This window comes from Dromaius novaehollandiae, chromosome 1, assembly GCF_036370855.1.
Source record: "Dromaius novaehollandiae isolate bDroNov1 chromosome 1, bDroNov1.hap1, whole genome shotgun sequence".
NCBI classification, from domain to species: domain Eukaryota; kingdom Metazoa; phylum Chordata; class Aves; order Casuariiformes; family Dromaiidae; genus Dromaius; species Dromaius novaehollandiae.
The window spans coordinates 11774979-11919157 of record NC_088098.1 but is presented as its reverse complement, the minus strand read 5'-3'; the positions used below and the strand labels follow the sequence as shown (position 1 = coordinate 11919157).

At 43.5% G+C, this 144179-nt stretch overlaps 1 protein-coding gene and 2 long non-coding RNA genes across 4 annotated transcripts; 1 reads left to right on the top strand and 2 right to left on the bottom strand.

Annotated features, from left to right (window-relative positions):
* Positions 1 to 62258: 62258 nt before the first annotated feature.
* On the bottom strand, positions 62259 to 112657 carry LOC135327411 (uncharacterized). The gene is made up of 2 exons (XR_010387512.1): positions 112524 to 112657; positions 62259 to 63774 (listed from the first exon to the last, which is right to left on the bottom strand). It is a non-coding gene; the product is annotated as an uncharacterized LOC135327411 (long non-coding RNA).
* Positions 108798 to 111984, bottom strand: LOC112981756 (uncharacterized). The gene is made up of 2 exons (XR_003258806.2): positions 111117 to 111984; positions 108798 to 109001 (listed from the first exon to the last, which is right to left on the bottom strand). It is a non-coding gene; the product is annotated as an uncharacterized LOC112981756 (long non-coding RNA).
* NAMPT (nicotinamide phosphoribosyltransferase) lies at positions 112530 to 143506 on the top strand. 2 transcript variants are annotated; one of them, XM_064505620.1, is made up of 12 exons: positions 112530 to 112662; positions 124430 to 124586; positions 125894 to 125997; positions 129007 to 129135; positions 129624 to 129782; positions 130155 to 130291; positions 132148 to 132373; positions 133571 to 133690; positions 136284 to 136301; positions 139192 to 139332; positions 139488 to 139622; positions 141417 to 143506. In XM_064505620.1, the coding sequence occupies exons 1-12, from the start codon at positions 112603 to 112605 to the stop codon at positions 141528 to 141530; spliced, it is 1500 nt and encodes a 499-aa protein (XP_064361690.1). In that variant the 5' UTR covers positions 112530 to 112602; the 3' UTR covers positions 141531 to 143506. The 2 variants fall into 2 exon arrangements, with proteins under 2 accessions (XP_064361690.1, XP_025953422.1); XM_026097637.2 differs by lacking the exon at positions 136284 to 136301.
* The last annotated feature ends 673 nt before the right edge of the window (positions 143507 to 144179 follow it).

Here is a 144179-nt window from a genome sequence, read left to right as displayed (position 1 = left end):
ATAGTTTGGTCATTGCCCATGTGCCCTCACATCCCCTCACACATCTGGATGGAGCTCTTTTTATGATTGAAGCCTTCTTTGATCTACCCTTAGATCTTTGACTTGCATCTTAGCCTGACTTACCCTTTCATTCTTTCTCCCTGCTTTGGCACCCTTCACCTTGAAGAAGGAGAGGTATTTTTATGTAATGTTTGCTATCTGGACACCTAGAGCTGCTGAGCCCCCAGCCTGCGCTGAGCCCTGGCGCATATGGACACAGTCTAGTTTTTGAAGATCCCTTTGAAGTCATGATTCTGTGATCACACCAGAGCAGGAGCCTGGATGGGCATCCCCTGGGATGCACATTTTAGACATACAGCCCATTTGTTGCAGGTGAGCCCACAACACTGCCAAGTGTCTAGCCAAGGGATTCAAAACCTGTACATGGAAAAAAAATTCTGGGAAAGAAAGGTTGCAGAAATTTCTCTTCATTAAAGCTATCAGTGTATTTTCAGAACTGTAGGCTTTGAATTTCCAGTCCAGTCCATATCAGTACCAAAGACTATATCAACACTAGTAAACTAAACAGGGTCAGGGCATTGGCTTGAGTACGTGCCTGCAATCATCCCTACTGTTTAACTGCTGGCATACTGCCTAGCGTGATTTTTGGCCTGTGTCAACTGGCAGTCCCCAGCCAAATCCCAAGCACACTTTGGAAGATAACATAGGCCAGGAAATGTTCCCTACAAGGAGTATGGATGGGAATGAAGGAGTTCAGGCAAATGGATGCAAGCTGTGCCACATCATCTGTCCTTAAGGAAAAAGAACAAGCCTTGGCCCATTTTTATTTACCAGTATAAGCAAACAGACTGCTTTTTGGGATTGTGCAAGGACTTGCCCGTTGTCCAAATGGACAACTGGATAAGGGGTCTTTAGGTTTAATGTTGGCACAGTACTACCCCTTACCAGATTTTTTTGGCGCAAAATGGCCCCTAGTGAAGCTCAGCAGCAGCATTCCAGTCCTCAGCAATACTCACAGAGCCAAAAAAGTTGGCTCAGGTAAACAAGCTAACGCTTAAGAAGTAACCAGCAACGACTATAAAATATGAGGAAGTAGGCAAAATAGATGTGGGTGCGCCCTGTCAACACCAGCTAAAATAATTGCTTGGATTTAATAGGATAGTTGTCCCTCCTGTAAGGTCGCTGTGGAGCTCTCTAACTTCTCAGGTCTCTTGGAGAACAGATAGAAAGCTAAGGAATTGAGTCTCATCCCTGGACTTCACGATGTCAGATCTGGGTTTGATTCTGGTCACCCTGAGGTCACTTTGCTGTCAGGGATGTGCAAACTCTACAGCTCGGCTGGGATCGACTTCAAGTATGGGTCAGCCTGTCTCTTACTGGCAGCTGTGAGGAAGCCTGCACCTTTGCGACCCCTTGAGCCAGCTTTGTTATTAGACTCTGCAAATAATATCACACTCTGCCTATTTCTCAGGAATGCCCTCCCTCAGTACACTGGGGTCTGCTCTTCTCTAGTGGCAAATTTATTGGCCTGCCATGCCGTTCTTCCTCACATCTCTCCCTATCATGACTTATCCTTCCCTGTTGGGGTGAGAGCCCTCACTTGGAAGACCTGAGGGCCCAGAGTCTTTGGCTGCCCTAAGAAAGGGCTAGACTACACATTTCAATGTTTTAGTCCTCAGAGCAGTGAGAAAGGTCTCTTGAAGCTGCTATGATCAGGTGCTGACCAGCCTCATGATATTCTACATTAAGAAAGTAAGGATAATGGGTCTCCTCTAGTATGCAGAGAAGAGGTTCCTTTTGGGGTAGTAAATGTAGCATGAGTCTCCTGCCAGTGCTGTAACAGCCAGAGATGCTGAATATTCTGCAAATTACCTCAGCCTGTTCTGCCCAACGCAGGGTTTCAGTGACAGCTATATTCAGTTTTTTGAGATACTCAAGGCTGATCTATTTCCTTGGACTGTTAGAGAAAATTAACCTGGGCTTTCTAGTGAATGCTTTCTGAATATTGTTTCCAGGAGACTTCTGCATCTCTTCAGTCCCAAATACTCTGAAAGGTAAAGGCAGCTGTTTTTGTGGTCAACACAACCCTGAGGATGCACTTCTGATTCCAGGATGTAAATATGCTGTTGGTGAGGAATCTTCCTCTCTGGGGAGAAGCAAATATTTCATTGCAGGAAGAGGTTTTTTTGATTTAGCTGGACCGGAAGACAAGGTTTTGTCTAGTAGTTTGAATAGGTCTGATTCTCCTTTGTAGGACATAATTCTGATCATCTGAGGTGAACTGCTTGAACTGAAGGACACACAGTTGCTCATGAGTTTGGCTAAAGCCAAGTTTGGCCACTCAGAGCTCTTTTCAGGCCTTCACAGAGCTGTGTGTCCTTTAAAAGCATTGAAAACTGACCCTTCCTTGGACAAGGGTGTGCAGAGATCCTTGTTCACTTGAAGCAACCTGAAACTAACCTCTTCGCAGTTGGGAATGCCTGAGGCACTTTATGATCACCAAGGTGAGAGCTGACAAGTGGATGATCTTGTTCAAGCTATGTTGACCCATGTATAAATTCACTTTGTTTTCCCCTTTTCACAGTAGTCTAGTAAGCCTCTCCACAAATTAACACTGAAACAGCCTTTGGGCTTACGAATGCATGCTGCTCTCTGTAACTTGGCTTGGCTTGGCTTGGCTTGGGCAACCTGAGTGGATAATGATAAAGTCCTCAGTCTTAAATGCTTACAAGGCACATCCATCCAGAGACTGGATACACCTGCGGACAACGTTTTCCTAAGAATGCCGAATGCTCATGACTCAGAGAACTGACCTGCCAGTGACTTCAGCAAGGCTTTGGCGCTGTTCCACACAACAGTCTCATGAGCAAGCTATGAAAATATGGCTAGATAAAACTGCAAGTGTAAGTACAAATCTGTTGGATAACTGTGCTTAAAGGATAGTTATCAGTGGCCCACAGTCAGATTTGAAGGATATCTTGAACAAATTCCCTAGGGACCAGTCCCAGGCCGGGCAGAACCCAGCATATCCATTAATGGTCCTGACACAAGAATAGACAACACTCTCACTGACGTTGCGGAGGATCCAAGCTGGGGGAGGAGAGAACTGCAAGTCCTTTGAAAGGCAGGATTAGAATTGAAAAAGTTCCTGACCAATTACAGCAAGAACCTAAAATAAACAGGAAATAATCCCACAAGGATAAGGGCAAAGTATGATACATGGGTAGTAATAGGCAACTACACAAATACAAATTAGGTAACTGCCTAAGCAGCAGATCTGCAGAGATGGAGCTGGTGATTAAAGATGAACATGAGTCATCCGCATTTCACAGCATCACAGCTGTGAAAGAAGGCAGACATCACACTTGGATATATAGTCATAAATAAGATGCAGTTAGTATTTCTTCCTCCACTCTATTGATCCCTTCAAGGCTTCTGTAACTTTGTCCATTACGGAGCACCACACTTCACCACACCAATTGGACAGTGCCCCACGGAGGGCAGGAAGGATGTCTGGAGGCAAAACACCTGGCCTGGGTGGAAAAGTTGAAAGAATTTGGTTTGCTTTGTCTAGACAAGACGGGACTGAAGGGGAAAAAGTATGATAATGATCTACAAGATATGTTAAAAAGTGCTACAAAGGGAAGGGGACCAAACTGTCTTTATATGTATTAAGTATAGGGCAGCAAGGAATGTAGAAAGACATTAGGAAAAACTTAAGGATGATTAAGCTCTGGAATAAATGGCCTAGAAGACCTGCAGTATTTTAGGAACAGATTGTAAAATATTAGTAAGGACTGATTTAGATATAATCAATCATGTGCTCAGGTTATGAGATGGGGACAAGATGGCTTCTCTGCTCCCTTTCAGTCCTGTCATATATGATTCTATGCTCCTTTGATTATTTCTTTATTTTTATCAATATCATTCCATGCTCTATCTTATTTGTTGTTCTATATACATTTTGTCTGTCATTTCTTCTGCTGGCATTGTCCCCCTCTTGCTTACCCTGCTCACTGTAGGCCTTAGTGTGTTTGGTTTCCTTCTCTTCTCTTTTTCCCAAAAGACAGCTTCTTTCATACCATTAGATTTTTCCATGACAACACCTCATAAACAGCAATTTTCTTCAGTTACACGTTAAGAGTAGGTGTTTTTACCCTCAAATCCTCAAGCACACAAATGTGAATCATTGTATTTTGTTTCTGGTTCTTCTTCTTTACTCTCTGAGAACTGTGATGGGTTGTGCCCTTCTGATGATGTGCAGCTTTCTCACACCCATGGGCCAAAATCTCTCTATTAACTATCTAAACAAAAGTGTGGCTTACAAGCCTAGAAGTAAAAGGAAAAGTAAGAAGAAAATCTGTTAAAGACTGAGATTATTACAGATGCATAGGTCTATTTTCATCCCATGTTAGGCACTTAAGCAAGAGGCTTAAGTGGCAAGCTTATTTGGCTCCATACACAGTCAACAGAGAGAGAGATTTCTGGTGGGTGATTCATCCTGACTAACACCTGAATTGCCTGCTCACGATGCCAAAGGAAGGACTGTAGGGAGCCTTGGCTTCTGGTTGAAGAGCCTCAGTTAGCCTGCAGAAAAGTAGGAGGAATTCAGGCAGTGCAGAGTTGCTGTTGTGAACTGGAACCAGTGAACCTGGCTTCACTAAAGCAAGGGGACAGCAAATAGTTAAAGACAGTGAGGCTTACAATGGGTCATATTGTCCTGGGATGGTGAGAAAAGGCTTGCAGCAACTGAGTTTCTTTACTGCTACACAGGGATGTGACGTGCTCCAGGACACCCATTTTGAGAACTCTATTTTTAGCTATTATTTTTATTTTAGCTAAATTTGGTTGATGTTTAATTTTTGCAGGTTTTTCACTGTTAATAAGTAAATTTTATCTGAGTAAAAGAAAAACTTGGTAAAGCTGTGGGCAAAACCTGCCCATCCACTGGAAGTGATAGAAAATAAAAAAACCCAGCTAAGCCATGCTAGAGAGTGGCACTTTGATTCATCTCTGTCTCCTGTAAATCCATGTCTCCTTTCCCTTGCTTGTCCCTTAGTTGTAACTTCTACCTCCAGGTTAACCAGATTGGTTAGAGTGCTCCTTCCTGCTTGGCTCAGTGGGATGAACAATTTCAGTCTTCTGCTAGATATCTAAGGGATTCAAAGAACAAATCCCATTGAGTTAGTTAGCTTTGTGTCAGGCAGATCTTAGCTTTTTTTTTCCAGGCTTACTGCTTGATCTTTCCCAGGAAGTGGGGTTATATTTATCTGTGGAAAGGGCTGCATGTGCTGTCTGAACTGGCAGAGTCGTCCGTTGACCACCCAGGAGCAAAGAGATCATTTTCCAGCTCTCTGCGCTGTGTTTCTAGCATTTCCCCTTCTCCTCCCTTCCTGTTGAATACCCCTTGCATAAGTCCCTCCCAAGAGCAGCACTTTTTACGATCTCCCGCATGGCCCAGAAGATGCCCACCACCCTTTTGCCACATCTTCCAACAAGAGCTTTTGAGTGTAAGCCTATGGCCGGCACAGCCTGGGAGGAGCTCCTGGGAGCTCCCCCAGAGCTGCCTTGAGTGCTTGGGAAGCTCTTCTGCGGTAACTGCTGGCCACTGTAGGCTGAGACTACTCGCTGCCTCAGGTGTGCACAAATGCCGTGTCCTTGTACTCTTCCATTAGTCAATATTTGCCTCTTGTCTACTGGGTTACATTTAAATGGTGAGCTACTGGGAGCAACACCCTGCCTTTCATTTTGTATTTGCACTGCACCTCATTTAATGGGGTGTTGCTTCATGACTGCTGCTGTTAAACACCGAAGTAATGGGAGTAAATAATATTAATGCCAGTGAGAGCTTTTCCTTATTCCCTGCTTTTGTCTTTGTTTTCTTTGTTTCTTTTATATTTGTGTTTATTTCATTTAAATAAAAGAACCACTCAAATACAATTAGTTTGCTATCTTCCCCCCAAATATTCACTTCTTAGTCCAAAGTACTGAATAACAAATAAACCAACATGGAGGTTGCTTTTAATCAATTTATCTTGGAGGGCACTGCTGTGGTTTGGGAAAATAATACATTCTTTTTCTCAGCAGAAGCCTCTGGGTTCCATTTAAGTCAATCCTCAATTCATTGGATTTTCTGTTTAGTTTGATCAGTACCTCAAAGAACACTTCATTTGTTTGTTTTTTTTAAATAAAGTAGCTTACACCTTTCTTTTTGATCAGTTTAACAACCTGCTACTGAATAATTTACTGCATTGCTAGAAGAAGTCCTCTCTTCCCCACAGGCATGTCACCAAGCACGTTATGCAAAACAGAAGACATTTACACCTGCAGCTGGGTAAATTGCTATTTTTTATTTTTATTGCAAACAGTAAATTTGTCCCCAAATGCTGTTTCAGTTATTCCCAAGCTATCTGTATATCCGAGTAGAATGAGCCCAGCAATTTTGGCTAGAAACTGGATTCCAAAGCCTGTCAGAGAGAAGTTATCCACATTTCACACAACAGTCTACTGGTCTGTGATCACGAGGCAATAGGAGACTTGTACATAATCCCCATCTCTGCATGGGGGGATTGAATCCTGCTTTCCAGAGTGCTGTGAGCGGCAGCCTGACGGATAGTCACAGGAGGGTCAGCGAGATGGCCACAATGTTCTTCTGATGTCTACACAGGAAGGGATATTGCAACATCCTCTGCTAATTTTATTGTTCTTCTACTTAAAGAATAGCAAAAAGAGACCCAAGCACTCTAGTAAGATATACATTACTAATAAAATCCTTTATTTTATTATTTTGTGCTGTCTTACTTCTTAGTGGAGACCGTTACTAAAAGCTTGTAGTTAGGTAAGCAAAAGAGAAGACACAAAGTTCAGGGCAGGAAATACCAGACTGTCATTAAACCATAGGAAATTTCAGCTTCTGGGGTGCTTGTGGCAGCAGCCTGGTGAAAAAGAAGACAAAGGAAGAGAGTGGATTTTTAGTGACTTGGTTCCCATTGGTATGTTCAGTGTGTTCCCAGCGAATTAATGGCTCTGTAAATAAGCTACTGAAATGGTAAGAGTTATCTACATATTCCATTTATTTTATAATAGCTGTTAGTCTTACACAGCCTGATTTGATAAAACAGATCATCAGGTCTTGATTTTTATGTGCTTAATTTAAACTGTAATTAACTGTGCATTATACATGTAAAATGCAATGCAGAAGTCTCTAAAAGTAAATGAGGATGGGATTACAGTCCAACAACAAATGTACAAAGCTACTGCTGAGTTCCTGCCTGAGTGGGAAAAAAAGCATCAGTTTGTGCTGAAGGAACAGAATTGCTACAAAGAAAACAAGCCAACTGCGCCAGTTGGGTGACTTCCTCCCTTCGAGTTCCCAGGTACACCCCGAGGTGGAAAGGGTGGTACTACCCCAAGGATCCACATCCATCAGAGCCGCCTGGCCAGCTGGCCCCTTCTGAGTGAGTCCTGCAATGATAAAGTTTGGCCACTTCCATGGCTCAAAATGGAGAGAAGAAATACGAGAACCTGGAGGAGGTGTATAGAGGTAGATGGTTCCTCTCAGAAAGGCCATGGCTTTCCGCAGACTGGCTACTGAGCTAATAGAAGAAATAGATATGTGAAAGGTGAAGCACAACTATGCACTGAACTCAGACTGACAAAATTTGTCACATTAACCCTCAGTCCAGTCCTGTGATTTAACTCCCAAGCTGAGTGAAACTGGACATCCAAATAATGGCTTCCATGCACTGAAGTCCAGCTACAAATTAGATCTATAATGAAAACAGAAACCTTTAACTGCGATGGCTCCAACAAAGAGCCTTAACAGTGACTTACGCTCCTGTTCCTCAGTCACGCTGAGCCAGCTCAAATACTTGCTGCAAATGAAAGTCCTGCTTCCCCCCTGCCCTGAACACACGTGGCCTCTCCACCTCTGGTCCTTCCCTTCTGTCAGCACACACTGTGGTGTTGCCAGGCAATAAAATGGCTCTGTGAACCCCTCTAATTTGAAATTAGCCGTCTATCCCCCCAGACAGATTGACCTTGTCCCCTCCAGGGCTGCCTTTGGAGTGAGCCACCGACAGAAAGACCTGGAGAGAGCTGGCTTCCGTGTCCTCTCGCTCTGTCACCTTTTACGGACATCATTAACTTTTTAGGGTCAAAAGTGCTCAGAAAGAGAAAAGCAACCAAAAACATTTTAAGCTTATGGAAGGGAGTTCAAAAATTTGTCTAGTCCAAGCCTCTGCACTAAGGCAGTGAAGTGTCCTTTATTCTTCCCCTGACATACGTTTCTCTACTCTGTGAAAAACCTTCAGTGGAAGATGTGTTTTTGGCTTCAAAGCAAAACAAGAGAAAATTCCCCTCTTCCATCTTTCTGCCACCATCTGTTCCTTTTTCCTTCCTTTCTTCCTTTTTATTGTTATGTACAGATCCATTAGAGTACCTTCATTTAGTTCTGAAATTTGAGCGATGTGTTCTTCAATAATTGCCTGTGATCTCCATGTAGCTATAGAAAACCATGCATTACTGTGCCTTAGGAGGCAAAGGGACAAATGGCTCAGCATGGGCACACCTTTAGCAGGTATTTGTTTTTGAAAATAGACAGGTAAACAGTCATGTTGGAACTTGCAAGACTTCTTGATGTATAGTTATTACTGCCCTATGACTGTATATCTATATGATGAACACTCTTTTAATATACTCCAGTGCAAATATTTGCTGAGCTAAGAAGAAACTCTCCTGTTGGTTGGAAACGGGCTCTTTATTGGTTTACAATACTAGGACTTCAGTTCCTTGACATGTTTGGGGAATCTAAAGGGGCCCATCTAAAAGGATTATTTGGCCGAGCTCATTAGGGTAACCGCATACAAGTCTTCCCTTCATTTTAAATGCAGTCCAAATTGGTGAATTTCTTGCAATAAACAGGTATTTTTAATTCTGTTCCCATAAGCGGAGATCACAAAAGGTACTATCACAGTTGCTAATAAAAAGTGAATGTCTTGGACTTTCAGTGGAAAGTAGAAAACGGGTTGGGTGGATTGTACCAGAAAATCTTTTATAGTCAGCACACGGTTATGCTGGAAGTGAGGTAGCCAAAGCAAGCATTGGCAGGTTTACAGGCTTGTAATGTGTAAAGTAGGCAAAACTGGTCTTAAGAGCAAAATCAAGGCTGCCTGTAATAGTTGGAATATAGCTGTTGTCTTGACAGTGTGGGAAGACCCCTGTGTCTGTGCTGTGTCTGGTCTCTCTATGGAGGAAACTTCAGCAGATGAGGGTGCTCTAAGGCAGTCCACCACTCACATTGTGCTGGTCCATAAGGCAGAGGTCAGGTGTCCCTGACTAACCCTGTCGTACTTTTGATGTGATCCACCTGCTAATCTCTGAGGTTACTTCTTCAGTCCTTCATGTCCTGCAAAGTCGTTCCTCAAGTCAATATCTTTTTCTTTTACCCTCAGGTCATGAGGCCTGTTGTCCAGTATTGTCAGGATATGGCCAAGGTATATCTACCTTTTTATTTCTACTTTTGCTTAGTTATTCAATAATTGTATACATGCCAAATTGTCATTGTTCTTTATCTCATCATTTTATACTGATTATCTATCTGGTACAGACCTCCAACTGGAAGCTGTTTAAATTGTGCTTGATAAACCCATTGTTCCTCCCCAATCCACAGTTTAATGCAGACATTATTTGTGTCAGACTTCTGTATTCAGACCAGCAGTGCTTCCCTTACCCATCTGAGCCCTGAACCACCGATAGAGTCACAAGGGCTGTGAGACATGCTGCTTGGGTAAATAAATGTGACAACAATGCTTGCAGTTACTCCTTCTTGAACAGTAGTGCCACGTAAGGTCATATTTATTTTCATAGCCTTTGTTTTTGACCTGTCGATTATAAGACCTTATTGTTTTGCTGTTCTGACTAAGCCATTTGTCTTTTGTTGCATCTCCTCTGTTGATGAATAGATATCACCAGCGCACGGAGACTGCCAAACACCCCTGGAATTCCAGTCTCCGTGCCAGATATTTGTTACACAGCAATCAGAGACAATGCGACGCTGCAGCGAGATGATGTACCTTTGTCTATGCCAGCAGTGACATCAAAGCAGTCATTGCATTTCCGGTGTACTGAGAAACATCTTGGAAAATGTGAGTGATTTTACAGTGAAATCTGTAAATATTCAGTGTCTTGCTACAGCATTTTCACTATCAATGCTTTCCTACAGTCACTGAAACATAAGAGCACTAGTTGCCATTAATTTCTTTGTCCATCAGTATTATGTAGTGTGAAGATATGGTCAATGAACAAAGAAATAGGAAAGAAGCCAACTAGCTGTACTTAGTGGCGCTGCAGTTTCTATTCAGAATAGTTTTACAAAGCCCCTTTTCAGCCAGGGGCGTTACTTAATTCCAGTTGTTTCGATCACTTAGACCTTTCTTAGGCAATTCTATCATGATGCACTTCTTCCTTTCCTTTGAGGTGAATTTAGTCCTTCTTCTCTGCTGGAGTTTCCTTCTTCGTATCACTTGCTTTGAAAAGAACTCACAAATTTACCTGGCCTCCGTTCTTTATAGGTGCGTAGTTTGCTGTTGGAAGCTTTCAGTTCACCTCAGACAATCTGTGCAAATATCGAACTCTTCCCTCTTATTTACATTACCAGGTTCAATCTCGTTTCAGTTGGAGGTCTATGTAGCACACAGCAGAAGTAGTCCATCTGTCTTTTCCTTTGTTTTTTGTGCTTCTAGTGCTTCATTGTCCTTTCCTTCCTTTGGAAAGTCCCAATACATTGTCAACTATATCAGTGAATGCATTTTTGATGGGTCTCTAAATTTGGTCTACGTGAGTAGAAATGGATTCCAAATCCTTCCAGATGGAAAATTCATTCGAGGGGGAAGAAGTTGGCAATCATCCCATGATGTTTCCTATTACATGACTGAGCCTCTCGACTTTTGGTGACCACTTTTAAAGAGCCTTCTGATCAGAAAAGCAAGCATTTTACTAGCCTATTTGACCACATCACTAAATCCTTTGTTGCAACTCTTGCAGTGACTACAAATCCCACAGTTAAGTATGAGGAGATTCATCTTGCTCCAAGTGTAAAACACTTGAAATGTATAAAATATTGCTATGCTTTTGCTTCAAGAAAGCCCCATGGAAGAAAATGTTGATCAGAGATCAACAAATATGTTCTCCCTTCTGCAAAGTTCCACCAGAAGCAGAGATTCATCTTATATGTAACATATGAATCAGGGACTCCACTCAAGCAACATAGTTTATGCAATTATATGTCATTTCAAATAAAATAAGGGATTTTACTGTGAGGAATATTTGTAAGTCACCAAGTGTGGAAGGTCACCTCCAGTTTTATTAATATTAAAACAACATTGCAATCTATCTGAACAGTTTTAATACATATTATACTACATAAAACATGAAAGTATTGATAATGCTGGAGCACAGATTGTTTCTGTAGGCACTTTGGGAAGACTCACACTGCCAAGCAACTAAAAAAGCTTAGATAGGCTAGCAAGTGCTCTACATAAGTGATCTTTGTCTCACGTCACAGGATAAAGACAGCTTGCTCCTTTGTGTGATTAGTTCATGACTCTTACAGCCAGAACCAGTCTGTCATTGTATGTCAGCCTCAGATTCTGGTTCTTAAACTGGTGCCCACCCTTTGCTGAAAACCTCAGTGCGAGGCTTGAGATTCCTGTCAGGGCACTGCCAAGAAAACCATCACGCTGACCCCAGCTGCTGTAAGTCAAAGCTGGCGTGATAGTCTCCTGCAGGACACAGTGGAGCACAGTGCAACCTCCTCCTGGAAAGCAGTCACCCCATCTCACCCAAAATCTAAGTGCTCTACAAGTAGTATGAGCTTACTCCTAAACTCTTGGACCAGGACAGCTAAAAGAGTCGGCAAGACCCAAAATAAGATACAGAATTTGGAATTCTGAGATACAGAATTTGGAAGCTCCTCCATTTATTATTTGCTGGGAACCAACAGGCCTACAAGCTGCTGCTAGCAAATGCTGTCATCTAAACAACTGGTCAGGAGCACAGAGGTATGGGTTAATAAACCTTGTCAGAGTCAAGCATATAAATAACTTCATCAAAATATATCGCTGTCAGATATCCTCTTTGCTTTCAGTACTAAAGATAAACAAAGGGCCTATTGTCACCACACCACGAAGGGTTGCTGGTCTTGATGGTATTTTTTGTTGAGTTCCTTAAGAATTAAAGAATAGCTGGCAATTTTATTTACAAATATTCCTAGTAAGACAGTGGAAGAGTGAAAGGCTGGAAAAGCCACGGCTGCTCTACATCTGGGGAGATGGCAAATGAGCTCTAAAGCTATCAGACAAAATTTTTGCCATCTCCTTGTTAGGAAACCTTCTCTTAGAGTGACTTATAGACTTGACCATATTGCTTAAAATCTGTGTTCTGGATTTGGCCCCAGCTCCTGCGATGAGGTTCTAGCACAGTCCAACTAGAAATGCTCTAGCAAAAGAAACCAAAGGTAGCAGCTGTGCTCACTGACCTCTCATGCACTTAGGACATCCTGGGGGAAGTGTCTGTTATGTCAAGCAGTTGGATACCACAAAGTGCAGTCCCGTTCTTTTTCTCATCATTCAGAAGTTCAGCAAGAGCAGGCAGCATGCCTTGCTTGGCAGCCAGCCCAGTAGCACAAGAGCACTCTGAGATGGACTCTCTGAGTTTCTAGACTTGTGTGACTACTTCTTAGACTTTGCGTCAGCAACATTCACAATATCTTCCATGGTTTATAGATAGAATGACACTGCTGGTGAAAACTAGGCATAGTCTCTTCAGGGGGCTTTGCAAACCCTTAAAGATGATCAGGGATTATGAGCTCTCCTTCTTTAAGATATATGCCCCCCCCCCCCCAAACAAAAATGGATTTTGAACTTCTGCTCTCAAGCAGATCTCGTTCTTGCTTGTGGAATTCCAAAAGCAATGACAGATTGGAAACTCATGCCAAGGTCGCTGAAGCATTTAATAGAGTCTGAGGAAGCCAGTGTCGGTCTTTCCTTTGTCCAGAATTACTTTAACAGAAGTATGCAGGCTCTTCAAGTTCTCTGTCTGGTTCATGTGAAATGAAATCTAATCTAAGTGTGGTAATCTCGGGGCATTAAATTACATTTAACCTAAATCATTAACAGTTGTTGATTCTCCATGTTATAATTATATTGGCTACAAACGGGATCAAGTCAACAGCGTGAAGGAGACGTCAGTGGGGTGACTGTGAAATGACAGGCAGCCGCACCAATCCCCAGCCCCTCTGCGCAGCTCGTGTGCGCCGGCAGCTCCAGGGCTGGGAGGGCTCAGGGAAGGAGGGGGGCTCCGCACATATGTCCAGAAATTGCTGCAGTGGATGGCTTGGCTCGGCTCTCGCTGCTATTTAAAGGCACATGAGCTGCATGTTAAATTGGGCATTAGTACTTGCCTGGCTCACCAACATACAGCTGGTCTGACTGCAGTACACAGCAATCGCGTTGGGGAACTGAGGACGAAATGCAGGCAGAACCTGTCAGCACAGAAATATTGGGACCTTGGGGGCTGACTGCTGCTTCTCCTCTCGACATGTCTTTCTCATTAGGGCAACTCTCTAAAACAAAAAATTATTAGGAAATGAAGATCATAGTTTGTCACTGTGCTTTGCGTTGCCAAGAAATGCTAGGTATCTTCCAGGAAGTGTCTACTAAGGTAAATCTCTGGATTTTTAGTGCAAGATAAGAAGAAGCATTTGCAAACAGAGGCTTCGTCTCTTGCCTAACCTAAACGCCCAGCTCGGGTCCCCATTGTCAGCAGTTATCATAGCTCTGCAGGAGGTGGCTGTAAAGCCTCAGGACACATCAATATTTACAGCAGACGCATTCTAGGAAAATAAAAAAATGGAATCTGTCGAAGTCCATAAATTACTGTTTAAATTACCTGTCAGCTCACAAGCAAACTATTGTCCAAAAGGTTTTAAAATGAAAGTTAGTGCCAGAGGAATGGTAGCACAAAAAAACCAAAGCTGTGTCTATTTTACTAAACTTAATTTGCCTAGAGCCATTCCCTGGTACTGAGGCTGGCTGGCAAGGAACAGCCTGCACCCGCAGCATTAAACTCCCTTCTCTCCGAGACAGGATGGCCCCATGGAAACTGGTAATGGGAGCTTTCCCTGGTCCAAGGCGTCTCCTGAGCTCTGCACAGAAATTGCCCAGAAGATACAGGCACAGGCACAAAATGTGCCATGACCTGTGCTAACAATTTAACAGTGCAAAGGACTGGGTATGTTCAGGGATGTTCCCAGTGCTGTTATATGTAGTGGTATAGATTTAGTTTGAGAATTTCAGCTTCTGCTATGGAGAAGAAGAAAATCGCAGAAAGGACCAGGGCAGCTCCACCCTTTTGCGCTCTTTTTTGGGAGCAGGAGAACACGTCAGACATATTTTGCCCCAAAAGCCTTGGTGGGACCAGGCTCAGCACTCGTGCAGTGGGTGGGCACGCACCTCCTCCGGAGCGCAGAGATGTGTAGCCAAAGAGAAGTTATTACTATTATTTTTTTAAGTAAGCTTTTCCTATGACTTGTGTGGGTTTGTAATGCTTTGTTTTGCTGTAACTGGAACATTCCTTTATGTTTTGCATTCTTAAATTGCCGACATGTACTCTCATCTCTCAGCCATTTCTAACAGAGTTTTGCATCTTTGAATTTCATTTTCATGGTAAAATATGCCAATCACTAAATAAGACAGCTTCAATATTCCCAATGACTGGAAGACATCAGTACTCAGCTATTTAAAACAAAACTAACCAAAAAAATCCCAAGCAAGAGGACTCATAGCTTCTAAGAGCAGATTCATTTGTACATCTGAACAATGCGAAACAGCCCAGCCAGGCTGGCCGTGTAACTGGGGCTGTGGTTTCATAATGCAATGTGTTCAGTGACAATGCTGGTTTCAATTATTCTCACTATCACTCATTCCCATCACAGAACTAACATTTCTTGGCAGGACTTTTTTTAAAATCGGATCAGTTCCCTAGTCCAGTTCAAAATGCAGTCCTGCAAACAGTTGTGCTGTCCCAACTGAACGGGCTGCACACAGGCAGACAGGAGAGAGCAGGAGGCAAGGAAAGCACCAAACACTTTGCACTGAGGTTATAGCTTTTTCTGTTACTAACGCCCGCTGCTCTTGCTTTCTGCACCACCTACGGGTGAAAGTATAAACCAAGGTGACAGTGAGTTCCGGATTTCGCTACACTAGTGCTCTCCAGGCTGTCCACTGCCTGTTTTCTAGGCACCCTCCTTTCTTCTCAGACTTCACTGATGGTTTGTGCAGACAGTCTCATCCTCCTCTACTACTTTGGCAAAATGGTGCATAGGGTTCCCCTTTCCTAAAAGGAATCACTGAGAAGGCAGGATGCATTTGCACAATAAACGTCAGCTGAATGTTGCCTGTATAAGGACTGATGGATCTCGCCAGTACAACTGCCCCTTCAAGAACAAGTGCCCATTCCAGACGGACTTCTGTGATCACTCAAATTTGCATCTGCCTTCACTAAAAAGATTAACTGCTATCAGATGGTTAATGCAATTAATGCTAGTGACAAACGGGTAGTGAACTCAAACTAGAAGAGAAGGAACAGATTAGGAGCTACTTCAATTAAATGTTTTCAGCTTGGATGGGTCTAGTGAAAATCACCCAAGAGTACCTAGGGATCTGGCTGAAGCAATCACAGAAGTGTGGGCAGCTAAAATCGGCTCTCAGGCATCTGTGGTTGAATTATTCAGTTGGGGATTATCCGTGCCACAGATGCAGAGATAGCTAGGATCTGACACAACTTATTAGCAAAAGCACCACATGAGTGAAGCATTACTGATTCCAGGGTCAGGTTGGCTCTGGAAATAGTCCAACAACTTCCATGTGGGGCAAGGCTTCTCTCAGAAAGCCCAAATGGACGTGAGTTGGCTGTGCACACCTGTACCTGTATCATACTCTCTGCCAAGCTCCATGGGGATCATTAGCTTAGGTGCAGTGTGAAGAAAGCGGTGTGGGTCATTTCAGGACTCCTGCGACACCCTCCTAAAAAGCCCTGTTGAGTATAAATCCAAAAGAAGTCCAACTAGATCCAAGACAATTTCTTAAAAAGATCTTGAACCATCTCTGCATTGTATTCCTACAAACCAGCAAGATTCCCTGTTTCCATCATCTAGAGTATCTTAGCCCTCCAGGCACCCCAGCAAGGAGCTGATCGTATCTTGGAGGGTGTGCAAAGCTGCAGAATACTGGAAAAGAGGCAAACTTAAAAAAAAAAAAAGGAAAGAAAGAGCTGGTGTGGGTTGCTTCAAAGTCTGGAAAAGGCTGAATAAAAAAATAAACCAAAATGTTTAAGAACATCAGGCAGGTTGGCCCCCCCTGCAACCCTGCAGTCCTGGCAGCACAGCCCCTGACCAGCAGGCCAGATGTGGCCCAGCTTGCCCAGATATACTGCCTCCGTGGCCATTCCCCACTAGCTTCTTGGGAGCAGGGGCAAGCCCTATGCTGCTGGTTGGGCTGTGCTGGTGAGAAGATACTCAGATATTAAGTTGGCAGGGGCTTGCCAAGAGTTAGTTGTGTTGAACAGACCTAATTTCTTTCTACTGCTTGTTCCAACTCTGTTTGTGTCTGTGGCTTTTCCTGTTCCCACTTTCTGGGGTTTTCCAGCATTTCCCAAGGACACAGGTGACCTCAGCAACCCCAGCGCTGGGGAGCTCCTACACTGCAGCCCTGTTCCTGGGAAGCCCAGCAGCTAAACAGCGCAGCTCCCGCCAGCGCTGACGCCTGGTCAGTGTGCTTCAGTCGTAGCCTCTTCTGCATCAGCCGCTCCCAAACAACGGATCATTCAAATGCTCCTTCCTCTAGACTGAGTAAATGTCAGATGTTATGCCATGTTTGTCAAAAGAGTTTTACCCAAATCACAAGAATGTATCAGGATACAGAAATGTTTAGATAAGCTATCTAAACAACCTTGCGTCTTTCCACTAATTACTCTAGAATAAGAAAAAAAATTAAATACCCTCTTTAAAGTATCTTTAAGCATCAGCTTAATTCTGAACTGGATAGACAGTAGAGTTCCTCCATCACAACTGTACTACACTGTTGCACTAAGTCATTATATGGAATATGGTACCTGCTTGGAAAAGGTTGTGCAGGTGTCTTAAATGTATGCTCCCATACCCTGAGATATTTTGATTTCTTTTTACTGAAAGCTTAACTCTGAACTTCCTTTGAGTCTTTGTTGTTTGAGATAATTGCATTTGTTCCATGGGTTTTGTATTGGCCTCATGGCTTTTCTCAACTGGTTTCATGATAATGACATTAGATCTGTTGGAATAGCAACATAAACCTCACCTTTTATACACACACACAAAGCCAAATTAATTTTTTGATAAATCTATCAGATAAGAAACTTTTAAAATCCTAATGGCACCTATTTAGAAGAAGAAAATCCGCAACTCCAGACACTATCTGGAAGAATCCACTTACAAGTAATTGAGATGTAATAAGAGACATGTTTATCTTTCTGTGAAAACCACTGCAAAAGATCACTAAGTATGCTGCCCCACATGCTTTTCAAGCCACTTCTGTATATGCCACATCCAAGAGACTTCACTGTGTGATTCACCAATACTGAATAGAGATTGTTTCAGTGTTTTCCAGTCCTTAGCTGATGAATACCTCATGTGTCACACACCTGAAGGGAGGCTGAATTACACCCATGACTCAGATTTTTCTCTTACTATAATTATACACCTACGGAAGAAATGAGGGTTTCATGACTTTGTCACTGTGGCTAATGGATGTGTCTGTGCGTTGACACTGATGTGAGTTATCCACCCAACTCCTGGCTATCACAGGGAGATCGGAGTGACTCATCTCTGGGATGCCAAGTCACAGAGTAGCGAAGATACAGTTCCTTCTTTCCTCTTTCCTCTTCGAATTTTGCTCTGTGTAAACAGCAAAATCTGAGACAGTCAATCCCGTTATATTAAGGCAGGTTAAATTACTCCGTTGCAGGAATGGGATTCATCTCACCTCACTGCAGATACCAACAGTGCAGCCAGTGTCAGAGCTAGTTGCCCCAGGCTTCCTTTTAGTCAATGGAGGGAAATAGGCACTTCTGGAGCACAATTAGTCTGGACTAGGTTAAATATCAGCATTAGCATGAGGTGAGTCACGTTCTAAAAGTGCCTCTTCCCCCTGCTGACTATGACGACAGCCTATACAACAAGCTCAGACACAGATGTCTACACTGCAGATAACCTAAAGCGATGTGTGATGAATCCTGCCTGCCCCAGGTGAGTCAGAATTAAGCACAAATGCATTTGAAGATCTGACAAAATAATGTGCTGTATCATCTTGATATAGTCTTCCACCCCTCTCTACCTTACTTCTCTTCCTTCTATTATATTTTTGCAACATAGACAGTATTTGGGGAGAACCACGGGATTAATCAGTAGAAGAAACCAAACACGGGACAAAATGAGGTTCTTTCAAGACCATAATACTTTGTTTTCCTTCTTTTAAACTCCACCATAGAGATAAAATGCCCTAGACAGCCCGTTTTTGTACACAGAAACAGAATCAAACTAGGTTCCTCGGCTAAGTTAATATAAAACCAACATTTGCCGTCATTTGTACTTGAGTCAGAACGAGCTGGATACCCTTCGCTCGCAGGTGACCTTCACGTGGCGGCATGTGCGCGGCAAGTCCCAGGAGTGCCGAGCAGACTCCTGAGAGGGACACGAAGCTCGGGCACCCTCCTGGGAAAGGGGCGCCCGTTCGCCGGAGGGCAGGACCTGCCGTGCTGGAAGGCAGCAGGAGGTGGCACGGCGTGGAGCAGGAGCTCTGAGAACCTCCCTGTGACTCCGCTGGAGACTGGCCTGACTTCCTGCTCCACTGCGTCTCCCCTCGCACGCAGCTGCCCAGCACCGCTGGCAGGGCTCCGGCGGGCTGCCGGGAAGCGCACCTGGAAGCTCACGTGTTGAGCTGGCTGCCCAACAGCACCGATTCAGTCTTTGTTAAAATAATTACTGATTTTCAAACCCACCACTTTGCGGACCTAGTTTCAAAACAGACAGCGTAATTGGTTGGGATTCTTTTCAGAGTTTAAAATGCTCCTCTGGATGGTTTCCAAGGGGACTTTTTGGTTTATTCATTTTGATTTATACAGCCAGTAAAAAGGATCATATCTAATCCCAACTCTAGTGCCATTGGCTGCTTTTTAAGTACAACTGTAGCATGAAACACTTCTGCTAGACCCTCCTTTGAAGAGGGGGAAGAGAGAGAAAAAAGGGCCCCAGCAACAGCAATACAATCCATAACATTTTAACAGCATATCTTTATCTAATCACGTATGAGCCCAGATTATAATGAATTATAATGAAAATAGGTTTAAAGAAAGATTAATGCAATTAAAATACAGTGATAGAAAGTGCAGCCTAGGTGCATAAGAGGGCTACAGAGTTCACAATAACTTGTGATGCTTTGGACCAAACCAAATAATAGGCATGTTTACTGAGGAGCACCCAGAAAACCTCCCTGATAAAATTTTGGAAATGGATGACTCTGACTGTGATAAGCCCCAATGGACACTGGCTACCAGAGCAGAATAGCCAGGCTGGCATTCAGCGCACCTCACTTCTGAACTGCATCAGCCCACACCAAGTAAGGCCGTGCTGGTTCTGAGCAAGAGGGCGTACAGGATGGTTTCATGCATAACTACTCCTACATCCAGAACTTTTGTTAATTATGATCAGTTTTCTTATCATTTTACAAACCTACTTTATGTGGCTTCCTTTCTCCTAAGTCATTAAAAGCCCCATCCAGAACAAGATGCTCCATAACCCAACCTTCTCACCCTCATCTTCATTATCCACCTTCATGCCCTGGAAAACACCTTTTTTCTTGCCTTCCTCATCATCTGACCATCAAAATCAAAACTCTCAGCTCCAGCTGGCACCTCAGGGGCAAGCCATGGTGCGCAGCTCTCTGCTCTCCTCCCCACTCCTTGCTCCGCTGCTGCTTGGCAAGAGCAGCAGCTCTGTCTGCTTAACGACACGGTTTTGAATAGGATCAAAATAATATTGTAAAATGTGGTAAGACTCACCAAATGTTTTGACTGGTTGAGGCTATGCGTGAGAAATACCGAGGTATTTGCACTGGCTCCTCTTTGGCCCCCAGACCTCTCCGGCGGGCTGTGGACAGCCCCCTGAAGGCATGCTGTGCTCATGCTCCTGGCTGCAGGCGCAGGACCCCATCCTGGCAGAAAAGGCAGGAGTTTGTGGACTGGATTTTTCGTGATTTAAAGAGAAAATTATTGTCTCCAGTTATGGTTAATAGCCAGTGATAACTGCATCACTAAATGTCAGAATCCTTCTCCCTCTTGTTTGGGATCACACAGGTTTTGAACCAGGAAGCTGGAAACTTTTGACAAGCTTTATCAAACTTTTGCAGTTCATCTCAAGGACTAGCATTACAATTAATGTCACTCTCTATAGTCATAATCCTGGAACGAGAGCTTGTTGATTGTTAATTTTATTCTTTCTTTCTTTCTGGTTACACATTATGTCAGCACATTTCATTTATGCTGGGCTTTCCTAAATCAATCTTCATTTTAACGTACAGTCCCCTATTGCCCTTCTTTTGGTAAACAGCTGAAGATTTAGTGTTGGCTTCTAACACACTGAATCCATTTATGAGCTTACATAATCAAGTTTTTAGTGCAGTGCAGATCTGTCTTGAAATGCTTGGATTGCTCCAGGACTAAACTGGTTAACTTTCTGAACAGTTTTTCATCGTTTGTGTACATTTCACCATTTTTAAGGTGAACAGTTAAGATGCTGTTTTGGTAGGGCTTTATCACCTTCCATGTGTCATTTTTTTTTTTTTCTGATGGGGAATTTCTACAAATGAACGTTGTATTTCAAAAGAAGAACTGCTTTAGTCATAAATATCTTCTAAGCTACTAAATGTCAAGCTTTCTTGCGGCAATAGGATAATTCATCTCTTGAATCTAGGGGCTGACTTTTGCAATTAAACAAAGGGAGGAAATTTCACAGTGAAGAACAAGCAAAACTAGCTGAAATGTTAACGTATGGATGGGAAGTGAGCATATGCAGTGGCTTTGGTGGGAAGCAGGAGTATGCTCCTGCAGGCTGCCTCTGGCTTTTCTCCCTGTGCATGGTGTCCTGCTTTTGTTTAAGTGCTGACAGGCATCAGGGCTCACAGGAGCAAGATGGACGTATGCCCAGGCGTACGGCATGGCAACGAGGGGGTGGAATTGTTACCTCCCCCAGTGGAGAACTGGTCTTCTTCAAGCGCCACGAGTTGCGCTGGGAAGACAGGCTCTGTCCTTTGGGAGCAGGGTGCCCAAGCAGCTCGTAAGCCAGACTCCACCATCAGCAAGACGAGCAGAAAGCAGGGAGGAGCAGCAGGGCTGGCAGCAGAAGCAGCTCACCTGCCTGCCCCGGGAGGGAGAGGGGACAGCCCAGGGGCTGCTGGCAGAGCAGACAGGCCTGGCAAGCGAGGAAGCCTGCTTAGCCAGGGACACACTGCTTCAGCTTTCAGGATTTTAGGAGGCTTCAGCTGAGTCATTGCTGAATTTACATACCAACCACCTTCCCATAAAGGAACTTGAGGACAAAGCCTCTGAGGCTGGAGCCATGGCGTTACAACTTGGACTTGCATGTATTTGCAGGGGTGAGTTTGACCAGTAGCTGACCGTACCCTGGAGCCTACAGTTTCCTGCTCTCCAGTGTGAGGACAGCTCTACAGAAGTGCAATCCATTTCGCAAGCTCGGTTGCTAAATTGATTGCATTAAATCAGTGCAATTTTCTCAAGAGGAAACACATTGACTTTGGTTCATACCTTCTCATATAAAGTAGATGCAATGCCAAGCACTCTGAACTTGGTTTATTACTGTGCACACTGGGGCTTTATCACATCTTTTTAGAAGCTAGCTGGTGTGAAGAGTGGAGAAAATTGCATTTGGATCTAGCTTCTGAGCGTGGATGGATGTCAGCTACAAAGAATCTGGATTTAAGGCTGGGGAGATCAATAACTTTGCAATGCCACAGCTAGCTTCAGTTGTCCCCTGTGATAATGTTCCCTTGCAAAATTAAAGGTTAATGAACAAATGATGGTATGGGTCTAACTGGAGCAAATCTGGTATAACTCACCTGCAGCTGGATAGCTATCATTTTGTTTACCTCATAGTAATGAACGGGATTTAACCAAAACACTCAAATCCATATCTGTTTTAAAACTTTTGGTCCAGGCAATAACCTAGAGAGACATGGAGTTGTTTATTTTAGATACACGGAGTTGCCTAGATGAGAATAAAGCTGGGAAAAGGAGGTAGTGGTGTGGAAGGCAAAAATGGTGGAAATAGTTAGAAGGGGACAGATCTCAAGTGAAGGCTTGGGGAAAATAAGTCGAATACCAAAAGAGAGAAAATCAGAGCCTGGAGACTCCCTGTTCCCCTGATGCAAGCAGGTACCAGGTAAAGGGTTCAGCATGGCTCTCACGGAGAGCAAGCATGTCCCTTGCACTGCTTTTTTTCTTTTAAAGCTTACAAAAATAAACACAGGTTAGAAACAGTGTTGTAAGTGCGTTATTAAGGTTATGAAGTTAAATACTGTGGAGACAGGAAGTTCTAGAGAGAAGCACATTGGTGCTCTCTGTGCATCTGCTTCACTGGGTGGCCTTTAATCATACACACTTTTTCCACACCACTCACTCAGATAGCCCAGGATCTACTGTCCTTCAGAGTTGCTTTAGTAGATGCCCAATGTTAATGCCTTAAGCACTGGCTGGACGTGGGAACCTCAGTCACCCCGGCCAGGCAGGTTTCCTCATGGTTACCTATCTGCAGCGCATCTCTGGTGGGACCTGGCGGGTGTGCGAGGACAGGCCGTCCCGTCCTCAACAGCTGGGGCACAGTCCAAGGAAGTGATGGAGCTGTGTGAATCCCTTCAGCCAAGATAGTCAGTCAGCCGTCCTTGTCCTGGGCTGGAAAACGCGGTTGTGGCATGCTGTGCTGAGCTCAGTGTTGCCCAGTAGGTACGAAAAGTTTCCAGGAAGAACCTGGTGAATTTATGGTGCCTTCAGGGCTGGGTGGCCTCTGGATTGTTGGTTGCTAGATTGTCTGATAGATATAGACACAAATTCTACCTAAATGCTGCAGTAGTTTCTTGTGCTGCTATCTTGGACTTTGCCCTTAAAATGTAACAAAAAAAAGAGCAAACAGATTGCTTAATTGAGATAATATCATTTGTATCAACCGGGTGGAGCAAAAATGTGAGGAAAACGAGAGGAGCAGCACCCAACAGTGCCTGCTTCATGAGCAGGACGTGCTGCACGGTTTAGTACTCATTTATGTTATGTCATATCTTTGCCCTTATAGGATAACGTTTCCTCTTCATTCTTGCACTGACCGGGTGTGTGCCCCTTCCGGAGACTTTGTCAGCAGAAATTGCTGCTTTTTGGCCGGCCAGTTAAAGCTGTCTGCAGCTTTGTTCCCCATTTCTAGGATTTGAGTTAACCCACAGCGTAAGCTGAGGCATAACCAGTAGGTGCGGTCCAAGCGGAAACGTTCATTTTCCACACTGCCCTGGTTGCTGTCGTTTTTAACTATCTGCTCTCGTAAGGGAATTACATGTAATGTGAGGAAGAATTTACTAGGGTCTCTGGAGGACTATTCAATGTTTGAGGTATAACAGCTGGAAAAGGCCATCTGCTCACAGAATAATTACTTATTCTATAAGGGGGATCAGATGAACTGAGATTTGGTTTTTTTACTATCTGTTCATATTAGGAGCCTTTCTAACTAGGCATGGTTCTGAGCTAGATTCCCCAATTCACATACACCTGAATTTCAGAGTAACTTAAATGAGGCTGCGTGTCAGGGATCAGATATATAGGGCTGAATATTCTCAGGTTTCTGGAATCAATGGAAAAAAGAGGTGGGTTGGGACAGACGTGTGTGTTCGTGTGTGCAAGAAAGAAAGAATCATTGGTGTGGATGGAAACTGAATTGTGCACCTTCGGGTTCATCCCTGTTTCCAGCTCCAGCATATTTAGTAAGGCTGGTCCCAGTTTTCCAAATTAGGCCTAGACAGTTACCGTATTCATGGATCTGAATCAAGGTACTGTGTGCAGAGAGTTGCAGCCAAACATCAGCAGTTAGGGTCCTTCTTTGGAGTACTTGGATACTAAAGGACTAGCTGTCTTAGGGGCTCTCTTATAACCTACGTCTACCGTGAGGCTTCTGGTTGCAATCTGAGGTGCACGGATGGATCTGTAATGGATTTTTTGCATGAGCAACTGTGGGATTTGCATTTCTGCATATACGGAAAAGTGGAGCACACCTTCTTACACAAGACTAACCTGGAAAATGAGAAGCGAAAGAGTACCATTGTGGGAAGGAATTAGTTCTGAAAAGAGAATGGTACATTTTGATAAGGGAAGCATCATCGCCTATTGCTTACTAAGCATCAAGTATATTCCTGATATTGCATAAAAATAAAAGGCTCTCTGGTAGCTAAGATAATCACAGAACAAAGATGCTTAGACCTTTTATCTGAAGCACCTGAAAGGACTAAGGCTGCAGCTGCATGGGATGCTGAGCCACTTGAGCAGCTTGCTGCCTGCGAAAGGGAGCCCTGAAACCCCATGTTGAGCCCCTTCGGTTAAATGATTTGCCTTGAACACATAGAGAGCGAGTCAGTGCTGAACCAAGGACATGCTGCTCACATACTGGGACTGCTTTTTCCACCAAACATCCATTGAGGCACCAAGCATACTATTAAATATAGCCCATTCTACTTAAAAAAGAAAGAAAACCAAAAGATGTAAACTGGATGTCCTCCAATTGCACTCTATCAAATAACATGAAGGTTAGCAGTAACCTTCTTGTTTCTCTATGATGTCCAAGGCTTAAATTAGCTACTGTGCGCTATAAAATTTAAGATAGACCACTGAGCTAGAGTCAGGATTGGCACACCAGCCCTCAAAGCCAATGAGTCAAAAATACATCTAACAACAAACTCATGGCACGGATTGCAAAGGGAAGAGATGTGACAGTGCTTATTCATTTTCTGTTTCCCAAACCTTCAGGTGTCATGTCTTCTCTCTAACCAGGAGATTCTGATAGGAGCTTGGAGGTGCTCATGTAATTTCTTTACACTTTTAAACTCATGTATAAATGTGATTTTCTAATTAACTACAAAGTTGAGGAGTTCGTTGAAGATATATCAGCATACAATTTTATAAGTCATATTTATAGACAATTGCTAATGTCTTCAACTCCATAATTATCTATCACAATTGATCGATTTTACAACTATCTTCTAAGATACTGTTAACCCTTTATAACTGTTTAAACTGTGACTTGTTATATCTTTGTAACATGTACTATGGGGGACTTTAGTATGAAGTTTGAACTAATCATTTGAACTGGGTTTTAAGAGAAAAGACAAATACTGTGAAACTGATAAAATCCAGAAAACCAGCAAAAGTGGACTTGCGCAGGCAGCAGAGTGCCAAAGGTGAGAAACCCAGTATGCTCCTGGAGACATGTACTTAAGCATGAATGTAAAGTCAAAAATGCTGGTTAGCTACCCCAAATACCAGCTGCACCTGTGTTTTTGTCTCTCAACACTTCCCTTCCTACCTCGGAAGTCTTCAGAATACACTGAATCACCTGTGGGCATCACCACTTACACCTCTGGAAGGGAACATGGAAAGCTGGGAAGAAGAGGTGCGTCGTACCTAATTCCTCCATCTAGGTTGCGCTTGGGACAGTCTAATGCAAGGCCTATGCTAAGTCTCCCTCCTCCAGGAGAGCAGGACTCTGAATGAAGGGGCAGGGAGGAGATAACTGTGTACAGTACTCAGGATCCCCAAACAGCAGTGTTACTACAGCTGGGCTATAGCTATCTAGTGGACTACGCTAGTAAACACAGCTGCTAGGAGCCAAGCTGTGGCACCATTTTGTTGTATTTTGTGTATTATTATTATTAGATAAAGGGCAAAAACAGAGTCCTAACTACTCTTGAGTTTTTGACTTACATGAAGACTGTGTTAAGGATGGGTAATGTTGTTCCTAGGTGTCCTGCCTCAGGGCCACTCTGCAGATAACCTGTTTGTCTCCTCTTATGTTCTGGATGGATAGCTTGAGGACAGCCGTCTCTGTTTCATCAGGTCTGGATAACATTGGGTCTCTGACACTATAGCCATCCACAGATAATCTGAGCAGCTGGCTGGGCACATACCCTGTTATGAGGGTCACAGCAACCACCTCTGATGCAGGAGGAGAGAGACTGCCGTTCCTTGGGAACCCCATATCATCCGTGGGGCCAGAGGTTGCGGAAAGGAGAGACTAGTCTCCCATGATTGACTTTTGATCCAAGTTTCACCTGTGAAAAGGAATTCGATTTTAGATCTAGGTGAATGGCTCTCTCCCTCCCCATTACAATCATATCCACAGTCTTTTTCAGTGCCCATCGCATGAGAGTTTGGTTATATCCTTATCTAGAAGTGGGCAAAAATCTGGCTGATGTTCCAGCAGTGACAGCTGGAAATGTGGAGAAGGGGTATGATATGGGCAGACCCCTATCTTGGGACCTCAGAGGGCCCCAGACAGAGCTGGGATCTGAACGTCCTTCCTTTAGGAACACTGTTTCAGGAGCTTTTACATTACTCACACGGTGGTCACCCTTCCTCGTGCAACATGGAAAAAATCCAAACCATCCATTTAGGGATAGTTAAAAATAGAGCCTGGAAATGTATTGCTGTGTATTTAAGAAGCCTGACACCAAATCTTCAAGGACAGGTTGAAAGAAACTAATTGCACCTCATAATAAGAATATTTCCTACAGGTATAGTCCTCTATTGATGCTATTTTGGCACATGGTAATAAAGTGAAAATGTCAACACAGTCTACTTCTACAATCTCATTCTTAAAACTTTAAAAAGTAGAATAATATGGCATTTCAAGAGATTTCTGCTGAATCCCCCAGGTCATCCTTGGCCTTGAGTGTGCTGTGAAGCACATTCGAAGGAGTCTGAATAATGAGAATTACTGTTGGCAATACAAGGAGGAGCACAACATCAAGGACAGCATTCAGTTTCATCACAGTCCCATGAAGCTTTATTGCTGAAGATAACAAAAAGAGACTATTCCAACTACAATTTTTCTGCCTCTCCAGTGTTTAAAGAACTAGTCTCAAAATGATCCTGAAGGCTCTTGGGTGGTAAAGACCTTTGTTTATTGTAAATATTTTAATAGCTTATGTTCCAAATTTGCTCCTGGCAGACAATGTTTGTCATTTTTTTCCTAAATCTATTTTGAACCCTGGATTTATTCATTTTGGGATGAGGAGAATGGCATGATGCTTTTTCTCCGTTACTGAGGCTACAGTCTAATGAAGCTAATGAAACACTTTAACGTTAACAGTAGCAGCACTTTTTGTTCATGTTTTAGTTTGTCTCCTATGTAAGGCTGAGCAGTAGGTTGAGTGTAGACTCAACCAACATGCGGAGTCTCTAATTGCCTCAGGCTCAGCCCACAGCCTTCCCTCCCAAGCTGCCACTGCAGGAGGGACCTGCAGCCTCCCCGGCACTGCAGAGCTCGAAAAGCGCACGATGGCAGGAGGAGGAAAGCATGACCTTTGCGGTGCTGCAGCATAAGGCATTTCTTCCATGAGGCATATGTGGTTTCGTGGTTCAGGAAAATTTTCAGGACCTGGCTTTCTATTCCCTGGAATTTTTACTTGTAAATGAAAAAGTCCTATGCAGAATTGCTTAGAGAAAAGAAACCGAGTCTTAATTTTAGAGTAAAAAATGCATTTCCAGATAGAGTTTGTAGATTCATACTACGGTGTGTATTAATACCCAAAACTGGTAGCACAAGCTTGTTTTGCAGAGACAACAAAGCAAGGTTGAAACGAGCCCTCCCTGAAGTGAACAGCAAAATTCCTGTTGGCCTCCACAGAATCAGGCTTTTACCTAGCAATGGAGGTGGACAAAGCTCTTAGCTGTGTTTCTAGTGCAACTATCTCATTCCCATTTTGATTCTTTCAGAGCTGCTTCTCATAATAAGCTCAGCTTCCTTCTTTTGTTCGCATATCCCCAGCCACTCTGGCTACCGCGGGCCCCCAGGGCGGGCTCTGTTTCACAGCCTCGGAGCTGCCAGCTCTCCCCGTGCACAGTGCGGCTTCGGCAGGGCTGATCCCAGCACAAGCACCACGTCTCTTGTGAATGGCAGCCCTGCCTACGGGCGGACTCCTGCCCCTGCCTGCCTCCATTTCCACCCGCAGGACCAAGCCGCCGTGCGGGAGGCTGCCTGGAGCGGGCAGTGCTCCCCACCGCCCGCGACCCCCCAGGCAGGCGGAGAGCAAGGGGGCAGCTCTCCCTTTCCCCCTGCAAAACTGGGCTCTCTCGGGAAGAAGTCCTGGCAACCTCCCTCCCGTCAACCTGGCCAGCGGGGATGAGACCCTGTCCCCACTGCTGCTGCTGGGGAGGCCGGAGGGAGCAGGTCCCCAGTCAGCACCGCAGGGGCACACTGGTGGGGAGCACTTCTGCAGGGGCATAAGTAGTTGCTGGAAGGCAGGAGAATATATGCGGAGGGGGAAGGGCACAAACAGATTAATTTTAGCAATTGGGCTGGAAGCGCTGTGTTATCAGGCAATTGGCAAGGGCAAGAATGAGGCTGTGCTTTCATGCTCAGCAGCAGCACCATGTAAAGCAGCGCCATGGCCACTGCCTCCACCTCCCCACTGCCTTCTGCAGCTCCTGCATCTTCTCCTCCTGCTAGGACAGCTGCTCTATGTGTGCTGGACCAGGTTGGGAGAACTGACCTCCTGGGAAAATAACTCAGCAGTAATATATAAAAGAAAAAAAAAAGGCAGGAATATTTTTCAGCCAGATCAACTCTCTGAGCAGGTTTGCCATGAGGCTGTGCTAGCACGATGAAGAGGCGGCACGGGGCAGGGTGAAGGCATGGGAGTGAAGGGGAGCAGGCTGCGTAGGCAGTGTGTACATGGGAATAAGCAGGGGATGCCGCCGCCGCCTCAGGGTGAAAGCTGGTTCCTCTAGGAAGCGAATGTCTCTCTCACGTGCACACACGACGGAAGAGGACAGCAGGAGTTCACAGCTCAGCACCAGGCTAAATCTTTACTCTCTCAGGTCCTGAATAATGATTCTTGCACTTTGGAAATTGGGAAAGCTGCCATTTGTATACCTTCTGCACATAGCTTTCTGTAGATTTTGCATAGCCTTTAATAAATGACAGCTCATTTAAGGGGACAGTATCTACAAAGCTGAGTAAGGAATATAGGGAATTTACAGTAAAAAAACCATAAGTGAATGAGATGCACTGGATTCACTGTAAGTGAAAGAAATACAGGGTGGACAGACAAGCAAATAGAAACAGGACAATTTCCCCAGGGCAGATCTTGCCTTGGAGATGGTGGGGTCCATCCTCAGCAGAACTTTATTGCCATTGGTAAAATCTTTCTGAGCCCTGTTTCCTTCCTGTGCAGGTGCCCGAGCCTGGCAAGCCAGCCTGCTGCTGTAGGACGTGCTCCCTGTGCAGTAGCCCTCCATGGGGATTTTCCTGGCAATCCTCATGCTTGCAGAGAGGCATGCAGTAACTTGGGCCAAGGGTGGAAAGCATCACACAGGAGAAAATTACAAGATCCTTTACAAAATAATATCTGTTCTTCCACTTTTCTGACATATTATAAAATAGTCTTGCTTTGTTAGCATCATCTTGAACTTCAGGACTGAGGGTACAGGTCTGTCTCCTCATTTCCTTCAGGGATGCTTCCTGGAATGTCCTGATGTGCTTCTCCTGGAGCAGAAGCGCCTCCTTCCTTGTGTTTCCTCTGCCTATTACACATTCAGATGCCAGTCTATACCCCGAATCCTGCATTCACAATGTGGCAGTTCCATGCAAATTTCCCTAGTCAGCATGTGGTATTGACTTACCCTGCACTTTGATATCTGAGATAAACGTTTCCATTGTCTCCTGTTTTTTCCAGACCTGTAAGATTTTAAATGCTCCTTCTGCCTGCAAGGAGTGCTTGCCCATTGCTCTGAAAGGGGTCTGTGACTGCACCCCAGGCTGGCTGGTCAGCAGCCACCAAAAGGTTTCAGCAAAGCTCCCTGTGTTGAGGGTGGCGGTGGAGCCAGTCTGGTGCTGGTGGCAGAGGTTGCCACCTCCACATACAGGGGCACCTTTTGTGATAGCCTTTCCCAAACCACGTGAAAATGAGTTGGGCTACCAAACACAAGCTGTTAAATCATCATAGCTGAGTGTCAGTGCGGTCTCCACGGAGATCCAATGTTCATCTGGGCTCTGAAATCTGTCCTCTACCTGAACCATCAGTGGTTGCCCACCTACTGAGGCAAATGTGCTAGTTGGTTGGGGATTTTCTCACAGGGACCTTGCCGGGTGTTGTAATGATGGAAAATGGCCGTGAGTGGCAATGGGGAAAAAGGAGCAGCAGTTGGAGCATTGCCCTGCAGATCAAAGTGTGGCCTGGGAAGTGCTTCCAGATGTTAATTTCCTTCACAATAGAGAAACCTGAACTGGGAAAATTAGAGGTGGTTCTGCCCTTGTAAAATTGTTCATGAATCAGTCTCTAAACAGATCCTTCTCTCTGCTTGCCCACTTCCCCTGGCTTTGCCTATGCTCAGCTGGACTGCCAAACTGGAGTGGTCTGCCAGTGAGCCTTGGTCTCGGTCACATTTTTTGCTGTGGAAATTGGTATTTAAGTGGTTGCAAGCCGAACGATTTGGGAGAATTAGAAGATGGAGATCTGTTGGTAAAAAGAGGGTCTCCAGTCAAGCCTTCCACAGGGGGCAAGAAAACAGAATGGCTTAGCTTTAAAGGGAGGGCCATAATCACATAGTTGTGCTCAGCGCAAGTGTGTAGCGGTCCACAGCAGAAGAGACACAGGGAACCGAGTTGGAGAGATGCCCCCTCCCTTCCTGGCTCAAGGCTTCTCTGCCATGCTGGCAAGGCTGAGCTCTGCTGCCCTGTGGAGGTGGGATGTGGCTCCTGGGGAGTGGAGGGGCCAGGGTGGGAGAAGCCCCTGGAACGGGAGCCAGGCTGGAGGCCTGGGGAGAGGAAAGGACTCCAGGCATGGAGTTGGGCTGGGAGAAGGGCCAGGAAGGGAGAGTATGGTTTGGGGGATAATGATGGGAGAAGGTGTTTAGGGGGCCTGTGGAGGGTCATGAGGAAGGGGCAAGAGGCCAAGAGGCCCAGGGGGGCAGACTGAGTGACCACTGTCATTTTGGGGTGCTACGGATGAGCAAATGAGGCTTGGTGAGTCAGTAGATGTTTTGGGGGGTTGAGTGGAGAAAGGGCCTTCATATGATAGCACAAACCATTTGTCTCCTATCTGTTAAATAAGGAAGTCTGCCACTTGGGGAAGAAGACTTCCTGGCCTCAGGTTCAACCACAGAGTGGTTTCAATGCATCATGCTGATTTTTTTTTCACTGGGAGTTGCCACCTTGAATGTTGTAAGGCACCTTGGCATATGGCCAACATAAAATCTTTCAGTCTGTGTGGGGGCCCAGAGCTTGTTATCTGCAGGCAGAGGTGGGGAAGAGAATTTGCCAGGGCGGTGGTGTGCTTATGGCCATCAACCCTTTGCCATGCAGCCTTGGGACACCTGCCCCACATGGGAAGTAGCAGGCTCTATTGGCAGGGAAGGTGCAGTGCGGGGCCAGCCTCACCTTCTGGCACCAATTCCTCTTCCTTTGGCTTATTTCTGGAACAGGTCCACTGATTTGTGTATCTTGCAGGAATTTGCAGGCTCTAGAACTGCAGCTTCCTTGTTTGGATGGATGATGATTGCAGCTGTGCTGGAGGGAGTGATTTAATACACCCTGCCTAGCACCTCCCAGTGCTGTATTAGTCACGAAGGTCAAGGCTATTAACAGATATAGCTGTAATCTGCAGCAAGCAGGTCACATGTTACTGGCTTCTTGTTTCCACCTGTTTATTTGTGCTAAAAGGGAAGTAATTTAGCATTAAACATACTCCTTGGGACCTGAAGATCTAAGGCAAAGCAGAATGCTGCTTCCATCTGTTGGTTAACAGGAATGGGGGTGGGAGGGGAAAAACTACTGAAAGAATTCACCTATATGAACTACCAAAATCCCCCAAGGGCAACAGAACAAGAAGCAAAGCATGAAGCAAGAAATGCTTCTTCTAGTGCCTTTTTACTGACCTGGAGAGGGCACAGACAGACCCTGCCTTGGGTAAGCTTTCCAACGAGATCTCCTCAAATGACACTTGGGGCATCTGCACACAAGCCAGAATTGCCTGAGCAGTGGAAGTGAAATGAGAAAACCTGATTCCAGCAACAGAGCATGTCCATGGGGTGAAGGCTTGGGTCGCTGCTCGAGGAACACTTGGCCTTTGGCAGCACAGCTGTGGGAAGGAGCAACCTTCCTGGTGCCGATACCACTGTTAGTGTTGCCATGTGGCAAAGGAGATCAGAGAACTGAGCTGGATGGAAAATAACCTTTTTGGAGGGTGGAGGGGGGGAGTGGAGGGGGGTTGCTGGGTTAGTTTTCAGCCAGATCAGTTCCCCAGGCCAGTTCATGCTGCAGCTGTACACCTGCTTGCGAGGGCATGTCGTGAAGGCAGCACAAAAACAGACTGAAGGCAGAGCTGGGGGAGACTGCTTCTTCCAAAGGAAAATGCTCATCTGACTACAGCCTGAATGAACACTGAAGCTCCTTGTTCCTAACTGCTATATAAAGCTTTATTAGGCATGTCCGCACACATCATGAGACTCCTGGTCTTTGCCCTGGGGTAGGTCTGCTTTTCCTCCAAGCATCTGTCTTTGCCTGTCTGCTTCCCTCTCATCACTGACCACAGGCAGGGTGAGCAGCTCTGATAAGGAAGACAAACAGGAGGACAGATACTGAAGAGCTGGGTGTGACCCACTGCCCGAATCTCCTGCTGCCAAAACGCACGTGTGAACGGTGGGGATCAAGATGTGGGCTCTGTTGAGATGCCCAGCTTTGCGAAGCGGGTGTCTGAGCGGGATGCAGTGCAGTAAGTGTGATACAAGGGTGCACATGGAGGAGTCAAACTGCAGTGCCAGAGCCCAATCACCGTAATCTGGTTTGGGTTTTATCTTAATAACGAAAAGAAGAAACAACCTGAGTTGCTGAGGGCTTACAGTGTCAGGCTGAATAAGAGGGCCAGGTGGGCTGAATGGGACAGATGTCTGTGAAGCTCTTCGCGAGGATGCTGCAGGTCCATCTGTGTGCTCTCCCAAATACACTGGAGGAAAACTGAGAAAGCTGTATAAATTGTGTAAGAGGTGACATCATTCTTCCTTGGGTTTAAGAGGCTGATTTCATCCCACATAATACGTTTTACAGGAATCTTTTAGAGCCCTAAGCTCAAGGATATTTTTCAGCATGCCGCTTGCTTTGTGTATTTCCCAGCGCACAGCTGACACGAACAGCCATGACACGTCACAGCCTGCAACAATTTCCAGCCTCGGTGTAGGTCAGCGACTATGCCATGTCTCGGAGCAATTTGGCACATTTCTACTTTAACTCAGTAAATCGAATCAGCTTCTTAAAATGATTTTGTTTTCAGTACTCCAAGGAAAACAGTCTAGTTCAGCTGAAAAAAAAAATGCCAAAGATTCTTCTCCCAAAATATTGACCATAATGTGAGCATTAATTGCAAAACTGGATGTGGGATTCATAAAACAAACAAATATCAGTCCTGAAGAAAAACAAAGCCACACAGCAGGAGAGGCTAATTCCGAGGTCATTACCCGAAATGACTGTTGTCTATATGAAAGACAATCATGATATTTAGGAATGTACACTGGAATGTGAAGCATTCTTCAGTTCTGGGAAGAAACATTTATTTTACTGATTGATGTAATAACTAGTACTTTGGGTAACTAATGAATACTGTTTCCTTTCATTTAAAAAGAACACTTTGGGCTTGTATCTCAAACCCACACACAGCTAAGGAAAATTGAAACTATTGGCCTTTTCTGGGGCTTTGCACTCTGCCTTGGGGCCAAGGCTCCGCAGCTTCTCGCTACTGCTTTATATCACATTTGGAGTGAAGTAGAGGCAACACTGCTTATTTCAAAGTGCATATTAAAAAGATTGAAAAAATAACTGTGCTGTGGGCAATACCTACAGAGTAGTCATTATTTAGGAACATGCAGATTCCACAAAGGAATATCTTTAAGCTCCAAATTTACTTGGATCCTATCAGGGCTGAAACTGTTTGGATCTGTTTTGGATAGGTAGGCAACAAACGCAGATAAATTGCAAATTCTGCCTGTGCAGACTCACCTGTGCTGTGTCTTCTGCTATCTTTAAAACGTTCTTTGACCCTGAAACTCCTCTCTTGCCTGCTTGCCTTTACGTCTTTAGGGCTTGATGTGCTGGAGCCAGTGGCAGCTTTGCTAGTGATTACGGTGGGGCATGTCTGGGCTCAGCCTGAGCATCAATGGAGATAAAACTGCAGCTTTTCTTCTTCATCCTTACCTACACTTTGGGACTGCAGTTTAACTGTGCCAGTTTCTCACAAACCACTGACTTTCTTGTTGTGCTTTCTTTCCTACATGCTACCACCTTTGTTCCACTTGGGATCCCCCTCTTTACTTGAGTCCTACCTTATATATTCTTGCCCTGGGTAAGAACTGCCATACTGGTTTAGATCATCTAACCTGCCCATTTGTTCTGTCTCCAACAGTGGCTGTAAACAGACACCTAGGAAAAAATAAGAAAAGGGTAACATACCCATCACTTCTTCCTTAATACTACCCCAGCTTCCCAGTGTTTTCAGCACAGAGGATTTCCTGTATTTGCTGTGGTCTCCCTGGGGAAGAGACCCTTCCAGATCCTTGGGGAAGGAGTAAGCACCTCAAATCCCTGTGCCCCGTGGAAACAACTTCCTCGGCAGGTCTGCCACTGGCTGCACAAAGAGCTTCGTCCTTCGGTTTGTCTTGAACTTGGCCCCTGCTAGTTTCATTAGCTGGTCTCTAGTTCTTGTACTGGAAGACACAATGAACACTCAATCGCCATCCACCCTCACTGCATTATTAATGATTCCAGTGATCTCTATCTACCACATCCCCCTCACTCATCTCCCTTCCAGCTTGAGAAGTCCCAGCCTCCTGCACTGAGCCCTGTTCAGAGGCTGTACCAGACCTCTGCTCATCCTGCTCTTTTCTAGACCTTTCCCAGCTCTTCTCTGTCCTTTAGGAGATGAGGGGTCAGGACTGCGCAGAGTATTCAAGGTGAGTGAAACACAGATCTACACAGTGGCCCAATGACGTTTGCTATTTTGTTTGCTATTCCTTTTCTAACAATCTCTAACATTTTATTTGCTCTTTGACTGTTACTGAGCAGTGATTTGATATGTTCAAGAACCTGCCTACAGCAGATCTGCCAACGCCTTCCTCTTGAGTAGCGATGATGAGCATGGAGCCCATGTTTTGTATGTGAAGCTAGAGCTGTTTCTCCCTAAATGCATTCATTGCTTTACATCTACCTAGACTGAATTTCATTTGCCACTGTGTGGCCAGGTTATTCTATCTCTCGCCTTCAGTTCTTTACTGGTGATCCCATTTTTACTACCAATAACCTTTGTACCATCATTAAAGTTTTGTCACTTCCCCACTCACTGCCTTTCCCAGCTCTCTGCTCCGGCTTTCCTCCGCTGCTAACGCCTCTGCCCTTGCATTGCTTTCTCCACTCCAAGGACTCACAGTATCTTTCAAATTTGTTTCACTTGGACTTATCACATACATAATTTGTCTGCAGCCTACATCATCAAGGAAAGCCATACTCCTTCTTCATGCTTTCTGATATTACCAGCACCACTTTGCCAAATGGTTGTGAACGTAGCCTGACGTCTGCAGAAAAGTTCTGGATGGAGCCACTCACCCTGCCCTCACACATGTTTCAGCTCAACTCTTGGCATCCCGTTTGCATTATGAAAGGAGTTGTACCAAGCCTTCGGTGCCAGAGGGAGGCTGATCATCCTGTAAGGTCTTTTGTGAGAGACATGGAAGAGAAAAGGGACAGAACAGGATGATCCTGCCAGGCCATTGAAGTAACATTTAGGAATTTTTTAAATTACTCATGATGTCATTTTTATTTTTTGGAGGCTTTAATAAATAAAGTTGTGGGTTTTGTTAGTAAGAAAAAAAAAGATTTATTATCCTTTTTTGACCCTAGTGTTTAGCCAAAGTTTAGATGGTTTTAGTTAATTCTTTAGGGTCTGGATTGTTTAAAACATAGCTGTTTATTTACGAAGAGCAGGCACAATTTTCTTTACAACATAAGGAAACACTGCTCACAGTTCCAAGCTCTTCTCCAGGCAATGGTTAATGCAGTTCGTACTACCAGTCAATACCTGGCAATGCATTTGCCTGCATAGCTCAGATCTCTCATCAGACTTGTCTCATGTGCTTGTGTTGTGGCTTCTCTTGTTCCAGATAGTTGATTCCATAAAGGAACTTAATCGTTCCTTATGCGTAACGGGATTTAATAGCAGCTGCAATACCTTCCATGTTCAACAAGCTTGAACACAACCCACAATAGAAAGAACTAAAAAAGAAACCAGTGCTCTTCCAGATGTTTCGATTTTTCACGAGAAAGCATAGTCAGTTTGAAAACTTAGCTTCACTATCTTCTTTCAGATATAAAACACAGCTGAGCCAGGCAGCATCTTCATCCCATAGGCACCCCAACGCTACAGAAGCCCTGCGTCAGTCAAGCCTTTCAGTAGCGATATAGCAATTCAGTGATTGCCAGAGGAAGAAATTTTAACTAGACTGAAGACTTTTAGAGATTAATCTTCAGTTCACTCTTTCAGGTTGAAAAGTACAAAGTGGTACTTATACCTTTTCTTGTTTTCAATGATTTGTAAATGGGCAGTCTCTTTAATGAAAAGGTTAGGGAGAAAAGGAGTTAATTTGGAAACTATAGTTGGCTTCAGCGACATTCAGAAATTGCCACATCCTGTTTGCCCTTCATACAAAACTTTCAATAGGTCTGTGCAGTTCCAAAAATGCATGTGGTAATCACTGAATCCAACTCCTGGCCCTGGAGCTGCAGGACAACTCCTTTGCTTCTCCTCTATGTGATAACATCTCATGGCCTTTTTTGGTGAACTTTCTTATGGGGGGCAGTGTGATTTTTCCTCCATCCCTTCAAGCTCATCCATACCACAGAACTGGACACAGTTTTGAGCACCCGAGCTAGGTGACACAGTGCTCAACAGACCTCGTATAGCCGGGGACGAATCCCATTCTTTATTATGTTGCCCAACTCCATAGCTCATAGTCATGTGCAAACGCAGCCAGGTTTTACAGGCCAGCCAGGCCCTATAGCTGTAATTCTTGTAATTCTCTTAGATATTCACTGTATAACACAGCTCACTCCAGTGAAGCTGGTCTGCATGGCAGGAGGGGACCCAAAGAAGAGGCAACATTGCTCCTGTGATCCAGCGATGGTTTATTCAGTGGTTTGTTGTGTTTTTTTTATCAGTTATGCACTAGCATATACTCTCTGCTGTACTTCAAAGGGAGCAGCACAGAGACCTTACGAACTATTGACTTCTGCTGCCTAGTCTCCTCCTTGCAGACAAGGCCAATGCTTTTTGTCAAGAGAGGTAACTGTTTTTATGGCTGCTTCTTGTCACCCTCCGCTTTATGAGAGGACATATTTCCAGCTGAATGTGTGTGTGAAAAGCAAAACAAAAGCAGCCCTCTAGCGGTGCCGGCACCATTACAATGTGTTACCTCCCACTGCGGTGCGGCTCACTCAGTCTGATGAATGTCAGAGCTGGTGTGAAATGCCCATGGGCAGCACTGTGCACTGTTACAGGCACCCAAGAGCCTTCCGGTAACTGTAACTTTGGTTAATACTTCTCGGCTTTCTTTTTGCTTCCTGCAGCTCAAAGAGAAATGGACCGTCCAGAGAGAGCCTGGCCCTGGTAATGTGGAGCGTCTCTGAAAACATGATGCATTACGACCCTCTCCCCACAGCCCTGCCGGTGAGATCTGGGCCATTTTCTGCATGCGTTGTACGCCAACACTTGCAGTTAACACTGTCCACTTACTCTGTGCAGGTCAGGCAGATGCTCAGCTAAGCCCTGCCTCCTGGCCTGGGGGACTCGACCTCTTCTCCAAGAGATCTGGGGATGACTTCAGATTTGCTCTTAACGGGCACGCTAGGAGCACCTGCAGGGTCAGACCTGATGGGTCAGAGCAGGTCTTCTGGGCAGCCTGAGGTGAGTGAACACAGTCTTGCCAAATCTGAAAATCTCATGTGTTTGTCTCAGTGGCCCTTCAGTACAGCCTCCGTAGCTCTGCCCTGGCTAGCGGAAACAGAACAGAATGGGACCTGTTGCCTATAGAAAATACTCTCGTTTGGCAGAAGTGATTGATGACTGTAGTCCTCACTGTGTCACAGAGCATTCACCTGGTAGATTCTTACTAGATCACTTCTGCCTGAGGAGCTCTGACAAAGTGATCCAAGGTTGTCCATTGAACGACCCTTCCCTAGCAGAGCTCTGATGTTTCTAAGAGCTGAGCACTAAATTCAGGTATTTCTGCACAAGGCCCAAGTGAGTAGGAGCTTAGACCTGGACAGACAAGGCTTCACTAAGAACGCCCCAGCCAGCTCTGCACCCAGGGGCTGCCAGGAGGCTGAGGTATTACCTCCTGCAGCTAAGGTCCTGCTGATGAGGAAAGAAAGATATCAATGTGAATGAGACACCCTGATTTAGGAATAAATGACTGTTTTTATCCAGACCCATGTAAGACTGCTCTGCAACAGGAAAGAAGGTAGGGTCTGGTGTTGCAATGACTTGCACTAGCAATTATCAGCAGTTAATGCTGGACTAGTGTCTCTGTGTTAATCTCAGGTTTTTAGACATTTATTAACCAGGCAAAAATCCTTCCCTTGGCTGAAATTTGGCACATGAGATAGGAATTTATTAGGAATATCATTGCAGTTTTTTTCACCCAAAGCAGTCTGGTGATTTTCTGTTCTTGCTTTGGGGATTTCTTCTGGCTATCGTAAATTTAAAAGTAATTCAAATCACATTGCCATTTTCTTACGTGTTCCCATTTCTTAGAGCACTTTTTAAGGACTCAGAGAGCTTGTCACTTTTTAATCTCCATGTGTCACCCAAAAAAAGAGATCACTCCTTATATGTAGCCTGGTTTTTGTCTGCATTTCTTGCTGACTTAGCGTCTCTTGAGCATGGGCTTGCAACAGCTGCTATTGCAGGCTTATTACCCATAACCTAAATCTGCACTTGCATGACAAACTGAAATGAAAGCAGTGGGTGGAACATGTCTTTATAGATAACAGTGGACTTAATTCTCTCTTGCCTTGTACTTGGGTGGAACAAGCATAATAAACCCATCTCTTTGTATCTTAACGTATCACTGTATATCATGTAGGCAGCTCTACAAGATGCAAAGCAGTGGGAAAGAGGGCCTGCTAGCAACGCACAGCTCCAGAATCCTTGGACTATTTTTTGCAGAGAGATTCATTCACCTCTGTGTCAGACCTGAGTGGTATGATCTTTCCTTTAAAATTTCATAATAATGAAGAGAAACTACACCAAAAGTACAAAACTTGAAGCTGACTTGAAGTGGTGCAACGCAGTGAGTTAAGAAGAAAGCATTCTTTTTATTGGACAGCTTTTCTCAAGATCCTTGCTGCAAGTATGAAAATGCAGCTTGGCTTGTCAAGTATTAAGTTTGTACCTAGTATTTTGTCAGAAGCTAGTGACATCACCTCTCAGATGCTATCACTAGATAGTTCCTATAGCATATGTGGTGTAAGTAATTGCATTTCCCAAAACAACAAAGCAATAATGCTCTATATGTTTATTATTCTTTACCTTGCTGGTTAGTTTTGTTTCCCTTGATCCAATGGAAAAGCTTTAGTTGCTCAGCTCTGAGAAAATCTTTTTGGTATCAAAAGCTGACAAAATTCATAGTGCTTGCGAGTGAGGAAGTAGCTCTGCTTTGATAGATTCAGAGTCTACTAATGATTAGCTTTTGGTACACAATAACTTAGAACTTGTCCAAACAGCAGTTTTTGCAAGGGAACCTGCCTCTGCCTTTGCAATACTCTAAGTCATGTGCACCCCTAATTCTCTATATAGCCACTCTTAGGCCAGAGTTTCATGAGTATTTGATGGCAGTGCAAGCTTAAACTGCCTTTGGCTGTTTCTATGGCTTTGTGATGAACTATTTTGAGCAACAGGTCTGAATTTTTATATATATATATATATTTTTTTTTTTTTCCGTAGGTTTTATTGCAGCCACATCAATTTTCTGATCCAGTCTGCAGCAGCAGTGCAACCTGAAGTGAAGGGTAGGAGCACATAGGGGAGGGTGGGAAGGGGGAAGGACTGCATCAACCACTGCAGTTAAATAAAACGCTTGTTAATCTTTGCCCTTAGTGTGCAGTGAGTGTAAGGGAGTGAGCTCTGATCTGGAAGAGGATTTGGGGAGGAGAACCAGACATGCTATAAATTAACATCCTTCCTCACTTAATGGAAACCTTCCTGCCTTAACAACCTGCTGGACAGGGTGAGATCGATCCTGCTGCACGGCAGCGTTCCCTACTGCGGAGGAAATCTGTGTATGCTCTGACGGATGGGGGGAAAGGAGTGAAGAGAGCAGCTGTCCCAGCCAAGGACCTGGCCACGTCCCCAGCATGTCCCGCGGTACTGGAAGAGCTGGGTGAGACGTCCGTGTGTGTACTGCAGCCATGGGAGAGCTGCAACTGGCTAAGAGCACAGCTGGGATTTATTAAAAGGAGCTATGATTTAGACAAATCCACAAGGCTGTGGAGTCTCCTTCCTTGGAGATACTCAAAAGCCATCTGGACACAACCCTTGGAAACGCGCCCTAGGTGCCCCTGCTTGAGCAGGGGGGTTGGACTAGATGATCTTCAGAGGTGCCTTCCAACCTCAACCCTTCTGTGATTCTGTGATTCCTCTGTGCAATAGTAAACAGCCTGAGCACGCTGTGGTTCAGCTGGATTAAGCTCTTTCTTTGCATCTGTTGCATCTTATTACCAGGAATCTCTCGAGTGACTACAAAGATACGTCTCCTTTTGTGTGATGTCCCACCAGGTTGTGTCAAAAGGGAACTACTGACAGCCTGGGTCTGTTGCTGTGTCGACCACTGGGTCCTCCCGTGCATCTCTGTGGGAAACACCACTGACTTGCTCTTATCCCTATTATTTATTATGAGGAATTCTGCACAGAGAATTGCTAAACCATCCAGGTCTTCGCCCTTTAGGAGAAGATGGTAAAGGCAATTTGCTTTGCAGCTCTCTTTCTGCTACCTCTTTTGTGGATGCATGTGTGTAATTCCTCTGGGCGAGCAGATTGTGTTGTTACAATCAGTGACAAATTTGCTAAAAAACTGAGTGTCTTGCTGTTGTCATTGCATATTTTCTAAGGACTGGTGCCTGGTGCCTGCGAGGCTGGGGTTGGGGAGCCCGAGAGTGCTTGAATGATGAGGCACCAGCAGGCTCCTGACCTCCTTAACTACCTCTCTGAATTTGCCCTGGTTAATCCTGACAAAAAGTTGTTTCCCACAGCTTGGCTTGCATAAAATGAACTAGTAGTATCGGTCCGGTTGTTGCCAGGAAAAGGTATTTTACACTCAAGTCTTCAGCTGGGGAAAATGGTGGAGGAAGGGTACTTCTGTCAGCCTGGGCTAATCAAAACGGGAACTAGCTGGGAGATGCTGGTGCAGACCGTGTTGACGTGCCCAATGGCAGGCAGTGAGTGGGACATTGTCTTCCCATTGGTTTTACACCATAAATAGCTATTGCATGTTCGTTCTTTGGTGGGGAAACGGGACCTTTTAAATCTGCGAGGAGGAGGGCCACGTGCCACCGTGCTGGGGCTCCTCTTGCCTCCTCTGGTAGAGGCTGGGTGCAGACAGGGCTGCAGAGGCACAAATGAACTTGTGGTTAGGTACCCGGCCTTTTGGGGCTGCCTTAAAGCATTTTGGCAATGTGCTTTGCTCCCCCCCTTGCCTCCCTGCTGCCCCTACACAGCAGATGTCAGCAAGAGCAGCTTCTGGGCTCAGACCTCGCATTCAGAAAATTTGCTGCTGAAGTTCTGCATCGCTCCGGGTTGCCGCTGTGCCCCAGCCGTGAGGCGGCGCGTGGGGAGCCGCCTCCATCCGAGCGGCCTGGGTTCCCGCTCGCCGGCACCGTGCCCGAACATTAAATAACCGGACTGACGGGCTGCGTTTGGCGGTGCTCTGGTCCAGAGGTATTTCTAATAGCAAGGAGTCGTGTCGGGATGGAGCGCGTACAGCAGCCGCCTACGCCGTCGCCCCACGTCTCCAGCGGTGCCGGAGTGAGCAGGGGCGCCCGGTGCAGCGTGTGGGCTGCAGACCCACCGCAGGAGACCTGCGGCCGGGGGGTTTCGGTAAACGGGTAGAAAGGAGGAAGCTGCTGCAGCGTTGCCGCTCTTGCGCAAGAGCCGGTTTGGTTCTCCGTGCGGCGTGCGCGCTCTGGGAGCCGGAAAAAGATAAAGCAAAAGAAAAAAAAGGAAAGAAAAGAAAAAAAGAAAAGGAAAAGAAGGCAAAGCAGCCAGCGCAGCGGTGGCAGGCGGCGAGGCGTGCTCACTCCCGTGCGAGCTGCCGTTCCCGCGCGCCCCACGTCCGCCCCCCTGCGCCCCACCGCCCCCAGGGCCTCCCTTCTACCCACCCAGCTCCTTTTCCTTTTTTCCTCCCTTTGAGCAAAATATTGCTTGATAGTTGTTTGATTCATATATGTGAGCAGGGAAAATTTGTTCACTGAGCGCTGGTTTAGTGTAATTTTCCTGCACTTCTGGGCGGGGGCTTGGAGCAGGATTATTTTTAACGACGTTGTTAAATCTAAAGTTAGCCCTTGCTGCTGGCCGTCAGGGCTGGTGGAAGGGTTGCCCTGTAGTCCTGCTTCTGCCTGGGCTTCTCTTTTGTCCGCGCAACTCGGGATGAAACGTTCCTCTTCCGTTTGTGGCTTGTTTTTACGCTTTTTTTGAAGAAAGAAAAATAAATGTGCTATGCAGGGGTGCTTGCTTGTTTTTCATCAGACGTGACCTTACACATGTAGAAAGTACTTTTTCCTAGGAAAAAAAAAAAAAAGAGAGAGAGAGGAAGTTGGAGTCATAGCAACCTAGAGGCCAAAGCTACCAGGAAGATAAATGTCATCCAAACACAACAGCCCCGAGCCACAGGCCAGGTCCAGCAGCCGCACTTCTCCCACGTGGCAGCCTGCCACGAAATCAGGTGCTGCTGCCATCAAGGTTTTGTTTTTTCAACTGTGTCACTTAAAACGGGGCTGTGAGCATAATCCGAAAAGAAAGGCATGGCAGCCGAGGCCAGCATGCGCCCTCCCACCAAGCTGTCTCCTCCACGGCTCCCTCCGTGCGCAGTCTCACCTCTCCCTGCCGCCCGCTTTTAGACATATCTGTATTTAGATGCGTCCATCTCTTCATATCTCCTGCTGGTGCATTTTCGCAGAGGCCTCTCCCTTTTGCCCGGTGGCAGGGGGGGAGGTGAGCACATGTCGTGGCCTGCACAGTCCCCAGGGGCTGACCTCCAAAACTCCAGCTGCATCTTAATTATCCAAATCCAGATTTCCTTCGAGCCTTTCATTACTGGAATGAATAATACCTCAAGTATCAGATGTCCATACTGGAGCCACAGGGATTTGGCTTTTACAGATACAGAAGAGGAAGTGCTGTGAAAGGAACCATTTTCTCAGTAATTGTATCTAGCTGAGGATTGTATTTATGTTACGTCTGGCCGTCACCTTTCAGCCCTACATGGCATGCCACAGTGGAAGACTTTTCCAGTGGATTGTACCTTTGGGGCCTCTTGTGATTTCTGGCTGCTGCCTGCTTCCCAAAACTGCGCAGTTAATTAAAAGGCCTTGCTGCTCTGCTGGGCTTTCTGCAGCTCTTCTGCCCAGGAAAGGTGCCATGGGATTATTTTGGTCAGTGACTGAGAAGGCTTTTCTGCTGGTGCATCGCCCGTAGGAGCTCTCCCCGGGCTTTTCCAGCAGCTGCACTCTTAGCACTGCCAAGGATGAGGCTGGTTTTTGGTCCTCGTTGGCATGAGGTTTTACAACGGTCCTCTCCTGCTCACCTTTCGTGCATGAAGCCCTTCTTCCAACACAACACCTCTGGCGTGTATATGTGGGAATAGGAGAAGTGCTTATGGTTTGCTTCAGTCTTGTTCCTTTCAAGATCCCCAAATGATTTAGAAAAATTATGTTAATTTTCAGGCACCACTTTTAGTGTTATTTGGCGTAGTCCTTAATGGTATTATCACTGTGACAGCACTGATATTAGGCAGCGCAGGCAGTTTCCCTTTATATTTCAATAAGGACACTTATTGAAGGCACTGCAAAGAGTAATACTATAATAGCTGATTTTTCACGGGTGCTTTTTAGAAGCAACAAAAAGAAGGAAAATTTGCCTTAAAGATATAAAGCTGTGTCTATACTGCAGCAGTGGTGATGTTGCTGTGGCAGCAGCAAGCTCTGAATGGGCAAATCCCAGCAAGCCAAGGGTGAACCCCAAGCCCTCTGGCCTCACTCCAGCAGTGTTAGGCTGGCTCACAGCCATGGACAGACCTCCCAGATCTGAAGGCCACAGAAAATAGTGGAAAATTTTGCATTATGGAATATGTAATTCACTTCAGACAGAGATCTGGAGAGACTGATTAGCTGGCTTTGCATGTTCTTGGGTCTTGCAAGTCATTTTCGGCATAGGAAGCAAAAAAAAGGAAGTTTTTTCCTATTAAGGGCTTTTGATGAGTGGTATTGGTAAACACTTTCAATAGGCTTTTTATGTCAAGGAATTATGGGAGGCCAATATGTACTCTCTGCGTGGTGTCTGCAGTAAGGTGTGGCCACATCTGTGAATTATTCCGGTCTTCGGACATGATTCCTGTCAGGCCACTGTGTCAGAAATAGGATTTGCAGAAGCCAAGATTTTTAAAGCAACTAGTGGTTTTGTGTATCTATGATTTTTTTTTTTCCTAATTAACACACAGAAGACTTCTCCTATTAGTACTGAGTGACTTACGGATTAGTCATTTCTGCTGAATACTCTTAAAGTTGCTGCAACCGCGACGAAGTGTTTACAAAGTTTTGAAGAAAATGAGCCTGCCATCTAGCTGCTAAGCATACACACATCTCTGCTTTATTGGCTTTTCCACAGGAGGCCAGAGTTAAAACTGGTTTTGCTTCCCCTCTTGCTTCTGGGGATCTGCTGCTTCTTGCCCTGCTCAGGGGCCTCCAGCTGGTTTTGTTCTGCGGTTTGTCTGCACTAATGCAACCGTTTGCTGATGAAGTAGGACTAGCTGACTTTCACACAAAAAAGCTGCTTCTCCAGCCCATGGGGCAGAAGTTCATGGCATATGTTCATGGCACTGCCCTCATCACAGTGACGAACCAGATCTTAAATGGCAAGAACCTTTCTCGCAGCCTCCTGAGTCAGTGTTAGCTATAGGATTTTTGCTAGCTGCAAGGTATAATACTTGGCGATACACAACATGTAAGGTCAGCACCTCATATTAAATCAGGTATAAGATAAAGACCAGAGCAAAAATGGGTGCAAATGCCGGTTTGTGTATGTGTCCATATCCTCTGGGCAAAACGATCCTGAAAAATATGGGAGAAAGCAACAGGCCATTGGTGTGCTGGGGAGCTGATACTCTGAAAGCATACAGCCCCTGCAAGGGCAGAAGGGGTTGGCATTTCTGAGCTTTTAATGGTGGGAAGACAGACATGTTTATACTTATTACGTATACTGGCACGGAGACACAGGGCACCATGCAAACAAATCCAAAGGCAGGGGCTCTGGTTGAGGAAGGTAACAGTTGGGGCATGAGGTGCTTCAAGCAGCATGGTGCATCTTCAAGGTCTTCAGGTTTTCAGGCTCCAAAATCCAAAAGACTAAGAGGAGATAGTAAGTGGGGCTGGACAGTGAATAAGTTCAGAAAAAGTAGGGGAAAGAAGAAAGATTGCGCTGTGAGGATCTTTCCACAGTGTTGCTTCACTTTCTGTCTGTTGTTCTGGAGTTAGTTTAAAAAAGCGCAGAATACAAGATCGGGCCCTGAGCATGTCACAATGACAGAAAGAAAGGAGAAAACCAGAATAGAGAAGGAAGAAAAGAAGGAGTATTTTTCCTCCTTCTGTACCGGGCAGCTGCTGTACATAATCTGCTTTGTCGCACTGGTGAGGAGAGAAGTGATCTTAGACGTATTATAGCAGTTCTCAGTTGGTCATGATCCAGCCTGGCAGTTGCAGTATACAGAGGCCCAGCAGAACAGTGCCGCTGAGCCGGATGAAGGCTTTCCAGGTAATTTGTGGCCCCAAACATCCACTTTCGGAGTGGCCCAAACATTCACAAATGCAAATTAACTTTTCCAAACAGTTTCAAAGGGAAAATGATAAACCATTTCAGAACTGTTGAGAGAGTTCATTTACGAAAGCTCAGAAAGTTTGTTGCAGAAAAGGGAAACTTATATGACACTTTCCAAATGGGCTATTTTGTTTTCGAGCATTTGTAATAAAAGGCAAGAAACGAATGGTTGGGGAAAGCAGCTTCTTTTTTATCGTTGCTCCTGCCTCATACAAGTGCCACAGAGGACACGGGTCAGGTCTGAGTCCTTTCGGTGCCCCAAGCGACTTGGACACCTATTGCCCAAGTCTGCGGGTGAGGAAGGTCTTCCGTTAGTAACTGCAAACGCAGTATGTGCTTTGTGTCCTGGGACGGGATGTTGGGGCTGGAGCCGGCCGATCCTGACCGGCCTTGGTGTCCTTTGCGGGATGTCCACTGACCAGCCCCACTGGCACCGGCCACTGTGCTGGGAGCACTTGGGGATGAATGGAGCCACAGGAGGGTTTTTTAGGATGGTGATTAGGCTGCTATGCTGAGAAGTGGGAAAGGCTAATAAAATTAACTCTTTTGAAGACAGAACATAGTTCTTAACCAGACCTTCCTGTTACTTGGAGAAATGGCCTAACCACAAGGATACAGCATTGTACCTTCTGTCTGAACGAAAATGGCTATAGGACACTCAAAATTTATCCGTTGAGCTGAACAATAAAATATGCCATGATCCTCATAAGAAGCTAGTAAGAGGGAAAGGAACAAAGCATTTTATATCTTTTTATTATTTTTTTCTTGGAAAACTTGGATTTTAACTAACATGGGCATTTCGTGGAAAGTGTCTGCCTTCGCTCAGTGCTTGCAAGCAGGCAGAGCAGCCTCCCCACAACCAGCTGCCCGGCTCTCAGGTTGCGGGCGGGGGTTAAATGCACAGCTGAAGGCTGAAGGGGTCTGTGAAGGCTTCCAAGGTGGTGGGGAAGCAGGGCAGAGCCAAGAGCAAAGCCCAAGGTGGTGGGAATTTCTTGGGGCCATCTTAAGAGGTGAAATAAGGAGAGCGAACTTCTGGAGCTGACGAAACGCAATGGCAGCGCTCCACCTCGGCTCATTTCTCGAAAGGCGAGGTTGAGAAATACTTAGCAGCTGACAGGAACAGCAAGTCCAACAGGCACATTCAGTGAGGAATTTCCTACTCGGGAAGCCACTAGATGGCACGTGAGTTGTAGGAGAAGCGAAGCGCGGTCGCCGCGCGCAGGGTAGGCAGCAGACGGCCAGTGCCGCCGGGACTAGCACCCAGCCCCAGCGGCGCTGGGCGAAATCAGCTTCCTGCAGCGCCTGAGTAGCCTAAAATGTCACACACGTGTGGGTGTTGTGGGATTTTTTTTTCTGGCCTCACTTTTCTTAAAAAGAAAGCAGAGCCCGGGGGGTGTTTGTAGGACACAGCGTGCTGGCGGCGGGGATGCAGCCCGGCTCTGCCCTCCCCGGGGACCCTCCGGGCGCAGGCGGGCCACCCGCAGGCCACCGCCGCCCAGCCCCTCGCCTGGGCCCGCCTGGGCCTTGGTAGCGGTTAGCGGTTACCTCCTGCTGTGTTTTCACTTCGAATTTATACAGAGTGTTATTTTGTGTGAACATTCATCAGCTAGGAATTTATCTCAAGCCCAACATATTTCTTAAAGGTCACTGAACAGACACCATTAGTGTTTACCTACTATTGCAGGGGACAGTTTGGAAACAGCTCTGTCAGGCCTATCCTGTACTCAACCATTTGGTCCTTTCCTTAGTTTTTATTTTTATGCTTGAGTTGAACAAACATCCCAGGCAAACCCAGCTGACTACTCAGGGCTACTTATTTCTAGTGATGGACAAATGAGTCACAAATACGTCTTCGTTTCAACAGCTAAAAGCATCTGCAGCGACGTGCTTTTGATTCATTCCTCCAGGGAATTCACAAGCAGTGCCGCAGAAGTCCCTTAAATTTCCCCAGGGCAGCGCTGGTATACACCAGCTCGGAAATAATCCTCTGAATCCTTGCTGCTTGTTCACAGCACAGAATGATTTTTTTCTTCCACCTTTTCAGCTCACAGGCATACAGTCATTTGGAAGAGAAAACTTAGTTAATCGCTAATGGACTAGTGCGGTGAGATAGATAAAATGTAAGGGATATCTCTACAAAAACGTGGAAGCATAAAGAGCCCAGTTCAACCCTCGCTATACACGGAAGGATACAGGTTCCTCCTGCTGATGAGTCCTGGACTATAGGAAGAGAAAGAGAGACAAGTTTTCAAAGGCAAAGCGAGAATTAGGCACCTCACTTTTCCATGTGGTCAGTGGAAACTGGGCATCCTTTGTACAGATGGAAAACTCCCTCCTGGTGACCATTGTGGGCTGGATGTGCGAGAGGTGGTGGCTGGGATATGCTTGAAATGACAGCCCAGGCCCTAACTTGATTATGAATCAAGGGGGCCCTTTCTTAGCCCTGGAGATGGCTTTGCTGGCTTGGTTTGTCTGCCCCAGTCCCTGCATGGGAAGCGCTGGCTGGATGGTGGCCATGCGAGTCCTACGCAGCTACCAAGTACCCTCACAACTTGTGGGCTTTCTGCTGCTTTAGGTTGTGAGTGGATTTATAAATGAAGCAATGATTTAGAAGTTTTAGGAAAGATTTGTTGGCTTAACCACATGCGCCTTTTCAGCAAAAACACTAGTGAGGCTTTTCAAAGTGAACCAAAGTGGTTGCTGCTGTAATTTCAGCATTAGCTGTCAAAACATCGCTTTTGGTGGCTCCCTTGTTTCTGTGGTATGTAGGCTTCATGGCTGGCTTTAGGGCTTGCAGTTCAGAAGAATCTGTACAACTGAGCAAAAAGATAAAGGGAATTCAGCTACATTAAAAAACAAAACCACATCCCAACCAAGCAGGCTGTTTAGTAGTTTCTGGCTGAATTTCTTCTTTTGTCTAAGGATGTAACAACTGGCTCTGTATGTTTTTGCTCGTTTGAAGGAAATAGTTCTGTTGTGAGCAGCAGTGATTTGTGTTATTAAGATTAGCAATAAGAAAATATGCACAAAAATGTTGAGGTAGCATTGGATTCATTGGGAAGAGAGAAGGTGCTAAAGAGGCTCAAACTGCCTGTCTGCGATGATCCTCACCTCCTGCGCTCTACCACGCTTCTGGCACATTGTCCTTTCCTTCGCTTTTGTGGAGTGCTTCTGCTTATTTCCCACTCTGCTTATGCGTTTTTCCCCAGCTGTGGTCCCAGCTAGTGTTTCAAGCCTGCCAGATGGTGAGCATGTCCTTGGCATGTAAGTTCATGTAAATGAAAGGACAGCTAAGTCACCTATCTAGTGTCTCAGGCTGGGTAGTGAGAAGTAGGCAAACTCTGAGTTGCTTCAAGTAGATAAGGATTTACTCTTAAATGCATATACTTGCATTTACTTTCGACAAGCTAATGCTGCATGCATATTTGTGCTAGGGCTGTAGCCACACAGGCGGAGACACCTTCTTGTAGCAGGGACAGGTCCTCAGCCAGGGGGACCCTATGAGGAACACCCAGATGGAGATGGCTTTGCTACTCCTCAGATGTCTGAGAAATCACAAATGCCTGCCATCAGACCTCAGAATGAACACAAGCTCTTTGGGCATTTGCTGTTTAAGAGAGAAGTTACAAAGGGCTTTCTCATCTCCATGTTAACTTAGAGGTCACCAGAAAGGCATTTACTGAGCAATGGCAGAAGAAGAGTCAGCCTCTGCTCTCCTCGGTTTTCAGGCTGGGGGTCAGCATCCTTTGCCCACACCCAGCAGAACAGGATGAGGCATGCCAAGGTGGCTCCCTTTCTCTTATGGGATCAGTCCCACTTTGCTCTAGTTAATGTTTATTCACACAGAGCTTGAATCTTGCTTTCCTGCAGCCTGGACCCTAGCCTCCCTGCAGGCTGTTCAGTGTTCCAGATCTTGCTTTGAACAGAGATTTGTGCACTCATGTTTTTGTAGCACTGTGGCCTTAAGCTGTTTGCCCTGGCTGGTGCCTTCAGATCTCCGAAAAGTTACCACAAAGGGCTGATCAGGACCTCAAGCCCGAGCTGTGGCTATCTCACACCTGACCAAAGGAGGTGCCCGTTCTGCAGGATCTCAGCTATATGAGCTGTGCTGCCGAAATCTCAATGGACGTGAGCAGAGCATTCTTCTGCTGCTATTGCAACAGCAGTGCCCACCAAATATATATTAGCTCAGCTGACCGTTTTTCCACACAGACTCCTTGAAAAGAGAGCATTCAGGCCCCACCGCTGGGGAGACTTCATTCGTTCACCAAAAGCTGGTGGCCTGATCAAACTTCGTGTCTTAAAGTCTCCGGGCTCAGGCCACACTGCTGATGTGCACATGCCAGGCAGCACTCTTCCACCAGCAGAGCTGCTTTTTCTAGAGTAGCCGTGTTGACTGAGGGGTTTCTATTACCCTGTACTCTTAACCAAAATAGCTAAGCTAGCAAAACTTTGCAAAGCAGAGACCAATCTGGGGTTTGTACCTAAGGTTGATATTGGAGTAGAAATACTTCTTAGGTCTGTGAAGGAAGGATAAGGCTCCTCAGGCAATCCTAGGGTTTGGACAGCATTGTGACTAAGGAGCTCATAATTACATGTGTTTTATTTTCAACCTTATGCTTTCAGTGCATGTTCCCAGCTTAAATGCCTGCTTTGCTTTTACAGGCACTGCGTAGGACTATACGCCGCAAGCCGACACCTGCAGAGGCAATGAACCCACAGGGCACAGAGCCCTGCAGGAACTTCTTCAGAAGACCTGCAGGTCTTCTTCATGGAGAAGTCCATAATTTAAAAAAACAGAATGAGATCAGTTCAGAATTTGGTGTTCAGAAAATATTTTGGTGCATTCACATTTTGCATGTTGAATGTTGACACATTTTTAATGTGAATGGTTTGAATGTTGAAATATCTTTATTAGAAAATGAAATAAAAGAAATATTGAGGTCCATTTCAAAATGTTCTTTTCCGGAGGTGTGAAAATAGAACTTTCAACCTTATTCAAATGGATGCTTACTCTTTCTTTCCTATGAAATGTCAGTGAAATCATCCTGTTTCTTGGGGAATTTTGAGTTTCAACACAATTGTGATATCTGTGCAAGCTATTCTGTTGCAAGACCTTCAGCTCTTTTCAGCTAAGATCTTAGTGGCTAATCAGTATATCTGTCTGCAGTACAACTTTGCTTTAAGATAATTCCCTCAACTGCAGCATTTCAATAAAAGCTGCACTGATGCATGTGTGTTCAAATCTGGCTAGAAACATCTTACCTGCAGTGTGCTATATGCTGAAGGAGCATTATCATAACAATGAAATCTTTCATCTCTTTCATCTGTGACCTACTTTACAGTAATCACAAAGCATAAATATATGCTGAAGTAACCCATAAGAATAATAAAACTTCATACATTGCACTGTTTACCCAAGGAGCTTAAAATCCTTTATGAACTTCAATGAATGAAACCTCGGAGAACTCCAGCGAGGCACCTCTGTGGGTCGCACCGTATGTTTTGGGAAGGCGAGGAACTGAGGCTAAGGGTGTGACATGTCCAGCGATTTAGCACGCACACCTGCAGCAGGTCCGAGGGGACCGAGGGGACCGTCTGCTGGCTCTCCTGCGCTTTCCAGAGCAGCAGGCTCACTCCACTATACCAAAAGCTCAGGACAGCCGTGTTTCACTGTCTGGTGCCTTCTCTTCAGCTTAGTCATGAAATAGCTGTGGGGGAAATAAAGCTCATCTAGCACCAAGGCTTGAAAACCCTTAAGATGTTTTGGTTTTCCTCAGTTCCCATACGGTCTGCTGGTATATGTGATGCACTGATTACATGGTTTCACTGTAATATTTAGGGGTCTCAAATTTAAAGCTTAGTTCATTCAAAAGAAGTGGGGGGGAAAAAAAGTGAAACAGTAAGGAGGGAAGGAGAGAAGTCAAAATAGTTCCAGATCCTGTGCTTGCCCCTGAGTTCCTCTGCCACATTTTGCTGGCTGCACTGCCCCGTATTTTTAGTTTTCTTTATCATGAGACTGGAGAGCTGGACAAATACCAGGAAAAGTAACGATCTGACAGACTATGCAGGAGAACAGTAAATGGGAAGAGTCATTAAGTCCCGTCAACTGCACCGAATAAACAAAGTGAAAGAGGGAAAATGTTCTCTGAGTAATCGTTCTGTAACTTTACAGGCAAGAAGTGACAGAAGACTAAATATTTTTCCACTGGAAATATTAATCTTTTAGGGGGTCTTATTTTCTTCCTGCAATGATGTGAACAGCACAAACACGAACAGCACAAACAATGAGTAATATGTCCTAGTTAGAAGTTCAGGAACAAAACTCTCTGAGCCGTAGAAAAGCAACGCCTTGTTTGAATGCCTTTATATCATCTCAGTGCTGTGATTAGATTTGCCAAACAATTTCTCAAGGGTTTTTCATTCCATTTTATTTTATTTTACTTCTCGCATTCTAGCCATTGCGGTTCATAATAATGTAGCACTCATACAGTGTAATTAGCACAGCGGCTGTTCAGATCTGGGAATAAGTTCCTTGAAGGTAAGGCTTTCATGACCTGCAAATCAAGGGCACTCCAGTGAGTGCTTTCCTGGCTTCCCAAGAGCAATCAGCAGTGACAGCTAAAGATCCCATCTATTATTTAGCAGCTTTACCATAGTTTTAGTTTTGCCCTTTACATCACGCAGGAAGCAGTGTGGAGTAATAAAACACCTCTGCATGGAAAATGATTTAACATCGCATGGATTGATCCAAAAATAAACCAGACTAGCACCCAGGTGCAGGGAAAGTGGACCCTAGAAGAGTTATGGAAGAGGCGGATTGCCGAACGCTGGGGTTTCTTTGTTCATAGTGCCTCATGTTATCTTTCCTTTTCCTGAAACTGGAGCATTCATCCACGCTGAAAACCAGGAAAGGCAGTGTCATTGCCCTGCTGCACTGCTGGTCCCCGACGCTCCGTTCGAGGAATCCCAGACTTGCAGGGACAGTGCCTGGCCGTGCCGAGGCGTCCTTGTGCCCCCATCTCATACAGAAACGGGCTCCAGTCAGACGAATCGCAGAGCGATGTCCTGTGCTGGGCCTGGCCAGGGCAGTCGAGACGCTGCTGCCCTGAACGGGGGACACATCTTTCAACAAACTTCGCTAGGGAGGTTTAGGACACCCGCAAAGCCCCTTAGCAGGCTAAACCCAGCCTCAGTTCGGTGTTGTCAGGCTCCTGCGTGTTGCTCTGTAGATGTTCTCCAACCACCATAGGCTTAAGCTGGATTGACCCAAACAAGGATGAACCTTGCTGGCATGTGTCTGCTCATCCTCGTGCTCATTCACACAGGCATTTTTTTGCTTCTGCAGCTGCTGTAGGGAAATGGGGCCCTGATCCCATGGTGCCCCCCACCATGGGGTTGTTCAGCCCTTGCCAAAGACGTGTGAAACACCCCCAAACCAGACAAGCCGCCCTGGCCTCTGCGGTGCCCGGGGGCACTAGCGCAAGCGTGGGCAGGACGCGCAGAGCGCTAGCAAAATGGGCCAAGTCCCGCCAGCGGCAGAGGTGTTAACAGTGACCCCAGGCCGACGGCAGAGGAGAACGGGGCTGAGGGCAGAGTAAGAGCGGGCACCGCTGCTCCCCGTGCCCGCAGCGGGTGCACCCGCCTGCCGAGCGTCCCACCGACGGCCGAGGGCTTTTCTCGCTCCCTTCTGCTCAGGCTGGGGAGAAAAGGAAAGTGCAAGCAGGTGTGCGGAGGTGCGCAAGGACCCCGGATGCGGTGGTGGCTCTTCTCGCTCAGTCTTCTGCCAACTGCTTTGCCAGGACAACTTTGTTTTTCTGTCTTTGAAAAAAATATTTTTAAATGGAGTTACCTTAACCTCCGCAGAGAGTCATTACGAGCTACTTGGGCACATCTGGAGCACACAGTGTGACTGGTCAGGCTTCAAAAATCAGATTATAATTTCTTTTCAAAACTCCGGGAATGTGTTTTTGAGGCATGAGTCACCTTCACTGTGACTTACTCGTTTGTAGGGTTTCTACTTAAAAAAGGAGCCCCGAGCATCAAACAAGAGTTGGCGAGGGAGCAAACGAAAGCCACCGGGCACTTGGCCCCACGGGAAGGGCGGTGGGAGGGCGCTGTGCGTGCCAGGGCCGGCTCCCGCGGGCCGGCTCTCCTCGGCGACTTTGGGAAGGCTCCTGGGGAAATGGGTGCGCTCCAGCCCTGTCCCCGCTGCCGGCCTGCAGCTGGTGGCATGGGGAAGGAGGAAGCACTCAAAAGCCTCTGAAACCAGCGCTGACGCGAACCGAAAGCAAATATCATTCTCAAAACCCCACACGAAGCGTTTTCCCTCCCGGCTGTTTGCCAAACCCTTGAGCCAAACTGCTTGCGGCCCCGGCGGGAGCCCGGCTCCGGGCTGCACCGACGGCACGGCCTGTCCCACGGGCTGGGCACAGCAGGGGCAGCAGCTTGGCGACTTGTTTTTTAGTTAGTCGACCATTAGGCAAAGCCTAGCCATAAACCTGTGAATGCTCTTCCATTGCTCGCGGTGTCTCCCGACTTCCAAATCCCCCACTTGATTTCAGCAGCGAATTTCGCGCTTGTGTAACACAGCCCTGCTCTTATGCAACTAACTACATCTTCAAGTTTTCTGCTTTCGCCTGGGATTCGTGTCACACGAATGCTGAAACGTGCTCTGTGGCAGCACGGATGTCACGGGGCGTTATTCAGGTTAAGGTTCCCAGCACTTGGACTCTTGACCAGAAATAGGCGTCTCAAACAAGTTGACAACAGTTAATATTTACAGGACCAAAGATCACAGAAAATCAATGAAGTCTGTGAGCTGATCATGAGCCAAAACTGCAAAACCGGAGCTGACAGTGCTAAGGAAAAGCTTTGAGAACTAAAGGGCCAGCACAAAAGCACCGGGTCCTGGTGATGCAGTTTGTCTCCTTCCTTTGTACATCTTCTGTGCAACACTGCATGTACAGCTTATGCGGAAAGCTTTCGACCCTGAATTCTGGCTTTATATCACATTCTTCAATTAAAGGATTTGTCATAGGCAAAGGGAGCACCAGGCTAATCCCAAAGATATCTATTTCATGCAGCACTTTCCTGGAATTTGTGTAGCAACCAACCACTGCAGGACTTCCTAAGTTGGCTTGTGGTCTGCAGGACATGGATCCACTCAAAACTTTTTCCGGGTATAAGTCCCACTTGCAGATCAATAAAGTTGTGCATTCCCAAATTCTTGTGTTGTGCAATTTAGGACTAGGAAGTATGTCATGCAAAAAACCTGTGCAGAAACAGGGTGAGATAAGACCCAGAGAGAAAATCAGGTGAAAGCAAATGGCCTCCCCTCAAGCTGTTTAGCCGTAATGAGTGTTTTTGACCAGACATCCAGGGAAGGTGCCTCCCAAAGTCCCTCCCATGGTGCACCCTGGTTTGGGAGTCCCGAGAGCTCTCTCTGGACACTCACACTGCTCCTGCTGCTTCACAGCAGCACAAATCCACCTGGAGCTCAGGGCAATGGTCCCACACCTGGGGACAAGGAGTCTGTCTGATTTAGCTGCTTTTTGGGGAGCATCCTCATATGTGGAGCATGTTCTTGGCTGGGCAGACAACGTAGTCCTTGCCTCAGAGTCACAGCCCAGGCAGATGACGTATGAAAGCTGCAGGGTTTGAGCGGAGCAGTGACAAACAACATGCTGTATTTTCTGTCCCTGCTGATTTTCTGTTTTCTCCTCACATCCTTCATTACCAAAAATGGGCACACACAGCTGAGGGGCATCAGAAACTATAGGCTTATTTTTGGAGCCAGGAGTTAAGCTGGGACCAGAAATAGATTGGAGCAGAGTCCTAGTGCCCTGGGCTAGGGGAAAATGGCCCAGAAGAAAAGACAGGCAAAAATGGCACCGTAGGAGGCAACATTATAAGAGGGGTGCAGAGGTGGCCAGTCTGGGCTGGGAATGATGCTGGTCTAAAAGGGAGCAGGGTACCTGGTCCAAAGAGCTCAGGTCTAACCCCAGAAGGAGGGAAACTTGATATGAAGGAGGCTCTTCTGGGACTGTGGCTGCCCAAGGTTATCCCTGCTGGGGATGTCCACAAGAATATGCCTGAAACAAGAAATCCATAACCACCAAAGTCAATCCTTTTACCCTCCCAAGGCTGTAGTGACTGGGATCTTTCTCCCACAGGATTACAATACAAAGAAATCCTTCTGCAGAATTAAGTTGTTTGATATTTAAATCAGTAGTTTGCTACCTGCAGTCCACGATATCCCAAGGATACATGGTAAGTGACTAACAAATGGGAAGACTACTGTCGGATGGCTTAAATTTGCTACAGGAGGATCCTGCATCTGTTAGGGAAAATGGCTGGGACCAAAAACATAGAACGGTCCATGGCCTTCCAGTTGTGTCTGCCCATAAGGACATTAGATATTCTTGTGGAACCGCATTCCTATGGAGTTAGAGTTTAGCCATGTGATAAAAATAGCCATGGCCAATGTTTGGAAAAGTTGTCTGTTTCTTGCAAATTTGTAAAAAGCCTTTATGCAAAAGCAGTTTTGTCATGCCTGTGTCATTTAATATCACAGGCATTTAAATCTTGGCTAACCCAACTGGTCAGGCCAGTTCTTTTATAATCCTGAAGAAAAAATGCAAAGTCATGTGCATCTTGTATGGGGCTCTATTTTTATTTGTTGTAGGCTTCTAGCTGCATTGCTAAAATGCTTGAGTAATACAATGCAATTTTAACACAGGAAGAAAAGCATTTTGTGGCCCAGGCAATAGGAAATATTTCACCAATAAAATTGGACAGGTAGTTTTATTTGTGACTGAAGAAGAGAAGGAGATTAAAGCATGTGAAGCTGGCAGTGTTTCTAACATTTATTAACAAGACAAGGCAGGGATGATATTTGCTCTCAGAGGGGTTGGGGTTTAATGCTGCAACATAATTTCATGCTGCATAAGTAAAGCTCTGCTTAAATCCTTTGAAGGGTGCAAGTGAATTAAGCAGAGATTGTCACTTCACCTGGTCACATTAAACAGAGCATTCACCATATAAATAAAGCTTTTTGGCTGTAAGATCATCTTGCCATGTCCATATTTATTGAAGACAACACAAAATTAGGCAGCACTAATGTCACTAAATGACACTTACTTCTTTATAAGATGATCTCAAATGCCTTCATGGAAGCTTTTGCCTTGTTTTGCAGATGTGGAAACTGAAAAGCAGAGGTGAGCTGCTCAAGGTGACAAAATAACAGCCGGCAGGACTGGGACTAGGACCCAGTTCTGCCTTTTACTGGAGTGTGCCCTTGTGTGCCATGTCCCCAGACTCTGTAGGCTGGACTGCTTCCAGCGTCACCTCTAAACTCCTGACCTGTCACATGTGGCTGTAGGCCAGCAGCTGAGACATATCTGGGGGCACGAATGGTTGATCTCCTCTTGGCCACGGGCAAGAATTAGCCATACTCCTGTGCCTGGACTCCTCCTGTGCTCTGCAGCACTTCTCACACTCTTTCCCACAATAAGTTTCCTACAGAGGCATCTCCATCCCTGGAAGTTATTTAAGAAGATTTCCAGTAGCCATTGCTCAGATGTGCTATATTGGCAGCTGGGCAGGAGTTTGGATTACTTGAGGTTTATCTCTTCTCCTGAGATCTGCTCCAGTCCTATCCGATTTTATCCAAAAGATTAAAAAAATGCTGCCACCCTATTCTCTGGCAGGGATTGTGATGAGGCATCCTCAGCTGTTTATCATGTGCCGTCTTGCGAGAACTGTGGTGGCTCTAGTCCTCCTTCTCCAGAGCCGTCACTGCTGTAACCAGCCTGAGGCCACCATTGCCTCGCAGTGCAGTACCGCGTTTGCAAATGTCTAATGAACGACTGATGTTTGGGATCTTAGAGATGCTGTGCATGTGTCAGCAGAATCCTCTCAAATTAAGTCACAGTTTTCCTGCGAGCTTAGCCAAGTTGGGAACCACCTAGGAGCCAAGCAAGGCCCCAGGCTGGGCACAGTGCTTCTTCTAGAGCTTGGAAGACAAGGATGCCACTAGACTATTAAAATACAAGTCTTCCCTACTGGATAGGTGCAGTACTTCACTTGACTGGATTTTTCAAAGCCTTTTGACTATGCTGTACCAGCATTTCAGCAACCCCTGAAGAGTTTCTTACAAGATCATCCACATTTTCATGCCTGGGCCATACATACACATGCCCGGATGGTCAGTGCCTAACCCTCCCTATCTCCTTTGAAAGTCCAGTGGGAGCTGGGTAAGAAAATGTTTTTTGGGATGTGCAACTAAATTCCTTGTGTGGGGGCACAGAAGAAAGCTACAGCAGAACTGAACTTAGATTTCAAACTAGTACTTTACCCACTAGCCCATCTCCCTTCCCCTCCTCTAATGGTGGCAGAATTATAATATGTAAGAAAAAAAAGTTGCTGTCTTTGGCAGGTACTTATATTTTTGATTGAGTAGTTTCCCTGGTTTCATAGTTTGATTGAAATGTAAATATGAATCCAATTATTTCTCAGCATCTTAGGAATGTGATTTTCCTATTACTATGAGTTTTGAATTGTCACTGCTTTGAAATCTTTTAAGCTAGACTTCTTAGACATTACACACATTTATACCTGTCACATCATATCCTGGTGTTTTTTTTGAAAAGAGGGAATCATTAATGTGCTTTTTCTCAGAGGAAAATATATTTTCTCTTTCTAGAATTATATTGAAATAGAAAATCAAAATTGAGCCTTCATGCTTTTTCAGCATTGTACTCTATTTTTCTTTCAATACCTTGTGTTGGCTTATATTTAATACATGCCATTGTCATTTCCAAAGCTTGCATTCTGCAGGAAATTTGGATGGACATCCTAGGTACTTTGAACTTAGCACATTCACACTTCTACAGACCTTGGATTGCTTTCTCTTAATTGCTGTTCTTTGGGGGCATCCTTTTCTGACTTGAGAATACTTTTCATCACTCCAAGGACTGCAGCTTGAAATTACGTTCACTTCCCACACCTGCTGGCTTCATTAGGTCCCATTGACATGTGAACTTGTAAGTAAACGTAGGAATGACATGAGAGGTGAAATGCATTCTCCTTAGAGCCAACTCCTATTAAGAGTTTGGGTGCCCACAAGCTGGGTGTTTCTCCTTTGAGGGTGAAATGCCAAACACTGGCTGTGGGGGTCCAGAGACCCCTTTTCAGTACATGCAAGAGCCCACAGTCTCAGGATGGGGCACAAAAGGGTCAGTGCTCTGGGCAAGCCTTAAGAGAGCTTTTGTGATGAAGACCAGCCAACCCAATGCCAGGCAGCTCGCCCAGGGCTGTGGGGAGGCACCTCCAGAGAGGACTTGTCACGACAGTGCCTCAGGGCCCTTTCCTTCACACAGCCAAGCAGCACTTGTTCTTTCAAAACTAAGCTGGAGCAGAAGATGCCACAGGTGCCCCTTTTTATGATAGCTTGACTTTCTAACAATCTTTGTTAACAATTTCTAGTTGTACTGTGGGGCAAATCTGATGGCATTCATCATCTATAAGCATGTAAAAACTTGCATCTTTGTCTGGCTGGTAGCAAGTATTTCTTGAGGATATGCTGACACTTCTTCTAGATATTTAACTAAATGCTTCCTGATCAGTTTTGTTCTGCAAATTTCTGCTGAACCCTTCAAATATTGCATGCAGTCTATCTTCTTCTCCTTCTATTTCCATTTATATCAGAAAGTTTATCTATTTCCATTTATATCAGAAATTTTCCATTTATTTCAGAAGTCTTCAGTCATCTGTTGAAAATGTGACCTATTATCCACACCTATGATTTCTAAAACCAATATAGGAATGGTACTTTAGCTAAGAATAGAAAGATGTGCAAAGTAGTATCTTACTGTGATTTACTGGTACAATCCATGCTATTTCTTACCAGACAAGGTGATTCAGGAGCTGTGATTCTGCAAGTAACTGCTACTTTGGTAGTAGATGTTTAACTTCTGGGCGGGGCTTTTTGCTTGTACTTAGATTTGCTATATAAGGTATGAAAGATTTTAGCTCATAGGTTTTTCAGGTGCAAATCTGCAAAGCTCTGTGCATAATAAACAGGATGATTGCAGCAACTTCACATCTATCAATCTTACTCTGGGAATGTATCTAAAAAAGATCCCTGCTAAGGTGCACTTCCAAATGGGAGTTTAGGTACTTGCATCCAGGATTGCAAAAATTACCTCCCCCATAATTCCCCTAGGAGGTATGGTGAGATACCTGCAAGCTCTATCTGCATTTAGGGCACCAGGTCCGTGCAGCTGCCAGTGTCGACAGTTCAGTGCCCAGATGCTGCTCCTGCTCAGGGACCAGCTGCCCACATCTGCCCACATCTGCCCATATCTGTTGGACAGTCTGGTCCAGCTGGCATTTCTGAGGCCAGCTCCTTCACACCAGGGTCCTCCTGGTGATGCTTCATGCTTCATCCACACAAATGACTTGGAGCTCACTTAGCAGCTCCAAGCTTCTCCCCAGGAGGGAGAAGTGCGGGTTTGGGTCGCGCTCCCTGTGCTCATTCTTGCGCTTTGCCCAGACCCTGTGCAGCGTAACGCAGGGGCCAGCCCTTGCACTGAGGACAAGCAGCCAGGTTTCCTTGCCCGAGGGAGCATTAGGACCACCGGATCAGTGCAAGTCCCGTGTGTCCCCAAGCCATCAGCTGGGGATGTCTGGAGTCCCCTTTTATGCTGTCAGACAGCTTCAGCGAGAGGATGATTTCCCAAACAGCTGGCAGACCCCTGGGGGTCATCATGTCTCCTTGGAGGAAGTGTTTTCAGATCTTCTTTGAAAATTCAATTTGCCACATTTGCCTTAGGTAAAAGAGGGCGGTACTCAGGCATTCGTGCAGTTAATGAGATGCCTGATCCTGTTGGTGTGTTAGCTGCCTTACGAGGGTGCTGGATGGATGCAGCCCTGGGTTGCCCATCCTGGAGCAGCATCTGCATCATGGGTGGACAGAGGCACTGAGCTGCTCCTCCAGTTCAGACCCAGCAGCTCCAGCCTTGTCCAGGGTGGACCTTCAGGCCCTCAGAAACTTTAAGATACAAACCAGAGGTCCCTGTAATATTTGTGTGCCTCAGCGCAGCACTGCACAGAGGTTTTCAGATTCATAACTGCGATCAGAGGTACAATTTCAGCTCGGAGCTCCTCCAGCTGACTTGGTTGTGTTGCCACTTCTCTGCTCCCCAGTGCCGCACCACATCACTGATGCTCAGAAGGAGTCCACTGAAAAACATCTGAAAAAATCTGCTCCATTTCTTTCCGTTCTTTCTTTAAATAGCTGACATGATCTTCAGGCTGTTAGTAGCTAGTGCCTGAAAAACATGTGTGTTTATCTATGTGCTCTATTAAAGACAAGAAGCAAGACATAGGGAAGTTTTCAGCTTGAAATGACATGCATAGTTATAATTGACTTAGTTCTTCTCTGGGTCTGTTAGTGCACCAGAATGAATCTGAGCAGCCTATATCCACAAGGATAAGAAGGGCAATCCATATGCTGCTGTATGTGCTCTTTTTTTGTGTGTTACCAACACAAATATGATTTGAGTGTCATGGAATCAAGACTCAGAAACTCTGAGGTCAGGCAATCAGCTCTGTTGTTTATAATACTTTCTATTATAATTATATCTCTTACAAGGTGGAGAGGCGAGGAGGCAGTCTGAAGCTTTAGGCATCTCACAGAATAACAAATTGCAAGATAGAGCCAGGTCCATCCACATAAATATTTATTTATTAGAGAGACAAAGCTGCAGCAGATTCTTGGCTGACGCAAAGAGTCTGCAGCCGATGTGAATTTTTATGGCCTGTTCCTTCCAGCGGGGCTGTGACAATTGACATCAGCAGAGGAGCTGCTGCTCTATAATTAGGCAAATCCTTGGAACAGGGACTGCTGTCACCTTCCCGTCTACCCTGTGCTGAGCACATGGTTGCTACCGAACCAGTCACAAGAAAGCCGCTCATCAGATCGTCTTGACGGTGCACTGAACAAAAGAATATCTGTCAGGCGGGCAGAGCCATAGACCACAGCAGCATTAATTCAGGATCTTTAGTCAAATTAGAAGATCAAAGATCAGCAGATCAAAGGAGAGAGTTTCTTTCGCAAAAAGTCTGATGCAGGAATTGGCACAACGTTGTGCCTGAGCGGTGCCCCTCTGGGTTGCAGCAGAGCAGCTGCATGGCGCTGCACACGCGTGACGGAGGCAGAGAGCTCTCCTGCGAGAGCGGAGGGCATCGTAGCCTGCTTTTAATTACAGGCAAGGTTGCTCCTGCCCCAGTCAGGCTCTGAGAAATTGGCTTTTACCCCGAGTGTTACATTTAACAAAGCGGTATATTAATGCAGATAATGTAATAGGATGGCTGAGGTGAGGAGTGTTGGCCAAATGCCCTCGGCTACATTTTTCCCAGGGCAGCAGGGGGAAAGGAGTCGCTCTCGCGGGCTCGTGGAGACCCGTGGGTGGCTCCTCAGTCCATGCGGCGCTGAGCAGCCCCTCGGCGCGCAGTGGGAGCAGCTTCCCCGGCAGCCCCAGCCTCTCCCGAACGCCGCGGGGTGCAGAGCGCAGGATGGGCTTCCCTGCGGCTCGCATGGCTTTTTCCCACGTGTGGGTCATCTCCGGGAAAGAAAGCGGCTGCAGCGTTAATACAGACGTGGCGAAGACGTGGACAGGAGCTGGTCCGTGCCAGGCGCCTGCAGCTCGATTTTGGGTGCCGGTTTGCTGGGCTGGGACGGGCCGCCCTCGGGCCCCGTCTGGATGCTTGGGCCAGGAGCAAGGCGCTGCGGACCCGCACCGTGCCCCAGCCTTTGCTGCGCGGGCGGCCCTGTGCAGCCCTCAGGCAGAGGCGGGTGTTTGGCTGGCTACCCGATTCCCCCGGGCCCGGGCAAGGCTGTTTTGGAGAGATGTCGCCCTCCAGGAAAACAAGCGGCGTGGGTGTTTTGCTCCTAGAAGTAAGTCGCTTTTCCTGCGGGCTCCAGCAGAAGTGCTGCCTGTGTGGGCTCCCGTGCCGCCTGCACCCCGCGACGACGAAGGCTGGATCTTTTTTTGGCAGCTTATACAGAATTTGACTGCTTTCACCCTGAACCATGACTGTATATTTCCTCTTCTGGCCTGTGACATTTGCAGTCAGGGCAACTCCTGGCACAGCCTATCCTGAAGGATGTCTGAACACAGTGTCTAGCTCCTCTGCCTGGGAGCTCCCTTAGCCACCTTGCCAGCTGGGTGCCTGGGCCCTGAAAAAACAAAGAGAAGCACCTTCAGATGCGAGGACAGATCGCAGAAGTGTCATCTGAGCACCAGTGCTGCCTTAAAAACAGAGTAAAGGCGGGGGGTAGGAAGCATTCGTCTCGGCACTACAGTCACCAGTATGACGAGGGGCATTACTAACCTCTCCGAGTCCACCTTCCCACAACATTTTTTCATCTTGTTCTTTGGCAAATACATATTGCTCCTAACTGAGCAACACTTTTTTCATCGAAGAGTAGTATGAATGGGAAATTGCTTTCTGGCTACAGCTTTATAGCACCCTTTTCTCCAAGATTTGATCGTGGAACTTCCAAAAAGCTATGAATATAATCTCCAGACTATTATTAGGGAGGATATATATATATATATCTATGTAGGTATGTATATGTATATATGTGTATGTGTGTGTAAATATATGCAAACACACACACATATATATGGGGGTATATTTATGTTTTTGTGTGTGTATGCATATAGAATGTGTGTGTATATGACTATATATATGTTTTGCTTATTGGGTTTTATGTCTATATATATAAAATACATATATGTATATGTCTTGCTAGAGAGAGAGAGAGAGAGAGAGAGAGAGCGCGCGAAGAAGACAGCAAAATGGGTGGCTTTTTTATCAGTACTGTCCCTATGGTGAGTTGTGTCCTCACGTCCCTTCAGCATCGGCGATGCCTTGGCACAGTGTTGCTGTAGGCTGTTCCAGCACACGTGCTGCTCTCCGCCATCCTCTGGGATGCAAACATTGTAATGGGCTCAGCTCATGCTGCGGCTCCTCCGCTTGCCCTCGGAAATGTTGCACAGCCTCGCTGCAGCCTGGGAGGCAGATGGGCACCTGCCCCAGGGATCTCCTCCTCTGCCAAGGTGGTACGCAGACTCACAGGGGTGCAGACCCAGAACTTTACTCAGCCTCTGTGCTCTTGGCCATGTGGATGGGGGCGGGGGGAGCATCAGGCAATAGACTGCCTCTGCCACCCCCACTCTGATGATGGACCAGTCTGTCATGTGGACCTGGAGCATCAGCCCCAATAACCTCGTTTTGCCATTGTTCCTCTGCGCCTAATGGAGCCATCAACAGCTCCCCGCTACGTTCCCAAATACTTTATGAGCACAAACAAGCAACTGGTAAGTAAAGACAGGATCTCATTTTCTCTGGGCCTCTCAACACTGACTGCAGGCCTCAACATTACCAAAGCATCGATGCCTGCATCAAGCATGTCACCTCAATCCCCACTTGTAGCCTAGGTCAGTGTGCCCTCTGCCAAGCAACAGCTTTGAATACACAAGACCAGGAACAGTCCTGGGGATTCCTAGTGTATGAAAGAAGCCAGTACACTGTCCAAGTGTCTAGGCTCAGCCTTCTGCTACACCGGCTAGGCTTGTTCCTGTGTGCGGTGTAAGGCAGGACAGGTTTGGGCAGCTCCCAGACAGTGTCTGGGACACAGGAAGAAAAAACATCAAGGATCATGGCCATGGTGGCTGTGCATCTGGCCCACACTGTGCTGCTCCCCTGCTAGGTCCACTTGTCTGGGACGGTGACACGCGGGATTATGTAATCATCACAGGCTGCTCACAACGATTGGGAACTACCTGCAGTTCTTCTGGCTTGAGAAGCCTGACTACATCTGCCTTGAATGGTCTGGTCTGCTTTTGGATTTCATTAGGGACTCAAAGTTCTGTTGGAGCCTGACAGAGGTTGGCAGAGTTGGTGGGTGCAGGGTTTTGCACTGATGTTCCCTGTGTCTCGCTCCCATCATGGGAGAACAAGGAAGCAGCCCCCTGCTCCATCTGGCAGCTTTCTGTGACCTTGCCCAGATACTGCTGTGGGACTGGGGTTCCCATAAACTGGGGAGGCCACTGGGACATGGCCAGAGTATGGGTGCATGTTTCCTAGGAGTAAATAAGAGGCTGCAAGCCCATTTCATGCATTGGTAGGGCCACAGCTTGAGTGGAGGTCAGCATGTGGAGGGACGTTGGAGGGAAAGGGAATGGTGGTGATGGCTGTGGCCTGCCACATCATTAGGCCAGCCAGCAGACCAGCCAGGACAGTGTCCTTGAGAAAGCCCCAAAGTTTGCATGGCACCGTTGTGGAAGTGCTGCTCTGGCAGCTGGTGTGAACAGAAGGTCAAAGGGGGCCTGTGTGCACATGTCCGTTAGGGACGCCACGGAGGCCTGGATTCCTTGGTAGCACACGTGCTGCCAGCTGCTAAGCGCTGCAATCACACTGTGATCTGTGGCTGCTGGTCGAAGCCATTGCACTGTTTGGTGCTCAGCAAAACTAACATCTGTTCACCACAGCTGCTTTGCAAATAGCATATGCGACCCTCTTCTGTGACCTGCCCAGAATTGGCCCCCATGTCAGGGCAGGAGCAGGACAAGAGAGGTGAATGGCATAGGGCCATGCTCCCCATCCTGCATGCTGTGTCCTCCCGCCAGGAGCCAGGGCCATCCCATCCTGCCTGTTTCATGCCCCCTCCACACACCCCATGATTCCTGAGCATCTTTCCAATCAACACAAGTACCTGCACACTTGATCTCATTTCTTGAATTTAGCCTGTGGTCTCTGATCCATCTTGACTCTTTGGAGAAGAGTAGGGGTGGAGTGGTACCAAACTGGGCAAGTTTTAAGGCATGGGAGGACTGTGTCTCTGCAGGCTATGGGACCATTGGTTTGGGGATGTGTAGGCTAGGGCTGAGGGGCAGTGCATGGTGATGTGGTACATGGGGGTGTGGTGTGTGGACATGCAGGTGGGTCTGTCGCACTGCTGCAGAGGAGCTGTTTGCCTCGCAGGCAGGTGGAGGTGCTGCTCTGAGCTCTTCTGCGCTAGCAAAAAGATCTTTTCCCACTGGACACACAACCCCAGAGATGTCCCCACCATGTCAGCCACATGGTTCCAGTGGGAAACAATGAGCCCTTGATGTCTTGTCACTGACACCATCTCACCTGCATACCTCAGAAATGAGAGGTGACCTGCCAAGGGCACGCGCTGGCCAGCGTGCTGCTTTGGGGGCTGGCACACAAAGCCTGCAGGGATGCCGTGGGGCCCAGGCAAGCCACAGCACAGCAGCTGCAACCCAGCTGCAGCCACGCAAGCGTGGAGCCTGGCTAGGTGCTCAGGGCCCTGGGTGCACTCCAGCACTCCTCAAGGCCACCATGTGGGTGTGGGTTTCATGACTACAACACGCTCTCTAAGTGTGGGTGAGCATGTGCATGATTTGCTTCCTTGACAGCATGCGTAGTTCTTCTCCCTTGTGTCAGATAAGGTCTGTCAGACATGGTAACTTTGCAGTTCACACTTTTTTTCTTAATCTGATTATTTTAGGCTTGTCACATACAGTGTGAATTGCGCCGCTCCTTAAATCTCAGCAGTGCACTGTCTAAGCTTCACACGGGAGTTTTAGTCTAATTTAATGTTAGGTGGTTCAGGTCCATGTAATTACCGACCTGCCTGTCTCCAATAATAAATCCATTAATAAATAATTGAACGAAGGTAATAAGATTAGTGTTGCATAACATGGATTCATGAAAGATATTATATTCTCATTTTAAAAGCAATGTTAAATTAGTTTGAGAAGTTGGCTGATAAATACAATGCTATTGAAGCAATGTGCTTAGACTTGCGTAAGGAAGATTGCTTAATCTTAAACAATATTCTGAGTGAGATAAAAGACAGGACAAAATTGACATGGCATGCATGAAATGGAACAAGAACTTAACATGAATTCTCTGGGACTGGATCTGAGTCTTTTTCAGGAGTGATCCAGAACAAAACAATCATTATCAGCAACATCAGGGCAGTTGGCAAAAAATTTGGCACAAGAAAATAATGGATATTTCAGTTCGGTACAATATAGTATGCATCTAGGAATAAAAAATGCAGGCCATGTTCATCTAATAAGATGCTCTGTCTTGCAGAGCAGTAATTCTGGAAGAGATTAGGGCTTACTGATAGATGATCAGTTACAACGAAACTGCAGTATGATATCAGGCCCTTAAGGGTCAATGCTCTTCTTGAACGTGATTCCCAGCTTGTTATGGAGCAGGAGCAGGGAGGTTTGTTACTCTGCTTTTGGCACTGCTACAGCTGGAATTCAGTGCCCAGTTCTGATTTTCACACTAAGAGGGACATAAAAAGTCAGAGAAAGTTCAGCAAACAGCAACAGTATCTGAAGGACTGAAAACCCTCTGATATGAGAGGCAAAATCCATTTATCTTCTCTAAAGGTTCTCTAAGAACCTCCAGGGAAAACAGATCGGCTGAAGGGTTTTGATGTTACAGATAAAGATACAACAGCCTTCTACATTAAGAGTTGATAGATAAGTTTAAGTGAGAAGTGTGACATAATTATTTTCAGTAATGAGGATGATGACTGTGGTGGATTTGCCAACCCTGGAGAAGTTTTCAGTCTTTTTCCGAAAGACATCCTCAAATTCAACTATAGTTAGTGGAACTGAATCAAGGATTAATTTAGGGGAATTACGCAGAGGCTCAGACAAATGATCTCAAGTGCTCTTCCTGGCTTGATGGTTAGAGGCAATCGCACAGCTCAGCCCTATGCAAATTTGAAAACCAAAGTTTGAATTCAGTATCTTTTCATGCCCTGCTGCGCCATGTTCAACAACTCGGTGAAAAACAGGAAGGAACAAAGTTTGTGCTGGTGACTGCAGAGCAGCCAGAACATCCTTCCTCACATCGCTGAGATTCGGTGCTTGTGGCCCCTGCTAGGTCGCAGGCGCTAGCTCTGCTGCTCTCAGTATGCACCTGAGCAGCAGAACAGACTTTTATGGAACATCTAAGACAAATCAGATGTAAACTATGAAATCTCAGTATTTATTTCTCTTTATAAATCCTACTCCAACCTCCAACCCGTGCTGTGGAATCGCAGAGCGTGCCATGGCTGATTCGCCTGCCGGAGTCACGTCTCTGAAAGCCAGTCGGTGGCATTGTGAAGTTGTGAGTGACACGTCGCACTGCAAGTCAGACTTCCTGCAGCCCCGGCCCTCCTCCTCCAGGTCCCTAGGCCGGTGTTGGTGGCATTTCCACTCACTCAGGAGGAGCTCTGCCAACCTCAGTTTTCTGATAGACAGCTGGACAGGAGATCAGATTTGGCAGCCAGTGAAAACACCTAGGGATAGTTCACAAATCCAGTTACGTGCGCTAAGCTCATTGCTCCAGCACCCCACGCTGGCTCTTTGTGCTGCCCCTATCACCAGCAGCCAGTGGCCGCCCACACCTGCACTCCTCTGTGGGCTGTATCACGCTCTCATCTCATTGCATTAAGAGGGAATGGAACCTTAACCTTCGAAGCTTCTCATGGATTAGGAGTGGCTTTAAAGCAAAGCTTTGTCATCATCACCTGCTGCAGCCCTGGCACAGAAATCATTGGCCGTGTCTGTCGGTACGTGCAGCCTTGTGTCTAACAGTTTACCTGGTAGCCTGTAAACAAGTGATCCTGACGAAGCCGGTGTGTAGCTCTGCACAGCATGTACAAATGGACCTGCTGCATCACGGTGTCCTTTCAATGTGCCCCTGGAAACTCCGGTATCATGGGAATGAGGCATTTAAAACAATGCTCTGACTATACATGTGCGTGTCTATAGATAGATAGGCAGATGTGTATAGATAAAGAGAGCTGTAGATATAAATTATATGTACTATAGACTATATATATAACATATGTAAATAATATACATAAATTAATACATTTATTTATATAAATACTCATATACACACATTTACATGTGAGTATGTGTGTATAGAGAGAAAGAATGTGTGCATACACGTGTGTGAGTATGTATAAATTAATATACAACCAGCACATGCATCCCTATCTCTTTCCTTAGCACCTCAAGCCTGGTGTGAACACAGGGCTGATAAAGGGTACTCAGCTGATAGTCCAGGACTGGAAGCCTCCCAGTCTGCCCAGTTCAACACTGTCAGCAGCCGTGTGAGCTGCTTAATCCTGTCCCTTTGATGCACAGCAATTTAGTCCGGATGCACCGGCTTCTGGTGTGATAAGATACTGAAGTTGGCTGAGACTGAAAATTAACCTCAGGGCTAGATTTGCACAAGCAGTCTAGACATAGGAGCTTTACCCTCTGCAAGAACTGTCTGCCAGCACTTCAAACCCATTTTTTCCTTTTAATTATTCTTCCGAGAAGACTAAGGTTTTGAAGAATTTTTAGAATGAGGAGCAAAAACTAAAAATCTGCCACTCTGTGTGACTGCATTTAACAAAATTCTCTATTTTGCCTTGGAATGCTAATTTAAAAGCATGCAGCCAAGAGCATATGGCACTTCTGCTGGTTCTGTGCTGTTACAGACAAGAACGTTCGGGAATCAGAACAACAAACCAGATGTCACCATTATTACTAGAAACTCTTTTTCCATGGGTCACAGATGTTAGGAGTCTAGATAGTGTGAAATCCTAGCTACTTCCACCAGCTTCTTACTTCTTTATTCTTTCACTAGGACTATATATTCAAATATGGTAGTTTATCTCCTTTCACCAGCTCAGTCCACTGAAGGTTTGTAAATATATATATATATTTACATATACATATATAAACATATATTTATATATGTTCATCCCATTTCTGATTTTGGATTAGATCAGCCATTTTTTAGTAAGATGCAAAAGTTATTTTTGCAGTGTAATTCTTAAAAATCCAGGAATTATTCTTCCAAGGCTTCTTATTCTGTGTTTGAAAAAAGCAGCTATTACATGTGAACTACTCCATTAACGTGGCTTGGTTTACTGACCATATCATAGTGTCAGAGCTTGCTAAAGCTTACCTAAGAAGCTGTTAAATATCTCCACTGTCTCATTCTCCACAATGTAGTAAACATCAGACCGCACCTTAGAAGCAGAATTAAAAATCAGGTCTTTGTGACATTTCATACTTTATTTTTGTATCTCACATTACACTACAAATTATGTTTTCTAATCACTTTTTCATTTGTATAAACAAGGAAAAACAAGGAATACACAGTTGCATGAGTAAAAAGGCACCTGAAGAAGTTTTGAAGGTCCTCCCAGATGACTTGCGTAGTACAAGCTATTTTTAACTACCTTTTACTGTGCAAGGATGAACACTGCAGGCACCCAGAAGTAAGCGACTTTGCTTTGCAAGACTTGTGCCTGCTGTGTAGGTGTGCCTGCTGGGTCTGTCCCTTTGTCAGAGAGGCACAAGAGGAGCAGAGATATTTTTAGATTTTATATATTTTTTCCTCTTCTAATCCATGAAGGACAGCACTTTGGGACAAAGACCACATCACCCTCTGAGTCACGAGAAGGGCTTTTAGGGCAGCTATTGCTTCCCGCCAGCAGGTAGCTTGCCAGTGTTCAGTGGCTCAGCTCTCAGCCCATAGCAGACGCTCCCCTGATACTTCAGCAGAAATGGGCCTTGACCATGCTGTCCCCCACTCTCCTCTCACAAGTGTCTTTAGTTCTTGAACCAGGGATTTAATCTTCCTCTTAAAGTTATCACCAAAGTAATATTTCTATGGTATTCCACTTTTCCTAGCCCACCTTCAACTTGGGGCAGGAGTCGATCCACTGTTACAGCAGGTAACGTGAGCCTCTCTGCTTGGCATTTCCCAGGCTACAGACTAGGCTGGTTTGCTTATCCTTCGGGGCCTTCCTCAAGGCTTTCTCCCCAGGCTGTCTCAGGCTCCGTAATGGGAGCACATCACGTGCAAATTGTCCCTAGGACCCACCCCAGCGTCCTTCTCGCTGCAGCCACATTGGTGCTGAGCTGCCAGAGGAGGAGTTCGTGACATTGTCCCAAAGCCCGGACATAGGATTAATCAGGGCAGTTATCGAAAACATTTTCACTCAGCCCATCAGACTTCCCCTTGGACACAAAATTCCCTTTGTTCTTGTTTCTTTACTTCTCAGACTATGTTATCCTGGGCAGAGAATGCTCTTTTACCTCACTTTCTGTCCTCTGCAGTTTGGTTTCTTTCCATTTGCTCCTTTTGGAGGCCAGGCTGCAATACAGGGCTAATTATCTCCCTCTCCGCTCCCCTTCTTGCATCTGTCTGCATCATCTGCTTTTACCCATGCTTGAAATAAAGGAAATGATCTTCCTAGCAAAGAAGATGCCAAGTGAAAATCCTGCTCAGCTTATGCCAGAATGTGATTTAAATAACAAGTGCCAGTCCTTGGCACCAGGTGATGCTTCATGAGACTGAGCCTTCTAACGTGGAGCTTGGAAGGATGAAATATAGTGGTAACCTTTAAGGCTTCTCCAGAAATTCAAAATGTGGTGCTGATCAAATGTCAAGAGCAGTGCTCCTAGATATTTTATCTGGGCTATATGAATTGAAACCCCAAGCACGTTGCCACTTCTGTTAATTGACTATGTGTCATTGAATTAAATTATTATGTAATACTACTTATGCATTATCTTCCTGATTCTCCATATGCATGCTTTTAGGTGTTATCATTTTAAAATGAATGACATGTATTGGGAAATATGATGTGTATACCTGCAGTGTGTGGCTTTGGACTCAGTAATTTGAGTGCGCATGAACAGAAAAATGGCAAAGCTGGATTTAACAGTACTTTGAAACATCTCTCTCATGAGAAAGTCATGAGTCAAAGAATTACTCAAAGCAGTCAATAGGATCAGAAGCCACACCAGGACCTCCTTCAAGAGGTCCCCAAGAAAGTTGAGCAGAGACCAAGGTCAAGAGTCAGAGTGCCTTTGGCACTGATCTGTACAGAGCTTGATAAGGTTATGGAAGAGATTGTATGACATGCCATCAGTCTTGGGAAAAATAATTTGATGATCAGGAGGTGTCTGTGTTCCTGAATGTTTTTACCAAGCATGAGTGTATTATCAAATTATCAGCCCTTGTTATGGTTCTAGACAAGCAGGTTGTGTGTGTGCATGCTAATCTTAAGCATGGGCAATTCTTTTGGCTTCCAGGCACTACTTAGGTACAATAAGTTAAGCAAACATGTTTGTATTCTTTGCAGTAGTTTTCCAAGGCCTTAGTTTCAAGATTAGATTAATGCAATCAGATACTTGGGCCTGCACTGACATAGGATCTTCAGCTGATCTTCAGCTGATTCCATATGTTCGCATTTTCTCATATGCATTCATTTTCTCATGCAATAGGTAGTAACACTGTTCATATGAGGAAGTTAGTGACAGATTTCACCTGGAAGGGCGAAAGGAATTGACAAATGTATCTTCATAGTGTCATCTTCAAATCAACAGCAATTGAGAATGAAGCATTTTCCAAGAGTTCACTGTCGGATTTCTTCGATGTTTGTAAAACTGTCTTTGGATCAAAGAGTGGATCCAATGATCAACCCACATTACTCTGTAGCAGGCTGCTGTAACTTCTATCCTCCTCTTGTGGTCTCAGACTTGGACTTTGTGCATTCATTACATCCAAGAGCACAAACTACAATTAGCACTGACTATACCCTTTCTGAGCATACACCAGCATGATCTTTTAACAAGCATTGAGGCTCTGTCGCCTTAGTGATCCCTTTAGGACCAAAATATGGCAAAGCTTTATTGGGATTGAGCTGGATTTATTCTTGTCACAGAAGACTTCAGTTCCCCAAGACAGTTTACCAAATACCTGAATTTCAGTGCAATTTCATCTTTGTAGATGTCTTGAAATAGTGCCTTAAAGCTTATCAGATTAATATCAGTGACTGGGAGTAAATGGTTTGTGTTAAGGAGCTGATGGTAAAACTGCTGCAGTGCAGCTGCAGCCTTTGAAGCAAGGAATCCAGCTGACAGAGAGGTCAACAGAGAAAAGGTAGTTTAAAAAGAGTTCACTGCCACTTTGTCATCAACAGCAATTCACATATTCAGCAGTTAACAACACCAGCTCCTCTCAGATTGGCTGCTTCTCCCATGAGCACAGAGACAGCAAAAGTAGATAGCCATACTACATGGAAGAAACATGACAGCCAACAGTGCGTGCATGTATTTAGACATGTATGCACACATAACAAATGCATACAATGTGTGTATAAACATGATAGATTTGGAAACACTTAAATGCAGGCAGCAGGCTAGCAGAGACTTACTATGTGCCATTCATGCATGTGCTCAACTTTCCATACACACCTAGGTTGTTTACCAAATTGATGCTGGAGTAAGTTATCAGTTTGTTTGCTCAGCTCCTCGGACTAGGACTGAAATCCTGCTATATTCCTTCAGAATAAGAAATTCCCATGCTTCTGCAATTCCTGACGCAAAACATGGGACTGACAGCAACAAAAGGCAGTGCTCCTAAAATATTTATGTAAATGTTCCACTTCAAACATGTGCGGGTCAGGCTTCTAAGAATAAAACAAAGCAAAAGAAGCTATCATGGTTTTCTGTTGTCCTTTCTGGCTACTTTTCATTCCTTCTAACTACAGGAACCAAAATGCCAGAGAGCGTTTCTAAACCCCAAGTTTAAATCTCTCTTGTAGTTCCCCAGACTCTGCTTCTATGCAGATGAATACCTTTGATTAGAGCACATCTTTTGAAAAGCCATTCTTACAATTCATCTTGGACAGTTACAGCTACTTCTGTGTTTTACACTCACTAATTTATGCTCTGAAATACAGTGGAAACACTCACCCTTTTCAAACAGATTTTACATTAGGTCTGGAGAAAGTGTTCCTGAAACAATCTTCTCTTCCTCCTTTTTCTTCTCAGGATGAGCAGGGCACATTTTTAGTGGTGGTTAAACTGATTTCTGGAGATGGGCCTGTAACATGTAAACTGTAATAGCCAACATTTAATTTCCTGGTGGAAATATTTCTCATGAAAAGCTGGCAGTGCTTTGGCAGCTTTTTGGGAAGAGGAAGGAGAGGCGGATGAAAGCAAACAGAAGGGTAAAAGAAAGGGATTTTTCTTTTCAAATACTGCTGCCAGTAAATACAGGGATCCAGTTTCACTTAACTGTGTTTTCTACTGTGTTCTGATGGGCTTTCTCCCTGCAGGATTAGGGAGATACAGAATATGTTTGGTGGACTGCAGTGACTGTACAGGCTACCCCACTAGTATCACTCTCAAACAAGGTATTAGTGAAACCTGCTGCTCTAAAAAACATGTGCCAGTTTTTATTTGCTCACTTTCTCTTAAAATGATACATGTAGATTTTCAGGTGTTGAACTAAAGTTTTTGATTACCAGCCATTGGTTCTTGTATTCTGGCTGCCGTAAAAGCAAGTCTGTGTCCTCTCAAAGCAGGAGTGCTAACGCAGTGCGTGCAGTAAGCGCAGCCAGCCTCAAGGAGATGATGAATAAGGGAAGCTTTAAGAGCTTTGCTGTGGGACAGAAATCACTTGAAACGAAGGTGGTTTTCTGTGTTTACCCAGCACAATAGCTCAGAATAGGTCAGAAACGAGCCTCACCTATTCACTGTTTTTTTCCCCGAGGATCCACAGACCACCTATTTTTTAGCTGCCAGGACTAGTGCTGCCTGCCACAATGCCTCGTCGTCCCAAGGACACCAAGCCTGAAGGCCCAAGCAGATTTACTGCTTTACTCCTGAGTATGGGTATGTCAGCAACCCCAAAACAGCTGACACACTGCGAAGCCACAGTGTGTTTACTTGGCAGGAACATATCCCTGTGCCCGTATCCTGAGATGTTTCTGTGAAACACTGGTTTCGTAATGCACACTGCAGTTCATGAGCTCTCCATTGGCAAATCCCTGGAAATGACCCAAGGACTCTGGAAATGACAGGAGGAGAAACCTAGCAGAACACACCACCTTTCCTGCAGCTTCAGTCTCTGAATACAGAGGACCAGGCTAAATGCAAGCTTGACCCCACGTTTATGAAAAGGGCTTCAATTTGGCAAAAGCTTTGCTGGTGGCATTAACTTTCTAGAAGGAATAATTTTTATTGCTGATTGGTCACGTGCTATACAACTTAATAGGGTCTCCCAGAAGATTTATTTTTCATAGACTGTGAAACACAGCTCTGTGGCTGTTACTATGGCTGTTACTATGGCTGTTTTAACATATGGAAGAGTGGCACTTAGGGCACTTGCCAGTGGCTAGAGCATATATTATTTCAGTAAACTAAAATTTTGACAAGCTCTCAAATGCATAACCACATTACATGTCAAAATGGGTTTCTTTTGTTCAGATCTGTTCCTTTTCACTGGCATCAAACTCAGTTGTGTTCAAATGGTAATTTTTTTGCCTGTTCCTCTTATATATGGGACTGTCTCAGCCTCTTCAGTTTATGTCCACCATTCCATGCCCATAAACGTCCCTGGTAATGGTCAGGAACTTGGAAATCAGGAAATAACCACTAAGCATGCTGCGGTATGTGTTTATTTTGTGTCTGTTTAGCTTCCTCTATGTGTCTGTGTATATATCTGTTTAGTCACCTCTGCAGTGAAGTCTGGATCCAGCCCTTGAAGGGTCCCATGGAAAAGAACACCACCAAAACCAAGAAAACCTCAACGAATCACCTATGCAAAATTTGCTACTATTGCATAGCTTTTTTCAAAGAATCCCATGAGAGTTACATTTTATCCTATTTTCTCTGGAGCATTTAAGGGCAGTTGTCCTGAAGGAAGAGTTATCACTTATGCCAGCTCTCAAATTTCTGCTCCCTGTTTTATCAGCTGTAAAGCTATTCTAAAACACATTCCAACAATTACTTTATAACAGAAACAATATCACTTCCCCCCTTCCTCCTTCTTCACACCTTGCTGGAATATGGATTTTCTCTTCTGACTCAAACTGACTTCTACACAGATTTTGAATATTGCTGTTGAAACTCATCATTCCCGAATTGCTTTAAGTTTTATTCACTGCACCTTAACAACCATGGGAGGTTCTTTACATCACAGATGCTCTCACGGTGCTCTTCACTATTTTCAAGAAATACTTTTCACAACAGCTCTGAAGGGTCAGGAAGTACTACTATCTTTCCCTGATCTAGCAAAAGAGATTTATCCATCATGACTAGCAAGTCAATGGCAGAAGCAATGAAAGAATCCAGATCTATATCCTCTCTAGCAAGCTGTAAGAGCTGTTTTTCCCTTTCAGCAGACTCATCCTTCATTCTGTACATGCCACAAAACTTCACTACTGAAAGTTTCAGGTATCCAACAAACCCCCTATACTAGTTTGCCAAATTCTTTTTCCAAGCAACACATGGAATGAGGAAGGCAATCCAGCACCAGAAATCTTATATGATCACATAATGAAAGACTATTGCAGCAAATCAACACAAAAGGTAGTCTGAAGTAACTACAGGCTTTTTCAGACAATGTTCTGCAAGAGGAAAGCAGTGCCCAGCAGGCAACAGTGCTGGGATGAGACCGATGGATTATGTTGCAGCATCCTTCCATACCAGTCCAGAATTGGCTCTGAGGCCAGGCAGCTGAGGAATTTGGAACTGAATCTCTAGCTTTAGAGAATTCAGTTCGTTTTTTAAAAGGCTCAGACTCTAGCTCATAATTCACACCATTTAACTTGCAGTGAATATAAGTGAGTATAATATAATACAAATGTATGCACACAAATAACTAGGTCCTGAGAGGACAACATTAGAGACAAAGCTCTCATACCCTTTCTGAGAAATCAGCACGCTTGGGTGCCTCTCTGAAGTACCTGTACATTAATGCATGCAGAAAGGGGAACAAACAGGAGGAACTAGAGGTCTGCATGCAGTTGCAGGGCTATGATCTCACTGGAGTCACAGAGTAGTAGGATAGTTCACACAACAGGAGTGCTGCAGTGGATGGATACAGGCTCTTTAGGAAGGACAGACCAGGAAGACAAGGGGGGCAGTGACACCCTTTATGTGAAAGAACAGCAGGAATGCATGGAGCTCTGCCTGGGGACAGGTGAGGGGCCAGCTGAGAGCTTATGGGTCAGGATTAGTGGGCAGACTAACATTGGTGACACTGCAGTGGGTGTCTGCTACAGTTCACTTGATCAGGAAGAAGTAGATGAGGCCTTCTTCAGACAGAAATTGTCTCATGTTTGCAGGCCCTGATCCCAAGGGCAACACAGCTGGCCACAAACAATATAGAAGACTTCTGGAATGCATTGGTGGCAACTTCCTAACACAGGTGGTCAAGGAGCTGATGAGGGGAGAAGCTCTGCTGGACCTCATGCTTGCAAACAAAGTAGAACCTGTTGGGGATGTGGAGGTTGGGAGCATCCTTGGCTGCAGTGGTGACAAGATGGTGGAGTTCAGTATCCTGAGGGAAGGTAACAAGGCAAATAACAGGAACACAGCCCTGGATTTCAGGATAGCGGGCAGTTCAGGAACCTGCTTGGAAGAGTCCCATAAGAGACTGTCCTGGAGAGAAGAGGGATCCGGGAGAGCCGGTTGATTTTCAAAGATCACCTTCTCCAAGTTCAAGAATGGTGCACCCCAACATGCAGAATGGCAAACAAAGGTGGCAGGAAGCCTGCATGGATGAAGAGGGATCTCCTGACTAAACTCAGACATAACAGGAAGCATACAGGAGCTGGAAGCAGGGACAGACAACTCAGGAGGACTATAGTGACACTGCAGGGATGGGGTGCTTGCAGGGATGGGTTTAGGAAAGCCAAAGACCACCTGGAGTTGAATCTGGCGAGGGATGCAAAAGGCAACAAGAAATGCTTCTACGGGTATATATGCACCAAGAGGAATACGAGGGAAAATCTTGGTCTGCTGCTGGATGGGGTAGGGGATCTCGTGACAAAGGACATGGAAAAGGCCAGTGTACTCAGCGCCTTTGCTTTGGTCTTTACTGATAAGCCTGGCCTTCAAAAATCTCAAGCTTCTGAGACCGGTGGGAAGTTGGGAGCAAGGAATATTTAACCTTGGTAGAAGAGGATCAGCTAAGGGAATATTTAAACAGATTGGACATACAAAAGCATATGAGACCTGATGGGATGCATCCACAAGTGCTGAGGAAGGTGGTCCATGTTACTGTGAGGCCATTCCTCATTACCTTTGAAAAGTCATGGCAACTGGGGGAAGTTCCTGAGGACTGGGAGAAAGCAAATGTCACTCCTATCTTCAAGAAAGTGCAAGAAGGAGGAGCCTCACACCGATCTCCGGGGCAGTGATGGAACAACTCATCCTGGAAGCCATTTCCAAACACATGAAGGAGGAAAAAGTGATTGGGAGCAGACAGCATGAATATATGAAGGCGAAATCATGCCTGACCAACCTGATAGCCTTCTACAATGAGTTGATTGGCTCCATGGAGGAGGGGAGAGGGATGGATATTGTTTATCTTGACTTTAGCAAGGCTTTTGATCTCATCTCCCATAACGTCCTCATAGAAAAACTGATGAAGTACAGGATAGATGTAGTGAGGTTGCCTGAAAACTGGCTAAACACCTTGGCTCAAGGAGTTGTGATCAGCAGCTCAAAGTCCAGCTGGAGGCCAGCCACTAGTAATGTTCCCCAGGGGTTGATACTGGGGCCAATACCATTTAACATCATCATTAATGACCTGGATGATGGGACAGAGTGCACCCTCAGCAAGTTGACAGATGATACAAAATTGGAAGGAAAGGTTGATACATCAGAAGGTTGTGTTGCCATTCAGAGGGACCTTGAGAAGCTGGGGAGATGGGCAGAGAGAAATCTCATGAAGTTGAACAAAGGGAAATGCCAAGTCGTGCACTTGGGGAGGAAAAAAACATGCACTTGAACAAGCTGGGAGCTGACCAGCTGGAAAGCAGCTCTGCAAAGCACAGCCTGGAGTCTGGGTGGACAACAAGTTGACCATCAGTCAGCAATGTGACCTCTTGGCAAAGAAGGCCAACAGTCTCCTGGGCTGCATCGGCAAAGCATCGCCAGCAGGTCAAGGGAGGTGATCCTTCCCCTCTACTCAGCACTGGTGAGGCCACACCTGGAGTGTTGTGTCCAGTTTTGGGATTCCCAGTGCAAGAGAGATATGGAAATACTGGAGCAAGTCCAGTGAAGGTCCAGTGAGATGACTAAGGGACTGGAGCATCTGCCATACAAGGAGAAACTGAGAGAGGTGGGACTTTTCAGCTGGGAGAAGAGAAGGCTCAGGGGGATCTCATCTGTGTATAAATACCTGGTGAGAGGAAGTAAAAAAGACAGAGCCAGATTCTTCTCAGTCGTGCCCAGTGAAAGGACAAGAGACAATGAGCACAAATTGACAAACAGGAAATATCCTTTAAACAAAAGAAAAAAATCGTTTTTACTGTAAATGTGGTTGTATAGTGGAACAGCTTGCCCATAGAGACTGTGGAGTCTTTATCCTCGGAAACATTCAAAACCTGACTGAACATGGCCCTGAGCAACCTGCACTAGTGGACCCTACTTTGAGCAGGAAGGTTGGACTAGCTGATCTCTAGAGGTCCCCACCAACCTCAGCGATTCTGTGACTGCTTTCCTATGGCATTGCTCCTAGGTGCCTGCTCTGAGCCTCAGCTCCTGGCCCATGGCAGAGGAAGCAGAAGAGTGTCATGGCCCCCCCTTCAGTTAACTTGAACTGTCATCAGTTCCAGTGGCACCACTCACACTCATACAAAAGTTTGATGGCTGAGGACCTGTATGAATGATTCCTTCTGCTGCCCTTGCTCCAGAGGCAGGAGCCTCTGCAGTGATGGGGCAGCAACCCGGCAAATCACTCCAGCCTAATTGCTCAAGAGTATTTCTGTCTGCTTCGGACTGACACAAGGAAAATGGCTTAATACGCTGATAAAAACAAAAAAGTTCTTTATCCTTTTAGCCAAGCTCTCTTTCAGTTCTTGAGATAAGGTGGACTAAATCCAGAGGAATTGTGAGTTTTCTTTCATTAGTGGTAAAATCTAAGTTGTTGTTGGAAACATCAGGGGGATTTAATGGGCTTAATGATGAGACTGCTAAATTCCCCAGAAGGTCTGTGAATTTGGCGTCCAGATCTGTGAGAGCTAGGAAGCAGCTGGCAAAGTATTAGCAGTCAGCTCAGCAGCCTTCGGAGAATGAAAACCACCTTTTTGTTCAACTTCCCTTGGCAGCTTGCCAACCTGATTGTTACTCAATAAGTCAATGGTCTCTTAAAAATATACTCTATGGTATAACCACGATATTCAAAACACAGCTTAATAAGTAAGCAGCAAGTAGATGGGAATCATGTTATATTATAGCATCTCTTCAACAGGCAGAGGCAATTAAGCTCCTTTGACTGGCATGATATCCTAACCACTCAACGAGTTTTCTTTTGTGGCATCATTACCTCACAGGCACAGAGTCCACACAATTAAGTTGTTTGGCCTCTTTCCTTCTGAAAAGCTCTGTGAGGTGGGACAGAGGGAGAAAGCAATGGACAGGCAGGGACACAGAGGGCTAGTATGGAGAAAAGGACCAAGGGGAGAAAAGCCAAATAACAGGAGCAGGTGGATAAGCAGCTGGCAAACAATCCTGGAGCTATAAAATCCCACCTGCTTTATAGGCATTTCTGCCCCGGATGAATTCCTGAGAATAATATGGAAATTCCATGGACAAAACTCTTGGCAGAACAGGTGGAAGTTTAAGGAAGCAGCTGCAGATACGGGAGCTGGGCAGGCATGCTGAAGCCACCTCCCAAAAGGTCAGTAGCTCTTCTGCTTCTGTCCAAAGCAGGGGAATAGCTCAGGGACTTCAAGAAAGGAAAACAGGCACAGCCCCAAATTTCATCATCAGCACAGTGGCGGTGAGAGCAGCAAGCACCCCTGAGCAGGAGCAGAGGCCAGCCAGCCTCCCTGGTTCTCCAGCCCAGCTCCACTCCTATTGCAGCTCGCTCTTCTGTTCCCTGTCCCCTCTCCTTGGCTGTCTCCTCACCCTCCAGCTCCTTCAGTTAACCCACTCCTCCTGCTTAAAATGTGGTTGAATCTGGACCAATTTCCCCACTGTGACAGAGGGCCACATGCTTACAGGTTTCACATTTATGCCTGAAAGCACAGGGACACACGAGTGCCCACCCTCCCCACCATATATTTTTCCCCAACAGTGTTCTCAGTGGCTGAAGCGTCCCCCCAAATTAGCCTCAGTGTGACCCTGGGTATTTCTGTTCACATGGTTGAAGATTGCTGAGGTCAGCAGGCTCTCTGAATAAAGTCATATCAATAAATACAAAGTCTCTGTGCACAGCTACACTTAATACTGTTTGAAGAGACATAGGATATTCTACTTTCACATCAGTAACTAGGAATATTGAATTATAATCACAGCTGCCATTAGTCTCCCTCCTTCCCCTTCAAAAATCCTGTATTTCCATTTGTTATATTGGCACTGGAGAAGGTGTAGTATATTCAGAGTGGCAAAGCTGACGGTAGTTGGTGCAGCTCCCCCGAGGTCTAGCCAGAGACCCCCATGGCACACACCACAGGAGGTGAGAGAAGAAAGAAAAATGAGGGCAAAAGAAGGGACAGCTCCCAGATACATTTCTTGCTCTGAAAGCTGGAGTATTTTGCAGTGGCCTTTACTATTCGTGAAGTGCTCTCTATTAAACATGCATCATTTGCTACCCCATTAATCACAGTAAGTGAAGCAGTAAATAGCTATGATGAATGTATGATATGTATCAGCAAACACTGATAAATTTTTCTAAACCAAACTCTGTCTAGCTCCAGAGGAAACTCTCCAAAAAAAAGTCTGCATACTCACAGATCTAAGCAAAATGTGTGTGAGAATCCAGGACTTGGCTGGTACTCCTGCGTCTGGGAATTTGGGTGATTTGTGACGCTTCAATTTTTTAATTTCAAGTAGCAATGTGAGTTCACTTGTTCTGCAGTAAAGTGTGTGTTGGTGGTGTCATTTCTCTTGAATACCCCTTCCATCTGAAATACAACTGGTGTTCCCTTCATCGTGGCAAATTACACTCTTCCTCTTCCCCTGGAGCCTGGAAAATCTGGGATGAGACTGGCACTGCAATAGAAAAAGTGATACCCTCAGAAGAGAGGAAAAGGAGGCAAAAAATTTTGCCCAACAATCACTGCTATGAGCCGCCCTCCTTGATTTCAAGATGTATTTCAACATAAACTCTTTGAGAAAATGGTTTTCCCTCACTGTATTTGTACAACACCTAGCCCAATGGCATCTCGATCTTGACTGTGGGTTCCCCCTACTGCAGTAAAACAGGCTCTGAGCTTTTAAAAAAATCCATAATCACACGAATTTTTGAATGAGCCATCCACTGCATTCAACAGAACGCTTTCTCTGCATCAGAGAAATCCATGCATAGGTCTTTGTAGGACTTCAACTTAGGACATTAAAAAATAATTCTGTGTCAGAAAAATGTTTTCTCAACTAAGACTACTTTTCAGAGCCAGCCCATTTGGGAGTTTCTTTTTAAGAAGATAAAACACGCAGGTGGTCTGCCATTTGCTGTGGATACATAAAAGGAGTATTACACAGATACTGAAGGAGAAATGGATGGATCTGGCAGATGGCATCATGTTCAGGGTTAGCCAAATCCACTCTCAGGCACAGGAGCCCATATGGCCAAGCAGAAACACTTTCTGCCATGAGCCCTTTGCATAAAAACCTTTGCAGCATTTCTGTGCTGGGAGTGGAAGTATTTCAGTTCACAATCTTGCTGTGCAAAACAAAACTTGACATATTTTGGCAAAGTATGTTCATTCTCAGGCTCTTCTCAACCCTGGAACTTTCCTTCCCTCATTTGAAGCCCTGTCTGTTTTGAGTGCTAATCACAGCTCCTGCACATGTAAATGGTTGTTATCACTGCTTTGCTGAAGGCTGGGTTTGCAAAAGGGTGCAAAGATCCTCCTGGCAGGTTTCTGCACATGCACCTCTACGATCAGCAGGGTCTGTCTGAGAAACAGGGAGAGCAGGGTTGCTGGGTGGATGTAGCTGCTACGGAGACTCAGCAAGGGTGAACGTTACTGATGGAAGTGCTTTGCAAAACACTCAATACTTTTTATTTGTCCTGACACCAGTGGTGGCTCTAATGTTTTCCAGTTTGTGGCATTTCAAAAAAATCTGCTCTATTCAAATTCCCTGGAGGGCTGAAGCACATGGTTGTACAATAAACTCTCACCACTTGCCTCACAAATGACAGGACATCCAAGGTGTTGAGATCTTGCAACTTTCTCCTATGTGCTGCTTTTCACACTCAACAAGGTGCCACATGCCTGCCTCTGCAAGCTTGCAGGTAGCTTGGGAAATCCCGACTGGGGGCTGCTGCGCAGGCATAGTGTCCTTCCTGTCCTGTGTGTCTGTCCTGCCCCAGGGCACTGCAGTACCACGTCTGGTGCTAGCAGGTGCATTGACCACAGTTAGCCCAACAGTGAAATGAGGCTCGAGGAGATGTTAGCAAGGGTTATAAAGGTCTGCTGGGGTAGACCTCACTCTCCCCAATGCATTGCCGAGCTGCCCCGGCCTGCAGCATTTGGTAAATGACTACAGATAAACACATGCAGAGAGAGTTCACAGGGACTGGATAAGGGCAGGATAAAGGGAAGGAAGAAAACAAGTAAAAAATGGGAAAAAGAAGTGGGGCAGGAAAGGGAGGGAGGAAGGGGAACTTGGCTCAGAGATAAGGGGAAGAAGCACCATAAAGCTTTGATGATGAAGAGGATGATTTAGTAATTAGCTTTAATCTCCTCTTCCCTTTCACCTTTCTTGAAACCTGACATTGCCTCTTTTCTCCTCCCTGGTTTCCTGTCCTCCCTGCAGACCACTGGAGCCTGCTGCTGCTCCGGTGGTGACTACCCCATCCCCAGCTGAAGGAGTCTCCAGTCACTTCAGCTGGGCCTCCGGCAGTCCCACCTTGCCCTAATTATGCCCTAATGTACACACGCTTCCTCTCATGTTGCCCTAAGTGCCTGGAAAAACCCCTCAGGCCCTTTCAGGAAGATTCCTCCTCTATCATGAAAATGTTCAAACATCCACATCCTTCCTTTTCCTTCCTGAAAAACATCTCCTTCCATAAATCCTTTGCCTCATGCCCTTATACACATACTTATGTCAGGAAACAGCCCTTTGCAGGCCCTGCTGTAGTTTAGGGGCTGCATTGATGCTCCTGAGCTAGTTTTTCACTTAGCTGTCCAGCCCGCTGCGCCAGCGTGTGCCTGCACTGCAGCCTGCACACAGTGGAGCAGGCAGCAGGGTGGGAGCCTGCTCTGTGGCTACCCTGCTCCCCAAGCCAGCTCACTTCCAGCTAGCCCAAGCTTGTCTAGGTGACACCTCAGGCTTAGTCTACCGTAGTAAACAAACGGGGCCAGAACCTAGGCCTGAACACTGGTTAATGATTAGCCACTAAATTGTCAGAAAGGGCCAGGGCATGGGTGCTGGGCCACCCAGCACAATGTCCTGCCTCAAGTCAGGGTGAGCATGGAGCCAGGAACCAACCTTACAGGCTGTTCAGGTGCAGCTATCTATTTTGGAGGTAAATGAGTTCGGCTATATGGATACTAGCTGAACCATGCCAGGGGCCTCAGGGCCACAGAACACTATTTTATTTCCTACAATAAATGTAGCTTCAGTGTCAGGAAAGCCTTCACTGTAGTCATACTTTCTCAGATAGCGAACTCTCTGAAGCAAGAAACACGTAACAATCTCTTTAGTGCAGAGCAGTGTATATAGTGTGACACATTATTTTTCATAGATTACAGGCAACTTCATTCCAGGATTGAGTCAAGGTAGTCTAAACACCCTCCCAAAAATGAGGCTAGTAATTGCTGCATCTCAGGTTTCACATTCAGCATTTTATTACTTCGAGATAAGCGCCTTCCATTCCATGGAAGAGAACTCCACATCTCTGCAATTCCAAGCAATGGCTTTGCTAACATCATCTGTCAAATTATTGTTGCTGCTGCTGCTTCTCTTGCCACCTCAATTTTTGCAGCTCTTCCCCATTGTACACAGTCTCAAGGATCAGACCGTCAGATCCTGACAGATCCTGACAGTCAGCTGTGCCAAGATTAAGTCTAACATTAGTGTTTAGGATGCTGAGACAGTAAAATGCTGTATCAAAAGTTCATCAAGCCTTTGGGAGAGTGGACTTTGAAAAGGCATCTTGCAGGACATGCAATGAAAGCCAGTTGGATTCCCGCCGATGTGCTGAACTCAGCATGGAGGGTTTTCTTGAATAACAACAGGCAGTGAAAAACTTGCTGTGGCTAAATCACATGCCTGTGCCTTAAATGGATGGGAACCCTGACAAGCAAATGACATTAAATTAAGATAAATAGACATCTTTTATATTTTTCTAACATACCACCTGGAGACAAATCTTCATTCCCACTTAAAAGTTGTCTGTCTATGTGTAGACAGTGGAGAGAAGCTAACATTGGACTGTAGATGGAAAAATCCCTATTTGGATAATATTTATTCTGCAATCATGAGCTTGTATTTCCCTCTTTGAGCATAGCCTGCTCTGTCTGAACAGCTCAGCAAAGCAGAGAATATTCTTTTACTCACAAAATCCTTTTTCTGTTCCCTGCTGTAACATGCAGCAAATTCATCACTTCAGCTTGTTTCGGTTGAGGATAATATGAATGGCAAAATGCCAAAGGCTGTTCATGACCAGGAACTCCACGGCTGTGTGGCTCAATGGACTTGGTCATGCCTTCTAGGCTCTAGAAGTGCACGTGGGGAAAAGGCAGCACATGTCTGTGTTCTCCAGCTGACGGGAGCAGCATGTTTGGCTTAAAGACTGCAGATCTGGGAGAGCCAGGGAACAAGTTTCCTGGAGCTTGCTCTTGTGCAAGTTCATACATTAAAAAGAGATGCCCCCATTTTACTCTCAAAGTACCTAAGCAGGTGGAACATGAACAGCAAGGGGATGTTGAGAAACAACGAGTTATTGTAAAGGAGAGGCAGTAAGTGTTCATTGGTTTGATGGCATAAATAAAATTAATTCTTTGTTTTTTCCTGTCTTTGAGTCTGAAAGCTCTGAGAAGTCTCTCGTAGTTGGGTGTAACTTTTATGAGTTCTCAAAACCGACTGTGATTTGCCAGGGCTCCAGGAGAGGACGCAATACTGCTCACCAGCATACTAACAAGCAGCCGAGAAATGCCACTAAGCCAGCAGGATGCCTGGCTGCTCTCTCCAAAGCCCTTTTTGTGACTCTGCTTGTGATCCTGTGACCCTCTCATCAGGGCAGACGAGCCCACAATGAGCTCCATGCTGCCTGTATGGAGGCCAGTCCGCTGAGCACAAGCTCGTGTCCCAGCACAACACTGCCACCATCATTTCTGTTACACTGCGGCGTGGACTGGCCCTGTCTCCTATCCAGTTGTAAACATGAGCAAGGGAGAGGGTACTGCTATATTGGAAAAAAAATAGAAATTGGCTTCTTCCAAGACATTTCATTGTTCCAGCTCCTGGTTCATTTCCAAAAGCCTGTCACCCCCCAGCAGTGGCAGCCCTGGGACAGACAAAAAGTCTCTTTGTTTGTTCCGGGGCCCTGGGCCCTTCTGGGATCAGTTTCCCACTGAACTGCCTCAAATCCTTTTTCCTGTGGTAAGCTTTGAGGTTGTTCCATTTCATCCCACTTCCTTGGGGAATTATCCTGCATAAAAAGCTGTAGCTCTTTCCCTGACAGGTCCTTAAGATATATTATAACTATATTTCATAGGGTTGCAAAGAGCCTGGCAGCATTAAATTCAGATGGAGCCATTCATCACAAGAGGTTAGCAAGGATGAACATTATTTAATAGCAGGACAAAATTCATGTTTTGTTATTGCTGGAACCCCAAAGCTGTGGGCAAGAACTTTTCAGGCCTGAGACCCAGACCTTGCCATTTCTGAGTAACAGCAGGCGCAGTCCTAGGGACACTGATGGAAGAAAAACTGACATACGATGCTAGTCTGACAATTTGGGGGGTAACTTATTTTCAGAAATTTTTGCATCTGCCTATGTTATTTTATGCTGATCAAGAAAGCTCTGAGCTGAGACCAGATGGTACTAATTTGCTCAGGGTTATTGCTGGTCAAAATTAAACAGCACTGCACTCCATTCTCACAGACAGCTATTAAAGTGGTGATTATTATTATTTATTCATTTGTATTTCAGCAATGTTCAGTTGGGAGTGAGGCCTCACTTAGCTGGGCACTATTCATATATATACACAGACACAAAGTTATGGGTCTTTGTCTGGAGAAAACTAAACCTGATGTGAAAAAACTGAAGAGTCCCAGACACAGTGCCCTGACCTCAGGCTGTTATCACATACTTCTCTCTACTATTCCAAACTCATTTCTCAGCAATATAGTTCCCCTTTTTTTCTTTCTCTTCAGCTTGAGAGCCAGACTATATGTCATATTACAGCAACTGCTAATCTGTAGTGACTGAAAAAATACCCTTTGAGAAACTGCTCAGGCAGATGCGGCTCTACAGTTTCTGATGGTGTTTGCCTCTCTTTCCCTCATCATACCATCCTCTGCCACATTCTCAGGCCCTCTAAGCCTCCTTCACCAGTTTGAGAGCTGTTTGAATAGGCAAAACATAATCCAAAGTGCCTGTGGATGCTCTCCTGGATATCTGGCCCTGGGGCAACTTTTTTCTCCTTATTGAGGAGAAGGGAGACTGTATAATGCAGTGTTTGTAACAAAACATTCCCCTGAAGCAATTCTTGACAAATTCACTAGCCTTCTCAGTCTGCTGTGTTAAAAAAAAAAAAGGTGTTCGAACACTGTGGTCTAGCAGTGTTTATAATACCTCAGCAGCTAAGCTTCCAGCGTGCCAGCTCTAGGGCAGGCCTGGACAATTCTTGGGGAGGAACGGGGAGAAAATAGCACTGCAGAAAGAGAAAACCTCTCCAGCGAACGGAGAGCTGAGAAATACAGAGTCAAAATTCACCTTCCTCTGCTTCACTTTTGCAAAAGAACTCAGCCCAGTGTAATTCCAAGGGTCTGGTTTTGTGAGGCCACATTGTTTTCTCTGTTAGTCCTAACTGCTTTGATGAGCAAAGCCATAGGTTTGGATAAATAAAAAGCTTACCTGCAACACTGACTGATTGTTTTGGACAACATTACAATTTTTCCCGGAAAGCGCTACAATCCAAAATTAATTTGAATAAATCCTAGCAAAAGTTATCCAAGGACTCCAAACAAATGCATTTAGTCTTTCAATTCTGAGACCAAGAAAATATCCTGGTGTGGGAGGAGCTCTCAGACTTGTCAGTATGAAATTTAGGTTTGTCCCATGGTTATAATTGTGGTGGGTATCACAGCTGTGCCTGTATGCACACCCGTTACACATAAGTCATTAATTCCGTGGATGGTCCAGAAACTCCCCTGCTTGTCATCAACAGATGAGCAAGTGAGGCTGCTTTGAGACAAAAGACTGACTTGAAACTAGGTGACTGGCTGAACTCCTCGTCACCTTCACAATTCAGTATTTGACTGATTGCCACAGGAGATCTCCAAATGGGAATTTGGGACAGCTCTACAGACTCCCCCAGGCAGCTCCTGCTGTACCTAGTCCACTTTGTATGCTTAAATGCGTTGATTAACACCCTGTTGGAGTGTCCCAGAGATTCCCACGCAGCTTTGTTGCAGAAGCGATCAAGTGGTACCTAGATAAGACATTTGTAAATACTCAGTACAAACTGTTCCTGCAGATGTAGAAAAAATCATGTAGAACAGTCTTTTGTACATAGCTAAGATATTTTAGACACGCTTTGTATGTAATTGTGATGGGCAAAACAGTCTAGTCAGGAAATTTTACTTAATTTATTGCCAGTCAACGCAAACCTCAGATCACTGATTCAGATACTGAAGGAAAGAAGAACACAAGTAGACAAACACTTACATAAACACCTATCCTCTCTCCTTCCCAGTCTCAGTGTCCCTTATTTTTACCACAGTTATGCTCTGCCAGCCAAAACTCCTCTGGTGAGGTGACAGGCAACATCAGAGGTCGAAGTGGCATGTGTAATGATTTTCTGCTGCCCTGCATGTAGCAGTTTCCGCCATGCTGTGCTTAATGATTCCTGACACCCTGCGTAATGCTTTCTGCCTCTCTGCACATAATGGCTTCTGCTGCTCTATTCCTTAGTGTCCTCGCTCAGGCGTGGGTCACCCCCAGGCTGCAGTCCCGCAAGGGCGTCCCTGCCCCAGTGTGGGTTGCCTGTCGGCTGCAGTCCCCTCGGGGTGGCCAGGTCCCCTTTGGTGTGGCATTTCCCCCTCTCTCCCAGCAGGGCATCTCCAGCCTCCGTGGCTGCCGGGTTCTTTCTCACATATGTTGAGCAAGGGCACCATGTGCTTCTCTGCTTGGATACAGTTTTGGCACACTACAATTCATTTTTGGCACACAGTGTGTTTTTTCCCTGTTGTTTTCATTTGCCTCAGGGCAGGCTGGAACCATTTTCAGCTGGCACATGGCAGGTCATGGCCTCAGCACAGGCTAGCACTGCAGCCCGTTGCTAATTGCAGCCTGTAACATCTGCTCATTACAGTAGGTACGATAATCAGTAGCGACAGATTAGGCATGAGCCAGAGTGGTCACACAGGGCCACAGGCCAACTTGCAACAGAGGTCTTGTAGGACCCTTGCAGCAGAGACTCCTGTTGCTAGTTGCCAGCGACCAACCATCCTGTTTGAGAATTGATTCCCCTATGTGAGAGTAACCTTACCATAAGTTCCCAAAACACTAGTTTTTTGTTTAACAAGCACTCTGCTTTTTAGTGTCAGTGCAACAGTGGGACACCTAAGAAATGAATACTAGAATATCTGCATAGAACTCCCTTTGAAAGATGCACAGCTCAGTGTATCTCTGTAAGCACGGCCATGAGGGTTAACTCTGCCTATCAGCAGTTGGTTCACTTAAATTAGAAACTGTAGTAACCAGCTTAGAACTAGAGCCAAAGATTATCAGAGCTGAGATTTTTGTTTATGCTGCCAAGTGAAGGCAGCTCGAAAAGTGGTTGCCTGTCCATCTCTCCAAAAGCATTGTAAAGGAGGACACCTGGCAGCCTGATGTCTGCAGAGTAGTGCTCTTCCTTTAGGATGAGCTTCAGTCCTATGATTGCTCTGTGTGTGTGTGTTTGTGTGTGTGTGCGTGTGTGTAACTTGGGGAATAGGCCGACATTGCACAATGGAATTCAAGCCCCTACCCTCCGTCAATTGCATGTAGCTACCAGCCTCTCTACTCTTTTAAGTAGAGATTTAGGACCACCGAGGCTTACATTAAGTGTTTGAAATAATTCTTCTGCATACATATACTCTGAGCTGAGGAAGAGGTTTCCTGCATATCATGTAAGAGCTGTACAGGCCTGCTCCAGCTGTGCCAAATTGCAAGAAAGGATTAAAATGGGTTTAATCATGTGGAGGTAGCCTGCAAAACTGCTACATTTGGGTGAATTCCATCCTTCTCACTTCTGCTGACTTACTTTGAGCTTTCATTCTTGATTGGTTTTCACATGAACAGTGCTATATGTGAAGGTACAGTGATAGCTATAATTTGATCACTTCATTAAATTCTATGTTCTAAATAACTCCTGCCAGCTGCATTTGTACTTACCTAAATATATAAAGAACAATGTCAACTGTGGTAGCAGTTATAAAGTCCTCAAAAACCCCGAGATGCTATAGTCTATAGTGCTCTGTGAAATCTAAAGATTCTTTTCAGAATATGATTTTACATGGAGAAAACCATGGCAGCTTCTCAGAGAATGCTGTTTGCCAGGCACTTAGTTTCAATGCTGATCCCCTAATCCTACTTCCAGTAAATCAAAAGTGGAAATGAAATTGCACTATTACACAATTGCAAAGACAGTTAATTCTGCTGTCAACAGATGTGGTGGCCAAAGATCCTCTTAATCACAGACACATGATGTCTGAGTGATACACTGCTTGGATAAAAGACAAATACCAATGTGCAAGCGAAGTATTAACAAACATTTACTTAAATTAAAATTGCTATGTAGTGTGCAATGGGGTCTGAGTCACAGATATGTATACCGTAACATTAGATGTTGCAGACTATGAAAATGACACCTGAACTACAAGAAGAAACTCCTTCTGTCCCCCCACCTGGCAGAAACAACACACACAGTCATTTAACTTGCAGCATATTGCATTTGTTGACTATTATGGCAATAGTACCTCTATTGAATTCCTGTGTGTAATTTATCTCAGGAATAAGTGAATAAATAGTTCTATATATGGATCTCATTACTTCGGGAGAGTTGCAGACTTCTACAATCACACCACAAAGATTTCTCAGAGGGACTCACAAATTATTGATGTTTATCAGAGTAATTACTGTCTCTCCATGTGTACCTCTGATCCATCATATATTGTAAACTGAGATAGAGTCTGCCAAATGATGAGCTTCTGCTCTCTCAAATTCCTTTAAAGATGTTCAAACTTTTAACTGTGCTTCTCATACATGTGGCAAAGGCAGCATTCAGCCATCAGCAGTTGGGTTTTGCTGCATCTTTTCTTCCAAAGCCAAGAGAATGGAGATTCTTTGAGGAGATATGAAGATAATCTCTGACAACACATTCTCAGCTGGCAGGCACTTTAACATATAATAAATACCTGGAACAAATCCAAATATTTTCCTGGACTTTTATAAGGACTAATCTAATTCAGAATTCCTGTGCAAATGTTGATAGGTAAAATGGCATAAGATCATTTTAAATATGTGCTGTCTTCCTCTCTCCTTCTGCACTCCCTTTATTTTTCTCCCTAATCCTTCTTTTGGCTTTAAAGTCCCTGATCACATTTTCTTTGCACATGGTTATATATGTAAAAGTCTGGAAACTAAAGGGTTTTTTAATTTCAATCTATGCACATGGGCAACACTGAAGCCCATGTGAGCTGCTGTATTCCTCCTGAAAGCCTTGGAAATAGCAAAGGGCAATATGTGACTGCAACTTGTGCAAGGCTGCAACTATTTAATTAGTTTGAGTCTGCATTTTTCTAGAGTCATTTTTGTTAAGAAACTGCAAGCTGTAGACTGCTAGCTCGACTGGGCTGTCATACAATGGCTTCTGGTATCTGGTACCCCAAAGGTATCTGGGGTCTTCCATGCATTCACAGAGGAAGCTAAGCCTTTTCATGGCTACATTTGAGCAATGTCCTGTTATAAAGGAATACTTAAGACTAGTTCAGGTATAGACCTTATCTTTATTATCACCAACAACACAGAATTTTCTTTCAGAAGCTGGCTGTCCAACCTTACGTTACTACTTCTTTCTTTAGTACCAGATGAGTAAAAGTACCATGTACAGATTGACTGCAGCCCTATTATAAGGCATGTGCAGCAGATGACCTGTAGTTCAAAGTAGGTTTCAGCCAATGTCAGATCTCTCAGTATTATGGGGGAAAAAAAGCATGCATCTAAAACACGTGTTCCTCTCTGGGAATGTCTGCACTACACATTTACTTTCTGGAGTGAACTACTGGGCAAAAATTGCTGCTGTCAAATTGCTGTCTTGCTGGCAGCTATTGCGTGGGGAGGAAGGATGTTATTTTGGTCTGGAACACCACCCATTTCAAATTGGTCATGCCTCCATTGCTCAGTGGCTCATGAGCTGTTCCATGAGCACTGCATGCAGATGCCTTGGACCCCTCTAACGCACACCATGCGCTTCAGCCATTTGCTGCAGGTGGGTCTATCAACATCAGCAGTGGCATAGGATCTATAGGTTGCAGTGGGGGTCTCTACGGATTACGTGAGTTCTTCAGGACAAAAACTGACGCTGGGGCCTCTGGAACAGAAGACTGAGGAAGCTGTTGTTCTAGTGCCAGAAAACTCACTGACTCTGACAGCTCCTTCACAGAAAAAGAAAGCTCTGTAGCTGGAGGCTCTTGAGGAGGTCTTGAAGGATTTATGAATCCTGTTCCCTCTCTCCGAACTGATGGTGCTCCTCAATTAGGTGTGGCCACTCTGCTACCTAATTCTTGTACTGTCAGCAGGCACAATCTCAGTGCTGCTCCCACTGCTGACCAGGTGTGAGTCAACAGGCCAATTCTGACTCATGGTCCCTGCCAGGGGAGGCTCACAGGTCACCCTTTATCTCTAGTCTCTCGGCAGAGGCGGCAGTGAGGGCACCCTGGCAGCAGCTACTGTCTCTGTGCCTATAAACTTGTGGAGAGAATGGGAAGTGTATCCATCTGTGCAGATCTCTTGAAGACACACAGTACAATGCACTGCTGCTCAAATCTGTTCCCTACAGTGCCCTGTATGCCAAGGCCAACATTTTCAGAAGTTGAGTGAGAAGCTTGGGAGCGACTTGTTCATTTGCTGCCTCCGTTGTAAGAAGATTAGGCCATGGAGTGGCAAGGCCTCTTAACAGATTCAGCTCAGCAGCAGCCTTCAGATTGTAGAAAGTGGAGTGGAGCAAGCATAGGCAAGGAAAGAGTCACTCTGTGCACAGTTTATCAATGACACCATGGTAAAAGCCTTTTTCTGCTGTGACTTTATAATCAACTCTAATTAGAGAGTGAATTCAAAACCTTCTGCCGATTCAGGTAGTCCTCTGCAAAAGTGGATGATGCTTCTGACTACAGAGGCAAAGTCCTTTACATGGCCAGTAAGGATGACATTGTGGTGGGAGTTTTTAACAGGCCAACCAATCAAGGTGAAGAAGTGGACAAAGTCTTCTTTAACAACTCATGGAAGTCTCTGGATCACAGACTTCTCAGTTCTTTTACAGTATTTTAGCCTCCCTGATGTCCACTGGAAGGGCAACACAGTGGGATGTCAGCAATGCAGGAGATCACTAGAGGATGTCACGTATAACTTCTTTATATAGGTACTGAATGGGCCAACCCGGGTGATCTCATATTCACAGACAAGGAAGAACTGGTTGTAGATGTGATAAGCAATGGCAGCCTTGGCTATAGTGACCATGCAATAGTGGAGTTTGAGATCCTTTGGGGAGTGAGAAAGGACAGTACAGGCCCCGGACTTCAAGAGAGCAAACTCCATCTTATTCAGGCAACTGGCAGATGGGATCCCATGGGAAGCAGCTCTGAAGGGTAAAGGAGCTTGGGAAAGCTACCAGGTCTTTAAGCACAGCATCCTCCAACTCCAAGTACAATACTCAGGCAGTCAAGCAGGCTTATTGGGAGACTAGCTTGTGTAAATCAGGAACTCATGGCTGAGCTTCAATACAATAATACAGCACACGGGAAGAAACGGATATGCTGCAAAATAAGAGTTCAGAAACATTGCCCAGCATATAGGGATGGAGTTAGGAAAGCCAAAGCTCAGCTAGAGTGCAACGAACATCAAGGGTAACAAGAACAGCTTCTGCCATTGCATTAGTAGTAGAAGGCTGAACAAAGAAAGTGTGGGACCTTTGCTGAATGGGGTAGGATTTTAGTGACAGTGGACACACAAAGAGCTGGGGTATATAGTGCCTTCTTTGCCTCAGTCTTCAATGACAAGGCCTCTTGGGCCTCTGAGCTGAAAGGCAGCGTTCAGAGAGAACTACAAGCAACAGATGGAGATCAAGTCAAGGACAACTTGAGAGAACTCAACCTATCCAAGTCTATAAGATAAAATAGGCTGCATCCAAGGTTGCTGAGAGAACTGGCCAATGTCGTAGTGAGACCACTCTACCTTTTCTGAAAGGTCACAGAGATCAGGGAAGGTCCCTGACAACTGGAGAAAGGCAAATGTCGCACCCATCTTCGAAAAGGGCATGGTCAGTCTCACTTCAGCATTGAAAACTCATGGAGCAAGGCCTTTTGGATCACATTTCTAGGCACACGAAGGAGAAGATGGTGATGGGGAACAGTCAGTATGGTTTCTACCAAGGGTAAATCATGCCAGACCAACCTGATTGCCCTCTATGATAAAATGACTGGATTTTTGTATGAGGGGAGAGATGCGGATGTCATTCACCTTGACTTTAGCAAGGTTTTCAACATGGTCTCCTACAACAGTCTTGTATTCAAGATGGGATGTTGCAGTCTGGATAGCTGGACAACCAGATTAGTAAAAAGCTGGCTGGATGGTTGGACTCCATGGTTAATGGGTCATACTATACTTGGAGACCAGTAACAAGTGGAAAGCTGCAGGGGTCTACCCTGGGACCTGTTTATTATCTTCAGCAATGACCTGAAGGAGGCAACAGAGTGCACTGTCATAAAGTTTGCAGATGACACCGAATTGGTGGGGGGACGAGGGAGAACCATTCAGTATGCTCAAAGGCAGGGCTGCCATTCAGAAGGTCCCAGGCAGCCTAGAGAAAAGGGCCAGCAGGAAACTTCTGAAAATCCACAAGGACATATGCAAATTCCGACATCTGGGATTGAAGAAACCCTTGCAATGACACAGGTCGCACATTGATTGGTTGGGGAGCAGCTTTGCTGAGAAGAACCCTGGGGTCTTTGCAGACAGCAAGCTGAACATAAGCCCACACTGTGCCCTGGCAGCAAAGAAGGTGAACAGCCTCCTGGGCTGTACTAACAGGAGCAGAACCAGTAGATCAAGCAGTGATTATCCCTTTTTTTTTAGCATTGATTACACCACATCTAAAATACTGCATCCAGTCTTTGGCCCTCCAATACAAGAGATGTTGATCAACTGGAATAAGTTCAGTGGAGGTTCTAGATAACCAAGGGACTGAAGCATGAGCCCTATGAAGAGAGGCTGCGCTTGTTTAGCCTGGAGAAGAGAAGGCTCTAAGAAATGTGTAGTAGAAGGAAACAGGAATAAAGTGAAACAAGAGAGGTTTAGACTGGATATAGAGAAAAATTTCTTCACCATGAGGACTGGTTGCCTGGAGAGGTTGTGGAATCTACAGATTCTGTGTTTGTGTAGGAACTCAAAAAGGAACTTCTAGTGTTTTTAGTGGAAGAATCTCCAACACTGGTCTCATGCTAACCTATAATTGTCTCTGAATCCTGGGGTTGATCTATATGAAGAAGTAAGAGGTTACTATCTTGCTTTGTTGTATGAAAAAATGCCTATTTCTTCCAGACTTTCCCCTTCTACCATCCCACTGGAATAATTCTGCTGACCCCTGAGTGACTGCTTGGACTCTTGGGAGTAGCAGTGTGGCTAGACAACAGGTGGACATTTTCCAAGGCTGGTAGAAGATGTAGAAGGGGACCCTGTAGGCCAGGAAGTTCTGGAAAAAGAAAGAGGGGCATCACAACCAGTGCCACACTGAGTTATTCCCAGGTAAGGTGAATGAATGTAATTCCTGCTATCTGTAGCTGGAAGCTCTTCCAAATAATGCAGGGAAGGGGTGAGATCTGTAGCTCCAACAGCACTTTGACAGGAACACTATGTCACCAGGCCAGGAGCAGGAAATGAGAGTGGATGCTGCTAGGAGCAGTTGTTCCCCCCAGAACAGCAATCGCAATGCGCACAATCAATACAACTGTGGCAGCATGCTCTTAGCCAGAGTAGCTGATGTGATGCAGATGGTTTTTGTGCAGAAGTCCTCTCCAGCAGGTGCCAGACATGGGAAACTGCTGTTTAACAACCCCAGTAAACTCTACTGTCTGTAGTTGGTCTGCAGCAGTGAGAATGGCTGGGACAACTTCAAAAGTGCTTGCACTGGCAGTTGTTGCCCTCATGCCCCCTCCTCTCATCCCTTGGGGCAAGTGCAAGCAAAGCAAAGCACAGCACTCACCAAAGCAAGGCTTCTGAGTAGTGAAGGACCAGGACGTGAAGTTTGAAGATGGTGATGAGAGAGGAAGGAAGCAGTTTCCTGATTTCATTGGATAGACCTTGCCTAGATCACTATTCTTGACCTTGGATGGGAATGGCAAGCCAATGTCTCAGGTTTCCTCTATCTTGCCAGGCCTTATATGAAGGTCAAACCATAAGTGGCACCATGGTGAACTCTTAGTCAAAGCTTGCATCCTGTTCATCTTAGTGAGATCATTTTTAAGAAGCCCTTGATCACAGACTTATTGCCCTAAAGCTTGAACTGATACACCACTAGTAGCAGTGAATTACTCTGCCCCTTCCAGTACTACTGCTACAAAATCTTCCTGCAGCAAAACCTGTCCCCTCTTCCAGCACAGCCTGACAAGAACAGTGTCATTTCTTGACCCAATATCTTCCCTCTGTAGGAGGGTGAAGTCTGAGACATCTATCGCTGCTTGAGGAGAAGGAAGAATTAAACAGCAAAAAATGCCCTAAATTTAAACTGGATAAAGAAAAGAAATAGCCCAAAAGATTAAGAACAGCAAAAAGAACAGCAAAAAACAGAAGGAATAATAGCAAAATGCAGTGTCCATGCTGATGGGCCCTTGTAGCAAGCTGTTGAGTGGAAGGCTTCTGTGAACTACACCACAGGTCATAGAGCAGCACATACAAAGTGGAGTGATGAGGAAATGAGGTATGCACAGTGAAAAGGCACCACAAAAAGTGTGTTTCTCTTCCAGATGACTACATAGAATAGAAAATTAGGGCTAAACAGAATTAAATGCTGTAAAATGTTCTGAATCCAGGGCCTGGAATGAAATCTTTGCCCTGCTCAACCCAATGAACATTTTAAATCTGTACGCTTTAATTTCTCAATTTATTAAATGAAAATAGTAATTTACGTACTCGATTAATTTTATAGGCTTCATTCCATAGATGTTCAAAGGAGATCTTAGGGGTAGACTAAAATAGAAGTATAAATGTGTTCTTTGTGATTACCATCTTCTTATTGATCAAAATCTCTCTCATATTTGGACTTCCTCCTTAAGTTGCAGTGACTTTTCAAAACTATACATTAGTGTAGGACAACATGTGAGAAATAACTTGAAACCCTTCTTCCAGTTAAGCTGAAGAGAAAGGAAATTTATTCAAAATACTGGATTGATATTCTTACTTCTAAAAAATCTGTAAGATTCTGTAAGGTAATAAAATCACAAATAACACAGACTATGAATTCTAATCTAAAAGTTCCTTGGGTTTCTGACCTGGATACAGCAAGAGACAGAAAAAATGTTACACTTCAGTTCTTGAAGAAATAAACTGTTAAAGAAATCTGCATGATGCATATAAAAAGGTATTTACAAGGAATGCACATGTGATCAACTTTACATTACAGAGAGGTACATTTGCAAAATTTAACTGCATTGATGACATCAGCAAAACCTTCCAACAATTCATACATGACAGTATAGTGATGTGGACACTTCTAATTTTGTTCTATACATGAAGACCTTCTGATAATGGCATAAATAATCATAAAGTGAAAATGCAGTCCACTTACCTTGTCCGCTGGCTAGCCCATAGAAGATAAGAATCTACTACTGTTCATGCTCCTGCTTTTAATGCTGATAATCCCAGCCTTTGTGGGCTTAATCAATATTAATTTAATGGGTTTCACATTGATACGATACACTGCCACACTCATGTGACATATAGCAGCTTTATCCATTACTTGAAAAAATTGTTTTCATCAAATATGTAAACAGAAATAAGTACAGGTCTTTACTGAACTTCGAAGGAGTGAGTTGTCACGATTTACTTAATCTGTGTGTTGATCAGAAAAACAACATACAGAAATGCTGTGCTAATGAAAAGTCTTTTGTCTTTGTCGAGTCAGAGTTCATGTCTGATAATCCATTTTACTTAAGCTATAAGAGGGGAAAATTTAAACTTAGATTTGCCTTATTCTGCAATCAACATACCAGTTTTATACAGCAGCATAATACTACTGATGTCAATATGTTTACACCTCTTTTATATCAGTCTAACTGAGAATCAAATGAGGCCTAAGTGTTTTAATCCAGCTCCTCTGAACCTTTCCTATTAACACAACTAAGTTGTATGTAATTAGTACATATGAAAGGAGTAAAAAATGTATGTTTCAGCAGTGCCCTTAAAAATTGGAGTATCTGTATTACATGATTGCCACTAAGTGTCAAGTAGAGCAGTACAGACTTCAGCTGTAGATCAAAGCACTTCAATCCCACTGCTTCTGTATTAACTGGTAGGTGTTGCTCAGAAAATATGCACTGAAGTCCAGCTTTTCCCTAGTAAATTATAATCAAGAGTATATAATCTATTCAGGAATTTCCAATGATTTTCTAGATAACTCAGTTGAAGACAAGAATTTTTATAGAAGATAAAATATGACATCATCTTTTATTCATTAATAGGTCACACTAGTAGCAAGAGTATAGAAAATTCTAAGCTCCCTATGATGAATTTAGAATCTCTCTCTAAAAGTATACAGAAATATCTATATGGAGAAAGACTTCAGTATGTTTCTTACATAGACTTGTCCCACTATGTTGAGCTCACCTTCTGAACCAGAACCATTCTGTACTACTCTCATCTGAAATATAACAATGAGAGAAACTAGTGACTACAGCAATTGGTCAGAGGTGCCTATACTACACTGTGCTTTGAGGGGACACCAGAGTGGCATGCCTCATTCCCTACTTTGATGGGTCTTCTAATCAACTCACTTGGCTCATCAAGAAAAGAGTTAATTACTTTCATGAAGAGGTTATTTTCTGTATTTTCAATAAAAAGAGAGAGGTGATTCCCATACCACACTGTAGCCACCTTCCTTCACTGTTGGTGTAATATTCAGGGTATTATACATTCTCTGCTTATGATGATAGAGACCAACATCTTCCAGATTCCCAACAGTCTTCAATATAACCCTGAGCAAGAGAATTACAGCAGGTGCTGAACTGAGTTAGCTAATGGCACAGAACACACAGAATCCTTCTAGCTGCCAACCAAACTTAGGATTACCCACTACCTGTATGTTTACGGTCCCTCAGTACTGTATTATCTGAGCATCTGGTTGGGGAATTTTATGATTAACAGGTCAGGAAACACTGAATAGCTGGGACTAGCACATTTCATGAACACATTTGGTTTTAAAGAGTTTCTGATTAAATTGAGGAGAAGTTCAGATAAAACCTTATCTTGCTTGTTGCCAACTCATTTATTAGACTAGTGCATGCTTGAGCTTACAGGAAACCCATTAGTTATGGATGACCCAGCTTTATTTAATGCTCTGACACAGAGGGAGGAGCCCAGAAACCCTAGAATCACACTTTCTAAAGCTTCCAGGTTCATTCACTGTTCCCAAGGCTTCTAGTCTTCTAGTTCCTTTCATACTGCTGGGGCTCAAGTACAGCATCCAAGCTGTGCACCACAGCTGAATCAGGTGTCTTGAAGCTGAGCTCCCTGCCTCAATTTCAATATTTTTAAAGACCATTTTTAACAATATGTTTGTATTTGTGTTAAAAGAATTATTAAGAATTCCTTCTACAGGAAATATTGACTCTTCTACCTTTCTTTCTAACATAACGAATTTCCATCACAAACACAAGTTTCCCACAAAGCAGATTTCAGCTTTCAACTAGCTTTGCTCACATTTTTTTCGTGTATTTATCATTATGACATGTCTGTATGACAGAAAAGTACAACCATACTTGTGTTACAGGGAAAGACTAGGCAGCGGGCTTGCCAACCGGGCAAACAGGACAGTAAACAAGATACATCAGGGGTGGTGATAACAGCTTGCAATTAAGCGAGGAAGGTCAGGGTGGTAAGTACACAGGGAAAGGTGATGGCAGCAAAAGAGCCCTTGGGAAGGATAAAACACGTCGAAAGGGGCTGCCTCAAGTATATGCAGCCCGAGAAACAAACGGAAGCAGCTAGAGCTCCACATTTGGATCCAGAACTATGGCAGCATTGGAATCACTGCAACATTCTGGGATCACTCATATGAGCAGAGTTTTGGGATGGACAGGCAAAGGCTCTTGAAAGGAATATACAAACATTGACCAGGCATGGAGGGATGATGCCAGAAAGGTAAAGCTAAACTCTAGAGGAAAAACTTGCAAAGGATGTCAAGGAAAACAAGAACTTCTACTGCTATATTAGCATTAAAGGAATGAAAAAAAAACAACCAACCAAAAAAAAAAAAAAAGTGTGGGCCTGCCGCTGAATGGGATGGCGACTTAGTGACAAGTAAGGCTGAGGTACTCAGTGCCTCCTTTGCCTCAGTCTTCACCAGCAAGATCTCCCAGGGCATTGTACCTAGAGACAGGATGTAAGGAGAACTGTCTTCTCCTTGAAAGAGGATCAAGGCAGGTATCAAGAAATCTTGACTCATCCCATGGGACCAGATGGCACATACCCTATGAGGTGAAGCTGAGCCTTGTTTAGCCTGGAGAAGAGAAGGTTTAAGGGGGACCTAATAGCCGCCTTCCCATACCTACAAGGAGGTTACTGAGAAGGTGGAGCACAGTGGTGCAATCTTCACAGTGGTGCACAGTGGAGAACAAGAGGCAGAGGTTATACATTGAAACAAGAGAGGTTTCAACTGGATATAAGGAAAAAACAAATCATTAAGAGGGTAATTAAGCACTGAAAAAATTGTCCAGAGAGACTGGGATACCTCTGTCCTCGAAGACTTTCCAGACCTGACAGGACAAGCTGGTCCTGAGCAAATGGATCCGAATTCCATGCTGAACTGCTTTGAGCAGCAGCTCAGAATTGAGACCTCCCAAGGTCCTTTCTAACCTGAAAGGCTCTATGAATTCTCACAGTGTTTAAATGGCTTGCCTGAGATCCAAAAGAAAATGGTGGGAAAAGAAATGGACTCAGGATTTCCCAAAATTTCAACTCATCATTTTTTCCTTCTTGATACAGCTTCTCTCTCACCACCTCAAAATAACATTTTTAGAGACTACATGTCTAATTCCCAGACCTGAGTCTGCAACCATACCACATCCTTACTGTATCTGGAGCTCTCATATCATCTCTTTGAGACTGGAACTTAACTGCAGTCCCCTCTTTTGTCCTTGCCCTGACCCTGCCTTGTGCACCATACAAAGTAATCCCAGGTACATTTCTTGGGAAGCTGGTATGCTAGAATAGATGTTAAACTGGATAATCAGCACCCAGAACACCAGTGTACCATTTTGTGAATCGAAACATAAATTAAGGCACAACTTCCCTACTGATTTCCTGGTCGGTGAAACTCCTGAGAATCTTCCCATAGCTATGGTTCATAGACTACTCCAGCAATGTTTGTGTCAGACTTTTGCCATATTTCCCCTTCCAATTTCCATCCAGTGTTGCATTTCCCAATTCTCTGTAAAAGAGACTTTTGGGATGAACAAATGCTGTACAACATTTATGAGGTCACTGTTATTTAAATCTTAAAAGTCTTATAAATTTAAAACTTGTAATTTGAATCAAGTTATCAAACCAATGACCTTTGTGACAACACAAGTCAGGTGAGCATATAATACATACATAATCATAAATATAGGGTGATAGAAAGAAATCATCTTAACAGGAATATGGATCCATTTCCAGTACCATGGCCAGTTATAAGAGAGAGAAAACATAATTATTCAAACCATAGGAGGTATCTACAGAGAAAAAAATACATCACATACCTTCTGCCTCCGCAGCAAAGAGAATGAAGCTACTGCTAAGAGCAAGAATACCATTTCTTCAGATGGAAACAGACAATGATGAGAAAATGAAAATCATAAGCAAGGGACCTATTCAATACAGTAAAACTAACAGGGGCTATGGAAAGGGTCAAATTTCATTTGACATGAAGAATTGTCATAAGCCAACTATTCACCTCACTGGGTTTGCTGGAAACTCATTATTCAGAGTATTTCTGGAATCATGATTATTACTTGCTACCCAATCAGCTAAACAGCTGACTTTTTAATTCTGTGCTAAAGATTATCCCATTTGCAGGTTTAAAAAGTAATACTGTCAGAGAGCTGATTATTGTTTCATCTCAAGCAATAAGTTCAGTGCTAGTTTGTCACACAGATCTTACCTCTAAAAGTCTGCAATCTAAAGTCCCACTTCTGTATCTACTGTCTGTGAAATCTCAACATCAAACCTACAGAGACAAATATAAAAGGCAACTTGCTAATAATCCCACAAAAGGACAATCTATAAATAAGTGGGGATTTCAGGGTTGTGTTTTAATTGTTTCGTTCACTTCTTGAGAGCACTGAGGAAGAAATGAGATGATAGGCAGGAAATGAATTCAGGGAGCTCGGCAAACCAGGATGAGGAGTTGGCGAGAACATACCGTGTGCAGTGGACCATGTTGTATTTCAGTTCGATGAAACTTATCAGATTGACAAACTCTCCAAATGTTGCCAAAGTGAAAGCAAAAGCCAGACTGCAGGTATCTGTTGGGTAGGTGCAATCCAAATGAAATAGCTCAAACTGAGATCCCACATTGACTCCTGATGCAACACAAGCTGTTACATAGCATGGTTGCCATCTCTCTTCTTACTAGTCTCAGGCAGCTTTTCCTTCCCTTCATCTCAGCACCTCTTGTAGTTCCTCATAATTTGAGGCAATGTGTTTTTTTTTTTCTCCTGTATGCACTAATCAGACTGATGCATAAAGTTCCTCCCTATCTCCTTCTCTTGCCATAGTAGGCTCTGATCTCCAGTTTTCATTTCATGTTTAATTACAAAGTACTAAATTAACAACAGGACAAAGGTGAGAAAAGTGCTATTTAACAGGAAAAAAAAGGCCTAAATCCAAACACACCACTCATAGAAAACCATGCAGTCGTATCTAACATACTAGGTGCCTACATCTGTCTGGCCCAGAGACTTTCTTGATGTCTATCAGTTTGCTTCTGTGCACATCCACAGCTGCCCTACTCTGACTATTTCAGTGCCTCTCTCCCCTCAGGCAGCCAGCATCCACACACGACACCCTACCGCTTACATCCAGTGAGCATTTCTAGGCCATGCTTCATGCACACTAATGGGATTAAGCTCTGCACAAAACACAGCTGCAGTCCTTTTCCTTGTGGAGAGTGAAAGCAGAAAACTGCCCACACATTCAGATTATGGCACAGCAGTAAGAGTACTTGCCCAGCAAGAGGAAGTGCTGACTGCTCCTGGCGTGTGCCCTCCAGGAGAGCTTTCTGACCGTCTGGCTATAGGCTGGCCTAGCTTGGGTGCCAACCTACTCAAGTTTGTCTACTGCAGAGAGCATTTAAGATGGACTGTGGCCCAAAAGAGGCCTCAGTGAAGAAGAGAACCTCTATCTAATCTATAGCATAAGGATTGTGGGGAAGTAATCTAGGAAGGGTGCGTACTGTTCCAATGAACGCGCATTTTACATAAAGCAATCAACAAAAGTCCTGACACATACTGCTGTACATACAACACAAATACTAAGTCCACTTAAAAAAAATGTTTTTAGAGATCATTTCTGTTTGACATCAAAAAGAAAGATACCCTGCTCCCCCCAAATAGTGTGCGCACACAAACATACTAGTTCATCACTTCTGCAATTCTTCACCACAACTGCTAACTTTAGTCTTGCTCAAATCAATAAAACTACTTACATCCTAAATTTAAGCACTACTTACATCCTAAATTTAAGCACCTGAGGAAGTTTTTGCTGGTTATGGTCTTAGGCTAATATCCTAAATTCACCTCTCTTCCCTTCGTTGTTACCTTAAGAAACAAGCAAATAGAAACCAAAATTTCCACAAGAATGTGCCAGGTTTCAAAGGTGTTCTCCTAGAGGATTCTATTTGCCATCTCTGTACAGAACTGCGACCCGTGGCACAGCCTAGCAGCAGTTCAAATGCACCAGCACTCTGTGAGCAGAAATGATTCTGCATCTGTATGCAGAGTTTTCCCACCTAGAGCTAGGATGACTTAGCAGAACAGCCCTGCATCCTTACGCAGCATCATAGCTCCTGCCACAGTTACGAATTCCCTTGCTGATTGCTAAGTACCTTAACTTATCCCAGACTATGAGTCTGCAATGAACCGGTAGGAAAGCAGACAACAGTCGAGGCTATCTCCTAATCCCTCTATTACCTAAATAGACACACTCTTTGGTTACAGTATGAGCAAGATCTTTGCCTGATAAACCTCCTAGCTCCCTTTTAGGAAGAGTACAGTTGGAAAATCATGCATTTTTCTGAATTTCCAGTGCAATACATTTTGTAGCTCTCTGATATTTTTTGCCAGAACGCTGTCTCTTCAGGACTGTTTGCTCTCAGTACCATTCTTTCAGGAAGCAGAAATAAATTATGCATTTTTTTTCTTTTAAGAAACAGTCTACAAGATACAGAGCTGACTAAAGTCAGAGGTAGTTCAGCGTGCTGCATCCTCACTGAATGTTACAGGATCCATCCCAAGTAGAAAGTGTCTGAGCATGTTAACACACAGAAAAGACAGTTCAAGGGTGAAGTTCATGTGAGGAGACTGGCTGATGTCCTAAGCTCTGAAACTGTAACTCCTGTAACTGATGAGTGGAAGCAAAATGCTAAGGGTCAGAGCTGTCTACTGTTTTTTTCAAATGTGTTGATACATCTTATTTTGCTTCAAGGTATTCTCCTGGAAAATAGAATAAATATTACAGAAACTGAGCAATCACTAAATATGTATAATCTAACATGTTGCCAGGACAGTGAAAACAGAAATTCTGGGGAAACTAGCGTTTCTAGAGGGTTTTAGTTTTGTTGTTACCCCCCCCCCCCCTTAAGCAGGCTGAATGAAAATGAAGATAAAAATAACCTTCAGTTTGCTAGATTGAATGCAGAGTCCTGGAACATTGGAAAGTCATTTTCTCTCTTTCCAAACCTGACAGCTGTCATTTGGTCCTCAGCATAACAGTGGCAGTGTGGTTGAACTTCGCATGTTTTGTTACTACAATGGTGGTATTGGTTGTTGTCAACCATGTATTTTTACCTAGTCACACTACTGCACATCTCTCATTTGAGAGGGCTCTTTAAATAAAGGTCCTTTCAAATACACATACAATAACAGTTAGTTTAGTTGGAGGTCTCTTATTCCTCCACCTATACAAAGTTCAGTCATGCCCTACAGACACTGGGTTTGCTGTTGTTACTGTATTAGAGCAAGGCTCTGGTTTGGATCAGTCCTTGCCACGAAAGGTGATAAACAAACACAGAACTAGCCATGGTCTCAACTCCAGAGGGCTTGCTCTTTACTGTTTTGCTCAGGAGTAGCAAAAAGTGATTGAATTGTGAAGGTGATTCTAGGCAAATGACATTAAAGTCTTTACATAATGCTGAAACACCACTAATTTTTCTTGGGCCAAACACTGCTGGAGAAACTACTGAGAAGTACTCCCGAATCCTAAAATACATTTACTGGAATTATTTCACTCTTCCTGAAAAAGCCAGATGCATTAGTTACCATGAGCTCTACTTTATTTGCCTGAGCTGAGCCTCAGGGCACTGTACCGTAGTAGAGGAAATTCTGTTTTGGAGGCAAAGAAAATACTTTGCACTTCCTTGATTTAAAAGAAAAAGAAACCCAGCCAGATTTTGGGTGTCTAAACTGCCTTGGGAACAGTGATGCATGGGCAAAGCACAGGTAACTCACTCTAATACTCATGTTAGTTACCTTAATTCACTGCATCCCACACTCCACAGCCAACTCTTAACTATCTGTGGAGGGTTATTTGAGTTGCACATTAATTGTGCTATGGACACACTCTGTGTAGCTCAGAGGTTATTAACACAAAGCATATTGGCTCAGGTGCAGCACTGCACAAACAAGGTTAAACAGTTTTCAGTGCGAGTTCAGATCTGGAAGCAGTTTAGCCACTTTTATGTGAGATGGAGCATGAAGAATATATTCTACTGATCCAAGCCAGCTCCCTTCAGTGTATATCTGGACCACGGTCCAAACCCAAGAACATTCAGAAGTGCACAGACACCCTTATCTTCATGGAGCCACAGGAAAGCCACCTAAGCCTGCTCAGGCAGGCCTTTCTTGATCCAAACTGGTTCTAGGCAGATGAACTCAAATATCCACGCACCACGCTCACTCGCCCTCCAGTTCACTAGCTCATGAGGAATCTTTAGCACTGACAAAAACAAAACAGAGCAGATACACCCCAGTGGCTCTTTGTGAAGGCAACCTCAGGCCTGAGCCAGAGCTGATAAACTGTGCTGGATCCACAGTGACTATGAAGAACCAGTCAAGCATCTCCATTACACAGGAGACTTCAGGGTATCCTATAGTATTTGCCTGTGTGATACCATTTTCATGTTATCCCAGCTTCCAATCGCTCTGAACAATAGAGTGACTGAATCTCTCCTACTTTTGGGGAACTGTATTCAAGAACAAGCACAAACGTCAGTAGTGATTATGCAATGTACGTCAAGAGATATACATTCAGGTGTTGTGATGCAAAGCCATAACCATAACTTGAAATTCAACCTCTTCCAAAAAGCAAGGAAAGAAGTCTTGCAGCATGTCTGAAAAGCTGGTAATACAAACACAAGCAGAAATACATACATTTACTTCTGAAGATAAGACTTAACAGTGAAATACTGTTCTTAGGAAGGTATAAAGAAAAATTGACTTGCTGTTAACTTAGTACCACAAAACCTGCGAAACATTTGAATGCTAGCAGTACTGATGCGTGAATCCTGCTGATCCAGGTCCTGCACTCACATAAACACCCCTTGGTAGGCTGGAGTTCAGAAAAGAGATGCTATGCCATGGATTGACCAGGAGCCTCAGCAGACAGACCATCAAGCAAGATTTCAACACTATGTTAGAAATACATTTACAGACAAAAATTCTACATATCAAATTGCAAATAATTAGCGTAGCTGTTCACCAGCAAAATCTGCCATCTCCTGTAAATAGGATTTTACACTAGATTTAACCTTGTCCTAGATACTAGATAGTCATTTTATGTTATATGCATACATATTATATTCAGTTATTTATACAGTCTGCGTAACACAGTATTTTTAGAGTATTTTGAGTTATGATTTAACCAGGCATCGACACATGCCTTTGGATAAACTACAGGAGAGAAACATTACTGCTCGCTTCATTTACTGAAGATCTTTTAAAATGATGTGTCATTTCTATGCAAGATAATCCATTTCTCCCTGATCCCATGTGCCTGGGATACTATTTAACAAGACTTTTGATGAATACAATTTAGCAATGAGAAAGTAATTCTCAAGCTCACTAAAGTCTACTTAAATAATACTAACATCTTAATCAATTATGCCTTGATTAACTCTAGAGTCGCAGCCAGGTATCCAAGATGAAAGACGGCTACAAGAACACAGAGGAAATACTGAGATGATGCAGACTGCTGTAGGACAGGAAGGTTTAGGAAGGTATTAGCACTTAGTCTTGAAAAAAAAGTCTATGGACTCCACTTTTATTTTCCTTACAGCTCCACAACAAAGAATCGTATGCAGTGAGGTGGAGAGTGACAGACGTCTGATAAATTCCAGCAATGTCAACCCGGTTGTCAGTCACTGAGGGACTTCTTGTCAGTCATCGTAAGCTTAAACACCACCATTAGCACTTGTTGCACCAACCTGCACCAAACCTAAAACACACAGGAGTGCAGATAAAATTCTGTTCTTTCATCTGCATATTTTAATAAAATGATCATGATTAAAGGATAACGTTGGCATTTAATTTGTCAATATGTTTTGAAATTATCACCGAGATGAGTGGAGCACAGGGGACTGGTTCAGCCTCAGAATTAACAACGAAAAGAATCGGAACCTCTTTAGATCAAAAATGTACACTGTGCATAACCATGGCACATACAGAAATTCCAGGCACAGATTTCCTATGCAAGTGCGAAATTACTCTCATAGCTAGATAAATACTGAAATTTTTGATAGTGATCAAAGAGGAGGTATGATGTAATACCCATCTTAATCTGACTGTCCTTGCATAGCACCTCAGGCATCAGCCTGAAAACATATTTGCAGGATGGTTTTCCTCTGAATACAGTAGCAGACTACATTATAGACTTTATACACAAAAAATGCTGACTGGACACTTCTACTAAGCAGAGTATCATTTTTTATCAGAAATCCCTGGGGAGCAAAACATGTCCCTGAATTAATATGAGCCTATTAAACGTACCATTAGAACTTTGTTTATTGAAAATATCTAAAATGAGTACCTCTAAAAAGCTCTTTTATGCCAAAGGAAAACGTTAGAAGATAATTACTGAAGAGCCCTGACTCTATCAATAGGCTAAATGGTGTCAGAAATAATTTGGCTGAACTTGCATTTAAATTGAAGAATATGATTTCTTAATGTGGTTCCTTCTGAAGACAGATGTTAAGCCCCACATACGTTACAAATCCTGGTTTTGATATGCCAGATGAACAGTCCAAAGTCATTTTCCCAAATAATAAATGACAAATACAGCACAGGCCTCAAGTGTTTCAGGTTCCTAGGATCATCTCTCCTCCTCACTGTAACTATACTCCCACCATCTACTGCTGCAAGAGTTGGAGTATTTAATTTTTGCAAAGTTTAAAATATGGTCTCTTCCCCAGCAAATTGTGATTAAACATAAACAGTTTAGCATAGTACTGTTTTCTATTTATACTCTGAAGTGTCCTAACATTACAATATTCCATTACAGATACAGCTTTAGATGTATTCATGGGAGCTAAATTAAACCATTATTTAAGTTCTGGCGTGTTGTAAGATACAACAGCGAACCAGCAGGAAGAGGGAGGAAGATGCTGATAATTAAAAATTCTGTTTGAGCAAATCATCATTAATTATGCTACTGAAGGCTTGAAGATATATCAGAAGAATCTTGTAGCATATAATGCCATTTAAAAATAAAACGAAACAAACCCTATAGTATTTCTGTTCTCCAACTTTTCTTATTTCTTGCAACAGTTGAGATAAAAGACTGATCTGATCAATTTTTCTTTTTATTAGTCAGCCTCATATTAAAATAGTCTTTCCAAACAAAAATGAAGGTTTGTCCTTTGCCACAGAGAAATTTCACTGTAAAAGAATACACAGAGGACATGGCAAGAAGGAAAAATATGATATAAACAAGAACACAGAAGAAAGTTTTGGGACAAAACAAGGGAGAGTTGCATGTAAAGACTATCCTATAATCATGTTCTCACATTGATGAGACACTCCACGACAGAAACAGGTCTTCAGAAGGAAATAAGGAGGAGTCCAGTTCAGACTGCTTCAGAAAAAGCCTTTTATATTCAAGAGGGATGTGGAAAAACATGGAGATGCTTGCTAGACTAGCATATAAAAAACATTTTAAGATGAGTTTTGCCAGTGGAAGAGAACAGACCAAGTGGGCTCCGCAGCAACAAACACAACAAAGAGGTAAGAAGGGGAAGAGCTACACAGAGCCTTGAAAAAGAAACTGGAAAGTTCCAACTCTTTTGCTGTGGTGGTGAAGGCCATGACGATAACTTTATGTGTAAGGACTGAACAAGGGCAAGTGGAAAATTTAAGACAGAAGAGGTTAGAAAGACTGGAAAAAGGTTAGCTGCAAGTTCACGGTGGACAGATTCTGTATAGCTCCCTCATCCAAACCACTGTGGCAACCAACTTAAAACAGGTCATTACCACTGCTACTACAGGACTTTGTTTGCAAAGTAGCACACAAGACAAGCAGTATAAGGGAACCATATAGGAAACTCCTGATACAGACCTTCTCTCAATATTTCCAACTGGTTCACTGACTTCTTCCTGTCCATGGGAACCCCTTCATTAGAAAACTAATGAAGGCAGTTTCACGTAACTTATTGTTAGTAAATGCCATGTTTATCTTCTCCTTTATTAACTGTCAATAGTTTAATAGTAAATAGTCACTGTTAAACAAAAGACTTGGTACCTCTCTCATACAAATTGGCATAAACCAAGCACATACAGAAGTCAACAGGGGAACACAAGCATAATCCCCAAGCACACATGCCCTTTTCTTTTCTCCTCATCACACTCTCCCAAATTCCCTGATATAAGCTTACAAACGGCATAACCAACAGCTACTGCAATCATCATCTCCGGGCATGGGGGTAGGTGGCTGGCACACCATTAGTGATATCCGCATCACTGTTTGGGTACTTTTTCTCTGAAACATCTCATTCTCATGGGGCTCAGCCCTAGCAGGGGGAACTCTTGGCTCATCCTACCAGGGACGCATGGCCAGGCCGCACATCCCTCCTCGCCGCCAGCCCTGCTGTACCGCCCTCGCTCGGGTGGCTGCTTGCCCTCCGCCTGGCAACTTCCCGGTACCTTCCCAGACAAGGCCCCGGCGGTACACGCCGTAACTCCCATTCCCGTATCGCCCGCTGACACAACCGGCCACAGCGCCCGTCACGCCTGACCTCACCTCCGCCCCCGTCACACCCCGACGGAGGGAGCGGGAAGCCTCCCCTCACCCTCGGGTCATGGGAGGGCGGGGGCGGCCCTCCCTCGCACCCCTCACCCGAGATTGCGTGCCCGGCACCAGCCGGGTCTCGGGCGCCCCCCGCCACCAGAACGGCCGGGCTCACCCCCCCCCGCTACGCGCGGCCCCCCCGCCCTTTTCCCGTAACCGCCGCCCGCCAACGGCGGCCGCCGGGAACCGAAACTAGCGGCCCCGCGCGCATGCACGCCGTCACGGCTCCGGCCCTCCTGCCGCCGGAGGTGTCACCAGCTCTGCCGAGCCCTGCGCCCGCCCCGCCGCCGCGCTCCCGACCAATAGAAAGAGAGCGCGCATCGGCCGCCCAGTGACGTCACCGGACGGCCCCGCCCCTCCCGCCTTCTGCCCGGAATCTAATGGTAGAGAACGTGCAGTACCGGGCTCTTCCCCGCCTGCCCCCTACGTCACGAGCCACCCCTCCCTTCCCAAACTCCGACCGGGCTGTGAGACCAATCAGAGGATGCTCGGCCTCCTGGCCCCGCCCCGCCCGCCCCGTGACCTCGCGCCTTGCCTCCCGCGGCCTAGACGTGAATCCAATCAATGGGGTAGGAACGGGGCGGCGGCCCCGCCCCTGTCCGTAATCTCCGTGGCCCCGCCCCTTCCCCGTTCCCCCTCCCCTCCCCCTTTCTCCTCTCCCCCGCCCCCTCCCCTTACCGAGCGTCTGGCGGCGGCGGGAGGCGGTGCAGCTCAGTCCTGTCCGTGCGGGCGGCGGCGCCTCCTCGGGCTCGGCGACATGGAGTGCGCGACGGCGGGGGCCGAGTTCAACATCCTCCTCGCCACCGACTCCTACAAGGTGGGCACGGTGGCAGGGCGGGGGTCACCTCTGCCTGCGCCCTGGCGGGGCCGCCGCCGCAGCGGTCCCAGCCGGGCCCCGCCGCCGGGGCGGTGCATCCGCGGGGCGCCGCGCCAGGCCGTGCCCGCAGCCGGCGGGTCCCTTCCCCCGGCCGCCTCTCCGCGGTGGTCGGGGCCCCTGAGGCGCGAGGGAGGGTGCCCGGCGCGCGGGGTGACCGTTGGCGGCGCGGCCGTTGGCGGCGCGCGGGGGGCGAGCAGGCCTGGCGGCGGCTGGCCCTCCCGGGAGCCTCCCCGGGCGCCGGGGGCCGCGCGCCGCCCCACGGCCCGGCCGCAGCCCCCGCCGCCGCGCGATGCCCGGGGCCGTCCTGTGGGCCGCCGTCCGCGGCGAGGCGAGAAAGAAAGTGAAACCGGGCGGGGTGGACGCTGCCGTCCCGCCGCCCTGCGGGAGCGGAGCGGAGCGGGCAGGGCGGCGAGGGGCGGCCATGGCGGGCACGCCGGAGGCGGGGGTCGCCTGCCGGGGCAGAGCATCCTCCGGCCCGCGGCGAGCGCGGCGCCCGCCTGTTCCCTCCCCGGCGGCGGCGGGAGCGAACGCACATGTTGCCTCTCTAGGACTGTGAAAGCGAGAAAGGCAGTTACTCTTCTTCTGTCTGGTTTCTCCCGCTTTGCTCGACTTGGACAGCGAAACTGTGCTGGTTGCCTACGCTTTTGTGTGATTTCATGATTCAGAGCACTCTAAGGAACTCGCTGACTCGAAATATGTATTTTCTGGTCACATGTGCTTTCTAGTCATTGCAATGTCACATTTTGCAAGCGAGCTTCTCATTCATAGTAGGGAATCTGACTTCGCAATCCTCCTTTCGTTCCCTGAAATTCATGTTGTTTGATCAGCAATGATCAGGTACAGGCAGCTGTCCACGTTCTGTTTCGGTCCACTAGAGGACTGATTTCTGGCCCAGAAGCTCTCCGAATACATCGGAACATGAGCCTGCCCAGGCCCAAGTCCTGCTTCTGCTCCGTGTTGTGTTGACGCAAACAGACAGTTTGTGGACACTGGGCAGAGCTGGCATGTGACTCCCAGAGCCTGGCCTTATACATGTGCCGTATCTCCTAGACTTGGAAAAGCCTTTTTCTTTGGCAGCTGAATTTGCAATGTCAAAGAGGTTGCTGGTGCCCTCAGCAAAACTAGAGTAACCATACAGTTTATCATTATCTTTATAAAGTATTTATTAAAGATTTGAGCACTGCTGTGGTTCTTTTTTGGACTACTACTAGACAGAAGAGTAAACAGAAGGAAATGTCCAGGTCTTGTTACTGACTAATTACTAAAGTACAAGCTTCAGTAAGATGCTCTGATTGCTGACCTGCATGGCTGTATCTTTGCCAGCTCATCTTTGATGATATTAGTGTTATTCGATGCTACGTTAAGGCATTGTTTTTGTGAAGAAATTCTTAACACCTATTACTGTTGGAGAGAGTGTGTGTTGAAAAACTGGAAGAAACTCATAAATCTTAGAGCTGCTCAGTCAGAGCATCTTAATGCTGCTATTGAGGGTCAGGGAAACTGCTTTCAATACTGACTTAATCTTGCTGCAGTACTCGCTCTAGGAACAATGTTCAAGTGTTCATTGTTAAACTTGGTTCAGCTATGGAAGGCCCACTTTTTCCTCCATGTTTGAGACTAATCACAAGTAGACCTTGCAAACACTAAAGCCTAGAAAACATGAAGTACTGTAGGCTTGGGTTTAAACAGTATCCACTTTAATTTGTGTAGCACTTTTGTTAACTTCACTTTGCTTTGAGATTAGTAGTACTTTGGGATTAGTAGTAATCAGGAGTGCTGGTATGACGGGTAACAGGTCTGCTTCAGTCTTATTTGTTACTTTAAATCAAAGATGTTTTGGTAGCATTCTGTGAGAGATAGGAATCTTAAAGAAGTCAAGTTAAAGGCCAAATGTTTCTCCTAATCTGAAACTGTGAGTTTAGATAAAGTTTACTGTGACAGTTTGGAGTATGTCTCGTTATACTAAGAACAGTTGGAAATGACTGCTTTGTTAGGGCCATTTAAAGTGTCTCTCTCCCTGTATGCTTTGTTCCCAATCTCAAAAGCTCTAACATCTTTGAACAGTGCTTAAACAAGTAGTTCTTATATCTTGTTAGGTAATACAAGCAAACATCACTTATCTTCTCCCTGGATGATAAGATCATTTCCGATCAATGCAACACACTTAGTGAAAGCACTTTCGGTAACAGTTGTGCTAAAATATCTGGTAGTTTGCAACATCAAACTTTTTTACAGGAATTACAAAATACTCTGACTAGTAGTTTTAAAAAAAAAAGGAGAGAGAGAGAGAGAACTGATCTTGTGCCTTTTTCTTTTTTATAGATATTTTGGCCATATCTACAGTTTCTGTGTGTGCAGTACCATATATAATAAACAAAATCTGAGGAGAAACTTGCATCTGTTTTCAAAAATTTACTTGGTGATTCTACTGCAGTAGATGGTATCCATACAAAGTAATGTCAGTGACAAAAGTCACGTGGAACAGCTTGGAAAAAGAATTTGCAGGCTGTTCTAAATAGTACCACCCTGGCTCAGGCAGCTGTCCACAAGTACAAAGTTTAGTATCTCAGGGTCATATCTCTAATAATTCATAAGTCTGTGTCCAAACAGCATTAGCTTCAGTGTTCCAGTTCTGTGTTGCTACAGTTGGAAATTTGGGGAGGAGAGAAAATTGGTTGCTGGTTCTGTGTCTATATAGAATTCAAAAAAACAAGTACTGCAAGTCCAACTAATTTGATGGTTAAACAATATTCTGTTGACAGTTAATCCAGTGTGCCCTCCTTTTAAACCATCTTCCTATCTGTCTGTGAATCATAGGACATTTCCTGTTAAGTCACAGAAGATTGTCAAATATTCAGTTTCAAAATCTTAAAAGCTAATTGTGAAAAATAATTGAGTTTCATGCTTATTTCTAGTCTACTAAGTATTTCTAGATAGGAATCATTCTCAGTGGGTAAATCTCAGAGACTTGCTACACACTGGACCCAGCACTGAGCTTCTGTTGTGAACTGCTTAGAGAATTGTAGAAGTGCTCCATGATATTGATATAATAATATAACTATTTTTACAAAATTCTTTTTTCTTTTTCCTGTGTACTTCATTCTGTATTCTTAAACTTCTTTAGTCCTCCAACGGGATGATCTCCACAGGTACTAAATGCTGTCCCCTCAGAGTCTGGGCATATGGGGTCTATGGCTTGGTGTGTATCTATCTTGCTGATAAATAAAAGCAGCCTTTTTACTACTTTGGTTATTTGTCCTTTTATCATAGCATTTTCAAGAGAGTCATGATTGCAGTGTTATCTGGGGAATGTCTTTGTGACTCTCCAGTACAGAGATGATGTTTTTAATATTGGTGTTCTCTGTTAGTGACTTAATGCGACTGCAAAAGGGAAGCATTTGAAGTTAAAATTCTTGCTGGTAGTTTGAAAGCTGCAAGTAAGGGGATGTCAGCAGGCTCCTTGAAGTTCCCTGTTCTGCATACACATGTGCTGCATGCTTATTATTGTTCTGTCCATATCAAGAAGTTCCTACAACCTTTTTAGTGCAAGAGTTGATGTGTCCTAGTCTTTCCCTTCCTCTCAGCTGGGCTGTGTCATTCTTCCCCATGTTGTTCTCTCTCTCATCCCCCTCTGGGACAGTGAGGGTTGTGTTCACTCATCATGCTTCCCAACCCACAGGATCTGTGTCCTCCAGTTCTTCATTCATCTGATGTTATTCCTTGACACACTACTATCTGTTTTCTTTCTCTCTGATGCTCAATGCTCTGGTTATTCCATGTTTTCAGACTTACTTGTTTCTGCACAGGCAATAAATCTTCAGGGTATCAGTAGTCTGAAACTGAATTGGGAGGATCAGCTTAAGAGAACTGTATTGTTCAACTGGAAGATGTTACTGACTGGCATACATTGAGGCTTTTACAGAGCTCACTGAAGTTACCGGACCTCCTAAGCATGTGCCTGAAGCTGTATATTCTAGCTTTCCATTTTTCATCAAAACCAACAATCTTCTACCCGTTTGAAGAATTGAATGTTCTGAAAATTTTGGCCCACGTTGGCTGCAGCATGAGCTGCAAGTGAGGAAACGCTATCAAAATGAAGACTGAATGTTGTTCGCTGAAGCAATAATAGCTTATTTTGCTTTTACCAGTAAAATGTATCACTGCTGCTTGGAATGTTTTGTAATTAAGCTGATAGCTGTAATAAGTTGCCATGCAATTACCCTTGAGGAGGAGCTGACTTGCTATATAGACTATAAATGAGGTCTGTTTCTGAATTTGGTACTTTCTGGATGCTTCAGTGAAGCTTAAAAGATACTTTTTAACACTGTGTATCTTGTATTTTGAATTTAAAGTGTTTATCATTTTGACTGACTTTTTTTTTTTTAAACTCTGAATGGATGTTAGAAGAACACTTGCTTCTGAAGCACTTCTTGTGTGTGTGTATTTATCCTCAGGTTTCTGACAGCCTGTATGTTATTTAGAAAGCTATGGGTATGCAAGGAAAAGACATGAGTATTCTTTAATTTGTTGGGATTGATTAGTATTTAATGACCATAAAATATTCCTGTTCAGATGCACTTTTTTGTTTTTAATTAAACCCTTTTGGTTGGGATGTGACTGTGTGCTGGTATCTCCTGTGATGCTGTCAGCGGAAAGCATTGGAAACTTCCGGACTGACCTTCCTTGTAAGAAACTCTCTTTGCTTTATCTAGGTTCATTATCTTTCACGTTTTGATTGGCAGCATTTAAGCCTTTTTCACTCTGTACTGTTACAAATCCCAAGTCATCATTGCTCTAAAGAAATACTGTAAATGTACAGAATTCAGACAATTGTTAAATTAATGGAAAGTCCCTCTTTCTTGAGTCACTGCAGCTTTTATTGTTGAAAAGTTGATGTTTTTCTGTATTCATTAAGGAACAGGAAACTTGTAGCAATATGTGAAATAGTGCAACTGACTTCACAAATGTGTAAACAGTAAACATAAGGCATTTTGTCATCTTCATTATGATCATCTTGGATGCAAAACAGGAATTTTTGGTGGCAAAGAAATCTGTCATAAAGCATTACCTTTTTTTAAAACATTGTATTTTCTCTGAGCAATTTAGAATATACTTAGTTCTAATGCTTACACTTGACTTGTTTTTACAATGAATGTGATTGTGGTCACTTACAGCATCTCTGCTGATATGTGCAACTTCAATAGAAATTCAGGTGCTTGCATGCTGCCTCATTTTTCTTAGTGCTGACTGATATCTTAACTTTTTTCTCCTCACCTCTGATCCCCTTATCTTTCATCCTATATATAAGAAATGGTGGATGGTGATAGAACACAGAGATATCAAAAATGATACAATGGGATCAGCCTTCAATCTCGCAAAACCCGTATTAGTGTATCCCTCTCATCTCATAAGAGCAGGTATCTCCCAGTGTTTTTGCTACTGGGTCTTAAAAAAGTATCTTAATCTGCATTTGCTTCACTTATGCTGTTTCAGTAAGTCTGCTGGAGGTCTCTATAAAGCTACCTGTCTATGGTAATTTGAAGCTCACTTACGACCAAAATAGTAAGATTTTACTTGATTATTAGATTTTTTTTTTTAACACTTGCTAGCGAGTGTCTTGCACTTCACTTCCTATTGTTGGATGCCCTTTTTGTTGTCTTCGTAGAGATTGATTCTTCTGAGGTTTCCTCTTGCATTCAGATAACTTCATCCTTGAACGATACTGACTTCTGATTTGGTTTTGCGTTTCCATTTTCGTCTGTGGTATACTTTCCTTTTGTGATTGCTTTGGTAACTGCAGTAGTTTCGCTGTTGAATAGAACTGCTGGTCAGGTTTTTTTCCTGAAGGGGGTCAGCAGTTTACATTACAACTGCTGTTAGTTATGTCTCATCCCAGTGAAGTATATCTGATAAAGCATTCCCTTTGTTCCTAAGTACTGGTTCATCCCCTCTGGTGTTAACAGTGTTGTTTTTCGTATAGGTTACTGGCAACCTTTCATTTCAACCGTTCTATTGGTTAAACCTGATAAAGGTTTAGGTGATACAGTCTTTCAAATCATGGCATATTTCCACACATATTTCAAGTAATAGGTATTATGGAAGTTAAGGGGATCTTAGAGTTGCTTTGCAGAAGTATACCCAGTGTTAATGCCAGAAGCACCGCTGCATCATCTAACTCAGCAGGTTGTGTATGGGCATGAAGATGCCCTAGATATATCTGCTCAAGTATTAGTTCTTTCAACAAGCCATTCTAACATTGCTTCCCACAGCTTTACCTCTCATATTTATTTGTCACTTTTAACAGGCTAAGGTCAATTTTCACATACACTGGAATGGGCCATATCCATTTCAGTGTACTAAAAAGGCTTGCACTACAGTGACCAGTCTGTAGGCTGAGCCCTAATTACTTGCTGCACAGCCTAAAGTGCCCCGGCTGAGTGGCCTAGCTACCAGCTTCCAGGACTAGGCTCCTTCAGATTTATTTTCCTCCTCTTCCCATAATTCTTTGTGCTTCTGGCTATACAGTGCCTTGGTTTCAATAGCTGGGTGGTTCTGTACACATTTTGCACTAAAGATCTTCTAATATAATTCCAGAAAGTTCAAATATCATTAGATAGTCGGGTTGGGGGGGGCAGTTGCCCTCCCTCTGTCCCCACGCTAGACAGGGCTTTGAACCATCCTTCTTGTTTTTCATGTTAAGCATCTACCAGGCCTAGCTGAGCACCAGGAATGAAAAGGAACTTGGCCACACCTGAGTTCTTTAGTCATGCCAGGCCTAGGTTTCATGTTTTCAGATGGTTGAGATGTATAGACTTTAATAACCTTTTAAAGCCGTTTCATTAATATGGTTGCAATCTGTTGCATAACACAGCTTGTGGATTATAAACATAGTCTTTTATGCCAAAAACTGTCTTATCTAGCTTATAAAATGCAGCCTCTACCTCAGTCTCTTCTTTTTTTTGTGATGAATACCTGTTAATTCCTTTCCTCCCAAAATTTAACACTTAATGTTTGATGGATTTTTCTTGGATGGCTGATCAAAATGGAATTTGTGCTGCAAGTTTTTGTCAACTGACTGATTCGATTTAGTTAAGTAGGTGTAGTCCCAATGGAGATATTCTTTGTTCAGAGTACAGCTTTATTTTGATTAAATTTAGTAAGGAGTTACTACAACTGGAATAAAAGTGCTCTATTTCAATCATAACATAACTGTGTTGCAGATGGTTGTTCCAAGGCTGTTCATCATAATTTGTGCAGAGAAAATCTAAACCACAGTCTTCAAACTAAGTATTGAAAGGCCGTTGAGCTACTTTGGGGTTTTGTTTTCTCTTAAGGGTCTCCTAGTCCCAGTTAGGGTTGGGGGGGGGGGGATTGTTTTCTGTTGAGAAGAGGTTCCCTATGGAGTTTATGGTCACTCCTGCTTATCAAGAGCCCATCTATACCAGTCCTGCTTTTATCATCCCCAAACTGAAAGCACTGATTTATCTCATCAATAATATCTTGATCTGTAAGTCATATAAAATATATTTCAAATATTGTCCATTGTCACTGATTTGTCTTTGTAATCTTCCTTAGAATACAGAAAGATGCAAAATTTCATCTGACAATAACAAAAGTTCAGGCATTCTTATAAACATAGTTTTAATTGTCTAAAGTGTCTTATAGTTTTATTTCAATGGCATTCTTGGTCTCCTTCGTGAAATGTTTCTGCTCTCTAGGGCTTGATCTTTCCCCAGACTTTTTTTTCCACCAGACATTTCACTACATAGCAAACCTCTGGAACATCACTATGGTAGGTGCATATTATTATTTCCCTGCATCCTAGTAGTCCAGAAGTCCTAGTTAGCAGTTGGAGCTGTCATGTTGCTTTGTAGATAAATGTAGCCTAGTAGGTATTGGTGCCTGTGCCTAAGAGCTTGAAAGCAAAACACGTAAACCAGAGAAGTAATTTCTGACTGACAGATGAGGACCTGAGGTGCAGAGTGAAGCGACTTAGCACTGTAGAAACCTGTAGCAGAGTTTAGGAATGGATCTAAAGATTTTAAGTTCCAGTAAAACACCTTAAGAAAAGCAGAAATGGGTCTTGTGCCTAATTTCTCACATACCTATACAGTGCTCTTGGAGTAAGCAAAGGTTGGAAAGTGCAGTATTTTTTACTGAGCCTTTGAAAGGGGAATAGTTTGTGAGAAGTCTTGCAGACATGTTGTATACCCCAAAGGGTGTTTTGATTTTATTTACAAAACTAATAGCTTTGTGGAATGTGAAAGGAAGCACAAGTTATTTAGACTTACAGATCTAAAGATTGCTTAGATGTGAAATATCTTAACTGCCAGAGATGCATACTTTTCACTCTGTTTAAACAGATTCTAACGTGTGAGGAACAAAATTGCATCTTACAGATATAACTGTTGTAAAATTAGTAAACTGTCATCTTCAAATACTTGAAGCAGTATAATTGATAAATTGACACTTGTGTCATAAACATTGCTTTTGCTTAGGTTTGAATCCTTAGAAATAACTTCTTTCTGGACACTAGGTGGTGTGTATTTTCAGATAAAGATCTAATTTAATAAGTCAGAAAAAGTAGCTAAATCTGTGATAATGTTTGAGGGACTTCAGTAGTTTTTAGGCTGCTTGACTGGCACTGTCAGTCTGGCTGTTAGCATTCCAGCCCGATTTCAGCCCTCTAGTTCTGGTCTGCAGCCAGAACACCATGTTTTGTGCTCGTGCTTCCAGGCAGAGTGAGGATGGGAAGTCCCTAAAGAAAACTCCACTTAAATGCAGTAGGAAAAGGTGGCACTAATTCACTGTGTGCACTGTACACTTCAAGTTAATTTTGGGTCTGTAATCCATTTGATAGAAACATTTGGCTGGAGGGAGATGTCTTTGAACTGCAAAAGCCAAAGTTTTTATTGCAGGTGGTAGCTAAAGATCACACAAGCTTTCATTGTAATATAGATGTTGACTTCAGCAACCTGCCCATGTGCGTTAACTTGGGTAATTCAACTTTGTCAAAGAAACCTGAGTACACAGTCTCACTTGGATATAGTTTTCTTTATCTTGCTTGAACTGTTGTGAATAAAAACAGCATTACATTGTTTTGTTCTAGAGCATGTTACAAGGAATTCTAGCTATTGGCTTGCATAATTGTTCCTGGGAAGCCTGCTATGTACGTTTTAAGCTAGGCTCTATGTTGAGGGCTTAGTCTGAAATTATGAAGTTGTTGGATGCCAGTAGGATGAAGAACAGAAATAAGGTTAAACAAAATCCTTTGGTGATATAATCAAATCAAGAAGGAGCCTGAACTAAAAGTCCAGTCCTTTGCATGGTTATAGAAAAGAGTAAAAATTTTTCACACAGTTTCTGTAACTTACTTCCATGGTAACAGTGTGAAGCAAGGAGTTTCTACTTTCCTTGCCTTAAAGTAACTGAAATATCTGATGGTTTGTTTCATGTTCTTTTCCTGGAGACCATTCAGTGCCTTTTTCTGTAAGGGGACTCTGTGTGTGTATTCATAATGCCATTAGTTAGAAAGGCATGTCAAATACAACTTGCTTTTTTCAGACTGCTTCATAGTAGTCGGGGGGTTTTTTTGTTTGTTTGTTTTCCTTCAAGTGTGATAATATCCTGGAAAGAATTCTCTGTGTACTGGCAGTGTGATTTACCCCCTTGGAAGTTCTGCATAGAACTGACATGTTACAATTCATGGAGGGAGACATTTTCCTTATAGCTAGAATTGAAGCTAAAGCCAATTGGTGTCTTTAGGTCTAACATTGTTAATAGTAAGCATTCTGCTTTTGGAGTTGTGGTGCTGGAACAGACTAGGTTTGTGCTCCATTAAATGTGTCTGCTTTGCAGTGCTTTGTTTGAAGTAAAGGCAGATGACTTGCAATGACAAGCTTGGTATTTATTTGATTGGCCTTGAAAATTTCATGCAAGTAAAAATAATGGAAAGATTTTTAAATTGCCTTTTTTACTATTTGAATGTTTCCTTGCAGCTTTGGAAACCCAAACACAGCAGCATTGTGCTGGTATAGGAGAACCAGAAAATGCAATTGAGCAGTCTAGTTCATTGTCCAAGCTGAGTGAATTGCTAAATATAAACAGCCTTTGAGAGGAAAAAGAAAACTGTGTTTTTAAAATCCTTTAATATACAGTTTTAGTAATACAGGTAAGGGAAACTTTCAAATATTTCATTTTGAAAGTGTCAGAGGTACATTTTAAAAAGCCAGGAGAATAAGAAAGAGTTTTTATAACTATCTATTTTTAAAGCTATCTGTTTACCAGTTTCTCATGATACTAGAAACTATATTGTTGAGGTGACTTGGAATAAGAAGTAGCAGCAAGTAACTTACAATGATCTCATACTTGCACCTATGAATCTACTGGGCTTTACAGGAAAACTCTGATATGCCTTTCACACTTCTGAGTTTTGCTCTGATGTATTATGGTGCTTTACTCTGCCTTAGGGACAGTTTACCCTTATAGAATGTATGGATTTGTTGATAGACTTTTCTTTTGGTCATAATTTAAAAAAACTTTCGATAGCTCTTCTTTTGGGGATGCCTCAGGCTGATTTATGTATCCTGTTATTTAAACACTGATAGTACGTAATTGATGTCATTGTGTGTTCATTTTGTGTAATATGAAATTGTGGATTTTGCACAGAATTTGCTTTTTACCTATTAGGAGATACCAAAGTTGCAGGTTGAAACTGTATTGTTTAGAGTGTAATAGTTCCAAACAGTGTATTACCCTAAATAAATCTTTGGGTAGGTTTGCTAGTTATCAGTTGCTAGTTCAAGCTGTTATGGTTGAATCCCCCATAGCCTCATAGGTTTGCTAGTTATCAGTTGCTAGTTCAAGCTGTTATGGTTGAATCCCCCATAGCCTCATATGTTTATGTGACCAATTTCCATGTAACATAGGCTTTCAGACTGCAACTTTTCTTGCTTGATTTATGCCTACTGTGAACTTTTCTTGCAAATTAGAAAAAGGGTCACATAGCAATCTTTGTGGGGAGATGCAAACCTCTGATAGATTTTGTAACAGCATTACCAGCAGTAGCAGGTTTGTAAGCTGGCTTTGACATAATCAGAGTTGGAGAAATCCACTCTACTCAAGGTAAATGAGACACTTGGGTAAATGCCATTGCCAATGCCTTATTGAGCCTAGATGGCTTTTATTCTGAGCCATACGACTATAGCCTTCAAAACTGCAAGCAGATACCTCCCTTTGGTAGTGGCAAACAAATTTTTACTTCCTGTTGCTATTAGGTTTGGCCAAAGTGCGGCAGAGAGAAAACTGACCAGGCCTGTCAGCGCTCACTGCTGCTTCTAAAAATCCCAGCCAGTGTCTTTCCCAGCTAATCAAAGTGAAGTTGTCAGAGGAGTGGAGGAGCTGGGCATGAAAACTATTTACTCAAGGGAAAAGGCCTGACACTGAAGCAAAGAATAAGGTAGTGGAGCCAGTCTTTTGAACTGAAAACTGGAGAGGGCTAAAAAAGGGGAAATCCCCTAAATATTTTTTTGGCTATCTAGAATGTGAGTGGGGGAATAGTAATAGTCCAGAAAAGTTGGAGTTACTCCAAGCTTTAATACACAAAGATAGAGCTCTGCTGAAAACTGTAATATGCCCAATGACTTTTGATTTCTTTTGTGCTTTGTAGTGATGTTTTGAGCTCTTACTGGAGTTTTTCTTAATGTAGGTTACACACTACAAGCAATATCCACCTAATACAAGCAAAGTATATTCCTACTTTGAGTGTCGTGAAAAGAAGACTGAAAACTCCAAATTAAGGAAAGTGAAATACGAGGAAACTGTTTTTTACGGTTTGCAGTACATTCTGAATAAATACTTAAAAGGTAACTCTCTCAAATTCCAGTAACACTTTACCTATGAATTAATACTTTCATTTTTCTCAACCATGCTGGAGTCATATAGTTGAAATAATTCCCAGCTTATTTTGTTACAGCGTAGGTGCTGACATGCATAAGATCTTATTTATGTGATTCTGAGGCTGAGAGATGTCCACCCTCATAAAGTGGTACTGACTTCTAAATTCAGACACCTCTCTACTGTGTTTCTTTATGCCAATGGGCTAATAAAAATGAAGAGGTGTTCATATCCCAACTTCACTTGGCTAAATGGAAATAAATGGAAGTGGAGTAAGGCTGTTAACAGAATCACAGGACTGAAGATTTGAGGGAAAATATATTTCACATTTTGAACATAAACTACAGTCTGTGTTTGCCGATTTTATTTAGTGTATAAGCTAATAACTGTTTAATTAAATCTCCCTTAAGTTTCTTTTGCCGCTCCATTTAGATCACTTAATATGGCAGCTACATACGAAAGTATTTTCAGTATTGGCAGTTTCAGGAGTAGCATCTAAAAACTCCTTGGTACCATTTAAGTTTTAATTTTGTTTGCTTTTAGCATTATGTGTAAATGTCAGCTGTTCTGACCTGAACGCGAGTTGCCTTGTGTCAAGCTTTAGAAAGAAAATTTTAGTCTTAGCTTATGTGTCTTTACCTTGATCCAGCCCTGTAGATATCTCTGCCAATTCCTGTCTAATGTTGACATTAGAATAAAATCAAAACACTTGAAAATCTTTTTCTTTGTCTTTAGCAATCTGAATATTGTTTTCTACCATTTCAAATGACAATTGCTCCTAAAGTAGTAGCAATGCTTATTTGAATAATGTGGTTAGACTGTCAGTTCTTATCACAGGAGTGGTTCATCAGAGATTGGCTGTAAGCTCTCTCCAGAGGGATTCTCCCTGGAGCAGTATAGCTTAATACTTGTGCCAGTCAACTTACATCTTTTTGTATATACCAACTTGCACAAGCATGACAACTCCTCTGGGATTAGTACTGAGACCAAAACTCTTCACAGATTACTGACCAGTCATAAAATGGTAATGATCTCAAATTGTTCCTGAGTAACCTGCAAACCACAAATCTATTACCCTGTTGATTTTCCTAATCTGTACAATAAATTAAAGTAAAAATTGGTTTAAGCATAGCTAATATATTCTGCTTGACTTTGCCTTCAAAGAGAGACATGGAGGATAACAACTTTTGGGGGTCTGAACTTTTTTATGTTATTTATTTTATAAATTGACGAATATTGTTTGTTTTTGAGCTTTTATGTGTTTCTGAAACTACAGGTAAAGTGGTGACCAAAGAAAAAATCAAGGAAGCCAAAGAAGTGTATAGGGAACATTTTCAAGATGATGTCTTCAATGAAAAGGGATGGAACTATATTCTGGAGGTAAAAATTAATGAAAATACTAAGAAATCATCATGAAGGATTTGTGAATCAACTGTAGAATAAATATAGCAGTTTCTCCTTAAAACAAAGCTATTTTAACCATGATAGTAAAAGGTGGATAAATTTAGCCTTTTATGTTCAGCCTACAGGGAGTAACAGCTGTCAAAGAATAACCATATAATTGTAAGTCCATAGAGAAAAGCAATCTTCATCCTTTTAGATACCAAATATGGCTTTGCAGGTAATAAAGATTTATTGCTGCTGTCAGCCAGCTAGAATAAGTGAGGTCTTGTTGGCAAATGTCTATATAATATAGTTCTTAGTGGTTGGTTGTGTCATTTATATTGCTTTCTGTAACTAATCATAACCACTTTTCTGCTAATGCAGAAAGCATTACAACTTCTTGCATGTGTAAATAGTTTAAGAAAATACATGTTTTATTCAATGGTTTCCTAATTTTTTTCAGCAATACTTAAGTTCAACTTTATGAAATACAAGACTTGAGCACTTCTGATGCACAAAGCCTTCCAAATTTGTCTTTTCACAGTATCCTTTCCTCTTTCCCTGTTGTTTAAAAGGGTGTCATTCTTCACATAATTGCAAACATCTCTTCTCTGTAAAAGCAGCAGATTCAGACTAATAACATTCATCAGAGCTGTTCTGATCTCCGCAGATGAATTAAATATGGTTTCATTGTGGGTTCTAGTGAATGCATATGTTTTGCATTTGCAAAGGCAATTTTTACTCCCGTATATTTTCCTCTGGATATGCTGACCAAATGTATTTTATGGTGGCATGTATCTGTGAATATATCTGGGTGTCATCTTGCAACCACAGTGGACCATAAGGTGTAGAAAAGAGAAGAGAACTTCAACTAAGTGTTGAAAATGGCAGCATGGTAAATAATACTGTTTTCTAAGATGAAGTTATGGAGAGGTTTATAGGGAACTTGCATCCATTTGAAATAACTACAGATGTGAATTCACACCAAATTCATATTTAAGCTACATTATACATTGGGAACTACTGTTATTAGTAATTAAACTAATCTTGATCCCTCTTTGGCTAAATTGAATTAAGACTCTTTTAATGCTGCATGCCTGTCCACACTAAGTTTTAATGTAGTTTAACTAATCCCCTTTGAACTCCTGCTTTTTGAGTTTAGTCAAAATAGACTTCCCAAGTACTTCTGTGCACATAGTCTATTCCTTGATTCCTTTATTTCCTTGATCAGATTTTCTTGCTAAAATGATACGCATATAAAAACAAGTATCATTTTTGCTTCTTGATCTTAAATACTAGTGGCTCTCAAACTGGAAGTGTATGTTCTCTTTGGGTCCTTGTAATCTCCTATAGGCACACTGAGCCCCCCACCATGCTTGCTGAATTCCTGTGTGTATTCAGATACATACCTACCGTTGCCTGCTCCCTGGCTCTGCTTTCCCGTTATCACATAATGCCTGTGTGTATAGAGACTTGTATCTGTGTTAGGTAAAGCAGAGGGAGCAGTGGCTCTATGAATTAAGTGCCCAAATGAATCTGAAATACACATGCATGAATCTGCACAGAAAATAGATGAATGAGTAAATATTCACAGGGTAAAGGAGCAGAAGTGAGGAATGGGCTGTCTGGGGAATGAGCAGATGATGGAAAAGCTGAAAGTGGGCAGAAATTGATGAGAACAGATTGAAATGTAAGGCCTGATTGTTTGGAGGTAATCTTGGGGGTGAAAGAGGGGAATCAATAATGTGTTTTGCCTAAAATGCTTACCTGATACACTTAGTGTCAGCTGCAGAGATACCTTATTACAGGAAAGAAGTTGATCCTGCCTAAAAATTTTAAGAGCTATGATACAGTGCTATGAGTTTAACGTATTACTGTTTCCTTTGACAAAATCAACACCTATAGCCACTTTTAAATCTCCTTGTTTTGTTTTTGTTCATGAGTGTACTTTTTTTCTTCAATAAAACATTAATAAATAATTTTTGGCGTTTTTGAAGGCCTCATTGTCATCTCTTAATCCAGACTAGTCATCTCCAAGTCTGAGAGCTGAACCTTTGTGGTATAAAAACACAATTTGCTTCAGCCTATTACTGTTCAGAAGAAACTTTTAAAGTGTAGTTTTGGAGAGACTTGCGATGTGTACTGGGCACTGGAGAACATGTATTGGTGCTACTTACAAATCTGTTTAACTTCTCTAATGCAGTGCAATTCTTTTTGTTGCCTTTAAAGAAGTAGTATCTCATGTGAAGCTTTCTGTCAAAAAGTATTAGAACACAAAATGTTTTAAATATTTTTATCAGAGCTTCCAAAGCTTGCTCAGAAGGTTATAATTACTGTTTTATTGTTTGCAACTTATTCTTTAGCAAAATGCATTTTCCACAGAATGTTTAGTCTTTCAGGAATGAAAGCTCATATTTGACAAAAGAATGACACTTCAAGACTGGATTTAATGTTTAGTGAATAGCTGAGATAAAATAGTTTTTAAAATAGCTGTTTAGTGGATCCCACTCCAATAAAATAATGAAGTATGCATCTGGACTAAGCAAAAGTAGAATATTTGGAGGGGTCAGTTTTTTGTTTTGCCTTTTTTGAGACTTAATGGCTAAACTTTTTTAGCTTACCTCATGAGAAAGGCTTAAAGAAACTGAGCAGCAACTATTTCTTCTTCTGTTTGTGGAGCATATGTGTTTTTATAGAATATTTAAGCCTTCCTGAATCAATTTGCACAAGGGATAAAACTGATAAACATCATTCAGTTTGATAAGGAGACTTTCTTTTTTAGGTTACAGAGTTTGGTTTGGTTTTTGATAAATAGGTTTTACGATATACTCGGGTGGGTGTGTAAATAAGCCAAATTATTTAGGGGGCTTAAAGAAAGAAAGAAAGAAAAGAAAAGCTTCATTTGCATGAAAATTACAGCCTGACTTATATCAGCTGCAGTCAAATAAAGCAGAAATAGCTCCCAATCTTTTCTGTTGTCTAACAATATTACTGTTTCTCTCACAGAAATATGATGGTCATCTTCCTATAGAAATAAAGGCTGTTCCTGAGGGCTCTGTCATTCCCAGAGGAAATGTTCTCTTCACAGTAGAAAACACAGATCCAGAGTGCTACTGGCTCACAAATTGGATTGAGGTCAGTTTTGGAAAGTTAGCATGCTTTTCTAAATAAATATTAATGCATTTAAGTTAAAAGATGAATACCTTACTGGTTTAAGGGGAATCACTGGCAGCTTTCATTTTCTCCTTTAAATAAGCATGGATTCTTTCTTTAGCTTTTTTACGGAGACCTTTTTTCTTTTTCTACCCAACAAGCGTTTGTAATAATTTTAGGGGAAAATCACAACAGTACTTATTCCACAAGAAGAGGAGAAGGAGGAGGAGAAGTGGGAAGTGTTGTGTGTCTATGAGAACAATGACTCCTGAGATGATCACTCAATACTTGACCTACCTTATGACTAAAGGCCAATTACTTAAACCCTAAAGCAAACTATTGCAGGCCTTAGTACTTTCTCAGCTGGTGCTGAAAATAAATAGACCTTTTTGTGCCTGATTAAATGCTATGTGGGGATTTTTGAGTGCTAAGCAAATATGTACCTAATAATGTGTTGGTTTTTGTTTTAGACTATTCTTGTTCAGTCATGGTATCCAATCACAGTTGCTACAAATTCTAGAGAGCAGAAAAAGATTTTGGCCAGATATTTGCTGGAGACTTCTGGCAGCTTAGAAGGACTGGAGTACAAACTGCATGACTTCGGCTACAGAGGAGTTTCTTCACAAGAGGTAATACTAATTGTCTAACAGCTTGAGAAGTCTAATCCTTCTTAACTATACTTCAGAGCATTACAGCATGTATCTGTTAACTATTGTTTCTAAATACAGCTGTGAAATTATGGATGCATACAGCACTGTATTCGGACTTGCGAGGGAAAGTAGGGAGGAAGTTGGTGGGGGGTGCACACGCCTGAACTGTGTCTGAGCACTAGATTGGGAGAGCTTTTCTCCTTGTGGAAACTCTTTCCTGTGGAAATGCATGAAGAGTATATGAATGAAATGGTAATTGAGTTAGAATCTTGCTGTTTAGAACTAACCTTAGGCAGTAGTTGATTTTAGCCTTCTGTATTTCGTGTAGCAACTAAGTTTCATCTCTTTCAGACTGCAGGAATAGGAGCTTCGGCTCACTTGGTGAACTTCAAAGGAACAGACACTGTAGCAGGAATTGCATTAATTAAAAAGTACTATGGAACAAAAGACCCAGTTCCAGGATATTCTGTTCCAGCTGCTGAACACAGGTAAGATTTTTCAGCTAAAAAAACTTTTTAAAAGTTTGACAAAATATACTTGTTTATCCATCTTTGTATCCAGAAATATCTTTTTCACTCCAGAGGAGGGGCAGGCATAAGCTGTTTCATTTATATCATACAGTATTAGTGACGATTGGTCCAGCTGTCTAGGAGCACAATGGTGGCGTAGTTGTTTTTTTACAATGGACTTGTAAGCTTACAGATAAAAATAGATATTGAAGATTTATGTTGTGAATAGCTGCGAAGAGCTGATAAGAGCCTTTAAAAATGTTTAAACATAACATCATAAATTGAAAAGTCATAAGAGTTGCAACTCTAGGCTCTCCCATATCATGTTCCCCCTTCAAAAGAGGCAGTTGCACTGAAGCTTGTTCACACGCGCACATTCTCTCTCTCTCTCTCTCTCTCTCTCTCTCTCTCTCTCTCTCTCTCTCTCTCTCTCTTTTTTTTTGGGGGGGGGGGGGGGGAAATAAACTGAGTCCTGTACAAGGTCAGGAGTGAATAGAAATCTTTTGGATTTCATTTGCATGCCTTCACACAGAAATGAGAATAATATAAAGGAAGGGACATTTGCTTTTTTCTTAGCAAGCAGAAAACCTAGTGCCTTGATCTGGAGCACTGCTGTAGAGCCGCTATAGAACTCCCACTTGATGAGTAGAAATAACAAAACCTGTTGGAAACTTCTGCTCTTTAGCTTAGCTTGATACTACAGTTAAATCCAAAAATGATTGACCAAGCAGCTATGAAATTAACCATAATGAAAGAAAGAAAATACATGGAGCCAGAGAAGAAATGTCTTCTGCGCAGCACATTGAAGTGGTGACATGACAGCAGACAGCTTAAATTGTCCCAGTTAAAGTTCACATTGATAAATGGAGACTTCAGCCACTTTTTTTCAAGCTAGTGCACAGAATCTCATGCAAGCAATCCAATATGTTCCAAAGTTCTTGAGGTGGTGTTGCAATCATGGCGCTTGCCCCTGGCACACCACCAGGGTTGTTTCTGCGACTGCCCCAACCTCTTTGAGAAGAACTTTCTCCTGTCTCTTCACTACCATAAGCCAGGGTTTGTCCAAACAGAGAAGCTGATGCTAGTATGTTACGGTATAAATTTAATGCACGCTAGCTCCTACTGCACACCTGTTCTTTGTGTGAGCACATTTTTTAGCGGTTCACACACAAGTTATGTAATGTAAGTTGTATCAGCTGGTCTGTGGCAGCTACATGCAGACTGTCACCGCTGATCAGCTGGCATTCAGTAACTTATTACCTCTCTTGGCAACGCTGTTGTATGTGCTTGCTTGTACCCTTGTACCAAGGGTAACACTCTGCATTTTTCTTAGGAGAAGAGCCTTTGTATGAGTGGACAGAACCACCACAGCGCTTTTAAATCCGTATTAAAAAAAAAAAAAAAAAAAAAAAGGAGGAAAATAAATTGTTTTCTTTAAATTTTTTTTAGCTTAGATGCTAGTTCTCTACCTCCCATTCTGTAGTCTGAAATTGCTGGAGTGGATGTGCTGTACTTACATCTGTAGTTCTCTAGCTGTCTGTATTTCAGATTTAACAAAGAATTTCCCCCACTCTCTCATACATGTAAGAATTTCACATTTACATGTGAAAGAAATGTCATGTATGAAGTGTTTGTCTGAGTTGTAAAAAATGAATCCAGGGTACTGTTAGTGTATTTATTAGCCATGCAATACAGAATTGATAAGCATATAGTATGCCCTGTCTGTGTAATCATATTGCCTTTCATTACCTTGAACTATTGCTAATAGGAAATAGTGAATGTGTGATTTAACATATAAATACTGCTCTAATATGGATTTTCAATTGACTTTACAGTACCATAACAGCTTGGGGTAAAGATCATGAAAAAGATGCTTTTGAACACATAGTGACACAGTTCTCTTCAGTGCCTGTATCTGTGGTTAGTGACAGCTACGACATATATAATGCTTGTGAAAAAATATGGGGTGATGATTTAAGGCACATAATTGAAGCCCGAAGTCCAGAGGCACCACTTATTATTAGACCAGATTCTGGGAATCCCCTTGACACTGTTTTAAAGGTAATGATTTCTTGAAGTCATTTATATACAAGCTTTGGAATGGCAGTTGTTTTTGTTTTGTAATGACTAGCTAACAAACATAGGAAACATATGCATAGCATATAGCTTGTGTTGGACGTTTTAGACCTCTGTAAAATCTAAACATTTATGTCATTAAATATAGGTATGGAAACTCTTTTGCAGCCTAAATAGATTAACTTTTTCAACAAACCAGTTCTCGCATGCTGTTCCTGAAGCTTTTACAACAGTGATAGCTCTGCTGTCTAATGAGGTCGGAAGGACTCTATGGAGAGAGGTCTCTCATCACTTAACAAATAAAACAGGCAACAGCTCAAGTATTACTAAGTGCCAGGCAGATAAGACTTCTTACCATTAAGGTTAGATATCTAGAGTCCTGTAATAATGTACCTCACTGTTTTATACTACAAATACAAGTTGAGCGTTCTTCTCTGTTTTGTAAGACTTGCATTTAAGTCAGTGGCATGTGACGTTAAAGCTGAGGAACACTTCTTGCCTTGTAGCTTTTAAGAGAGAATAATGCTTTTTGCAGTTTTATTGTAAAAATTGTTGATACTTCTGAATTAGAGTAGCTTTCAGCACTGTTTTAATAAGAAAGTAGAGGAGATTGTAGGTATGTTGGCTATCAGATCAGATTCATACAACTTTAAGTTACTGTTTATAACTTTTTTTCCCCTTTGAGATGTGACATTTAATAAAAAGGAACTTTGAATAATCTTTTTATCAGAGCTGATAAGAAAAAAAGTTCTAGCTGAAGAGTTTTATTTTAATTATTGCTGGTTAACAAAATCTCAGAAAAACTGAAAGCCCCATGTGCCATTTAAAGGCAGGTCAAAGAAAGAGCAGGTTGTTAGCTGACACCTTAATAGATTGTAGCAGCCAAAAAGAGAAAGGAGGGATGCATGTTTCTGATTAGCTCTTGTGTACAAGTTTGTAAAGGCCATATGGTCTCTGACTGCTTTAATCTAATGGCTTCCAGCACAATGACTGGCATACTTTTTGCTTGTGTGTTTATGTGGATATATTTAGAGCAGGGTATGTGGGTATATTTATGGGTTTGCTTTTTTGAGAACATGACTCAAACATGGAAATAGTGTTTCTTTGCTGGGAATTGCGGAATTGAGGATGGGGGGAGAGAATGGGGTTTTTGTTTGAATGTCTTCTTTCTGTTTTCAATAGGTCTTGGAGATCTTAGGGAAGAAGTTTCCCATTACAGAGAACTCAAAAGGCTACAAGTTGCTGCCACCGTATCTCAGAGTTATTCAAGGGGATGGTGTGGATATCAACACATTGCAAGAGGTAGGGGATCATGTTCATGTGTCACAGTGAAGCTGGCAATGTTGACATTTAATCTGCAATGTATCGTGGCTAGTCAGCTGATGCAGCTTCTCTACCGATCCCACCCTGCCCTTCGTTCCAGACACTGCCAGTGATATCCTAACAAATAAAACAAATTCATTACAACACCAAAGGGGATTATTAAGATGCATAGGTAACTAAAAGGCATTTCCTAATCTCACTGTTGTGACTCTTGTCCTCCCACTGTCTCTCTCTTTGCTTGCTTTCATTCTTCTTGTCAAGCCTAATTCAGATCAAGATCTAGCAGTAATTGGTCCTTTCATTGATATCTAAAGTACATTGCATGATTGCTGTGCTACAGCAATAGTAGTAATGAACTTGTTTGGCTCACTAGTTATGTAGCATCTGAAGTGTGCTTGCATTCAAATTTTGAAGGTGTGGTTTTTGAAGGAGACTTTTCAAAACAAGGCTAGGGAGTCCATTGATTTGGCAACTGATGGAACAGGCATTGTTGAAAACCCAGAAAATACAAATGACTGGATTATTTGGACTTTAAATATGGACTAACCCATAGTTTGAGTCAAACTGGACCATGTTGGACCACTGATGCTAGAATCTGGTGAATACACATAACCTTTTACTAATGATGCTAAAAGTGCAATTTTAGCAAGACAAAAATTAATTATTTAGTAGCTACTGCATGCTGGAAGCTAATTATAAATTCACCACTATTGCCTAGAGGAAGATACTAGCTAATATAATCCAATCAAAATGGGACAGGCTGCAGTAACTACGTATGATGAGGGTTACACAAAGGAAGACTTGACTTCATCAGTTTTTTCCTGGGACATTTCATCATTAGCTATGGTAGAGCATTGTTAGCTGAACTAGAGTTCAAAAACAGAAATAAGTTGGATAGATTTAAGACAAATTTTACTGTATTTTATGGACACTTGTCTTGGGTTTCTAGGTCGACATACCTCTAGATTCTTTTTAACAAAGCTGAGTTTTGCCACTTCTCAAATTTAGGAGTAAGAGAGACACCAAGCTCATTTTCTAGCTGCTATGAAACTGTCTGCATACTTAGCATGAGCCCATAATGAGAACCTAAACCACAGAATTCTGGAGATGCTCATTATTCGAATCTTTAATGAGCAGTTAATATTGAAATTGCTAGCTGATATGCCAACTTTAGTGCAGTCATGCACTACCGTTTTGCTCCTGCTCCAATGGTTTTGAAAGCAAATTTGATTTTTCTGTGGGTTTTTTTTTGAGACTATACAACTGTGCTAATGTGTTTAACAGAGCGCAAGCATGAAAGGTTAATAGCTTGGAAGGAAAATCTTAACACTAGATACCAAGGGAAGAAAAATTGCTTGATTTTTATAAAATATTTATTCTCAATGACTGTTAAGCAGAATTTAGCCATGAATTGATGACTGTATTAGGCAAAACATGTCCCTGTTGAGATTTTCATGAGTCTGTGACAGGAAACAAACTGGACCACTAATACTTTCTTGTAAAGAATTTGGAGATTACCTTCTGGAAGTTATACCTGACAGAATTTAAGGAGATAAGCTCATACATCGTTGATTGTAATAATAATGTTAAAACTAATAGTTAAAGCTTTTACATTGCAGGAAAAAGGCACTACTCACTAAATTGATTAGGGAAATAATTCCATCAGTTAAAGGGAGAGAATGTGGATGGAAGGAGTAATTCTTTGCTCAGACGATCCACCTGTTTACATATTTTCCTCAGTCAAACTGTTATTGATTTATGAAAACAAATCTACCTGTAATATATAGTAGAAAATAGTTGAGGATCTTGTTTCACAAGACTCATGGAGCAGGCATAGCAACTTGCTATTGCCTAGTGGCCTTCCTATTATCTTTTCCTGACTCCGTAATCTTGCTGCACATTTCATGTCAGCTTTGGTCATTAAACCCCCCCAAACTAATTCAACCACAAATGTAGAAGGAAACTAATTCAACTGAAAGTAGTCAATTTTCTGTTGTTCTAGTGATTGAATTGGCCAAGTGAAGGGTCCAGTAATCACCAGCACCATACAGGAGAGAAAAAAACCTGTTGGTTGGAGTTGGGGGAAGCAAGAAGGGAGGAAAGAGACACTGCTTATTTGGCAGCAGCAAGTTATATTGGAGCAGAAGACCATGAGCTTGCAGCCTGATTTTCCTTTCATTTAAAATTTCATGGAGCTCTTTTTGCTCTTATGTCAGCAGTCAAAGTTATCATGCAGACTTTTAAAAGACTGGACAATAGGATGCCATTTAAAAAAAAATCCTGAAGTAAAACTCTTCCTTTCCAAAAAGGAGTTGACATGAACAAATATTATGGCCTTTTATTTTTTTTCCCTGCTAAAGCCTGTACAAGTGATTGTTTTAATTACCATATCAGTCTTAGACTTTAGATGTGATCTGTTGTTAGAGATCAAATCTATGGTAATGGCTATGGTAGGAAAGCTGGAATGAGTAATGACTGATCAGTCTCATTTAACTATCCAAACTAGCTGAAACAAAAATATAGAAAACAACTCAGAATATAAACTGGATTTTAAAATTCTTTGTTTTAATAGGGGATGCTGGTAGAACAGGTAAGGAACCTTTTCTGACTTTCTTCTGGCATTTTCACTTTTTAAAATCATTCCAATCTGCTAACTCCACAATATACTACACTTTCAAAGGATTTTCTTTGAACATTCAATTTCCAGCTGTCTTTAAATTATTATCCAGAGAAAATCCTCTAATCTGGAGTCACAACTGATAATTATGCCCAGAATGGTCAGAGGAAGATGGTCAAAACCTGGACACCTGAACTATTCTCCTTGCATAAGTGTGAAAGTGTGATACAATAAATTCTTCTGTATGGTTCTCCTTTGGGAGAAACTTAAGTTGTGCTCGGGATCTTTCTCTTTTCTTCCTCCCCATTGTTGCTGCTGTTTGCCATCTCTGCTCCATACTTATGGAACCTTTAATCTGGGCCTCTGTTGTGGGTCACTGGTACCCTCAGGGCCATATTTCAGCTCTAGTCTAGATATCCCTTCCCTTCTTCCACCCCTTATCAGCCAAAGATCAGTCTGACTAAGGAAAATCCCATGGGAAAGAGTGGACAGTGGAAGCTAATTCTTCACCTGGGTTAAGTGAGTAGTTGTGTAGATGGCAAGAGATGGACAAACTGTCTGTAAGTGAGGGCAGGAACACTAGCTGAAAGGGGTTCACACTCCTTCTAACGCAGGCAAGGGGGCTGAGCAGCCATGGCCCAGCTGCTCTATACTTGCACTAGCATCTGTTATCCTACAGGTATCAGTGGACATGAAGTCTAAGCCTTAGTGAGATGTTTATGCCATCTTTGTTTATGCTACATCTCGCAGATACATTCAGTCAAGTTCTGCTTGTGAGCATTTGCACAGCTTGGAGAGGAGGGCAATGTCAGACCTGATCTATAAGACCTGATAAGCACAGAGGCAGGATATGCAGGCTCAGGCCTGGCTAGCAGTTTGTGTGACTTCAGGGTTGATCAGTGTCTGGACGGAACTTGCTCAGAATTTAGGTGGAGTTTACCTATGTTTGCTTTATCTAAAGACAGCGTAAGCAAGCACAGTCCTTACGCAGGCCCTGTCCAGGCTAATTTCTTACTGTTCTAGTAGCCTTAAGCTTGAGAGGGGATAAAAATCCCTTTTCTTACCCTTCCTTTGTCACCTTCAGTTATTTCCAGAATGCTTAAGGGAGAATCTCATTCACGTATTTGCCCTAAATCCTTTATACTCTTTGGATGCCCCTTTTAAAACTGATTCCACGAGAACCTACTGACCTGAAAATACAGATTCCTTTTGTGCAAAGTCACCATCTCAGAGGATATGATGGCTGCTGCCAGAATCCACAGGATTTTCAAATATTGAGGAGGTATTTGTTCAAGATGCAGAGCCTTCCAAAAGGTTCTCTTAAGTGAAAATCATGGCAGAGGGGAGGCGGGTCTGAGATTTTTTTTGTTTGTTTTTTTTTGTTTTTTTTTTTTTGCTTGGCTTGTTGGATGAGGCTTAGTAAACTGGCACCATGAGAATGAGAGAAACTCACTAACAAGGTCTCTCTATGGGAGATGTCTCCGCTACAAATCTGGTGGGAGAATGTTCAGGGCACACCCTTGAAAGGTTATGGCTCTGCAGGCTACATTTTCTGTTGGCTGGTCTCTGCTAGGCATTCAGACTTTGAGAGTATCCTTCAAGAGATATACGTGTGACTAAATGGATAAACAAAATACTAGTATGCATTTTTGTTTACATTAGCTACTAGTTTGCCACTGTCTTGTGTCTGAAGTTGAATTGCCTCTTTTTGTCTTAGGAAACTTTCACTTTGCCTTAGCCATCCCTTAAGGAAATTGATTTGACCTCAGTAGCTGCTGAAACAGTCCTGTTCAGTGTTTCCCTGGCGTTCCCCTTTTATACAGAAGGCTGAGAGTGCACATAAGATTGCCAGACTTCTGATGCTGTTGATTTCTGAAACTCTGCACTGTTCTCCTTGGATTATCTCCATCCGTTCTGCTCCTTAGCTTCCTTTTTCTGGATGGTGTGGGATTTTGCTGTTTCACCCACTCTAAATTTTTCTCACCCACTCTTGTTAGTGGAATGTTATAGCTATAAATTCAGACACACTTCTGTTGGGCTTATAACCATCTTGTCAGACTGTTGTAGGGGTAACAGGTCAGGGAAACAAATCATGACCATTTATGAGTATGACTGAACGAGCATCCGTGACTCCAGGCTAGAGGATGACATGTTTCTGTGGCTAGAGTTAGGATGGAAAGGAACTGATATAGTAAGTCTTAAATTGCCTGTTGATAGGCGTGCAGTTCACACTGATCTGTATCTGCCTGAGAAGGTGGCAAAGCAAACTTTTTGAGTAGCTTTTGGTTGGCATATTCAGTTGTTGTGAATCAAATGAGAAAATATGTATCTCCATTTCCCATCCTATAAATTTCTAATGCAACTATTTCTGGCTTCAGAAGAACTGTTCTGTTGCAGTCATTGGTCTAAGTGGGCAGATCTTTCTGGAGTGGGTGTGCAAGATGATTGCTTTCTTTCAGGATTCACATTATACTTTGAGGCCTGCCCATAATTCTGAGAAGTCGGAAGGCTCTGAAGTACTCCCACAAAGTCATCTATTTTCTTTAGAGCTCTGATCGTCTGGGCATTACATTACTGAGCTACCCTAGTTTGGGAAGGAAAAAAGTGATCTTTATTGCATATGCCAGCATGATAATAGTATTATAGCAAAGACTTTTTTGTAATTATCATGTGCTGGAATAACAATTAAAAAAGTAAACAGCATGCCAAATATTGACAAAATTGTTACATATATCTCCTGGAAACTGAATGTTAGTTGGTTTAGTTGTCTGTAAAAGCATCTCCTTTAAGTAGTAAAAAATTTTTTTGGAAAAATGGCATGGTTTAAAAATAGATTCTATCATCGTTTTCTTTTTCTTATTAGATTGTGGAGGGAATGAAGAAGAATAAATGGAGTATTGAGAATATTGCCTTTGGATCTGGTGGAGCTTTGCTGCAGAAACTAACTAGAGATCTCTTGAACTGTTCCTTCAAATGTAGTTATGTGGTGACCAACGGTCTTGGGGTATGTCTTCTACTGCTTCTACCATCATGTTTTCAACAGAAGGCTCCCTACTTGAAAAGCTGTTTCACATTTCCTGTTACATTACCACCATCTGCATAAAGTACACAAGCCCTACCAAGCTCTTTCCTTTTATAAGACATTCTTCTGATTTTTAGGTAAATGTCTTCAAGGATCCAGTAGCTGATCCAAACAAAAGATCAAAGAAAGGCCGACTGTCTTTGCATAGGACACCTGCTGGAGATTATGTGACGCTTGAAGAAGGCAAGGGAGATCTTGAAGAGTATGGACAGGTATAAATTTTTGAGATTTTTTTCAAATTGCTCTCCATGCAAAAGTAGACTGAGAAAAAGCAGGTTATAACTTAATTTTAGAATTTTGTTTTAGTTGTCTTTATATTTAGCTTTGTCTTCTTACTTCAGAAGTGTCCTCAGAGCTAAATTCAATAGAAGTAGAATGTTAGCTCTTCAAGTTTTACAATTAGAAGTCTGTCTGTTCAGGAAAAGAAAAGGGTCATTGCTTTTTTCTAAAACTAATGTGTCAATGTGGCATAGTATATGCTAGCTGAGTAGTTTTTTGTAGGCTATATTGCTCAATTTCTGAGTAGTATCTGAATTGGGGGGGGGGGAAGATATGGGAGGACACAGACAGGCAGGCTTAACTAAAGTTTGCTTCTACTTCACTGGTGAGATTTGCAAACAGTTCCCTCAGGTAGGAATGTTCTGTACGTGGAGTAGTTTGCCAGTGTTCAAAGATATAAATTAAACCAGAAAGTCAGTTTCCCTGTCAATTCTTTGGCATAGCAAAATTAAATGCTATTTCAGTAAAATGAGCACAAACTTTAACCTAATCTCAGGCTTTCGGTTTGATATCTCAGTAGGCAAGCAAGTTTTCAGTAGGCAAGCAACGAAATGTTATGTGTTGAGTGTCTTTCTGTATTAAGAGCATTTAAAGTCTTCGGTGGTTGTTGTTATTCTTAGGTCTTGGCATCCAGAGCACATATTATCTACATACGTAACTCAGTATATAACTCAGTTTGCTTTCTATCTTTAAATTTCTCAGACAGATCTTTTACACTTACCGTTGCATTTTTACAGTTCCCCTCCTTCTATAACTCTCTGCCTGATAGCCCGAATGTGCTTTTGTGTACTAGAAAACTCAAGTAAAACTTCAAGCCTGTAAAGGCAGAAGTGCAGTCTTATTGCTTATTTTCAAAGTTACATATATGCCTATGCATGTATATATGCTTATGATACACACCTGTAAATTTTATATATGTGCAGTAAATGGTGGAAAATCTCTCTTCAAAACAACCCAAAATCACAAAAAAATGGGTTTAAATTATGCAAAACTTCTTCTTCAATTCTTGACAGATGAAATAACTCATAAAGAAGTTTTCTGTACTGGGATATTAGAATCATATATGTGGTTTTGGTCACTCTGGGAACAGAAGGGCAGATGGAAGGGGAACTTTTGTGGACCTGTTTTCCTAAAACCACAGATTCTTGCAACAGCTAACCAGGCGTAGCTGCTGTCCGATATTGGTTTGTGTTAACTTTTCTGTCCAGTGCTGTGCTTTGCTCTTTCAGTGTGCTGTTCATGAGCACTCTTTAGTACTCTTACTCTGTTTTACAGAATATATGTGCAAAGGGGATTGCAAAGAAAGCTTTTTTCATAGTTGCTGTGGAGGAAATAAAGATTTTGTCTGAAGCTGTGTAATTGAACCGCACTTAAAATTGGTTCAAGCGAGCATCCTTTCTTACTAGCTGCTCTAGCAGGTTATATTTAGCTTATACGTCTTTGACTTTGGCCAGATATGGGCATTTCACTTTGGGGACTATTTGGTATAAAACTTCCATCTGCATACAGAATGGCTTAAATTCTCTTTTCTGTCTAACCCTTAGCTAAAGGGACCAGTGGAAGCTGAAAAGGTCAAGTATTTTAACAGCCTGAGGCTCTAGTCTTGACAGATTTGATTCGGGTGCTTGCTTTTAAGTTTGTGTAACTTGTGTAACCTGTATTTGTTCATTTCGCAAATGTCCTTGAGAGATGTTTCACTCTTGCTAAAACACTGGTGTTTCTTGCAGGATCTCCTTCATACGGTGTTTAAGAATGGAAAGGTAACGAAGTCATATTCATTTGATGAAGTAAGACAAAATGCCAGGCTGAAGAACAGTGAACTTGAAACAGCGTCTCACTAAGTTTCATTCCATGTCTGTGTATGTGTGCATAACAAGTATGTACTGCATAATGGGTTTATTGTACAGATTTGTGTGTTTGTGTTTTATGACATTGTCGCCAAATTATTTGTTGGTTTATGGACATACTGCCCTATCTTTTGCCAGTCTTTAGAAAAGATGAAATCAGGAAATGGTACAGTGTAAAACATATTTAATGCTAAAGTGTGCTTTTTAGGGCCATTTGCCAGTAGCGATTCAATCTGGTATTGATCTTTTCACAAATGAGACAGAGCTGAGAAACTTTTTTATATATAACAGAATATCACAAAATGGATTTACATAAAATTATCATGATTGCTTTATGTTTATATTTAACTTGTATTTTTGTACAAACAAGATTGTGTAAAATATATTTAAAGTTTCAATAATTAAGTCTTTCCAACTTTTCATGATTTTTATGAGCACAGACTTTCAAGAAAATATTTGGTGTTGGGGGGGAATCCATTGCCTTTTGTCCATTAATCAGCAAATAAAACATGGCCTTAAAGTTTGTCGTGACATTGTACCATTCGAAGAAGAAATCAGGACTTGTATCTCTCTTAGGATCCCATAGAATTGCTGACCTCACCATATCTTGTAGTTGTCTGTATTAGTAAATCTACATTAAAGAAAGTTACTGTTCTTACTAGAAGATTTAGGTACTACAGACCTTACTGGCACAGTTAGGTATGTAAATGGAATGCCAAATTTGAAAGGATTCTCTACTGCAACTTGACTTGCCAAGTCTATTCGACTTGGCATATGCACCTCAATATTTTAAGAGTAAAGTTTTTAAGAGATCTCCTCTTCCACTATAGAATATATGTGTAAAATACTGAAATATGGAAGCGGTGTATTTTAAAGTAATTACACTTCTGGGTTTATTTTTCATATACTGTAAGTGACATGACTTTAAAGCAAAATACTGGACGGGGTAGTGCACTTTTTTACTTTTTTGTATTTTTTTCATTGATTTGCCTTTTGTCAGACTGGATGTTAAATTGTAAAAATGTTTAACTATTTTTGTTAACAACTTTAATAAAATTTTATGCCAGCCAAACTCCTACATGAATGGCAGACCTGTTTCCCCTTCTCCCCCCATCTTCTTGGGGTGAGGAGGGGCTTTTATGTTGCAGAGGATAACTGTTAAAGAATATGTATGAGAGATGCTTTTGAACTGTCTGCACGTGATTGTATTTGCTCTCTGCATAAGCTTGATTAGAATATCTGCTGGAAAACAAAACCGTTGAGGATTTTATTTGAGAAGCTATGTAGTAATGGGCTCTGAGATGTTTAATAGTACTGTAGGATGGCTCTTACTACAAAAGGAATACCTCCCTTAAAATCAACAGCAAAAACAAATGGCTTCTGTATTATGTTGATGATCAACTGTCAGTCTTTGACTTAATGTACTGATATTGTAATTAACAATATCAATTAGCAAATGATTTTACAGGAAAATGTGAGAGGTCTTTTAAAATCATTTAAGCCTAAAAAATTATATAAAACATGCTTTTAAAGGAAGATTGAAAAGCCATACTTCACTGTTCTTATTCTCTCACCAAAAAGGGCCACATCAAAGCACTCATAATATTTCCAGGGTTTGTGGTTAAGACACTTATGCCCAGTCTCAATAGTTCTTGTTAATAAAAATTTGTTTTTCACTCTTAGTGTATGTGATTATAGATTTAAGTGATGTATTGTTTCAAAAATAGTGCTTTAGTAAGACTAAATACTGACCTTTCACACTGAAGAACTGCCTTCCCTTTGCTGTAAATGATATTATTTGTACTTGGCTAGGAAAGGCCAAATAAATCCAGACATAGGATCAGTAGCTGGTAAATAGTACAGAGCCTATTTCACTCCTCCACATGTGTACTAGGGAATTTTATGATGTATGGTTTAAAATAAAAGTAAATGCTGCTTTCATTCTGTACCAATAAAAATTTTGATAACTATTGACTACCCATAACTGATATTTTTGTACTTGAGAACTAGGGATATGCTGTGGAAGCACTGTTTTCTTGTGTACCATGAAATATATTAATAATTGTTAAGTATTGTCTAAGACTTAGCTTATTAGTTGGAGACTTAAAGCAAATTCTCTACCCGTGCATGTCACTTTCAGAAAGTAGTCACGTCACTCATTTTAATAAATGTTAGTATCTTTTTTTTAAAAAAAGAAAAAAAAGAAAAACACCTGGTGCTATTCAGATCTGAATACATGTCTTTCTGTTTGGCAGTTTGACATTCTAGGCATCAAGAAGTTGATAGAAATTATTGCAGTGCTTGAACCATATAATATCCTAATTCTTCCACATAAAAGCAAACAGCATGTTTCAGTTTGCTTTAAATTACTAGATTTGTAGCCATTGATATGTTTTAATTATCCCCATTTCATAATATAACACAGTATTTGTATTTAAAAATAGGAATTGGGAGTTTTGTGTTAATACTCTTATTTGTAACTAGTATTTAGCATAAGAAATGGATTTTGTAAGACTATTTTTTCCTGAGATGCATGATTATGAAAAGATGCTTTTTTTGGTACCTGGAAAGATCTGAGAGAATAGAAAAGTACTTGCTGTTTGGTTTGCCAAAAATCAAAACAAAGTTTAAACAGTTTTTCTT

Excerpts from the sequence above, each read along its gene's own strand:
- NAMPT (XM_064505620.1), top strand. The coding sequence starts at position 112,603 with ATGGAGTGCGCGACGGCGGGGGCCGAGTTCAACATCCTCCTCGCCACC. Across the intron at positions 112,663-124,429 it reads TCGCCACCGACTCCTACAAG|GTTACACACTACAAGCAATA; the intron begins GTGGGCACGGTG and ends TTCTTAATGTAG. Across the intron at positions 139,333-139,487 it reads TGGTGACCAACGGTCTTGGG|GTAAATGTCTTCAAGGATCC; the intron begins GTATGTCTTCTA and ends TCTGATTTTTAG.